Consider the following 144,179-nt stretch of genomic DNA (forward strand, 5'->3'; position numbering starts at 1 on the left):
AGAAATTGAGACAATATCACTTTACCACACTAAGAAAATGTTAAATTCTATAATACTTCAGGACCACCAATATTAAAATGATCAAAATATTCAATATTGAGTAAAGGAATAAAGTCTTACCTACCCAGAAATCCTAAATATTGAGAGTTGTCATCTCCTGGGTTTTCTGTTACCTGGTGCTTCCTACCTCCTTTCAGCTATGAGGTCTCCTGCTCTGGGCAGGGGGTCACATAAGACCCATGTCATAGTAGACACAGACTGAGAACATCAGAAAATGCAGCCATTAAATCCTCACCACCTTGCAAAACTCTTCCAGTTATAGGAACTCTAACAGAGAAAAACCAGAGAGATAATGTGGGAAGGCATGTTTTTGTTCAGAGATGACTGGTTATAATTTAGTGAATCAAAAATGTCCAGAGAGCCTCCTCTCAGTAAGTCAGACTTTAATGCCCTACATCCCCTTGGATGTGGCCTGCACTAAGTAATTTGCTTCCTCAAAGCAGAATACAGAGGGGTAGCATGACTTTATGGAAAAACCTGACAGACACTGCCTCTGTCAGGTGATCAAAACCAAGATAATCATTGAAGTCATGCTGATAGCATGTTAGTCTTGAAAAAAGGTGATGAGAATGACCTGCACGATGTGCCTCTCAAAATCCCACGACCCCATTTTAAGCATGAGAAAAACATCAGATAAACCAAAACTGAGGTACATGCTACCAAAATATCTGACGAATACTCAAAGCTGTCAATGTCACCAAAAACAATACAAGTCTGAAAAACTTGTCATTGCCCAGGGGAGCCGAGGAAGACGTGACAACTAAACATAATTAGTATTCAAGAATGGATTGTGGAAGAGAAAAATGGCATTCAGGAAAAACTAGTGAAATCTGAATAGAGTATAGAGCTCAGAGCATCACTATGTACCCATGTTGGTTCCTTGGCTGTGACAAGCACTGTGCCCAACAATGTAAGATGTTAACCAGTGGGGGTGGGGGGGGGTAACTAGATCCAAGCATGCAGGGATTCTCTGAGCTATCTCTGCAACTCTGCTATAAGTCTAACACTACTCTAAAATTAAAAGCTTATTTAAAAGAGAGAGAGAGAGATCCCTATGCTATGGTAGTTGGCGGGGAAATGTGCGAACGTATGAATAACCTGCATAATTGATGAGCCAGAAAGGAAGCTTTGAGGCTACAATAAAAAAGAGAAAAAACAAAAATAAAATAAAATAAAACAAAAAACAACCCTGAAAAACTCTAACCATGCCCAATCAACCCTCCAAATCCACATGAATTCAAGTAAGTTGTTGCTAAATTACACACGGACTCTAAAATCTGGAGACTCCTTAATTTGACTCATGAACTTCTCCTAGACCAAAACCTTGTAGATAACTAAAAATGTTGTTCAGACACACGCTTTCACTGTAGGATAGCAAATAAAAAGTGGACTTGACCAAATGCCGTCACAAGTAAAATACAGCAATTACAAATCAATGCATATTCAAGAAGCATGAAAAAAATCACATATAAAAATGTGTGTAAACATACACACTGTCGTGTATCTGTATGTCTACAAATATCTCTATACACACACACACATTCAAACCTATTTCAATGAATATTTAGATACAAAAAACTGATCAAAGCCAATAGCTTCCTCAAGCGAGAGTTCCAGAGACCAATTTCAGGTATAAATTGTCTGCTTTCTTAAGAAATGCCACAGCTGGAATGTGACCTTCACAATCAAAAAGATTTCATCCCCAAGTCCCGTTATCACCATTATCATGACAGTATTTTCCGCTCTCCACTACCACATGGGTTCTGACCATTTTCTAACAATGGCTGTAGATCTGCAGGGAAACTATCCCTCCTCTGCTAAGTGTCCCTGGTTCCTCTCCTCGGGACAGGCACATACAGGGAGGTTTGCCTAGTGATGGCCCTCGCATCAGTTCTGTTCTTCCATAAAAGCAATTCATGGTGAGTGTTATATGTTGAATTGCATCCCTCAAAATTCATATGTTGAGGGGCACCTGGGTGGCTCAGTGGTTGAAGTCGTGATCCTGGGGTCCTGATATCGAGCCCCGCGCTGGACTCCCTGCATGAAGCCTGTTTCTCCCTCTGCCTGTGCCTCCGCCTCTCTGTGTCTCTCATGAATAAATAAATAAAATCTTAAAAAAAAAATTTCATATGTTGAATTCCTAACCCCCAGCACATAAGAAAGTGACCTTATTTGGAAATAGAAGCATTGAAAAATAATTAGTCAGGATGAGGTCATATTGGAGCAGGGTGAATGTCTAAACCAACAAGACTAACATCCTTATAAAAAATGGAAATTTAGACAGAGAAAGCCTTGGGAACACAAAAACAGTGATTAAGGTGATGGTCTATAAGCCAAGCAATGCCAAAGATTGCCAGCAAACCACCAAAAGCCAGGAAAGAAACATGGAAGAGATTCTCCTTCAGAGTCAACCCTGATGGCTAGCCTCCCAAACTGTGTGGAAATAGACTTCTATTGTATAAGCCACTCAGTCTGTGATACTTAGTTATAGCAGCCTTCTAGTGTAAACTACTACAGTGAGTAAACCATGTATTTTTGGGAATGATGAAGGTTTGGAATTGTAATTGTGATGTGTTCAAAATCGTGGTAGTCTAGTGTAGTCACGAGATAGGCACGATGTGCTCGGGAGAGAGTCCAGAGGGGCTACGGGGTATCATGATTTCACTCGGAAGTGTTTGCAAGGAAATGTCGATATCACAGCTATAGTAAGGCCTTGCTCCAATCCGGACTCCCTTAAAACAATTTTATGATGCAACTCCCCCGGGGGGTTACGAGACTCCCTACACAGCAGGACTGTGGGCCTTAGAATCTTGAGACCAAATTTCAATTTCACTAAATTCAATTACATAAAATCAGACAAATCATTAACATTTTCAAACAGCACTTTCTTATCTGTAAGAAAGCAGCAAAACAAGTTTCTACCTCAGAGGACTACTTCAAGGATTCAACGAGCTTCATGTCATCAATCAATAAATTCATAGTTCCCACTCTCAAACATAGCTTATTTACAGGTAGCCTCCACAAGGGGTAAAAAGCATACAATGCTTTGGGCAGTAATCCAAAATCTTAAATGCTAAATTTTTTTGAAGTGACATACACACAATCCCACTGAACCAACTGGGGAAAGACAGACCACATCCCTCTAGATCCAGCTGTTTCCTCTCAGGGCCCTGACACTGTTCACCTCCCAGAGATCTGTCCCGCCTGCTTCTCTATTCTGTTTCTGAGCATTATTATCTATCTACTCCGCCTACGTGCTCCCACAGTAAAGGTTTCATAATCAGAAATCACCACCTTCAAACCAGCAAGCCCAAGGGAGTAGAGATTTCCTTTCCTTCTTTCCAAACACTGTCTTCTCTCCTGTTCCACCATGAACTCTGGGGTCTCTTCTAGCTAGAAAATGTCCGTGCCCTCTGTTAAAAATAATAATAGTAATAAACCTCCAAGAAAGTGAAAGCTGGAGCCAAATCCCATCCCAATTAACCATCTCAGGAAAGGTCAAAATAACCTTCCCAGGGAAGCCCTTATCTTCGGCCCACACAGAGCCTTCCCTCCTACATATAGAGGCAAAATGGTCTCACTGGCATCCTCCTCATGTCCACTTCTTCCTCTCTCCTGTCTGGGCTCTGCCTTCCATGGTAACAAGCTGGAAAATACACTGGTGATGGTATGGTATCAAATGTACAGGAGTTTCCAGGCTTGACTGCTTCCATTAAACTTGGGAAATACCTCTGGAAAAATTAAAACTCGTAAGTTATAAAAATGACCTAAATTCCCACCATTTAATCCTCTCATTTACATTTCTTCCTCTGCGTCTCAAAATGCTTCAGACTTAGAGCATTCTGACAAAGCAGACGACACAAACCACACTGGAAAGAAACATAAGCTGTCTTCAGCTACCTGAGCTGTCAGCAGACACTTGGTCACTGTGACAGATTATTTCAGAGAAGACACTCCAAAGTCCAATGTTGACAACGTGGGTCTCAAAGATCATCCCCACAGAAGAACCGTTAACCAACCATGGGTGGGTGCAGACAGTACGGCTCAAGCAACAACGGTATTTTATAAGGTCAGAGCACAGAGCAGCAGCAGTCAGGATAAGCATGAAAGCAGACTCACTCCCCTATATTCTAGAATATACAGTACGTGAGCCAGACCCCTAGAGGCTCTAAAGTCTATGTTCAAGGAAACAAGTTACATTATTTAAACAGTGAACTACATGTAGGCAAACTTATGCTCTCTGTCCCCGCCTCTGGGAGAAAGGGCCTTATCAGGCTCCAGCAGCAGGGCCTCAATGATGGGCCATCTTGAATCTTCCTAAGGGACAGGCATTGATTCCAAAGAACAATGAACACCAGGCAAAACAAATAATATTACAAGCTCAAGTTTGTGGCCTGTTCTCTATTCTGCTTGATATTTTCGTTAAGCATAAAAAGAGAAGACGAAGGCTATAGTCAGCTATCAGTCAGGACCCTCACAAACTCTGATGGCTCCACCATTACCAGGGAATCTCGGGCAATCTGCCCTATGTTCTGCTCTTTTGCAAAATGAGGGTTATGTTATCAGGTAAGGAACAAGAATGGGGTCTCATCGTTGTTTGTATTCGTGGTGTCAGGCATTTAAGGCTGTCACTCAAATATTTGTGTGATGAACTATATGATCTCATTTAGCCATAAAATGTCCATGTCCCCAGGGTTAAAACAGTTAAGTTCCAAAAGAATGTAATAAAATGTTCATGAAAAGAATTATCTTCCCTTTCACTTCTGAGTATATACACACCTAAATACACATGTGTGTCTACATATATATATATATAAATATATATATGACAATATGAGAATACGGCTAGAGGAGGCACCCAGCTGAAGAAGTCAAAGCATTATGATTACTAGAAAGAGAGACTATAAAAGAAAAATATTATTAAAAACCTTAAAATAGGGGCGGCCTGGGTGGCTCAGCAGTTTAGCGTCTGCCTCCAGCCCAGGGCCTGATCCTGGAGTCCCGGGATCGAGTCCCACGTCGGGCTCCCTTCTCCCTCCGCCTGTGTCTCTGCCTCTCTCTCTCTCTCTCTTTCTCTCTTTATGTGTGTGTCTCTCATGAATAAATAAGTAAAATCCTTAAAAAAAAAAAAAAAACCTTAAAATACATGAAGTATTATATAACAGATGCTTAAGAACTCTTGGGCTGTTTAGTGAGATATAAATAACCTTTTTAAAAAGATGGAACAAGGTTGTGCTATTGTGATTATTATTTTAAACATCACCACCAAAAAAATGACGTTACGTCCTATACCAAGGAAAGTATTTCAAAAGCCACAAGTGACTGGAATTATAAAATGCCTTTTGAGAATGTATAGGATATTTCAGGTATAGTCATACACATTATGAATTTCTAGAATGTTCCATTCAAAAGAGCTGTCAGACCTGGGCCTCGAATTTTTCAAACTAAAAAATCTGATCCTGGGGGGAAAAACCGACTTACGTGGGGTAGAGGGGTCGCTAGTCTGGCCAAACATCTTATTATGTAAGGGCCCACCCTCCCTCCCAACCAATATACAAAACACATCACAAACAAGCCTGCACCCTCAGTTCAGTTCCAGGCCTCGTCAGTTAGAATCTGGATTCTGGCCTTTATTAATGGATTTGTCAAAGGTGCATCCATCTTCTTGAGTATTTTGGCAACAATAACCTAAATACACTGACAAGGAAGGCTGCAGAGAGGTGTCAGCCACGAAAATTCTTAAACACATAAAAAGGGGGAGGTAGTAAACCCCTACCAACCACAATTCTCACAATCCTCTGTGTGGATAGCAGGGCAAATTCAGGGGGATCTGAGATCATCCCTTTAGGATCCCCCCAGGGGTAAACAGCAGAATCTCAGAGCCTTTGTCCCCTGAACACAGGAAATTTATCCAGGTACAAGTACCTGCTTTAGAAGCTTCTGGCATGGGTGCTGGGGTGATAAGAAACAAGATCAATTCCGCAGCTAGCTGACAACAGCTAGGAAAAAAAAAAAAAAATAGAGAATAATCTTAAGAATGACACTTGGGGGAAAAAAAGGGGGGGGGGATGACACCTGAATATTAAAATGCCTTCTAAGTCTGAATCCCACATTTCAGTTCAGTCTTCCGAAGAAATGGCTTATCAGTTTCTCGATTAAAACAAAACAAAACAAAACAACGATGAACAGTGTAGTACCTAAATATGTACCTTGTGTCCCTTCTTTTCAAAAATAAAACTCCGCCAGCGAAACCTCTGAGCGTAAAAGGGACAGGAGGCAGGCCGGCACAGTTAGGGCTGCGTGACGTTAAAAACACGTAGAGTTAAAAAGCTAGAAAATAATCCTCAGGTGTAACAACTTTCTCAGCCAGCACCATCGAAAGACCGTGGTCTGGCCAAAGTTGGGTAATTAATAAGGTCTTCCGGCCTGGAGTCAAAGGGCTTTCTCCGCGTCGGCGGCCAGGTCAGCACCCAGCGGCTCCGGAGCCAGGGACCAGGAGCAGGCGACGCAAAGGGCTATTTCGCGCCAGGTTCGGGGAGGCTGAGGCTCAGGGGGCCGAGCGCGGGGAAAGGTCGCAGTCCTCAGGTTCGGGTCTCCGCCAGCGGTAAGCACAGCTCCCGGGAACCCGCGCCGAGCCCCAGACGCCGCATCACCTCCTCAGCCCAGCCGGCCGCGCTCCCGACGGACCGCCACGGCGAGCGGCGCCCGGCCCTCAGCCCTCAGCCCTCAGCCCTCAGCCCTCGGGCTCCGTCGCCGGCCGCACGCGCTCCGGCGCACAGGGCGGCGGCGGGCGGCGCACAGGGCGGCGGCGGGCGGCGAGGGCCACACACGTGGGGGCGTCCTCGCGGCCCCGCCCCCGCCCCCGCCTCGGGGCCAGGCACGCCCCGGCCCGCCCGGTCCCCGCGCCGCGCCCCGAGGTCAGCGGCCGCCGACCGCCGCGCAGCCCTCGCGAGCCAGCGAGGCGCGCAGGGCCCGGCGCCAGGGCGGCGCGGGGCACCTGAGGAGCGCGGCGGGGGCGGGGGCGGGGGCGGGGGCGGGGCCGGGCGCGCGGGGACCGGAGCAGCGCCGGGCGCGCGGCCCTCCCGCGGGACCCACCTGGATCTGTAGCGGCACCAGGCGGACCTTGCAGCGCTCGCTCACCGCGAAGCCCTTGGGCAGGTCCACGTACTGGCCCCACTCCTCGGCGAAGAGCTGCACCACGAATTTGCGGTGCATGTCGATCTGGTCGCCGTACAGGCTGAGGAACTTCTGGATGAGCAGCTCGTAGCCCGCGCCGTGCGGCACGGACGAGGGCCGCGCGAAGACCGAGAAGCAGAAGAGCACGGGGACCGTGCCCGACGGCGCCCCCGCGCCCGCGCCGCCGCTGCCGGCGAGCGCCGGGACCGCCAGCTCCGCCGCCGCCATGTTCCCCCGAGCGTCTGCCAGCTCCGCGGCCAGCCGGGCGCAGACAGGGCCGGCCGCCGCGGCCCCGCCTCCCCGCGCCGCCCGCCCGGGAAGGTGAAGGGGCGGGCCCTGGCGGCCGCGGCTCGCGCGCCCTCCCCGCCCCGCGGAGGGCGGACCGCGGCGGAGGGCCGGGCGGCGGGGCCGGGGCCGGGGCCTGGCTGGGCGGCGGGGCGCGCGGCCGGGGCGGCCGGGGGCGCCCTCCCCCCCCCCCCGCGCGCCGCCCACCTTCGGACGCGCGCTGTCGGCCCGCAGTCCGCGCGGCTCCGGGAGGCAGGGCCGCCGGGCGGAGGCGGACGGGCCGCGTTACCTGTTGGCCGCGTGCGGAGACAGACGCTCCGTCCGCCCTCCTCGAGGGTGGCGGCAGTGAGGTCAAAGCCGCTAGGTCGGGCTGAAGAGATCCTGAGAAGAGCCGCACAATGTAATGTTTCCTTGGGCGCGTCATCCGAGGCTCAGGATCTCTGGTAGTGAATTTGAGGTCTTCGCCTCCCTGTACCTCAACCCGATTGCCGGGAGAACTTGGATTGGGAATTGCAAAACATAAAGAGGTTTAGGAGTAAAACTTGAGACTTTTTGTTCAAACTCAGCATTTCTGTTTTTAAGTTCGCAAAAGGGATCACCTTCAAATAAAGTGATCTGCCTTACAGCACTGTAGGTCACTATCTACAGTTAGCTGGAACTAGAGAAGCAGACGCTGTGAGCAAAGTTTCCTTAACCTCAGGTCCTAGGTCAAGGGAGGCTCAAGAGTGGAAACACATTTTATATATCAGGGGTTTCCTCTTCCTGGAATGTAATGGCTTTTAAGCTAGGGCTTGTCCGCTGGCATTGTTGACATTTGGAAAGCACACTCCTTTCCCATGGGTGGCCGAGGGAGAGGGGACAATCTTGTGTATTTGATGTTTAGCAGCATCTTTGGCCTCTACCCAGTAGATGCCAGTAGTCCTGGTTCCTCCTCCCTAGTCCTCACAATCAAAAACGTTTCCAGGCGTTGCCAGACAACCCCCAGGGGGCAAATTTACTCCCAGTAGAGAACTGCTTCTTTCAAGTGATGAATGCTAAGACCTCCATTTGGCCTTTATTGCTCACTAGTACCCAAACTACTAAAAATAGCCTGTTTTCTGGTTTCTCTTCAAACTCTGAGAGATTCCATTTAAAACTCTTATTATCTGAACCCACCAGACCCAAAATGTTCCCCTTTGCAAGGTCTTCCATAGGTAGACGTGAAAATCTGTGCTAGTAAGAGTTACAATTGCAAAACTCCATTGATGCTCTAGAAAACAACACGGGAAAGATGATAGGCAATTAAAACCCAAATACAAAAGCCAGAGTTCTTCTTGGTCCTGTTGAAAGAGGCTCTTAATTCCTGCGGCATGTGAGACCCGGAACACTGAAGACCAAGACTAGGACTTAGTGTCAAGAGTAGCAGAGCTCCAAAGGTTAAACTCAAACAGTGCATATTTTCTATGCCAAGGCCAGAGCCCTGGTTGGAAATGGGACCATGGCATGAGATGGGGTTGATGATGCCCAAAATCATGAGTCCTCAGCTTCCTTAATGACACGTTCCTCCTTTTTCTTTAAAGACAATGCAGAGGCTTTTCCTCAGCAAGACATGAACTCCCCCAGGATTTCACCCCCATTTTTTCTCCTGGTACTTAGGCCCAAAACATAGCCTTAAGTGACAACAAAACCAGGCCACAGATATAATGGGCCTAATAAGGATGGAAAGGGGTACTAGAATCCAAAGGAAGAGTTGAGAGATTATGTGTGACACGGGATTATGAGAGTGCATGACCAATGATGTGGAACAAAAGTTTATCGGTTGAGAAACACTTCACCAACACATGGGTCTTAACACGCTGGTAAAACTTCTGAGGGATAAACTGAACACAGTGTGTTTAGAGTACCTCCTACATGGGCCATACATTTCCTTTCTCATCCCAGACTGTGTTAACTGGTTTTCCCTCTGTCAAGACTCTGGAGAGATATAAACTGGCTGGATATCCTGCAGAGTATCACAATGTGTCCACTATATTGATGACATCATGCCAATTAGACAAGATGAACAAAAAGTATTTGTGAAAGGCCTTTGTGAAAAAGAAGAACTCCAGAAGAGAGAACCTCCAAGAAGTTGTAAGGGCACAACATTGGCAAAATTTTAGGATCCAGTGTCCTAGGACATGCCAGGACATACTCTTCAAAGTGCAGGACAAATTACCGTTTCTTTTATTTGCAGTTCCTATCATGAAGAAGGAAGCACGGTGTCCAGAAGACCTCTTCAGATCACAGAGACAGTGTATTCCACAACCCAGAATAATGCTATGACTCATTCTGTGTGATATGAAATGCTGCCACCTTTGAAAGGGGCCCAGTAGTAGAAATGGTTTTGCAGTAGACACAGGTAGCAGGGCAGCCCGGGTGGCTCAGCGGCTTAGCGCCGCCTTCGGCCCAGGGCTGGATCCTGGAGTCCTGGGATCGAGTCCCACGTTAGGCTCCCTGCATGGGGCCTGCTTCTCCCTCTGCCTGGATCTCTGCCTCTCTCTCTCTTCTCTGTGTGTCTCTCATGAATAAATAAATAAAATTTAAAAAAAAAAAGATACAGGTGGCAGCGCAGCTGGGACATTCCTCCCAGGCCACATCACCCAATAGATCCTATAGTATTGGAAATACCAATAGTAAAAAAGGTGCTGTTAGGTTGATGGCAAGCCCTAAAGCAAGAGCCACAATCCAGACACGATCAGTTTTGGAACACAGTCATGCTATCTGCAGCAGAAATTTCTCTTGTTCTGATAGGCCATCAACTAACCAAACAGGTGGAACAGCCCACCCTGATTTGATTTCTTTCAGATCCACCAAGACTTGAGGTTAAAAAGGCCCAGGAGACGGGCATCCCTGATGGCTCAGCGGTTTAGTGCCACCTTCAGTCCAGGGCCTGATCCTGGAAACCTGGGATCGAGTCCCACATCGGGCATGGAATCTGCTTGTGTCTCTGCCTCTCTCTCTCTCTCTGTTTCTCATGAATAAGTAAATCTTAAAAAAATAAAATAAAAAAATTTTTAAAAGGCCCAGAAGAATGAAGAACAAGTAAGACTGGACAAATCAAATGATCAAATGTATCAGCTAGCCTCGGTGCCCACATTATCCACTATTAACAGTACATCTCCCTCAGGTCACACGGGGGGTCCATTATCACTAGTTGACAGAAGCTAAAAGATTTGAGCTTGGTTCACTGATGCATTGGCTTAATATCTTGGTGTAAGCCTTGGAAGACAAAATGAGGAGAAATCCTCCCCGTGGGCAAATTTTGCACAGCGATTTAGTCATCTACTTTTCACAGAAAGGGAGGTTTCCTGAGCTGGGCCTAGAAAATACAGAGCATTATGGGTAAAGGCAAATGGCTTAGGAAGCTAGTCAGAAACCTGAAAATAGAATGGTTGGAAGATCAAGAACAAGGAGATCTGGGATAGGAACGTGAAAATGTTCATATGGAAAGAGGAACCAAGTGTGACAATTTTCATATTGCATGGTGATGTTCACTCGAGAGGATCTATGAGAGAGGCACTATACCAACGGGTAGATAACTGGAATATAAAAAGGACTCCATCTACTCCATGAAAAAAAGACAAGTCAGTTAAAGTGCGAGAAAAGATTTGAACAAGCGCTTCATAGAAAAAGATGAAAAAATGTCCAACAAGTACATAAGAAAGTGCTTAACATCACTAGTCAGAAAAATACAAGTTAATTAACATAAAAATTCTGTGTCACACCTACTAAAATATAAAAAGACAATAACAACATGGAACTATTTTTTTTAATATATATACATTGTAGTAAGTGAGTAAAATGGCACAGCTGTTTTAGAAAAATTGACATGGCAGCTTTTTACATAGTTGAACATGCATCTGTTCTTAATCCACAAAAATCTCAATCCAAAGTGTTTATGCAAGAGACACGAAAACCTATGTCCACAAAGACTTACACACAAATATTCATGGAAGTTCCATTTAGGATATCCCAAACTGGAAATAACCCAATTCCAGTGAGATTTCATAAACTGTTGGTAATATATTCACACAATGAAATACTTCAAGAAATAAAAAAGAATGAGTATCTGATACATAGAACAACACAGGTGAGTCTGAAAAAAACAAAAACAAGCACAAAGCCATGCACAAAAGAGTGGATACTGTGTGATTTCATTCAAATGAAGTTAAAAAAGAGATAAAACTAATCTCTGTGACAGAAATCAGAACAATGGTAGCCCATGGGAGGATTGCAAGGATTAGAAGGGATCACAGAATTTCTGCATTGATGAAAATATTCTGCATTTCATTTGTGTAATTGGAATCCACCTGCACATTTTACCATCTGAAAAATTTTATCCTAAAATAATTTTAAATAAAAAGTACAATCCAATGCATTATATTAATTATTTCTCTGCTCCTATTTTCTGCCACTCATTCTCCATCTACTCCAGTCCCGCTGACCTCATGTCATTCCTTACCCTTTGTACTTGCTGTTCTTTCTGCCTGAGAACCATTCTGCTCCCAGATAGCCACACTATCTGAGTTTTATTTACTTTTTTTTTTTTTTTAAGATTTCATTTATTTATTCATGAGAGACAAAGAGAGAGAGGCAGAGACACAGGCAGAGGGAGAAGCAGGCTCCCTCTGGAGACCCTGAGTCCGGGGATCATGCCCTGAGTCAAAGGCAGACACTTGACCACTGAGCCACCCAGATGCCCCCCACTATCTGAGTTTTAAACCAGTTTATATGCGTTCCTACTGCCTCATCACATGTAGGTCTAATTTCAAATATGAATCTCAAATCAAAGAGGTCCACCCTAATTTTCTTACATAAAATAGACTGCTTAGTGTAATCACAAACTATTCCTATTTCCTGCCTCATTTTTCTTGTTTTTCTTGACACTTTCTTAACACTTATCCTGATTTGTGTATACAGTGACAGCAGCAACTTGTTTCCATTGTTTCCTGCTGTATCACAACCCCTAGAACACTGCCTGGCACATAGTAGGCTCTCCGCAAATATGGTGAAGGGCTGTTTTACTGTACTGAAAGATCAAAGGTATGCTCAGTCCAAGGTATTATTATTTAGGTGAATACTTTGTCTCCATTGTAAATGAATCCTGGGACAGCTAGTATTAGAGGATTACCGGATTTCTCAGAAGGCTCCAAACAAGATTATCTGACTCCATTTGTGTTTTCTGAAAACTTTGTGATAAGGAAAGCAAAGAAAGTCACGTATCACACAGCTTTTACATCCTTCTCTGTGGGGAGTTCTTTTTTTTTTTTAAGATTTATTTTTATTTATTTATTTATGATAGAGAGAGAGAGAGAGAGAGAGAGGCAGAGACGCAGGCAGAGGGAGAAGCAGGCTCCCTGCAGGGATCCCGATGTGGGACCCGATCCCAGAACCCCGGGATCATGACCTTAGCCAAGGGCAGGCACTCAATCACTGAGCCACCCAGGGATCCCCTCTGTGGGGAGTTCTAACAATTTTCTACAAAGGAAAGGAGAGGTGTCAAGACGTCATTTCATACATAGATGAGATGTGGTACAATAAAATGATGAGAAGAGCTACCAGATAAATTTAAGAACCGGAGGAGACCTTAAGATCATTTACTGGTGACATTCTAGCAGAAACTTACTGCTAGGATTTATTATTTTATTATAACATTACCAAAAATCTTATACTTGATTGAGGGCACATCCAGCTGTGACTATCTCCCATGTTATTCAGACTCACGTTAATGTAAAATTGGATTGCTTGAATTTTCCATCTATTCAGTCAATGAATACTATACTCTTAGGATTCTGTGGTGAACAAGAAAGATACTAAATACTCTTACAGAGCTCCTTGCTGTTACAGAACTGACAGTCTGCTGGGGTAAGTAGACAATGAATACATAAGCAAACAAATGACCTAAGTAACCCTGGGTAGCAAAAAGGCTGTGAATCAAATGTCATAGACTATGGCTTGGAGCGATAGGATGCAGGATACTTTAAATAAATTGCCTGAGATCTACTTTCTTAGAAGGCAGCATTTAAGCTGTGATCTGAGTGGTAGGAAAAAGTACTCCAGAGCAAGTGCAAAGTCTCTGAAAATCTAACAAAGCCTACTATGTTTGAGGAATGGCGTGGCTGGAACATTGTGAATTGCATTGGATAAAATATGTGATAAATGGCTAAAAGCATATAAAGAATTTAGTTTTATTTTGAGTAAAATGTTTTAATCAGGGAAATAACATGAACTGATTTGTGATTTTAAAAAACATCATCTTAGTAGTATGTGGGAAATTGAACGTACAAGGTCAAAAGCAGAGACGGAAAATAAAAGCAGAGACAAAGACCTGCTTGGGTGGCTCTTACAGTCATCCAGGCCAGAGGGATGGCTGATTGTTCTGGAGCAGTGTTTCTCAGCCAGGGGTAATTCTGCCGCAGGGCATATTTGGCAATGCCTGGGGATATAAACAGCTGGAAAGAAAGGCCAACTACGTCAAATACTGCTGAGAGATCAAGTAGGATGAGAACGCATAGAGAGACTATGGAGACATCAAGTCTCTTGGTGACTTTCACAAAGGCAGTTCCCCAGGGAAGATGAGAGATAAGAGTTGGGTTTTACTAAATTCAAAGAGAAAATTGGTGGTAAGAAATGAGTGGATCAATTTGTTAGATTAAGAGGGACAGGAGTTTTAGGAGAATTTCTTTAAGGACAGGAAATTGTAGAGACCTTAGATTATCACTGCACACCGGTGAGAATTAACCAGAAGAAAGGAAGAGATTTATAATGCTGTAGTAGAGAGGATAATTGAAAGAGCACAGTGTTTGAAAAGGACAGAATCCAGAGCACAGAAGTGTGGGGGTTGTGCTTCTTGTAGGAACAGAGATCCTTGTTCTACTGAGAATGAAAGAAAGAGAACTTGGATAAACATACAGACAGGTCAATAACTGACATAAGAACATAAGGGAGTCTTCCCTTTTTCGTGATATGTTATTTTGCATACTACTCTTAAATATCTGTACTAATCCTTATTTCTTGGTATAATTTAGATATAGGTTATTATATTAAAAGCAGTCATAATTTTGGCCTGGTCTGGTGTTCCTCTCTGTCTTTTCTTCTCTTTTCAAAGGACATATGTTGGGAGTCAAGTATCTATTTTAACACATTCATTTCACCATGACCATCTTTTGAAGACAGAAAGGTGTTTATAATTTATTACATTTTGTATTTCAGAACTTCCCTGTGTCTCCTCAGGAAGTTTCTGTCTGATGTGGAGTCTGGTTCATTTTTCAATGAAGGACCTCGTAGAGTGGAAAGGAAAAAGTGAAATTATAAATTTTCCAGAATTTCCATTGTCTCCAAAATTTATCTTAAGATCTTAAAGTCAGACAAACTTAAGACAGTTCAGCTACATGGCTGTAATCACAATTTGTTCGGCTTAGTTTTCCAAAGTTCCGTTATGGTTCGTGTGGAGTCCTTAATCACTGCTCTGCTGCGGGTGGGCAGATGCAGTTCTGTGATTTGCCATTCTTTGACAAAATTCATAGAGCTTTTCAGGTCAGCATAGCATTTAGCCCCCACATCTTCCCTCCTGATAAACCAAAGGAAGCATTCCTCCTCCTATCAAAGGCTCCATGTGGGCTCTGGATCCTCTGTCTCTCAGATTCCTATTCTGCAATTATCCTCAGTCTGTTTTATGTGAACAAATTTCTCCCTCTCTACTGGATCTTTCTCATTGGATATGAATTTTTGAAGTGAGGAGATAATAAATTAACTCATTGGCTCCTCTTCTTCTAAAAATATGGTCCCATTCCTCTTATCTCAATTGAAAAACTTCTTGGGAAGGGTGACTCCACTTGTCTTTCCACATATTCCCCACCTCACCGCAATATGACTTCTGCTTTCCCACGTCCACTCAAACTGCTCTTGGCAAGGTCACCAATGAGCTGCTTCTTGCCAATCTCATGCCTCTGCCTACAACTAAGGACCATGTCTACACTCTGAACTTACTGGACTTTTCAAGCATATGCAACACGTCTGTCATCTCTCCCTGCTTTTAAAAATCCTTTTAGGTTGTAACTGCCATTACTTTATATTCCCCTGATTTTCCTTCTCACTGACTGCCTTCACCAGGCTTTTAAAAAATCATGTGGGCAGCCTGGGTGGCTCAGTGGTTTAGCGCCGCCTTCAGCCAGGGCGTGATCCTGGAGTCCCGGGATTGAGTCCCACGTGGGGCTCCCTGCATGGAGCCTGCTTCTCCCTCTGCTTGTGTCTCTGCCTCTCTCTCTCTCTCTCTCTCTGTCACTCATTAAAAAAAAATCTTGTTGTTCTTCCATTATCTCACTTCTAAATGTCAGCTTACACTAGACATCAGTCTTGAGTCCTCTTTTTTTTTTTCCTCTCTGCACACTTTTCCCGGTTGATCTGATCTAGTCCCTAATTGCCATTTGTATGGTACAACAATCAAATTTCTATTTCTACTGCTGATTCCTCCCTGAACTTCAGACATATATGTCCAACTGCCTACTTGGCCCCTCCACCTGATGTCTCCAGAACTTCTTAAATACACCATGATTAGGGTGTGTGGGTGGCTCAGTTGGTTGAACGTCCAACTCTTTTTTTTTTTTTAAGATTTTATTTATTTATTCATGAGAGACACACACAGAGAGAGAAAGAGGCAGAGACACAGGCAGAGGGAGAAGCAGGCTCCATGCAGGGAGCCTGATGTGGGACTCGATCCCAGGACTCCAGGATCACACCCTGGGCCGAAAGCAGGCACTAAACCACTGAGCCACCCAGGGAACCCCAAACGTCCAACTCTTGACTTCAGCTTGGCTCATGATCTTGGAGTCTTAAAATCTAGCCCCACATGGAGCTCTATGCTAAGTGTGAAGGCTGCTTAAGATTCTCTCTCCCTTTCTGTCCCTCCTCACTTGCTCTCTCTCTCAAAAGAAAGAAAGAAAGAAAGAAAGAAAGAAAGAAAGAAAGAAAGAAAGAAAGAAAGAAGAAAGAAAAAAAGAAAAAAGAAAAGAAACAAAGAAAAGAAAAATCAAGCACCATGATCACACAGAACTCTTTTAATTTTTTTAATTTTTATTTATTTATGATAGTCACAGAGAGAGAGAGAGAGAGAGAGAGAGAGAGAGGCAGAGACACAGGCAGTGAGAGAAGCAGGCTCCATGCACCAGGAGCCCGATGTGGGATTCAATCCCGGGTCTCCAGGATCACGCCCTGGGCCAAAGGCAGGCGCTAAACCGCTGCGCCACCCAGGGATCCTGATCACACAGAACTCTTAATTTTCATCCTATGTCTATCTTTCTTCAGAGTCTTCTTTCATCTTAGAAAGTAGAGTAACCTCCCAGTGATCAAGCTAGAAACTTGTGAGTCCTTCTGGTCTTATCCCCTCTAACACCACCATATTTATTTTGCCAGCAAAACCCGTTGCTTCAACCAACCAATTTTGTTCAAGTTGCCACCATCCTAGTCAAAGCACATCAGCTTTCTCCTAGATGGATGCCACTGGTTTCTGTGATTCAGCTCTTGCCCCTTAGGCCATGTCCCACACGGCAGTGAACAGGTTGATGAAGTAAATGAGAACATCTCACTTCTCTGCTTATAAACCCCTTATTAGCTTCCAACTAGATTTAAAATGAAAGGAAATCCATTTCCTTAGCTTGGTCTGTTAGGCCTTATGAAGTCTGACTTCTGCTCTACCTCTCTGCTCTCCTTTCTTGTCTTCCAATCCTTAGCTCCCACTGCTCCAGCCACATTGAATTTTCCTAGAATTTTCTGGCTTCAAAGCCTTGCATTTCTTCTCCCTGTACGATTTTTTCCCCCAAGATTTTCCCATGCTGGGCATCCTTCAGATCTACATAGAGTAGTTTCCCTCAATCCAACCCCTTCACTCTGACCATGTTATTGTCTTTATTTTCTCCCTAGCCCTTTCCATTTGGTATTCTTTTACATAAGTTTATTCATGAAGTGTATGCATCACATGATGGCAGGAACCCTGTCCATCTCTTTCATCAAAGTTTTCCCAGGGGCACAGTGCCTGCTGAATAGTACAAACTCAATAAACACATGAACAAATCAATGATTGAATAAATGTAATTGATTTACCTTTCTCCTTATTCTTTTTATTCTCTGGTTAAGTAATTTGAAGTTATTTCCTCTCTTTGCCAAAGATGTTCCAGTGCAGTAACATCTTGTGTGCTCCAAGGTCCCTGAACCTAAAGTATTGACAGTCTGAATTGATTGTATCGATTTTATTGATTACAAATATGGTTGTTTTCTCTTATCAGTGGTTTTGCTTTCTGCTGTTTCAGTTACCCAAAATCAAGTACGATTTCCAGAAGCAGATGATTCTCCTTCTGATATAGCCTCAGAAATAGTAGCCTGATGCTACATCACAATAGCTGAGTTATTCACCTCCCTTCAACTCATCAGGTAGGGATTTTATCATTTCACACATCATCAAAGAAGAAGGGTGAGTATAGTACAATATACTTTGAGAGAGAGAGACCATTTTTATATAACTTCTATTACATTGTTATTTTATTTTTTTTTAAGATTTATTTATTTCAGACAGAGAGAGAGAGGGGGCGAGCACATGCAGGGAGGGACAGAAGGAGATGGAGGGAGAAGTTAAGCAGACTTTGTGATCTCATGACCCTGAGATCATGACCTGACCAAGAGTCAGACACTTAACTGACTGAGCCACCCAGATGCCCCAATTGTTCTATTATCTTATTAATTATTGTTAATCTCTGTGTTAATACTGTGCCTAATTTATTTTAGTTTTTTAAAGATTTTATTTATTTATTCATGAGAGACACAGAGAGAGAGGCAGAGACATAGGCAGAGGGAGAAGCAGGCTCCCTGCAGAGAACCCCATGTGGGACTCAATCCTGGGACTCCAGGATCACGCCCTGGGCAGAAGGCAGGCACTCAACCACTGAGCCACCCAGGTGTCCCAATACTGTGCCTAATTTAGAAGTTAAACTTTACCATAGGTATGATTGTATAGGAAGAAAACATAGCGCCTAACAGTGTCCATATTTTCAAGCACCAATGAGGGTCTCAGCCTATATCTGCTGTGGATAAGGGGGAACTGCTGTTCTTTTAGTTGCAAGAAAGAGAATGTCAGACAAACTGTTTACATGTCAAATGTAACTAGGAGTCCAGAAGAGGGTGGTGGCTACAGCTTAAGGATGTCATCTCATTCTCTTACTCTTCCTTTCACGGTCTCATGATAGGGGCTGCATACAGTTCCAAGCATCACACAACTGTATTCAGTGGCTCAAAGCAAGGGCAGCCTAAGTTAGAGCTTTTCTCTGCTTCCCTTGCAATTATTGAAGAAAGAAAATATTTTCTAGAACCTCCGAGGCAACTTCTCCTGGCATGTCATTAGTTAGGAGGGGGTCACACGTCCACACTTGGGCTTGCACCTAGGTATTGAGGTACTAAGGAAGGAGGAGGGATTGGAGGAGGGAATGGCATCTGGTGGGCAACAGAGGATGAGGACTGTAAACTATCACAAGATCAGCCAAAAGCAGCCTTTCCTCTCTGGCAGCAGATGGCAATTGCCTCAGTTTATGCTTCCTTACACCACTTGCAATCTTGGGATGCTTTTCAGCACATGAGCATTGCATTTGAAGCAGATGAGGAGGCTTCAGGCTTCTTCCACTTGGGTAATGAGTGTCTGGCTTTTCTACATGGCCATTGTGGCCACTTTATATTGTTTATTCTAGCACCTCCATTAAAATTTAAAATCTAGCTGTGATGAAGTTAAGGGATTTCTCATAACCTCCTCTCTGGACCTAAAACTTGGCAAAAAAAAAATTGGATTTCTATAATTATTATTGCTTTAATGCCAGCATCTACTTTCACTGGCAGGATTTTTCCCCAATTTAAGTTTATTTAAAAAAAAAAAAACTGGACTATCTCCTATTACTTTTCTTTTCAGGAATAACCTCTCCAATTCTAATATGCCACCCCCAAACACTGTGCTATGAGACTTTTATACCTTACAGAGTAAGGAAAATAATATTTGGGGCTAAAACAAAAAATTGGATGGGATATTTTGTGCACATTAAAAAAAAATTCCTTAGCTCTATCTAAATCATCTACTTAGACCTCCATGTTACTGAGTGAGTGAAGGCCTTGGCCTTATCTTTTTTGGATACCATTTATTGATTATTTACTACTTAACTAGGTCCAAGACTAAGCACTTTCCATGTATTTATTTAATTTGATTCATACAATAATCCAATGAGACAATGTGTCTTCACCATCTACCTCCCTCTGGACTTCTTAGCAAACTAAGAACCAGAGAAGTGAAGTAGCTGCTTGGAATCCTGTAATTTATAACTACAGATTAGGGACCCAGTAGGAGGTCAGTTTACAGGACTCCAAAGGCTCTTCATCACTTTAGCAGACCACCTTCTCTTGTGGAAACTTCTGATCATTCATTCTTTGGGAGGCAAATTTTTAGGTCCAGAGAGTGTTCAGGGTCACTATTTTTAAGGTGACTTGACAAACACAACACATGCCCTTACAGGTTATTTTATTGCCTGGAATAAAAGTAGAGCATCTTCTGAATTGAGCAGAAGGGGAAGGCTTGGGAATGTGGCCACTGCTTCCCTCTAAGGCTACCAGGGTCCCTCTGTCTTACTGCATCTGATTAAAAAGTTTGCTGGTGGGGGGTGGGCCACCACATGGCATGTTCTTTTCACTTACCTCTTCAGAATAAGCTTCTACTTGGAAACCCCTTCAGTACTCAAGGAAACACAAATTCCCTAAAAATACATAGTTAATCATCCTTGAGCTATCCAATCCTCAGGACTCCTGCATGTGAAGTTCTGGCTATTTTATTGGAATACTAATAGCAAACATTAGTTTTTTAACACTTAGTATGTTTTAAGTACAGGTCTAAATATTTGTTTTTGTTTCCTGTGGCTGCTGCAACAAATTACCATCAACTATCTCACCTAAAATGGCACAAGTTTATTTGCTTACAATTTGAGAGGCCAGAAACCTGAGGTCAGTATCATTGGGCTGAAATTAGGATGTCAACAGGCCCGGGTTACCTCTGGAGACTATAGAGGAGAATCTGTTCCTTGCTTCATCCACCTTTTGGTGTCTGTTGGCATTCCTTGGCTTTTTGTCAGATCACTTCAATCCCTGCCTACATCAACATATCACCTTCCTCTATGTCTGTATGTGATGAAATTTCCCTCTGCCTTCTTCTTATATGGATACATGTAATTGCATTTAGGGCACATCTGGATAATTTCCCCATCTTAAGGTCTTTAACTTAATCCCATCTGCAAAGACCCTTTTGACCATGGAAGGTGACATGAAAGGTTCCAGGGATTAGGACCAGATAATGGAGGCATGACTCAGCCTACTGCAATATTTTAGACATAGAACTCACTTAATCATATAGCCATTGAGGTAGGTATTGTGATTATCCCCATTTATTGATGAGAGTGAGGCACAGAGAGGTCAGACATTTTATCCAAGATCAAACAGTCATTAAGTGGCAGTGTCTGGATTTGAACCCAGGTTTGGGAACTGAGAAATTAGCTGCCACTGCAATTAAATTAAAAACTAATTCCCATGGGAGATTTCCCTAGGCTGAGTGTGCCAAGATTGGAGTCAAATGTAAAGAAGTTTCTGCTTTAAAGGCAGTCCTCCTAGCTTATGGAATTTCCCCTACATTCTCCTCTTTGGCAGGACTCCTTGTTCCATTGTGTACTTTGTCATCTCATACATACACAATCACTCTAAGTGTAGGGCTTTTAGAGTAATGTGAGAAAAGTGTGCTGGATAAACCGTAGGCAGCTGAGGTATTTGCTAAATGCATGGACTTTTAGCCAATTCATCAAAGGCACACCATGTTGGAGTTGGCAATAAGCAGTAAGCAAGCTAGATACTCCTCATCATTTTTAATTTTTTAAGAAAGGCTTTATTTATTTGAGAGAGAGATAGTGAGGAGAGCAGGAGCAGGGCTAGGGATAGAGAGAAAGAGACAGAGGGAGAAGTAGATTCCCCCCTCCCCTGAGCAGGGAGCCTGACAACATGGGGCTCAATCTCAGGACCACAGCATCATGACCTGAGCCACAGGCAGATGCCTAACAGATTGAGACACTCAGGTGCTCCTCAAAATTTTTAATTTTTAAGATAGATCCTTCTAGAACAGCTTACCAGACTCCTATACTCCCCAAATCCCAGCTTAGTTAAAGATTCTTCCATAACCCCTCTATTTCAGGACAAGACTTTCTAGACTAGAAATCCCTTGGTGTCAAATTTCTGCAACCCCAGGAAACAATTCTGTAAACTTTGGGCTACAGAGCACTAAAGGCTCTGCCCTTTGAAATCTTAAACCTCCCACAGCAAATATCATTCTCAATGGGGAAGCACTGGGAGCCTTTCCCCTAAGATCAGGAACAAGACAGGGATGTCCACTCTCACCACTGCTATTCAGTATAGTACTGGAAGTCCTAGCCTCAGCAATCAGACAACAAAAAGACATTAAAGGCATTCAAATTGGCAAAGAAGAAGTCAAACTCTCCCTCTTCACCGATGACATGATACTCTACATAGAAAACCCAAAAGACTCCACCTCAAGATTGCTAGATCTCATACAGCAATTCGGCAGTGTGGCATGATACAAAATCAATGCCCAGAAATCAGTGGCATTTCTAAACACTAACCATGAGACTGAAGAAAGAGAAATTAAGGAGTCAATCCCATTTACAATTGCACCCAAAAGCATAAGATACCTAGAAATAAACCTAACCAAAGAGGTAAAGGATCTATAACCTAAAAACTATAGAACACTTCTGAAAGAAATTGAGGAAGACACAAAGAGATGGAAAATTATTCCATGCTCATGGACTGGCAGAATTAATATTGTGAAAATGTCAATGTTACCCAGGGCAATTTACACGTTTAATGCAATCCCTATCAAAATACCATGGACTTTCTTCAGAGAGTTAGAACAAATTATTTTAAGATTTGTGTGGAATCAGAAAAGACCCCGAATAGCCAGGGGAATTTTAAAAAAGAAAACCATAGAAAACGCATCACAATGCCAGATTTCAGGTTGTACTACAAAGCTGTGGTCATCAAGACAGTGTGGTACTGGCACAAAAACAGACACATAGATCAATGGAACAGAACAGAGAACCCAGAAGTGGACCCTCAACTTTATGGTCAACTAATATTCAATAAAGGAGGAAAGACTATCCACTGGAAGAAAGACAGTCTCTTCAATAAATGGTGCTGGGAAAATTGGACATTCACATGCAGAAGAATGAAACTAGACCACTCTCTTTCACCAGACACAAAGATAAACTCAAAATGGATGAAAGATCTAAATGGGAGACAAGATTCCATCAAAATCCTAGAGGAGAACACAGGCAACACCCTTTTTGAACTCGGCCACAGTAACTTCTTGCAAGATACATCCACGAAGGCAAAAGAAACAAAAGCAAAAATGAACTATTGGGACTTCATCAAGATAAGAAGCTTTTGCACAGCAAAGGATACAGTCAACAAAACTCAAAGACAACCTACAGAATGGGAGAAGATATTTGCAAATGACGTATCAGATAAAGGGCTAGTTTCCAAAATCTATAAAGAACTTCTTAAACTCAACACCAAAGAAACAAACAATCCAATCATGAAATGGGCAAAAGACATGAAGAGAAATCTCACAGAGGAAGACATAGACATGGCCAACATGCACATGAGAAAATGCTCTGCATCACTTGCCATCAGGGAAATACAAATCCAAACCACAATGAGATACCACCTCACCCCAGTGAGAATGGGGAAAATTAACAAGGCAGGAAACCACAAATGTTGGGGAGGATGTGGAAAAGGGGGAACCCTCTTACACTGTTGGTGGGAATGTGAACTGGTGCAGCCACTCTGGAAAACTGTGTGGAGGTTCCTCAAAGAGTTAAAAATAGACCTGCCCTATGACCCAGCAATTGCACTGCTGGGGATTTACCCCAAAGATACAGATGCAGTGAAACGCCGGGACACCTGCACCCCGATGTTTATAGCAGCAATGTCCACAGTAGCCAAACTGTGGAAGGAGCCTCGGTGTCCATCGAAAGATGAGTGGATAAAGAAGATGTGGTTTATGTATACAATGGAATATTACTCAGCCATTAGAAACGACAAATACCCACCATTTGCTTCAATGTGGATGGAACTGGAGGGTATTATGCTGAATGAAGGAAGTCAATCGGAGAAGGACAAACTGTATGTTCTCATTCATTTGGGGAATATAAATAATAGTGAAAGGGAATATAAGGGAAGGGAGAAGAAATGTGTGGGAAATATCAGAAAGGGAAACAGAACATGAAAGACTCCTAACTCTGAGAAACGAACTAGGGGTGGTGGAAGGGGAGGAGGGCGGGGGGTGGGGGTGAATGGGTGATGGGCACTGAGGGGGGCACTTGACGGGATGAGCACTGGGTGTTATTCTGTATGTTGGTAAATTGAACACCAATAAAAAATAAATTTATTATTAAAAAAATCTTAAACCTATCCAACTCTGCTTCTTGCTCAGATTGGGCTATTTTAAACAAGTAGCCCATTACTATATGCTTGATTTGGAGTGTCTTTCAGAAAGCTCTGTGTTTATACCCTTTCCCTGGCCTACATTCTTTACTGTACCCTTTTTCCCAGTTCATTTTTTATTTTTCTCCCTCATACACTCAGTTTCACCAAAATGATTTCCATAGTTCTTCATATCACTACACTCTTAGGGTCACGTCATTTATCCTTCCATGTGAATTTCATTCTCCTTCGACCAAACTAGCACAACCAACATGCTCCTCAATTGATAGCCCCAAGCTATACCACCAGTACTAGGACACCACACATATTACTATTTTACAGAATACTGGAAAGACATATCAAAAAAATAATACCACATCACATAATAAAGCTGTTTTAGAAACATTATATTTTAGCAGATGAAATAAGAGAGTCACTCATGCATTTCTGGTGAGCATGTAAATTAATTTAAAATTTTTAATTTTTTTTTTATGTATGATACACACACAGAGAGAGAGAGAGAGGCAGAGACACAGGCAGAGGGAGAAGCAGGCTCCATGCACCGGGAGCCTGACGTGGGATTCGATCCCGGGTCTCCAGGATCGTGCCCTGGGCCAAAGGCAGGCGCTAAACCGCAGCACCACCCAGGGATCCCAATATAAAATTTTTAAAAAGCAAGTTGCCATCGTCTATTAAAAACCTTGAAAAAAAGAGAACCTTGAAAATATTCATCATCTTTGATCTATGAATTTTATTGTGTAAGTCAGTATAGGTTGAGATGCTATAACTGAAAAATTCAAGCATGTAAATTGGTTTAAAGACAATAGAGGTGAATTTCTCACTCACGCAATAGCCCTGAGTGACTTTCTTCAATATAGTGATTCAGAGACCAAGCTCCTCTCTTCTAAGGCATTGCTATCCCCTCTGTCTTTATCCTCTGCAGATCTAAGAGAAGAGAGAGGATAGGGAAGATACGTTCACTTCAAGTTTTAATGCAAAACTGACAGACATCATTTCACCTCATATCCAATGGTGAAAACCCATCAGTCAGCTGCACGAAACACTAAGAACACAGTCTAGCCTACAAGCTCAGAAACAAAAGGAATTGATTTTTGTTGAAGAACAGTCTCTGCCTCATCAAGCTTTCCAAAGAAGCAAGCCTGAATACAATAACAAAAGCCTAGTGTAGTGGGAATATAGCGCCAATACGGGCCATATACGAGTGTCAAGGATGGAGAGGTAGATTCAAGTTTATTTTTTTTTTAAAGATTTATTTATTCATTCAGAGAGAGTGAAGAGAGAGGCAGAGACACAGGCAGAGGGAGAAGCAGGCTCCAGGCAGGGAACCCGATGTGGGACTCTATCCCGGGTCTCCAGGATCACACCCCAGGCTGCAGGCGGCGCTAAACCGCTGGGCCACGGGGCTGCCCTGGATTCAAGTTTAAATGCTTGTTCTGGCCCTCATAAACTGGGGCTCTTGTGGAATTTAAAACTTATTTTATAGCTTGGATTATTCTTTCTCAAGGGGATTTGTTGAAGATTAAATGGGATATTGCATTCAAAGCTCTTGTTCAAGTACTTGTTACACAATAATCATTTAATAAATGGCTACTATTACTATAATTGCTATTTTAAAGTTTTATATACAAACATATCCATGGCGGTTATTCCTGTGGAACCAAAATAATCTAAATGTATCAGTAAGTTAATCATGGTGCATACATTCAATACAACAGACTACAGTTATTTCAAAGTGATGCAAATTCTACAATGTACATACAATACAACACATATATAAAATATAACAATTTTAAAGCAAGAGACATTTTTTTAGGAAAATGAATTTCATTAGGTTAAAATACTCTTAGCTATGTAAAAAATATAAAATGCAGCAACACTTTAACCAATGTTACCTATATTTTTTTGTTTTGTTTTGACTTTTTTTAATTTTTAGTGACTTCTGTTTTTTCTTGTTTTTGCTGTTTCTTATGTTAAAACTTCTTTAAAGTAATAAAATGAGTTAGATGTATTTGAAATCCCTTTTACAATTCCTCCCAATGTGCTTCTTTCCATCCGAGAGAAAATTTTTTCTTGAGTTGGTGTATGTCCTTCCCAATTAATTATTTGACTCTGGCCATGCATGTATGTTTACATAAAAATATATGGTAATTTGGAATTTTAAAAATTATATGAACGGTATCCATCCATTTATTTTTTCATGTAACATTATGTATCTGATATATTTCCACATTTGGTCTGTAGATCTAGTTCATTTAAAGTCCCATAGTCTTTCTTTGAATGAAGATAATACAATCCATTCATTCATTCACCATAGAAGAATAATTTAAATTTCTACTTTTGTGCTATCTCTAAGAAATATTGCAATGAACATTCTTTTATAAGCTCCCTGTGAATGTGTGATAGATTCCCTCGTGCCTACAACCAGAAGTGATATTTATAGGTCAAAGGGTGCAATCATACTAAGGTTTATTAAATATTGCCAAATTGGTTCTTATCTATTTTATATTCTATTATGAATATAATAGGTTCAACTTTCCATGCCTTTTTTCCCCGATTCTTTCAGATTTTTTTTTCCAATATGACAGTATTTAATCATATGTCTTTGTGGCTTCTCCTTTCACTGATTATTTTTGAGGCTACACACTTTTTATATATTTCTTAGGCATTTAGGTTTCAACTTATAACTTTAGTTTCTTTGCTATTTGCAATAATCTTTTACTTATCCATACATTCCCTCTCTGTGTATATATTCTCAAAACAAAATATTTTACAATACAAGTACCTCAAATGTCATTGCCTATTTTTTTGTTTGATACATTGCTTCACAAACTTAAAAATCAAGCTAGTATTTCTTGACTCTGGTGGGAAATTATATTTATTTTCAAGTTGTTTTTATCATGAATAATATATGTGGTTCACTGAAGGGATTTCTGGGGACAAATGTATATTCCACACAGATCAAAGAAAGACAAGCCACTGAACTTGCAGTTCACCTTCCCTGCAGCTAAAGACAACAGAGTCTAAACATGCTGCCAACTGTCAAGGATTTTCATACTGCTCGTCCAGGCTTAACTATCTGCTAATTTAGATAATGGCTACAACCCATCAGCTAATAGTATTTACAACAAAAACATATGGCCAGTACTTAGAAGGCCAGTCATTAGCTAATGTGAATCATTTCCAGATCATCTAGAGATAATTTATATTGTCAGTATGAATTGTATTTGAGTAGTATGGCATTGACCAGAGTTGATCCTAAGAATAGACATTGGTGGCTACTTTTGTGTTATCTCCTGAGGGACTCAGAAAAAGACTTACTGTCCATCACAATTTAAGGAATACAGACTGAAAAAAGGACTAAAGCTGAAGGAAGTAGGGGAGAGATGAGAGAAAAAGAAAGAAAGAATCAGAAAGGAGTAGCAGGACAGATACTGAGCAAGCTAAAGTCTACATTAGACAGAAGAGGTGCTTTATTATTATGTACTAAAAATTGTCCCTCATAATGATGGTTTAACCCAAGAAAATTTTTTTCTTGCTTACGTTCATGTTCACTGTGGGTCAGAGAGGGCTCTGCCTAATAGTCCTCAAGAGATAGAATCTTCTGTGATCATCAGACTTTCCTCTCAAAATTGATATATGCTGTTTCTAATTACACTTGATTGTCCACAGTAGATCCCATGGCCACCTATAACTTCAACAGGAACTGAAATATCTTCCATGCTAGCCTGGAAGTAAAGGAACAGGAAACATTTGGTAAACAGCATAGTGACTACCACAGACCACCATTCTGGTTATCAAATGTTGGCTCAATTGGTTCAGTCTCTAGTCCCCAAAAGAGAACACATCTACCCCTACTCCAAGAAAAACTACCCCCAAACCCCACTCATTCATGGTATTACCAAACCCCAATTTTGGCTGCTTGTTACTCAAAAGGCCAATACTCAAGAAAAAGTTTTGATTGGAAAGCAATGTGAGCTTTATTCAGAAGGCTCACAACCTGGAGAGAAGGTGGACTCTTGTCCCCAACCAACGTGGAGGTTTCTGCCTGGTCCAGGGGTTTTTGAAAAGAGTTTATGGCAGTTAATCAGTAAAAGGAGTGCAGTGGTCTGCAACATTTCTTGATTATGTGCAGATTCATTGGTGCCAGCTACAAATCTTATCTCAGTGCCCAGGGGGTTGTTGTGCAAGCAGGTCCAGTTCTTGTTTCATGATGTGCAGGAGTCCTCTGTTCTTTCTGCAAGGGACAGCAAGGTCTACAGATACACAAAGAGGGTTAGTGAAACCATTTGCATGACCTGAACAAAGAAAAACATTTTGCTAAAAAAAAAAAAAAATTGCTAGGCTAATCAAAAAGCTGAGGTGGCTTCCAACAGACATGCTGGCCTCTGTGGCCTGGGAACGTTTTGGTTCTTCACTCTTTGAGGCTAGTGGCCTGTCTGCTACAGATCAAGGGACTTAGGTCAGCAAGTAAGAGTGTGTTACTCGAAGCAAGTTAACCTTTTAGACCTGTTAGAGTGCCGTTATGGTGGTATTAAGCTCCACATCTTGGAAGGGGAGCCTTTGTACACTGTTGGTGGGAATGCAAGCTGGTGGAGCTACTCTAAAGACAGTATGGAGGGTCCTCAAAAAGTTAAAAAGAGGACTATCTTATCCAGCAATTGTATTACTAGGGATTCATTCAAAAGATACAAACATAGGGATTCAAAGGGGCACCTGTACCCCAATATTTACATCAGCAATGTCCACAAGAGCCAAACTATGGAAAGAGCCCAGCTGTCCATTGACAGATGAATGGATAAAGATGTGATGTATATATATATAAAATCAAATATTACTCATCAAAGAGAATGAAATCTTGCCATTTGCAATGACTTGGATGGAACTAGAGGCTATTATGCTAGGCAAAATAAGTCAATCAGAGAAAGATAAATACCATATGATTTCACTCATTTGTGGAATTTAAGAAACAAAACAGAGGATCTTAGGGGAAGGGAGGGAAAAATAAAACAATACAAAATAAGAGAGGGAGACAAACCATAAAAGATTCTTAACTCTGGGAAACAAACTGAGGGTTGCTGGAGGGAAGGGGGAGGAGATGGGGTAGCTGGATGATGGGTACTAAGGAGGGCATGTGATGTCATGAACACTGGGTGTTATATGCAGCTGATAAATCACTAATCCTACCTCTGAAACTAGTAACACACTATAGGTTAATTAAATTGAATTGAAAATTTTCAAAAAAGATCAACATCTTGGACCTCTGCATTATATTCTTCTGTACCTACATCAAGTTTGGATGCAGCTACTCTCAAAATGGAAAACTATCAATGAAAAAGACAAATAAACACCTTCCAACACACAGACACGCATACATGCCTCCTACGTGGGCATAACACAAATAGGGGATCATGCTAAGGCTGGAAGCAAAGTCCAGTTCAAATAATGAAGAACTGCTGCAAACTGCTAGTTTAGGGTGGTTTCTGTGAGTCTTACCAACGAACAGGATCAGGAGGCTGTCTGGCATTTCTTTCATTCAAAGCTGGGTTTAGGGTGATATCTGGAAAAGACAGACACAAGGAGCTCCCCCTTCTCAGTACTTTGCCGAATTAATACGATAAAATAAAACTTTGTGTGTCATGTACAAAGATAGGGAGGCACCAGGATAGGACAGAGTTTACTTTTACCTCAGGCTTGTCTGTCAGTTTCTAGAAGTGCAAAATCAAATCCCCTGTTGGGGTAGCTAAATTTAAACTCCAGGACTCCATGAGCAAATGCATTTCTCTTCTATTTCCGCATCACTTTCTTCCTGCCTGTGGAGTCTGCAGCCCCCGAGCTCATTTAGACTGGAGTCTAATATCCGTGCTTCTGGCATCTGGTCTGTTTGGTCTCAACTGAGTCCTTCCCTTCAGAAGATAGATCTATAAAAAGAAAAAAAGATATTTTTAATAAGGATGGAAAACTTTCATATTACAGATGTTTTCAGTAACTGACAGGACAATTGGTTGAAAAATAAATTTGAAATGAGAATGTATTGGGGTATTTTTGGGGGGTGGCCTCAGGGGGAGTTTTCTATATGTAGAAGATACTTCAAGAGGGATAATGTCCTGAGATAATAACCTGGGGAGAAGTACAGAATGCCAAACCAAAGCGAAGAAGCAATTGAAGAAAAAAACTAAGCCTGGGGAACTTGCAAACAGAAGTCAGTAGAGGAGGCTCAGCCTTTGTGTCAAAACATGACCTGAGCACTAGCAGCATGGGTGTCCTGTGGGAGACTGCTGGAAAAGCATAATCTTGAATCATGAACCTTACAGTATCAGAGGGTGCATCTTAACTATATCATTTGGTGATTCCTATCTGCGTTAATGTTGGCACGCATCAAGATTTTAATTATTAAAAGTTATTTTAAAATAGTAAGGGAGAATTGCTCATATATTCTTGCATTCAGAAAGCAGAACCAAACACAATTACCAAACCTAGCACAACCTAACTAATTGGTTATTGGTAACTATTTATTATTAAAATCATGCCACGGGGTACCTGGCTGGCTCAGTTGGAAGAGCAGGCAACTTTTGATCTCCGGGCCGTTGAGTTTGAACCTCATATTGGGTGCAGAGATTATTTAAATGAATAAATAAAAACTTAAAAATAAAATGAAATCACCTCTTTTGTAGTGAAAACATTTATTTTGCTATGTAGGCTGTTATTGCTAAGATAAAGTTTATGTGGAAGACAAATCAATAAATAGAAAATTTGAAAGAATAACTTAAAGTAGACAGGTGCCTTATCATTTACATATTTCTGTATGTGTGCACATGCAGAAGCCATGTATACAAACATATAAAATGTAATATAAATTAAAAGTGTAAACTTTGTCATGTAAGTATCTTTATATAACAAAGGATACATAGATATAGAGAAGTTAAAATCCATACCATTCAACCTGTTATTTGATTCTTGGCTGAAACTCTCATGAAATACTACTATAGTTAATCTTAATTAACGTTTTAAAACATCAAAGTTATTAGATACGATGTAATATATTCAGGAAAACTAGATTCTATCCATACTCTGCCACTTAAAAGTTTCCAACATTGGATATATTTAACTTCTCAATGTTCATGCATTTCTGGAATTTTTAATAAGTCAAATGTCCGCCTCACAGTTAAAAATATTTTTCCTATATTATAACTATAATTTTTAGTGTTCATGTTATTTTATTACTATGGACTTTTCTACTTGCTAAATAAGATGCACTAAATTGAATTTAAACATTACGTCTTTAACTCAGAAATTTTAATTTCACTAAAGGCTACCACAAAGTCTTAAATATGAAAGCTTTTCTAATACTTGATTCATATTAATCTATTCAATTTTATAACAGAAACCATAAAATATATTAAGTAATGAAGACTAATTTATTGGGTATTTTCCATGTGTCATGCACTTATGCCATATTTGTTTCTGCCAATAAAACTTTGTTCTCTTTAAAATATTGACATAAGTTAGTTCCAACTTTTATTATATATAAATAATACTCTATATCCATACTTTAAAAATAAGGAATGTAGGAAATCAAACATTTATGTTTCAATAAAATAATCCAAAATTACATGTACACCATGATTATAATATAAAAATATTCAAGCATATAGACAGTGATATGCAAAAATAAGTTTATCCTCTAATATAGGGTTATAGATATTTGCTATTCTAGCCATTTACATAACATTACATATTATTTTCAATAAAAACTGAGTGCTCTGTGTATGTATGTTTCTCATTTGTGGCTTAAATTTTTATCTTCTTAATCGACTTAGAGAAACATAGGTCTTTTTTTTTAAATTTTTATTTATATTATGATAGTCACAGAGAGAGAGAGAGAGAGGCAGAGACATAGGCAGAGGGAGAAGCAGGCTCCATGCACCGGGAGCCCGATGTGGGATTCGATCCCGGGTCTCCAGGATCGCGCCCTGGGCCAAAGGCAGGCGCCAAACCACTGCGCCACCCAGGGATCCCGAGAAACATAGGTCTTAATTTCATTGAATTAGAGGCATTAGTCTTCATACTTCATGTTTGGTTCTGCTTAGATTTTTACATATCATGAGTTCATATTCTCTTATCTTCTAAAAACAACATGGTTTTACTTTTACATTTACATTTGCAATTGATTTGTAATCGATTTTTGTTTGTGGCAGGGTGGTATAAGAAGTTTCATTACTTTTCCACATGGAGATCCAATTTTCACAACATGATATTTTGACAACCTTGTCATTTCCCCACCACTTTACAGGGCTACTTTTCTCAAGGCAAATGTTTATATGCACACTGGCCTATTTCTGGGTTTCCTGTTCTCTTCCCTGTTTTATTTCTCTCTTTATGATATCATTATAATATCTTAATTATTTTAGCTGTATAATAAGTCTATTTTTTATTTTATTATTTTTTTAAGATTTTATTTATTCTTGAGAGACACCCAGAGAGAGGCAGAGACATAGGCAGAGGGAGAAGCAGGCTCCCTGCAGGGATCCCGATGTGGGTCCCGATCCCAGAACCCCGGGATCATGACCGGAGCCAAGGGCAGGCACTCAATCACTGAGCCACCCAGGTGCCCCAGTATAATAAATCTTTAATTACAGATTTTATTTACTTAAGAGTTAGAAGAATATTCAGATTTATGACCTCCTTTTTTATCAGTTTTATTAAGTTGTATTTTTCTAGAAGGCCTAACACACATTTCACTTAAGTCCCACAAGGAACAAAGAGAAACAAAGAATGAGACAGAAGGCATCTTTGAAGTGATAAAAACTAAAAATTTCCTGAAACTGATTAAAGACTTCAACTCATAGATTCCAGCAGACTAATAGAGATCAAGAGCAAATTTAAGTGAGAGGCACATATGTGAGAAAATGGTAAAAGATGTCACAAAGGTAGAAAAAGGATTAACAAGGAAGCAAATTGTATGAAAAGGAAATAGAAATATTATAGGTTTTAACTCACACTGTGGATATTAGTCACAAATTCAAATTCAAATGCCAGTTTACACTGCATGGAAAAATATTAAGTGCTGTTATAAGTGGACTATTTCAGAACTTCTTAGATGCCTTCACACTATTGTACATTCTCTGCAGGAGCAAACTCATTCCCAGTCTACTCTGACTCCTACAATGTCATCTTCTGAGCCCTAAAGCTCATAGGTTTAGAAGAGTTTCTGCCATTGGTGGCTTCTGGAATGCTTTTGTCTCATATTCCCCAAATTTGTTCAATAGTGGGGATGAGCTTCCCTGCCACCACTTGGGTTAACAGAAGACCCCTGGGCCAAAGCAGCCTCAAAGGGATTGTGCAGTTCTCTGCATTTCTGTCAAGACTCAATTATCTGAATTTCTGTCTTCTCATCCAGTGGCATTTTCTACCTTGTTAGGATCCCGATCACTTCAAGCGAGTTGTTTTGCAATGTATTTGATGCAGGTTTTCCCCCTTCTCAGTGGGAAAAGTGTTCTTAATTACCTAGTTTGCCACTATTGGTAAAGATAATTCCAATCTTATTATGATTTTTTATACTCATTTCAGCTTTCTAATGTAGTTCAAACGTCTCTTCATTGTTTAATTTTATTTTCCTATTAGAGAGAGAGAGAGAACGAGTGAGAAAGCACAAACATGGAGAGGGAGAAGCAGACTCCCTGCTTAGCAGGAAGCCCTGTGTGGGGTTGGATCCCAGGACACTGAGATCATAACCTGAGCAGAAGCCAGATGCTTGACTGACTGATCCACCCAGGCATTATTCTTCATTTCTTTTTGTTTGTTTTTGTTGTTGTTTATTTTGGGTGACTGTCATTATTCCTTTTTACTGTTTCTGCAGGTAAGTCAGCTTTTTTTTTAAAGATTTTATTTATTTGAGAGAAAGAAGGAGATAATGAGCAGTAGAGCACAAGCGGGGGGGGGGGGGGGGGCGGCAGAAGGAGAGGGAGAAGCAGACTCCCCCCTGAGCAGGGAGTCAGACATGGGCTTCATCTGAGGACCCTGAGATCATGACCTGAGCCAAAGGTAGACACTTAACTGACTGAGCCACCCAGGTACCCCAGGGCTCTTCATTTTTTTAACCTTTTGAAAAATTAGAGTTTTAATATAAACAGCATAAAATCTCATTAAAAGGGAATCTCTGAATTTAATCATAAATATTATATTTCATATTTATAGGTCAAGGGTTTAACAGATTTACTGAATGCTTTGCACTAGTACCCAATTCCATCAAGATTCAAATGGGCTTAAGTTTAATGCAAGCATATTTAACATCAACTTTCTTCAGTTTAGCTAATTCTGAGGAAAAACACAGTAACAATATATATAATATTAGAGATATTATAGCGGTTTGGCGCCTGCCTTTGGTCCAGGGCATGATCCTGGAGTCCCAGGATCGAGTCCTGCATCAGTCTCCTGGCATGGAGCCTGCTTCTCCCTCTGCCTGTGTCTTTGCCTCTCTCTCTCTCTCTCTCTCTCTCTCTCTCTCTCATGAATAAATAAATAAAATCTTAAAAAATATTAGAGATAGGGAGCAAGTGGTCTTATAAGTGTTTATAATCTAGAAGACACTAGAAAGACAGGGGCACCAGGAACTAAAAAGAAGGACAGAAATAAAGGGCAATGAATATGTGCAGAAGACAAATTCCATTTTTTCTAGGATCTACTATGGCTCTGGATCCTATACTAGGATCTCTCTGGAGTTGCTTTAGAAGAACTGGTAGTTCATCTACTATGCCAATAATGTAGAATTGGGGGTTCATGTGAGTATTTCTTCTATCTCATTTTCATAGCTTTATGCTTGCTTATCCTTGATAATGAAAACAATGCCAGATGGTATGACCAGTTAACAGGCTCTAAGAGACAGCTACCAGAACCTAAATGCGAGTCAGTCTTAAATAACTCAATTCAGTTGCTTTTCATATTGTGAATGGGAAATGTGCACTCAGTTGGCCAGAGACAGACTAAGTTACTTAAATACTTCAAGCTTTGTTTATGTAGTTCTATTCAGAAATTGCTTATTTATAAAGAAGATTTCTTGGTAAAAACAAAGTCACTGATGACTGTTGAATAGTGAGCATGAATTACCAAGATTAAGAAGGGTGTGGGGGAAGAGTAACCAGCACAGGTATATATCTAAGAGATGTATTTTATAATCTTATCATGGGAGAAGCAAAGGACTAAATTTTGCATCTAATCAGACTAAAGTTTCTGTCCTGGCTCATTGGGTGAATGGATAATGGTACACTTTACTGTGATCAAAGATACAGTAGGTTGAAATTCTAAGATCCATAAAATTTAAGAAACTGTATTAAAAAGAAGGGCAAAAGACTTTGAGATGAAATGGGAGAGAATCCAGAGAAAATAATATCCTAGAAGTCAAGAGATTCAAGAGTTTCAAAAAGAAATAGGCACCCAAATATGTCAAATGAAGCTTGTAAGTCTAAACGGAAAATAGTGAGAAGTCATTGAATTTAACATATATTGATCATTAAGGACATTTAGAGAGCAATTTTGACATCATAATAGCTTCAAAAATAGATTTCAGGTATATGAAATATATATATATATATATATATATATATCCATGCCTGGGTGGATCAGTTAGCGAAGAGTCCGAATCTTGGTTTAGACTCAGGTCAACATCTCAAGGTCTGAGATCCAGTCCCACATCACCACCACCACCACCCCAAAGCTCAGCAGAGAGTCTGCTTGAGTGTCTCTTCCTCTATCTCTGCTTCTCCTTGCTAAATCGCTCATGCTCACTTGCCTGTGGGCATAGCTGTGCATTCTTGCTTTCCATCTCTAGCTAAAATAAACAAATCTTAAAAAAAAAAAGATTTCAGTGAGTAAAGATGCAGTGGAAATAAGGAAGTAGAAATAAATAACAAGGGCCTAGTAGACTTGCAAGAACCTTAGCTCTAGTGAGATGGAATGGTGGCTATAAAGGGAGGCAAGGTTGAGGGGAGGGCCTTTTTGTTTTTTGTTTTTCCTCCAGCAGGAGTAAACTGAGTGATCAGAAAGATCCAGGACACAGTATGATAAATACAGGAGAAAAAAGTACAAGTGATGGAGAAGATAACAAATGAGAAATAGAGGTCTTGATGGAAAGTAGTGTTAAGTTTTTGGTCATAAAACAGGACATTTTGAACAACTGAGGGTAGACAGAAGTGGCTTAATGAAGATGTAGATGTGAATGTGTTTGGAGAGGCTGAGCTGTGTAGATGATGCATGATCAGACCTTTAACTATGCAAGATATATTGATTAAGCTCAACTCTGGAAACACAGTTGATTTTTCATACAAAGGATATAATTAAGAGAAATAAGACAATTTGTAATAGTCATCCACATAATACAGATTCTAAGTAAGATAAATGATATTGTGAACAAATCCAATAAGAGGATTTTAATTAAAAATCTTGCATTCAAAACTGAGCTTGAATGACAATTATGGGATGGAAGGGGATTGCTGACGTTCCATAAAGGCTCTGTTCCCAGCAGTAAGGCTGCCTTTAGACCTCAAGGGCATCCAGTCCGTCAGCCAAAGGATATGCCAGTGATCAGAATGGGGTGATTTTTAGATGGAAGAAGTCAAAGGGGAGGATGTGCCTAAAAATATGATGGAAAATAAGAGCTGAGGAAAGAGTTTTTGAAGCATTCACTACAATTCATTGCACCTGGTAATCTATTTATATTGGCCTCTGGGATCTAGATGGAGCTCATACATCCCTGTTTGCCTGGTTTACATCTGTTGTCACAGCATCGTTTCCTATTTAACATTTGTCATGTGGTGAGTCTAGATTTAGGCACACCTGGTTGAACATTAAAACTAAGAAAGGTCATGCAGAAGTTAAGTGCATATGTCAAGTTAGGAGGGGTAAGAAATTTTTTAATTAGATTTCTGCGTCCATTGATGTTTGCCCTAAGCCACTCCCAGCCTACATATTTTGCTTTAATTTAATTTGACCTTGATATGCTTGTTTTTATAAGCTTAGCTGTTCAAACTGCAGGAGATTAGCTAAAGCTGACCTACTGACCTGATGATAAAGATCTAATCACAGGAAAAGTGCCCAAGAGACTCATAAACCTCTGGAAGTGTTTTCACTGAATTCTGATGCTTTTTAGGTCAACGACCAGCTACCTAAAAAGTTATTTGTGGCCACAAGTGTTAAGTAAAAGATTGTGTTACTATATCTTTTAAGGAGAGAAAAGGGGAAAAAAATCAAAGTAATATCCCCTTTTCCTGTTAATTTGACTTGCTTTTCCTCTTTTCTCTCCCCGTCCTGGAAAACTAACATACAATTGAATATTGTTTCTTGAAAATAAAATCAATGTAAAACACTCTATAGGCAGGTAAGGGAGTTTAAACTTCAGCATAGGATTTTCCAGTTTTGGCATTAAACACGCCTAGAAGGCTTGTTAAAACACAGGTTGCTGGGCCCTAACCCAGAGTTTCAGTATGTTTGGCATTGAGAGGGAGACTGGAGCAGAGCTGGGCGATTGTGTTTCTCACATGTCCCCAGGTGATACAAATGCTGCTGGTCCCAAGCCACACCTGAGACGCACTGCCTAACAGTAGGTAGCAGCTCAAAATACCCTCTCCCTTGTGTGGTATGTAAGAAACCTTGAATCATTCTTCCCCCACCATAGTGCTATCCAGATTCAGTGACAGTGCAGGCCTGCACCAAAATCCCAGATCACTCCTGACTATTCAGGTGCCTCAAGAGGCTCTTTCCGACACTCAGGGGCTCATGTGAGAATAAACTGAGAACATATTAAGCTAAGCAGCTACCGAAGTGAAAGGCCTGCCCACAACCCCAAAAGTCCACTGGTTACCAACACAAAGCGTATAGGAGCCAGCGGAGTAGGAGCCAGACCCCCGTTTGTAGAGTGTGCTCAACATGGACTCCTGATCAGGCTGGGATTCACTCATCTGCAGTCACCAATTTCTTTCATATTTTCATACGATTGCAATCTTAAAGACAATGGGCAATTTTGCAAATTACTTAATAAAATTAGGCAAATTTAAACCACTGTAATGCTTCTTAAAGTTTTTTAGGTACTTCGAGAAACTGAGGAAAGCTCTGAATATTTTCCTGGAGGAAATCCATACAATTTGTTGGGGGAACAATTCAATACCTCCTGAGAGACCTATAGTCTCATTCAGAACCTCCTGCTCTAAACCTCCTGGGTTTCAGATTGATCCCCTTCTGGTGAACGAGTTGTCTCAAATTCCTAGGATATGAAAGGCCACTTCTGGGAGGATTTCAGGGCCAGAAGGAGCTAGGCCCCCATTGATGTGACAGAACCTATGTCTTTACCTCAACATTCTTTTGTCCTAGAACTGTACTTATATTAGCCATTGTGAAAAATTATCACAAATGTTGCAGCTTTAAAACAATACAAACTTTTATCTTACAGCTCTAGAGGTTAGAAGTTCTAAAATCAGAGTGTCAGAAACATTGCATTCCTTCTGGAGGCTCTGGGAGAGAATCTGTTTTCTTGCCGTTGTCACTTCAAGAGGCCACTTGCATTCTTTGGCCGGTGACAACCTGCCTCCATCCTCAAAGCCAGAAGCCTAGCTTCCTCAAATCTGTTTTCATCGTCATATCTCCGTCCTTCATTCCAAGGTTCCTGCTTTTCATTTTCCTTTTGTAGGGCCTCTGAGATGACACTGGGCCCACCTGAGTCATCTAAGATGCTCTTCCCATTTCAGTGTCTTTAACTTCATGATTTCTGCAAAGTCCCTTTCGTATTTAAGGAAATACATTCACAGGTTCTGGGAGTTAAAACATGGATCCTAGGGTATGTGTGTGGAAGACACTGTTCTGTCTACCAGAGCATATGTTTTATTACCACCCCTCTAATATACCCTAGCTCTTGGTTGATTATCATTATTTTCAACAGCAGTCGAATGAAGTAACTGTGGATTACAATTAAGCATTTTAAGCTTACTACTAGTAAGGAAGGTAAGACTAGTAGGATGTTGGTAGGACTCCAATAGCCGCTCCATGAATTGTAAAAAAAAAAAAAATTTCTAAACTTAGATATACACACAAATGAATAATATTGCTTCTAATTCTTAAAAACTTGTGCATGATGGGAAACATGGTCAAAAGGATCTGTATTTTGAGACCAACTGAAAAAAAAATAGAAAACGGAACAAATTAATTTATCTTAAAAGGACATGATGTAATCAATCAAAAATTCCTGTGCTCAAGTGTAGATAACCCTGAAATGCAATGAGAGACATTTCACTGAAAAATTTTTCTTTTTTTTTTTTTTACTGAAAAATTTTTCAAAACTAAAGTGTTTTAGTTTACTCCATGTTCAGCATGGATTGTCAAGATAACATGACTTTAAACTGAATTAACAGTAGTGTGATATTTAGAGAAGGAGAGAGTAATCATTCATCCAATAAAGGTGGTTTCTAATGCATCTATGGGCCAGGGACTGTTCTGGATAATGCAGATATTCTCCACTTTGTACTGTTACTATATCCTCATTTTAAAAAAATTTAGGTTCAGGGACACCTAGGTGGCTTAGCAGTTGAGTATCTGCCTTTGGCTCAGGTTGTGATCCTGGGGTTGTGGGATCGAGTCCTCCATTAGGCTCCCTGCAGGGAGCCTGCTTCTCCCTCTGCCTGTGTCTCTGCCTCTCTCTGTGTGTCTCTCATGAATAAATAAATAAAATCTTAAAAAAAAATTTTTTTAAATAAAAATTTTAGGTTCAGAAAACCTGGGGGGAAAAAATCATATTACGTTATAGGAAAAGGCCTAACCTTGAAACTCAATAAAGTCTTAGTACAACAAATGTTTTCTCTCAATTATTGTATCTGTTCATGAAGTTTTGTTAGCAAAAATGTATTTAAAACTGCTTTTTAAAAAATTATCAGTTGTATCATGCATTTTAGTCTTAAACCATCTGCTTTCCAAAATGTTCAGTTCAACATCATCATCTGCTGAAGAGGATCATGAGCACACCTTGATGAGCACTGAGTAATATGTGGAATTGTTGAATCACTGTATTGTACACCTGAAACTATTTTAACACTTTTGGTTAACTCTACTGGAATTAAAATAAAATTTACAAAGCGAAGGGAATTCTGACACATTCTACAGTGTGGATGAACTTTGAGACATCATGCTTAGTGAAACAAACCAGTTACAAAAGGAAAGAATAATAAACATCACCATCTGCAACATTTGAAAGCTGTTTTACTTTTGCTCATATTTCTCATGAAACATCTCTCAGTATCAACGACACTATAATCATTTACAGAATTTACATTCTAGCACTATTTTTAGCTAAACGTTTAATATATTGCAATTTTAAGCTGCAGCAGGAGTAGCAAAGGTGGTATTATAAAAATCTTACAAATGAGTAATTATATACATGATGCCCTAAATTGTCTCAACCTTTTCTGCAAACTCAAATCCCTGTTTCATTGTTCTATTTGGGACAGACACATATTTTTAAAATCCTGAACTGATGCATAAGTGGGCAGATGCTATTTGTGTAAGTTTTATGACAAAGAAGTAATCAATCCCTCTTCTTCAATGAACTAAACTTGGGAAAAAACAGAAAAACATGAGTGGTGACTAGCGAGTGCATTAGGCTACTGATGCAGGAGCACCAGAAGGGAAACCAGGCCTTGGTCCCTTTGTTCTCTTGATGCTGGCATGGGCTGGACCTGTCCTTCCTCCCATTTCTCATCTAGTCTGCAGGTCAGGCCAGTGGCACATCCGTGGCATTTGAACCTCCTCCCCAACTTTGAAGCATTTTGTTTCAACTCTACCATTACTACATTGCCCCTCCAAAAGTCTTGGAAAAATATTTGGCTGGGCTCCCAAAGCATGCAGGCACAAGAATCCTCTCAGGCTATCTCAGACTACATTTGCCTAGACATGCCACAGACAGTTCAACCCACACCACACCACATTGGATAAAGGGGCCCTTGAGGTCGTGCTGACTCCCAGGACTTTACTTGAACTGGGGTTTAGAATATATCCCCCCAACTACTGCTGTACTGCTGTAATTAGGGTTTCCACAGTTCTTCTCTTTCCCAGTATTTGGCCTCAGACATTAGCCAGGGCACAGAGCCCATTTCCTGGGACTCACACCTTAATATGTAAACCTTCTGGATCCCCTGCCAGCAATGCATCCCCAGTTCTAGTCTGGCAACCTTGAACGCTACCTCCAGGTACAGGAAACAGTGGCTCTGACTTTGCAGCTTAGGCTTCTGAAGCTCGGAAGCTGAGTATTGACTTGTTCGCTCTGTGGTCTGCTGTAGTAACAGGCCAATTTTGAGGTAAAGGCTGCCCCATGACCTGGCTGGGTGGGAGGGTGGTGAGGAGGGAAGGGAACTGGGGAAAGACTGGTTCCTTGGACAGCCGGGATATGATTACAAGTGCAGTATTAGCCTCAAACTTTTAAGACAAGAAAAAGATCAAATTCCAGAGTGACTATATGGAGGGGAAATACTTAAATTATTCTTGAAATTACAGGAGTTTTGAAGTGAAAATAGGTATACTTGAGAGGGCGTAGAATCAGAGAGTTAAATCCAGACTAGGATTGGAATTTACCTACTCAGGTGAGAGGGAGAAAAAGGTTAGTTAATTAACCAGCTTTTTAATTCTTGTGTAATTTTTCCTGATATAAGTTAAATTTTAGATTTTTAAAATGCAATGAGGAATGAAATGTGCTAGAAAGAGAAGAATTCACTCACATTTTTACAAGTCCTCTTCAGGTCACATGGTAGTTGCAAATTTTAACCTTTAGGAAAGGCACTTGGCTGGCTCAGTTGGCAGAGTTTGTGATTCTTGATCTCAGGATTGTAGGTTCAAGTCCCATGTTGGGTGTGGAGATAATTTAAAAAAAAAGAAAATCTTATTTTTTTTTTTTAGCTTCAGGAAAAAGTGAAAAAAAAATACAGAGAATTCATCCTCATCATCTTCTCTTCTTCTTATTGAAGACTTTCAATCCTAAACATCAGATATTGCCAAATATTATGAAAGGGAGTTGAGTTTCTGTTTTTCTTAAAGTTATATTTTTGTATTGCTACTAAAGTAATGCTTGTGCTTTGATAGACAATTGCATTTTCAAAATACAATGCAAATTTTATTCTACACAGTAACAAGGAAAGAATCCAGGCACTAGCCCATAAGTGCATTATAATTTCCTGGCATAAGAAAATAATCCACTTAGTTCTATGGAGAATGAAATGCTATGATTCCATAAGAGGAGCGATATGAAACTAGCAGCCTGAGCATGTGTCACCTGGGCCACGGGTTGACCCCACATGATCCTAGTACTCAGGAAATAGGCTGCCAGCCACTGATACCCAGAGAGCAGCAAACCAATGTAGAGATATCCTTACTCATGCAATCTATTTTGGCATATGAGAGTTATTTATCCATCTTTTTTTTTTAATTTATCCATCTTTTAAAGTATCTTTGACAGGGGTGTCTGGGTGGCTCATTCAGTTAAGCATCCCAGCCTTGATTTCAGCTCAGGTCATGATCTTAGGGTTGTGAGATCGAGCCCTGAGATGGGCTCTACTGAGCATGGAGGCTTCTTAAGATTCTCTCTCTCACACTCCCCCCCCCCAACTTGTGCTCCCTCTCTTTCAACAAGAAAATAATTTTTTTTTACATAAGGTAAGTAGTATAACATTTGTGCTTATAAATTATTTCTTCATAATAATAGTCATTTCTAATTTTATTATCCTTTTCCCCTCTGGTTTTGGCTTACGATTACTACTGCTAATGTCAGACTTTGTACCTGACTTACCTTTGAACTTGATTTAGCAGCTTTCCTGAAAGTCCCTGATGTGTTTCCTACTAGGTAGCACATCAGAATAGTTTCAATGAGAGGTAACCAGGGACCCCACTCAAACTAAAGGCATTTTATTGCCTCCCATAACTAAAAGTCCAGATGAAGAACAAATTGCTTGAGTGGTCTGATTTGGGATTTTGCTCCATTTCTCTGCAATGCCCAACTCCACGTTTCTGTATGTGTTTTTTTTTTTCCTCTTACTTCAATCTCCATGTAATTGTAATATAGCTGCTATCAACAATTAAGGCAACCTGTTTCCTCATTCACATCTGGCTGCAGAGTCTGGGTTTCCATTGTTCTCCATTAAAAGTAAGGAAGGACTTTCCCAGGAAACCCCAGAAAACTTGCCCTGGTGCCTCATTAATGAGAATATGAGGCTGATCACCATTCTTAACAAGCCACTGTTAAAAGGAATACCAAGATCAACCAATTCTACCTCAATAAGCTGAAGTCAACTACACAAACCTTACAAATGACAGAAGGAAATTATTCTGCTCCTCCTCTCCATCATCATCATCCCCCTCACTATCATCACCATTTCCGATAGGTTAAGGAAGTTAAATATTGGCCTTCATTTACAGACTTTTTTTTTCTATTAGAGACCTCTACTACTGCATCTTGCCAGTCACCTATCCCACAGTATGGAGTTTCAAGTAGGCTTTTTCAGAATTTCTAAGTCCAACTCTTTCCTTCCCATGTTGCTCCTGCAAGCTCCCCACTCAAGCACACTTCCTCTCCCTGGGTTCTGCCAAATAAAGGTAAAGGAATATACTGTATGCTATTCATTCCTGTATTAATTTGTTTATTAACACCTAGATAGCTTTTTGATGAATAATATGAATAATATGAAGGAATATTACTGCTTAATTATGGTAATTATTGTCACGTTTGGATTAGTGAGGCTTGGGTAGCCAGCCACCTTTTCTGGAATGTAACCCTCTACTAAGTCCTGTCTCCATGGGAGGATGAATTATCTTTTATCTTTTCCATTGCCACAAATTCATTTATCTTTTGAATTAGCATACAGCTCTAAATTTAAATACTAGTATTTCTTTTTTTTAATATTTCTGAGTAAATGTGTCTGTTCATTTATTCAATAGAGATAGTATTGCACAATCTAATCCTGTAGATAGCAAATGGCCATCTCTCTTTTTGCAAAACAAAGGCTAACCATATTATGCATATTTAGTAGATAGATACAACAAGCTTTTTTTTTTTTTTAATTGAATGTATCCAGGGCCTTCACGTTTGTTGTTCATTTGATCCTCACAACATTTGTGGAAAGTAGACTTATAAGTTCGATTTTACAGGTGAGCAAAATAAGGCTTGGCGAGCTGATTTGCCAAAGGTGACATAGCTAATTAAATGTTGAAGCTGTGAGAGAACAGAACACAGTAAGTCCTGACTTCAGTTTTACTTTATTCATGAGTTTGAATAAGAAGTTGTAACAGCTGGACACTGGACAGGGCAATGTCAAGGTGACAGTGAATTTAATTTCTAGGAATCGCATATTAAAAGAATATTTTGTTATGTGTTAAACTTAGATCTACAGTGTGGGCCAGTAGAGAGAAGCCACTGTTTGACCAGAAAAATTTTTAGGAAATTAAAGACACTACCGATCAATTAAGAGAGATGATTATCACTGTTCTACAGAGTTCATAGAATATGTTAGTCTGACGTCTCTCCTACACAAAAACAGTAATTTTCTTAAAATTGCTCAATCTTTTAGATTCCAAACATAGATCCAAGCATAGACACCTGCAGGTTTTTACTGACCTTGATCATTTTGTGGAGTTCTAATCACTTGTTTTGTAGAGTGTTCTCAATTGACATTTCATGTTTTTTCCTCTGATAAGACTGGGGTTATCTGTGGGTTATAGCCCACAGTCTTTTTTTTTAGTCTAGGGTGAATGACTAAAGCCTAAGAGAAACATATGAGAAATCTGTATTAATGCTTTGTTCTTCTCATATGTGGAAATTTCCCCCATTTACTATAAAACCTTGTCTGATCCAAATGTCTTTTCATGTTTTCATAGCACACAGATCATAGGAGCTTCAAATTATGTTCTCTTTTTGGTCTAAATAGTGTATGAAGGTAATTAAAGAGCAAAGTCAGGTATTTTGAGGCAGATCGAAAAAAATCAACCATTCATAGACTTCTTTTTTAAACAATCACCAAACTATTTGACTAGTACAGGATTTACAGTAGTAGATTTGACCACTATCCTTGATATAAACCAAATGGTTCATATTTTTCCCTTACTGGTTTTCTTGGCAACATCAAGAAAGAACTGCCTTTTTGTCTGTTAAACATTACTCTGACAGAGATTTGTTCATTATGTTATTGCCTTTTTGGCATAAGCTTTCACATATTATCTTTAATATTTGTAGCTCATTTGCATGAGGATATAATATCTAGTCTCAATACTGTAGCTCTTAGTATATGGAAAATTTGCTTTAATTTTCCATTATGTCATTGACAATTTATAAAACTTATGTCTGCAGAAAATAGCATTTTTTTGGCTCAGATGTTCACTCATAGATAATAATACATTCAAGAAATAGCACAAAGAAAAGCCATAGTAAAAAAGATAGCAAATGACTTACATAATTCCACTCCCAAATCCGGCAGCTCGATGTCAGCATAAGTCTGTCTTTGACCTACCCATTACTGGTTTGGGTCTCTTGTTCCTGTCCATCATGAACATGGAAGCCTTGGCTGTTCTATCTATTCCAGCCCTAATACATAAATCGGTAGAAAGAGCTAAAAATCTCTGCCAATTCTAAGAGAATTGCCTCATGAATCATACTAGAAGACCCTAACAAGCACAATCAATGGACAATTCTCTGAGTATCTGTCGAGATCCTTTACCGCAATTTTTCTTCCATATTAAGAATTAAAAGCTATGGAATTGAATTTCAGTTTGAATCAGAATTAATCTAATTACCATTTCGAAGGGCAAGATGGCAGCACTTAATTTCAGGCAATTTTGGCTTCTCTTCTATCATTTCCCTCAAATTCGGGTCCACCTCCTTGAGAGTGTGCTGTGGACACTGGAGAGGCGGGGGAGCATTGGGGTACCCACCATGTAGCTGTCTCCGGAAATGTCAGTTTTATCTGGCTCCCAGTCAAAGATCCATAGTTAGCCACTGAGATGCCCCTTATTTCTAGCCCCAGCCCTCTAGAAGCCCAATGTCCTTCTCACTAATTTCCTGCTAGAGTTGGAGTCACTGGAATCATTCTGTTTCTGAAATAGCCTCATTGCTTCTCTGTGACTCTAAGACCAGAGACTTTCTATTCAAGGCATAAACCCATTCTTCTAGATCCTTCCTCTCTTTTCTATATTCTCTTAAGGACTTCATTTTTTAGAAATTAAAATCAAAAAGTCTCCTCACCCTCTGCTTTTGTCCTAGTGGATTTAGATCTTGATAGGAATTCAATTTTTCATACTCTCCTCCCCTTTGTCGTCGTCTTCTTCTTCCTCCTTCTTCTTCTTCTTCTTCTTCTTCTTCTTCTTCTTCTTCTTCTTCTTCTTCTTCTTCTTCTTTTTTGGCAAATGTTCTTAATATATAATACATGTGGGCGACTTCCTTCCCCAAGTTTCGAGACATTTTGTTGTAGTTTCAAGCTCCTTAAAAACTTTAATCCTCAGAATCTTTTGTCTTCAAGGAGTTTTAAATGTCATAGGGTTTTATTTTCTATTTCTTTCTTTTATGTCATGAGTTATTTTGTGTGCTGATGGAAATTTCCTATAATCAAGGGAAAGGCGGAGAAACTCGTTATCTCAATTTTCTGCAATTAATTACCCCAGTTACACAGAGGGCCCATCTTAGTCTTTAGATATGTTTTCACTGTGGTTGGAGTTTCTTTTGCCTTTGAAGTAGTTTTCAGTGGCTTAAGTGTGAGGCTTTGTTTCCCTCATCCATTGTTTCTTTAATAATGTGGTCCCATGTGTTTTCTATTTTCCAGTAACTTCTGATAATGTTTAATCTACTGAAGACAGCCTTTCTTGTCACCCCCCCATCTTTTAGTGGATTATTGTCTTCATAATATTTTGTCTTTTACTGTAATGGATTTGGCAGGAAAGGTATGGGTACGGGAGTGAGTTATGTATGCTACATTCACTATTATAAGCTCATCTCTAAAGATTTTAAATAATTACGAGTCAGCAGAAAACATGTTCATTCAGATTTATTGCAGTAAAGAACACCCATAAGTTAAAAATATGTACATAAAGGCAAAACAGATTTTTAATGGGAAAGGTGAAGAACACCAAATCACCAATTTAAAATTAAGTGCCAATTTACTCATTCTTAATTTAAAAACTTAATAGTTTTTAAATAGTTTTTAAATTAAGATCATTCATCCATCCTCTTACATAGAGTGGGAGAATGGATATGCTTAGACTTACATAATTCATTCTTATTTAAAAACTTTCTCTTAAAATTTTTGATTTTTGCAAAATTAATTACTTTTTGTCAGAGTTTTTTTAATCCTAACGTTTGACGTTTTGTTTTTGTTTTTTAAAGATTTTATTTATTCATGAGAGAGAGAGAGAGAGAGAGAGAGAGAGAGAGAGAGGGAGAAGCCGGCTCCATGCAGGGATCCTGATGTGGGACTTGATCCTAGGTCTCCAGGATCACACACCTTGGGCTGAAGGCGGCGCTAAACCACCGGGCCACTTGGGGCTGCCCAAGTTTGATGTTTTATTTCTATGCTACCTATGCTTACACTTCACATTTAACAAATATTTTAACGTTATAACATTTGTTTTCCTAGCAATGACGAAAAGGAACTACAGTATCTGCAACTCCTCTTCCAACCAAAATAAGCTTTTTGACATGAGGTAAAGCCAACTTTCCTTCTCCTCCTACAGGGAGCTAGGTATATGGGCAAAAGGAGCTTCCTGCTGGGCTCTGCTCCACTTCTTAGCCTAGCTCCACAACCCCCTCCTGTGGAAGCAAGCTCGCTTTGCTAAGAGTCATTCATGTGGCTCTAGCTTGAAGCAAACCTGGAGCCTGGTGCTTCCAGACTGAAAGATGTACAATTCTATGTGTTACAATATCCCCACATTTCTCAGTTAATAACTCACAAACCTGCTCACACCCAAAGCCTTTTCTGACTCTGATCTTGGTGTTAATACCTGTGTTCTATTCTAATCCATTCTTTCTCTGTATCATTAGTGGTTTCTACAGCTCTGTTGGATTTTATCACTAATTTGATTCCTTGTTCGTATCTTCCAAAAATTCCTAAATGTTTTGGGCTTCCCGTTTTTTTTTTTTTTTTTTTTGCTTTGCTGTATAACATTCCTATATTTCTTCTATCATTGGAATAGGAATTCAGTAAGGGATATAGGATGCATGCATCAGATCAGTCAGCTTCCTCTGACTGGAGGTTTACAGTTACAAACATCAGAACACAACCTCAAAACACATATTAATGAAGATGATTTTATTGAGTCATAGAATGGGGCACATAAAAATAAAACATTTGAACAAAATTTAGCCATTTATTCAAAACTAGAAACTTTAAATAGCAAAAAGTACATTTTTAGTGAGTTTCTAAATTGTCAACCACTTATGGATTATTTGGAATCCTTACGATTAAAGCAAATATTTAGTTATGCACTGAACTCCTAAATAGGTAAAACAAAAAATCAACTAAAGTTTGTTATGAACTGAAACAAATGAATGTTCCTACTTAAAAGTTGTTGTATACCAAGAAAACACAGCATATGTTAATGTCTATTCCTTCCCCCAAAATCAAGTTAAAGAATCATACACTTTCCTCACTTCTCATAAGAAAACATATGAAAATCCCATGTGTAAAAAAAAAAATCTTAAAGTTTGATCTCCCCTAACATTATTTGATTATAAAGTTCTTTGGTCAATGGAACATAAGATTTTTTCAAGTTATCCATGAAATAAAGTGGGTCAGAAATTTTCAGTGGACTAAATCCTTCTTCCACCAATTGAAACTTCTGTAGTTTGAATGTCCCTGTTGTTTCCATCTTCTCCTACAAAGTAATTACCAGGATTAGTGGAATCATTTACTATTATCTAAAACATATAAATAGAATATTCAAGAAGAGAGACTGTAATATTTAATTATAACACTTTTGTATCCAGTGACCATCTCACTATTTCCTATTAATAATTTAACTTTAGAAACTTTAAAAATACCCTCTAGAGCACTGGAATCTTTAGCTTGCTATACTTCTGAACTTCAGGTAATGTATAAGAATTATAATTGTTGAAAATGAATTACAACTGACTACAGACATGCCTAAAACACAGCAGGCTTATTCTTTAATCCACTGTCAACACAATATCATATACAGAGAATGCTATTGACAACAAGAAGACAAAACCTATGAAAGAGAGTATTCCATTCCATTAGATAGATCACTATAATATAAAGACCAGAAGAAGTAAAGGATGATCTGAAACAAGGATTCCCAAACTGTGCACTGAGGTGCTCTGTGGTACCTCAGTGAATTTCCAGTGTCTCTAAGGTATATTTTAAAATTTCCAGGTAAACCCAGTACAATCCATTGGTCACCACTTGCAAACTACTAGCTCAAGTAGTTCCAATATTCACAGTTCCAATATTAGTTTGTGACACATTCTTTTCAATGATGCCATATCTTTGTGAAACAGAGTTTTAAGTGGTTGTTGTGATAAAAGGCAAAGACAGCCCCAAATCAATGTGGGACAAGGAATTCAGCTGGCCCTGTGAAGTCCAACGTAATGCCAGTGTTTGAGGAGCTGTCGAATGCTCCTCTTACATCTCTTTGATACTTGTGATTGTCTAAAAATAAAAGTATTTTTTCTTTCCATTTATATGCATTTTTTTAAAGCAGCAACTCATTTATTAGACCTAAATACTTAATGAGTTTGTTTTGACGTAATTACTCAATAAATCAAAGGTTAGGTATTTGGTTGGCCCACGAATGCCAGGAAATACTTATTGAGACTCTATAGATGCCATAAATCTAGAAAGTTTAAGAAGCCCTGCTTTAAGGGATTGAAGAGATAAAGTGGATATCTCTGTGACAGTTTCAGGCATGAAGAAGCAACCTGTTTTAAACTAGATGACTTGTAGAGATCCTTATAAGGTTTTATGAATAACTTGGCCATTTTTATTCATCCTTTTGGACTAATTCAATACTCAAATTGTCTTTGAACCTCCTTCCCTGATCTCATCCTTTCTACTTTCTCCCTTCTCCACAGTCATCACAGAATTAGATCTGACTGTGTAGAAACACATACTCATTTTCTCATTTTTAGAAAATTAGAAGCTCATTGCATTTATATAATTGATGTTCTAGCTTAAAAAAATAAAACAGTTCTAGTAGTGCCTATGTGGCTCAGTTGATTGAGCTTCAAACTTCATTTCAGGTCAAGGTCATGGGATCCGGCCCCTGTGGGGCTAGGTGATCAGCACAAAGTCAGCTTGGGATTCTCTCTCTCCCTCTCCCTCTACGCCTCCCTCTGCTCACGTGCTCTCTCTCTAATATATAGATAAATAAAATCTAAAAAACATACAGAAGAGCTTCATAATACATCAGGTATATTTCTCCAGGTTGGGTAGTTTTTCATTAGCTAATAAAAACCATTAGGTAATGGTTTAATAAGATCTCATCTAATTATAATATTTTGATTAACAATATTCTTATTCTAACTAATAAAGAATATCAAAAATTTTTACTGCTATACACAATGCTCTGTAGAACATCTTTATATATAGCATTTGTTCAGCTTTGATTACTTTCTAAGGATACATTTCTGAAATGGAATTACTAAGTCAAAATATATGTAAATTCTAAGAGCCTAATTATTTACTTACCAAACTGTTTTCTAGAGAGGTTATAACAGTTTGTTTCCACTAGCAGAATGAAAGGATCAAGTTACCTCATCCTACTCATACTGAGTAATGCCACATTAAATTTTTTTTTAGTAAATTTAAGGCACCTGAGTGGCTCTGTCAGTTAAGCATGTGACTCTTGATTTTGGCTCAGGTCACAATCCCAGGGTGCTGGGATGGAACCCTGTGTTGGACTCTGAGCCCAGTGGGGAGTCTGCTTGAGGATTCTCTCTCGTCCTCTCCCTTTGCTGCTCTCCTCCACTGGAATAAATAAATACATCTTAAAAAACATTTTTTTGAAAAAAAAAACAAAAAAAAACCAAAAAAACAAAAAAAACCATTTTTGTAAATTCATTGGCAAAAAAATCTTTTTTTAAAATTTGTGCTAAATGGATTTTGATAAGATAGTTGCTTAATTCATTTTGTCAGAAGTGACTTAAACTTTTGGACTGCTTATTATATCATTTATTAAACATTGTGACTGCCAAGTATCATGCATTGTGCTAATTATAGCAAATAGTATAATAAATATAACAGCCACAGCTCTAGTTCTTTAGTTGTTTAATGATGCTAAAGTATTTTCTGAGTTTGTATAAGATTGATTTAGGTTTTTAGAGTAGTTCTATGCCAAAGTATTTCTTCTGCTTAATTAAAGTGAATTTTAAGTTGCCCTAGGGGAAAATCATTGAAGATATTATTTAAACTATCAACTGTCTACTTCATTAAACTATATTATTTCTAGGGTAGGAAGAGGTAACTGGGTGTGGTTATTAAAAGGAAACATCCTGTGCTGGGCAGCCCGGGTGGCTCAGCGGTTTAGCGCCGCCTTCAGCCCAGGGCGTGATCCTGGAGACCTGGGATCGAGTCCCATGTCAGACTCCCTGCATGGAGCCTGCTTCTCCCTCTGCCTGTGTCTCTGCCTCTCTCTCTCTCTCTCTCTCATGAATAAATAAATAAAATCTTTTAAAAATATATGGCAATATTGTGGGCAAGGTAATATACTCTAAAGCCATAGTAAAAAAAAAAAAAAAAAAAAGAAATCCTTGAGCTGCCAGAATTGTTCATATCTTGACTGCAGGCATTGATGAATGAAGCAACAACACAGGTGATAAAAGTGTATAGACCTTAATACACACACACACACACACACACACACACACACACACACACAGAAGTAAAGCAGGAAATTTAATAAGATGGATAGATTATATCAACATCGGGATCCCTGGGTGGCGCAGCGGTTTGGCGCCTGCCTTTGGCCCAGGGCGCGATCTGGAGACTCCAGATCGAATCCCACGTCGGGCTCCTGGTGCATGGAGCCTGCTTCTCCCTCTGCCTGTGTCTCTGCCTCTCTCTCTCTCTCTCTCTCTGTGTGACTATCATAAAATAAATAAAAATTAAAAAAAAAAGATTATATCAACATCAATGTCCTGGTTATAATAGTCTTGGAAAATGTCACCACTGGAGGAAATCAAGTAATGGCTACACAGAGGATCTCTCTGTATTATTTCTTACAATAGCATGATTACCATGATCTCAATAAAAATTTCAATGGGAAAATGGATTAATTCTGCTTCATACTTCTGCTTACCTTTCATATTTCAGAGGATTGTTATGAAAACAATCTGATTCAATGTATACAAAAGCTCTTAAAAATAAAAAATTATGTAAATGAAATCTGTGTTTATGACAGTTCAGATGATGTGTCCCATTGGCCAAGCGGTGACATGGCCATGAAGATTGCTCGGCAAATGCTTTAAGGATGAATATGATGCCATCGATTGATCCACTAGGCATCTAACAGTGATGTGATGAATGTATCCAGAAAAGTCCTATGTAATCAGATGTTAAGAGATAAGTACTAGCTTTGTGTACACAATATTAAATACATAGATGGGTGAATAAATGAGCAAGCAAATTTTTTTTGACGATTTTATTTATTTATTCATGAGAGACAGAGAGAGAGAGAGGCAGAGACACAGGCAGAGACACAGGCAGAGGGAGAAGCAGGCTCCATGCAGGGAGCCCAAAGTGGGACTCGATCCTGGGACTTCAGGATCACGCCCTGAGCCGAAGGCAGGTGCTTAACTGCTGAGCCATCCAGGCAAATTTATCCAGTAGCTGAGTAAACTTTTCTTTTTACTGTACTTTATTCTAGTAACCTAACAAGAGAGTACCTACCTCTCAAAATAAATAAATCAGAATTCCCTAAAAGTATAAAGATGCAGAGGGAGATTGGACAGAATGAAGATAAAAATTAAAAGCAGAATTGCTTAAAGCCATTTGCTTTGGGTTACCTAGGTGGTTCAGTGATGGAGTGTCTGCCTTTGGCTCAGGGCATGATCCTGGGGTCCTGGGATTGAGTCCCACATCAGGCTCCCTACAGGGAGCCTGCTTTTTCCCTCTGCCTATGTCTCCGTCTCTCTGTCTGTGTCTTTCATGAGTAAATAAATAAAATCTTAAAAAAAATGCCATTTGCCTTTAGTTTTTGCACACACCCCGCGGACACCTTCATGTCAGCTTGGTGGAATGTAATTTTAGGCACAGAGCATCAAGTGTCATCACAAGGCTTGTGTAAAATGTAGTTTCAGCTTGCCAGCATCTCTGAGGTCTTGAGTGACGAGGAAGAAAGCAATTCTATAATTAGGATAAAGACAAAGACTCCCTAGCATTTCATCAAGTTCCCTTCTATAATTAGGCTTCAAATATGGCATAAATTAGCATCCCAATGCTTTTCATTGTTGTTGAGATTTTCTAATACAAATAAAACACACATATTATCTAAAAGATAAAATATTATTTTGTGATTAAACCTGGATTCCTGGGCTTGTAGTTAAGTTGAATCTTTAGTTAAGTAAAATTACCTGAATTTTAGAAATTCAAACACTAAACTTACCTGAATTCTTAAAAATCGTGGGCAGGCATAAGCTGGTAGAAATGTTACAACTTGTTCGTAAACCTTCTCCAAGTCTAAAGACTTATTTTGTTTTAAAATAATAGAAGCCATTCCTGCTTTTCCTTCATAATCTGAAAAAAAGTTTGAAAGAGCATTAATTTTACAAGTACTAGGTGATTTTTAAAATGATCCTGTTAATTACATACTAATTGTTGCAAACGGAGACATTAATTCTATCACAGCAATAACAATGCAACAGTAGCAGACACAAGTGGGTCCTTCTCTGAGCACTTGACTGACTCCCCAGAAACAAGTTAGGAACAGGGGAGGGTAGAGTCTATTCTTAATTGTTGACACTACACAAATGGAATAGATGGACTAGAAAACACCATAAATAACCCTTAGTTTTCATTCTACCACCATTAATGTAAAATATTAAAAGGAAACATTTATTTAAAGGTGACTACATTTCAGACAAATATTCATGTCAAGGGTCAATGTAAAAAATAAAAGGCAATATTGTTTTTAAATTTTAAAACCAGACTGGTATTTCCATATCAAATTCCACCATGGTGCTCATCATGCCACCTATGGATTTTTCCAGGGATCAGAAATGAAAGCACCCAAGGTCTATTAGAGGAAACATCCCCTTCCTCTCCTCCCCCATTTAAACACTCTCACCCCATGTGTCCCCTGCATCCACAAACATTAATTGGAAAATATTGTCATTTATCAAAACAAAACAAAACAGCAAAGGAAAACAGCTATCTTATAGTTTCAATTTGGTTACTATTCTTTACCATTCTCACCATCGTGAGACAATCCTCAAATGCATATTTACAAAGGTAAATGAAGTCAAAAAGGTTTTAAAATTATTTTTGGAAAAGATTCAACTTAACTACAAGTCAGTGTTATTAAACATTTAAACTAGAACATGTTCTCATTTAATGGCATGCATAAACTCTAGTCATAAAGAGAACAAGAGCAGACTATTGAAAAGCTAGAACTATTTTCAATCAGTGAGTCAAGTTACCAAAATGTTCAAGCTTTACTTAAAAATACTCACATCCATTAAAATTAAGTTGATACCTAATGTGAACATGGCATTTGTTAGCCTGGTCTAGGGCATTACTTGCTAAAAAAAAAAAAAAAAAAAAACTAAGATATTTATTTTATTTTATTTTTTTAAAGATTTTATTTATATATTTGAGAGACAGAGACAGTGTGTGTGTGTGTGTGTGTGTGTGTGTGTGTGTGTGAGAGAGAGAGAGAGAGAGAGAGAGAGAGAGAAAGACAGAGAACAGGACAGTGTGCAAGCCCATTGTGGGCTCCATCCCAGAACCTTGAGATCATGAACTGAGCAGAAGGCAGATGCTTAATCAACTAAGCCATCCAGGCACCCTAAGATATTCATTTTAGTATATAAAAAAAGAAATGTTGAATTAGTAAGATCATTGCAGAAGTAAAGAAAAGTGGCACATTCTACTCTGATAATTCTTCCCAAACATGAAATATATTCATACCTGACACTGCCACCCCGTAGACGTTTGTTTCTTGTATGAAATCCAACATCCCAATAACATCAGCAACCTCTGTGGTGGCAACATTTTCTCCTTTCCACCTAAATGAAAAACAAGTTCTAGATCACTGCACCTATATTTGAAGAAGCAGTACCCAGTTTCCATTTTAGCGCCCTGCATTTGGTTCTGTGCAAGCACCTAGTAACCAAAAATAATGGCAGTTTTGAAATGAAAGGCCTTTCTAAGGTAAGGAAGCACTTGTTGATGAGTCAACAGAATCAGAATTGCTGTTTTAGTTAAAATTACTTTATCTGTGATTCATTGGTATAAACTGGTTACTATGTTTTCCTATAATATGTCATAAAAAGAAAGTAATGATAGCTCCCTCTTTATTTTTAATTTTGTTTAATATATTTTTTTATTGAAGTTCAATTTGCCAACATATAGTATGACACCCAGTGCTCCTCCCACCACTTTGAATTCTAGTAACAGTTAGTTACAAAACATTGCCTACCTCTAATGATAGAGAAAAAAATGAAAGGAAATCTATAGTTGTCTCTCAATGTACTGACCCTTTTTAATTTCTAGGGATTAACCCCTTTGGCTCATTTAATGTATTTGAATTATGTATTGAATATGTTACTTCGATCAAAATAATTTTATATAAAGTGAGCACAGAAGTTGGTACAAGAAAGTGAGGAAGTAGGAAATATGATTCACTTATTCATTCAAACATTTTTGAATGTCTCCTGTATGTCCTCCACTATTCAATAGTCATTGAGTAGTAAAACAAAATAATTTCATAAGCCTAAAATAATCTTAAGGAATTAAGAAGGAAAATGTAAAAAAAGGAAACTTTTGCTCTTTCATTGTTTTTATCATTTGGTCAAAAATTAGACCATACTTGACCACACTGGCTTCTGTTTCAACTCTGCCATTTAGACATCACATCTGTCTACTTATTTTATATTCTACAGTGATTTATTTAAATAATGATAAAAATCGACATCAAAATGTAACTTAGATTTCAATCTAGAAACAGCCAATGAATTTTTAAATGGGGAGACATTACTGAGATGAAAGCACTCTGTCTGCCCTGAAGGTAAAGACCAAGTGGTCTATACTGTTTCCACCAAGCCTTGCTTGGAGCATGGTTCAAAATCACAGAAGAAGGTCAAAACAGACACAGGGAGAGAATATAGTAATCGCCTTTCACTTGGCCAGTGCAAAGAAAGATGCTCTGTTGGGCAGCCGCGGTGGCGCAGCGGTTCAGCGCCGCCTGCAGCCCACGGTGTGATCCTGGAGACCCGGGATCGAGTCCCATGTCAGGCTCCCTGCTTCTCCCTCTGCCTGTGTCTCTGTCTCTCTCTCTCTGTGTGTCTCTCATGAATAAATAAATACAATCTTAAAAAAAAAATCACAGAAGCAGTACACTCGATGCAATTTCATACCTGAAAGTGTCTCCAATACGGTCCCAAAAATAAAGGAAATTCTCCTCATCTTGTACCATTAAGTCTCCTGTGTTAAAGTAAACATCTCCCTTCTTAAAAACATCACAAAGTAGTTTCTTTTCTGTGTGCTTCTTACTCCCGGCGTAACCAAAGAAGGGATTTTTCTCATTCACTCGAGAAATGAGAAGCCCAGGTTCTCCTGGGAGAGAAAGGTATTTTTCAGTGATTTGATTAAAACTATTAGTACACATAGCATGCATGTATTCAGATTATATCTGACCAACACAACCAGTGTTGCTTACCTTCCCCTTAACTTGTTTTTATTATATTTGATATTCACTCTGGGTGCCTGCATCCAGCACACCATTTCATAGACTGCCACAAACACAAAATACTTTGGAAAAACTAACAAAAAGAAAGCAAGGGTAAACAAGGTATATTACATTTATTTTACATCCTGGGTGGATAGATCAAAGGCTACTTTTCTTTTAAGTTACATAGATTTCAACACTGAATAATGACAACTAAATAAATAACCATAATAAAAATCTTAATAAAATTATGATAGTAGCAGTATTTATTGGGCCTTTACTATGTAGCAAGCCCCATGAGCCCCTTACAACTGTCATCCTATTGATTCTTCACAGAAATCCTTTGAAATTGATAATGAAAATCCCTATTTCACAGAGAAGGATCCAGGACTCAGAAGGGTGAAATAAGTTACCGGAGACCAACAGATGGAAAGGAATGGACCTAGAACTCAAATTCAAGTCTATGATTTTGCAGCAAGGTTTCTATGCAATATTATCTCTGATCTAGAAGTTATTAGAAGCTTAAGAAAATGTTTTATTCCTATGGAGTACTGTGGAAATCCACAACCAGCGAGAGATGAGGCATGAGAGTTACTCATATTACTTATTTGTAGACACATTATCTGGAGAAAAACTTTATTTTATTTATTTATTTTTTTAATTTTTTAATTTATTTATGATAGAGAGAGAGAGAGAGAGAGAGAGGCAGAGACACAGGCAGAGGGAGAAGCAGGCTCCATGCACCGGGAGCCCGACGTGGGACTCGATCCTGGGTCTCCAGGATCGCACCCTGGGCCAAAGGCAGGCGCCAAACCGCTGCGCCACCCAGGGATCCCTGGAGAAAAATTTTAGATCAGGGGATGCTTGTGTGGCTCAGTGGTTGGGCATCTGCCTTTGACTCTGGTTGTGATCCCGGGGTCCTAGGATCAAGTCCCGCATCTGGCTCCCTGCATGGAGCCTGCTTCTCCCTCTGCCTATGTCTCTGCCTTTCTCTCTGTGTGTCTCTCATGAATAGATGGATAAGGTCTTTAAAAAAATTTTTTTAGATCAGATTTACTCTAATTATTCAGAATTTGGCCAGCAAGTTGCAAGGTAAAAATCTACTTCCAAGAGAAGGGTGGAAGACACAGAGAAGCAGCAATCACTGCCTTAGAACATTCCAAGGTAATTGCTGACTTGCTTCCCCCCCTGTGAAGAGAGGCAATAGCCAAGTGATTAATGAGATGGGGTTAATTCCAGCATGCTATAAAGCTATTTATGTTATTTTAACAATATTCAAAGCTCACTGTTCCCGCTCCTTCTGAACATCCTGGCTTCCAAAGATACAGTTGCCTCTGGTGAAGCCAAGTCTGCTCTGCTACTGCAGAAGCTCATCGTTGTCACTGTCATTACTGACACCTTCATCGTTATCATCATCCTCGCCATTGTTACACTTCCTGAACACTTTCTGGGTAGCAGTCACTATTTTGAGCACTTAATATTTATGTATCCCTTCTGATCCTTATCCCAAATCTATAACACATGCCCTCATACTATCTTCATTTTACAGGTAAAGAAACCAAGAAAGAGATAGTAATTTGCTCAATGTTATACAGTTGCCAAATGTTGGAGAAGGGTTTTGTTGTTGTTGTTTTATAGGCTCAGGCTTGGGGCACCTGGATGGCTCAGTTGTTGAGTGTCTGCTTTCAGCCCAGGTCATGATCCCAGGGTCCCGGGATCGAGTCCTGCATTGGGCTTCCTGCATGGAGCCTGCTTCTCCCTCTGCCTATGTCTCTGCCTCTCTCTCTGTGTCTCTCATAAATAAATAAATGAATAAATAAATAAAATCTTTTAAAAAATAAAAATAAAAAATAAAGGCTCAGACTCCATGCTGAGATCAAGACTCAGAGGTGTAACTGATTGAGCCCCCCAGGTATTCCTGAGATAGGTGTTTTTAAACCAGGTTCATCTGACTCCAACACATATGCCCTTCAGGCTACATTCCCTCTATTTCAGAAATTTCCAAGTCTCTCATGTTTCCCTTAAAATTTATGTTCTTTGTTTTTCTTCTTCAAGACACAAGTTGACAATTTCTTCCCTAATTATTGCAAATGCTTAAAAAGATCACAGTGTTTCTTATCTATTTGTTCTAGGCAAATGTATGCAAGACACAATATCATTAGTGGAAAAAATATTGAGTAATTCATAATGAGAATTGCAAAACATTAAAGCAAATGTTTGGGGACAATCTGCCTTTTTTTAAAAAATGATTTATTTATATGAGAGACAGAGAGTACGCATGCAGGAGCACAAGTCAGGGGAGGGGCAGAAGGAGAGACAGAGAGAATACTCAAGCAGACTTCCCGCTGAGTGTGGTGCCCTACATGTGGGGTTTGATCCCAGGATCCTGAGATCATGATCTGAGTCAAAATCAAGAGTTGGCTGCTTAATTGAACCACCTGGAACTGGGACAATCTGCTTTTTTTAGAAACCCTGAGTTTGTAAAAGCAGTTCTGAGATTGTAGTTCCAATGTCAGATATTAACTTGAGTGTAATAAATAAAACACACTATGGAGGCATGGCTGGCTCAGTCAGTAGAGCATGCAACTCTTGATCGTGGGGTTGTGAGTTCAAGACCCATATTAGGTGCCGAGATTACTTCAAAAAATAAAATCTTAAACAAAATAAAATAAAAAACACACTAGAAAAGTGTATATAATTAAAGTTCTTTAAAATCTTTTTAGAAATAGCTTTTCTCTTGGACACAGTTTATAGAGTTGAATTAGGGAAAAATATGTGATAAATGCCCTTAGGCTTGAAATTTAGAGGACAAAGAAATTTATTTTTTAACAGATAAGCCCTATCTTCTTTCTAAGCTTCCAACTACCAGAACACACAAACAAACCAGGTTTGTAACCATTATCTCCACATTTGAAGAAAAGATTTAAATGAATTCATCTCTGAAATGTAGTCTAAGCATATTTTGAAGACAGCAAAAAGTAATGTTGGCCTGACTTATTCAGAGTGAGTCTCTAAACAATTCCAAATGCACATATCTACATTCATATTTCTAGACTGATTATATGCAGCAGCAAGCTAAGAGTCTAACCAAAAACTATCAGAAAGTCTACCTTGGTAGAAAAGAGAAGGGTGTATAGCAAGCAAGCCAGACACCAGGCTCTCCATAGAGCTCTGCATATAACACTTCATTTCATTGTCAACAATAACCTGACAAAATAAATATTGTCATCTCTACATATGAAGAAAATGAGACTCAGCTTGAATGGCCTGCCCAAAGTTGCAGTTTCTAAAGGGTGAGAGCCCAGATACAAATCTAAGCCTGCCTGACTTTCTACTATACCTAGAATGACAGCTAAGGCATTCTTTTTCATATTATATCTTGGTGATAGAGGACATTAGCGCCATTGTTACAACTAGAGGTAGTGGATTTAGGAAAAACAGGACACCGTAGTAATCTGTTTTAAACATCAGTAACTCACCATCCAAGTGACCCACTTGGGGCTCCTATTATCGACAATGAAACTATTCTACCTGCATTGAAATTCCAAATAAATTCCATTACATATCAGTAATAGCCATTCTTTCTTTTCTTTTCTTTTTTTTTTGTATATATATTTTTATTGGAGTTCGATTTGCCAACATATAGCATAACACCCAGTGCTCATCTCGTCAAGTGCTTCCTTCCCTCGGTGCCCGTCACCCAGTCACCACAACCCCCCACCCACCTCCCTTTCTACCACCCCTTGTTCGTTTCCCAGAGTTAGGTGTCTCATTCTTTCTTTTCTATATTCAGTAGTAATTGAATAGAAATTCAGAAACTTTTGCCTGAAGAGACATGGTCAAATGCAAGAATCTTACCTTTTCTCACATGAATACACCAGCCCTGTTCATTTCTGATGGGTTCATCTTTTTGAAAATCATACTTTATCAAGTCAAAAGTGAAAAGAAGCTGCAAAAGCAAAATAAAACAAACAATAAAAACAAAAGCAACAAAATATTTGTGCACTGACATCTACTGGTAGTAGAGTATATGCTCAGACAATTGAAATAAGGAATTAGGAGGCAGATTTATGAAAACAAGTAAACTTTACTGATAACAAATTAAGTATGTATTTGAAAATCAAAACTGAAGGCTTTAGTGAACAGCACTTGTATCCCAGCATTTACTTTCATTTCATTTTTTTGTTGCACATTACCTTAGCAAAACATTAATATTATTCTTGAATGAGTGGTTCTAAGCATCCTTGCTCTCAATTACCTTCTCTATTAACTCTAGGGAAGAGGAACACTTCTTGCCTTCTACTTTTTGCAATTATTAAAAAATATCCCTCGAGGGGCACCTGGGTGACTCAGCTGGTTAAGCGACTGAATTTTGGTTTAGGCTCAGGTCATGATCCCAGGGTCATCAGATCCAGCCCCACAATGGGCTCCACGCTGAGCATGGAACCTATTTAGGATTCCCTTTCTCCTCTCTTTCTGTCCCTCTGCTCATGCACTCTCTCTGTCTCTAATAAATAAATAAATAACATTTAAAAAATTCCTTGAAATGATGTCAACTACATGAATACAAGGACTTTATTACCTATTTTTAATTTATGATCCTTTGAAAAGGCATCGGATGCCTACTTGACTTTCAGCTTTTGCCCAGGCCTTTCACCTTCATGTCCCTAAATTAACAGTCAGTACTTCTGGGCACTGGTGTGCTGTGAGATAGCAAATTCATTAGAACATGCTCATCAGATTGGGAAACAAGCTAATTGTCCCCCATCTCTCCTTGTCCCTAAATGTGTCCAGCTACCCTGCTCCTGCAATGTCCGCATTACCATGTCATGCAGATTCACCTATCCATTAAAGGATGACCCTGGGATGAAAAACTGCCGATGGGTTCAACTCAACCCCTTCATTTCATGTGTAAGAAAACTGAGGTTTCCCTGATCAATTAAATAAGCAATCTCATTAAGGTGAACTAGAAAATAGTAATCTAAAATTCAGAAAAAATAATAAAGGAGGACACATAGAAGGGAGAAAGACAAAAGAGGAGGAAGGACGAAATGAATAAATATAGAACAAAGATGTGGGAGAAGATGAATAAAGTTAGTGAGATAAATGCAGTATTATTTATCATCAAAGACTAGACACAAACATCCCTGGTTTTTAATCTCAGCAAAATCAGCATGTAATTAGAATCACAATTCATTATTTGAATTAAAATATAAATGACAGCAACTGATGTTGATTGAGCATCTACTATAGGCCAGATGCTGCTATTGGCCTAAGAGCAGTATTAATTTAATTACCAACACACTCTACGAGGTGGCAATTGTGCCATCTAAGATGTGGGCCAATGGGAGAGGTAGCAAAACAAAATATATTGTGATTCTATATTAACATGCAAACTTGCATCTTGTTGGTCTTTGTAATTGGGATAATAGCTTTCTGGCCACTTGCCTAATGACTGGTAAAAAGAAAGGTTCCAGAAGTTCCAGAACGACATTTATCATTTCAGTCAAACAAGAAGAGAACCCTGTTTATTATCCATCTCCTGTTGTAACACGTTTTCTATTTTGAAAAATTTGCTCAGCAACTAATGATATCAGCGTTAGTGTTATTTCTTTTATATTAATTTGTCAACTGCATTCATGGGTGAGGTTTAATATATACCAAATCACCCTTCAGTGTGCCTCTTATCACATACAGGGGTCTTGCAGGTCACAAATTGGGTAATTTTATGATACAAATGGAATTTCAATATATCACAGCATCTTCTAGACCTAGTCAGGGTCTGAGTAGTAAAGTTCAGCCAGAGGGACTTCTATTTTTTTCTTGCCTTCAAGAGATCCCACAAGATTACAAAAATGGCTGTATCATCATAACACAGATAAAAAAATGATCCCCACTTTTATATCCCCTAAATGTATATGTGCATGCATAGGTATGTATCTGGATCCAGAGCAGAGCTGCAGGGAGCCCCATTCATAATTGACTAGGGAAATGAATCCCCAGCACTGTGCAATCCACACCTATGTGACTCAGACACAGCCCATATACTACCTGTATGCTTTTGTATATTCACATTTATAAATTTAGAAGTTGGAAAGAGAACACAAAAATTATTCTCTGTTAATTCAGAGGAATGTGACTTGTCAAAATTCAAAACTCAAAAAGTGGTAGAGCTTAAACTAGAGCCCTGGGTACAATGATTGCAATTCAGTTTCCCCTCAACATTATATACATTGCTTCGAACTACACAATAGAGGCTCATTTCTCTATCACCATCAGGAAAGGTTGGTTTCTCTGCTTTCTTAAACAGAAGACCCTAGAAAAGCACAAACACACAAACACACATAAATCATAAATCTATTATATATACATAATATTGACTATGCATGCATATCTATAAGGCATATATATCTATTTATATACATAAATACATATAATAATGTATATAATATTACACAGAGTTGGGTTATTATGAATACTTAGAATATATTGTCATGCAACAACATAGTTCTGAATGGTTCACAGAGTGAACGGTGTTAAAAAAAACAAGCAAAATACAAAAATATGAAGAAAATTTATAATTTCTCCAAATTCAACCAAAAATAAACTGGCATTAACATGGTGTAATATAGTCTCAATAGAGCCAAAGTGATCCCATTAAAGCTAAAACAGTAACAGTCTTTTGTTTGTAGTCTTTGCTCACCTCCCTATAACTACTGTGGTCTCACTGCTGTCCCTCAAACACAGCAGGCATGTAACCATCTGAGGGCCTTTGTACTGGCTATTCATTCCATTTTTTTAAAAGATTCATTCATTCATTTATTTATTCATTCATTCATTCATTTATTTATTTATTTATTTATTTTAGAGAGAGGGAGAGTGAGGGGGAGGTGCAGAGGGAGAGGGAGAGAGAGAATCTCAAGAAGACTCCCTGCTGAGCGTGGAGCCCTATGTGGGGCTCAATGCCACAACCCTGAGATCATGACCTGAGCCAAAACCAAGAGTTGGGAGTCTCAACCAACTGAACCACCCAGGCACCTCTATTCATTCCATTTTGAACATCAGATAGTCTCATGACTCATTCTTTTATTTCCTTCAAGTCTTTCCCTAAATATCATTCTCAGAGTGCCCTTTCTGGCTACCCTCTCTAAAACTGCAAAAATCCCTTCCAGCATGCACACACACATGCACACACACATGCACACAATCTTCTTTTCCTGTTTAATTTGTCTCTTCAGCACTTATGAGTATGGAATGTTTATTATATTATGTGGTTTGTTTTCTGTCTTCCCCAACAGACTATAAACTGTACATAAGCAGGAATCTATGTCTGTTGTGTTCACTGTGTTCAGTGAACACCGTGTTCAGGCATATTGAAGACTTTTAATAGACTATATAAAGGAATGCATTTGACAAGCATCATTACAAATGTGTTTAAATTGGTAGAGAGAAAGGTAGGAAATAGATTAATAAAATTATATATGAAAAATGAAACCACACCATTTTAAGAAATGCAGTCAATTTAAATTTCCTTGAGTTTAACAAAAGAAAATGGAACTGAAGTTAGGTTTCTTAAGCACAGAAGAGATCAGTTCCTTGTGGAGTCAAGAATTTAACCTTCACTCCAGTTTAACCAGAGGTCTGGCTTTCACTCTCAGTTTCTGGGAGATAATCTCTATGCCTCTGCAGTGTTATGGCCAACAGGAGTATACGTGTTAGCCTAAGGGCTTTTGGCATCCAGATAGTAACCATAGGATTTAGATTTAGTGTCTCTGAGCCATCCAAATAATGTGACGTAGGGTGGAGACTCCCAGCTTGACCCCTTGAGGTATTTGAGATAGAGGTCAACCACACAAGCAGCCAACTAGATTCAAATAATGGAGCTGCAAAGAAGACTGGACACTGAGGCTGGTGAGCTTCCCTTGCTAGCAGTACTCCATGTACATTGTCACATGTCAGTTCCAGGAGAGTAATGCCATCCTGACACCATACGTAAGGACACCTAAAAAGCCTTGTATTTGGTGCCCTCCTGATTCTGCCCTATTGCTTCTCCCTCCATCTGATTTTAATCTACATCTTTTAGATGTAATAAATAGTAATTATGAGCATAATAGCTTTCGGTGAGTTTTTTGAGCCCTTAGCGAATTACAGAACCCATGGTGGGTTGTAGGACTTCAAATGTGGCAAATGCTGTCAGACGTGAGGGTGGTCTTGTGTGCATTATTGCCTAACTTCACAGCTGGCTAAATTTCCTGGTCCATAAAAAAATGCCTACTTTTAAGATAATAAAAAAGTTTATAGAAATGTGAAGGAGCCTTTTATTAAATCCTTTTATTTACATTGTACTTAAGGACTTACTATGAAAGATGAAAAAATTAGCACTTCTATTTCCTCCTCTCCTCCTACCCAATTCCCATCTTTGTTAGTGCTGTAATTATTTTTATATTTTTCAGGATTAATACTTCCATCCCATCTATAAACATAATTTGGAGCTGTTCAATCTTCTGTATTTAAATGGACTCAATCAAAACTTTTAACTGAAGGCGATTCCTTTATTTCTAAATTCTGCTTTATTTTCAGGTTGATTGGACAGCTTCACTGAGTGAATTTTATAAAGAAGTATTGCATTCTTATAAATACATGAGTATTATCTTCTCTGATTTCTCAAACTTTTGAGGACACCTCTTCTGTCTTTTTACTCAAAGAAAAACTGAGTCAGAAGTAAAATTCTTAGGTGAATACCTTCCTTCCTTTTTTTTCTGGCATTGAGTGTTTTGTTCTTGTTTTGAGAGATGCCTGAAATGATTCCCATCTGCACCCTACACTTTGTGCAACTTTTGTTTTCTCCTTAAGGTTCTTTAATTTATGTTCAGTAATTTCACCAGCATATATCTTTCTGATGGTCATTCTATATTAATTTTTTTTTTCTGGAACACAGTGTGCTCTTTTGCTAAAGATTCAAGTCTTTAATTTAAGGAAGTTTTTCTCTATCATGTTTCAGATACTTTTTTTCTTTTTGATTTTTTTCCCTGCAGGAACACCAATTAGCAGGTATCAGATGATTGCCTGTGTTTTCAAAATCTATCTTTCTAATTTATTTTATATTCTTATTTTTTTTATTCTTTTTATTGGGTTTGTGTGACTCCTTAATCTCCTCCATCTTGCTCCCTAACAATATTTACAGCCTGTAATATATTTGTCTCTGTGATACTTTCATTCTTCCTTATTTTTTTCCCTTGAACTGAGTCTATCTACTTTCCAACCCCATTTGTTGATTTATATTTCCCTTGTACTTTCTTTTGAACTCTTATTTTTAAAGAGAATATTATTGCAATTTTTGGACCTATGGGAAACTATTTTTCTAAACATTCCTTGGTCATTTTAGAGGGCTTATAATTTTGTTGTGAATCTATATTTTTTTCAGGTAGCTTTTATTAAGACTTTTTTTTTTCAAGTTTTATTTCCTCTAGGGATTTCCTGTTTGTTCCCTCCCAATTATATCGTTCCCGAGGGTAGAAAAGGAGAAGCCAGTCTGTAACTGTTACTTGGGTTTGTCTCTCAAATGCAGTCACCAAATTGTTTACAGTGTTTTCTCTGGGTGTGTCATATTATAGCACACATACATATCCCTTCAGCTGTATGCATTTAAATGTAAGTACAGCACACAAAAAGGACATCTGGGATGCAGGAACTCTGTGTTGATGCCTCATCTTTTTCCTTCTCTATTAATATCTTATCTCTGTTTAGATGCTAATTTGCCTCTGAAACAGTAAGTGGAAGCTTCCATTAGGTTTACATTTTTGAGAGACAGACTTATCAAATTTCCCCACATGACTATGAAAAAAGTTATTGGCCCAAATTTTTCTGATGACCTGCTATGTAACAAAACAATACATGCATGTATTGAAAGATAGAGTAGAATTCATATGATGCTAGGAACATTTTTTTTTCATTTCCAAGCTGAAAAAAAAATACTAAAATAAGTTGAAAATCAGAAGTTTTCCAAATAGATTGGAGACAATCATGACTTCCTGCTTTATTGACAGTATCACAGTCTGACAGGGAATTTAAGATATTATAAAATTATAATGAAGTCAAGCCAGTAATGTTAAATACAAATCTTTTTCATTGTGCTCCTCCTGTTGGATGATTACTCGGGAATGACTCAGCTTCACTAAGGAGTTTTAATATGAATACCAAAGTTTTAATTCAACCAGTGCAACAAATTGAGAAAATTATCTGTAAGGAACGTAAAGCTCAGTAATATCAGCACTTACTTTCCCAAAATTACTTTTTGGAATGCAGATGGATTTCTGAGATGTCAATAAGACCCTCAAAATCCCAAAGAGTGTATTATAAAAATAGTTTGCATCTTCTCTAGGTGCTAAACATCAGAGCAACTTATACCAGCTTTGAGTCTATTTCTTTACTTTTAAAAAACTATGTGTTTATCTTTTCTGATACTCCTCACTAAATGTTTATTTTGTATTTCTTTAATTTATGTTCTTAATTACTTCCTTCTTTTTCTTTGAGTTTATTTCAGTTACTTTTTAATTTAACCCCAGAAATGGATATAGGGCTCATAAATTTTCAACCATTCTTTTTTTTTTTTAAGATTTTATTCATTTATTCATGAGAGAGAGAGAGAGAGAAAGGCAGAAACACAGGCAGAGGGAGAAGCAGGCCCCATGCAAGGAGCCTGACATGGAACTTGATCCCGGGACTCCAGGATCACGCCCTGGGCTGAAGGCAGGCACCAAACCACTGAGCCACCCAGGGATCCCCAATTTTCATCCATTCTTATGTAGATCCAAAAGTTTTGAAATAGAACATTTCATTTTGACTCAGTTCAAATTATTATTTTTATTTTTATTCATTTGAGAGAGAGAGAGCATGAGCACGAGCATGAGCAAGGGGGTAGAGTGGGGAGGGTGGAACAGAGAGGGAGGGAGAGGGACAAGTAGACTTTTCACAAAGCATGGAGCTTAACGTGGGGTTCCATCCCACACCCCAAGATCATGACCTAAACCAAAGTCAAGAATCAACTGACTGTGCTACCCAGGCACCCTGTCTCAAATAATTTTTTATTTTCAATTATGATTTTTTGTTGACTCATGGAAACTTACAAATGTTTTATTTTCAAATATATAGGAGATGACCTACCTGTCGTTTACAATTTCATTTCTATCTTAATTAAACTGCTGATGGAGAACACAATCCATATTCAATCCTCTGAAATTTGCTGGAATTCCCTAAGTGGCCCAGTAATCTTTGTGAATGCTTCATAACTGCTTGAAAAGAATGGATATTCTGCAGTTTTTAGATGCAGTATCCTATATATGTTCATTAGTTCAAATAATTTGTTTAGTACATATTCTCTATCATTGAAGATCTTCTTTTGTGTGTTCTATCAAATACTGAAAGAACTATAACAGAATATTTTACTATGATTCTGGAGTTTTTAATTTCCACTTGAGGTTATAAACATTTTCCTATATAAATTTAGAGAATATTTTCTTTACCTTCACTTTTATTTTTCACTTTCACTTTTCTCCAAAGGAGTTCTAGACTTCTGTGCAATCTTTTGGATTCTATGGATGCTATCAGTTGGAAGTCTTTTACTCCCAGGTAAGTGATTTTGGGGGGTAGCTTTGAGATTTTAATGGTATCTTGATTTATTAGAAGCCTATACATAATTTTTGAATGATATAAAAATGAAGTATAAGCAGAAACATGGGACTGAAAATATGCAGGAAAAATGGAAAGAGTCAAATTAATATGTATCAGAAACTTTGCTTGCTATTTACACATTATATCATTAAATTTGAAAACAGAACAAAAGACTTGGGTATCATTATCCCTGCATTATAAAGGAACACATGGGAGATACTTGAGGTTTTTTAAAGCTATGGTTCACCTAGAGCCATGACTTTATAGAAGTTCTCAACATTTCTAAATAAAAGAAAAAAAAAGAGAAAAGAAAAGCAATAATATTTACAATAATTTACAAGCAGGAAGTCTAGAAGAGAGGTAAACCAACCTCAATATTTCCTTTGTAAAGAAAATACTATACTTACTTTGTAAAAGAAATTTGTTCTCCCAATGGATCCTATTTTCCCAGTGTGATTCATAAAACAAATGTTTCCTTCAGTAGCTCCATAAAGCTCACACATCTTAATATTTCCAAATCTGTCCAAAAATTCCCTCCATACATCACTCCGTACACCATTTCCAACTGCCAAACGCACTTGATGATCCTTTTCTCCTTCTCTCTGTTAAAGACAAGATTTTACTTGCAATTTATTAATTCCAGTTCTCCATTCTTTTTTTCATTACTTGTAAACCAAATGGCAAATACCAGAAGTAAGTTGCACATATGCAATAATGGAAGGGAAGTAAAAAAATTATGTTTAACTCTGTTGCAGAACCATGTCCAATAGCTAATGAAACTAACATTGGCCTAAAGTAATACAGCTTTTACTACCCCATATCTGGAAAAAGATCTTCCTACATTCCAGATTATGAAACCCTTTTTTTGATAGAGATCAGGTAAGGAAGAAAGCATATTTCAGGGAAAAAAGCATTACTTTAAAAAAATTATAAAATATACTTGAGTCTGTACTCTCAGCTCTACTATTTATTACCTATATAACTTTGAACAAAAGGTTGAATACCATTCTGATTCTCAGTTTTTTCACTTGCAAAACTGAGAACATCTATCTCACCCATGTACTGCATTTCAAGGGTAAACTCAAGGCCTAGCATATGGTAAACAGTAAGTTAAGGTCATCTAATCCTTGTAATATTTGGCTTGCAAATATTATGGCAACTACTTGTAAATATTATTTTTGAATGTACAATATTCTCACATCTTTACTTCTGATTCATACTTTAGAATTGAAAGAAAAAAGAAAATATATTTTATTCTATGTTCAATAGGCACTATGTTAAGTAACATGAATTATACAGTGATCAAAAATGAGAACCTCACACCTGTTAGAATGGCTATTTTTATTTTTTTCAAATATTTTATTTATTCATTTGAGAGAGAGAGAGATAGACATAGCAAGCAACCAAGAGAGCACAAGTAGGGAGGAAAGGGAGAAGCAGGCTCCCTCCTCAGCAGGGAGCCTCGATGTGGGGCTTGATCCCAGGACACTGAGACCATGACCTGAGCCAAAGGCAGACGCCTAACCACCTGAGCCACCCAGACACCCCGAAACATGCTATTTTTATTTTATTTATTTATTTATTTATTTATTTATTTATTTATTTATTTATTTAAATTATTACGGAGCAGATTTAGATTATGGAGCAAATCTTCCACATTCTTGTTCCTTTTTTAAAGATTTTATTTATTTATTCATAGACACAGAGAGAGAGAGGCAGAGACACAGGCAGAGGGAGAAGCAGGCTCCATGCAGGGAGCCCGATGTGGGACTCGATCCCAGGTCTCCAGGATCACACCCCAGGCTGCAGGCGGCGCCGAACCACTGCGCCACCAGGGCTGCCCTAAACATGCTATTTTTAAAAGAGATAAGAAACAAGTGTTGGCAAAGACGTTTTGGAAAGGGAACTCTTGCACTGTGGGTGGGAATGTGATTTGGTACAGCTACTGTGGAAAACAGAAAGGAGTTTCCTCCAAAAATTAAAACTAAAACCCCCCATATAATCCAGCAATTCCACTTCTGGGCACTTCTGTGAAGGAAATAAAAATGCTAATTAGCAAAGATATATGCACCTTCATGTTCACTATAGCATTATATACAGTAGCCAAAACACAGAAACAACCTAAGTGCCCACTGACAGATGAATGGGTAAACAAATTGTGGTACACACACACACACACACACACACACACGTGTACACACAGACAGTGTGATGTTATTCAGCCAAGAAATATTGCCATCTGCAACAACATACATAGACCTTGAGGGTATTATGCTTAGCGAAATAAGTCAGAGAAAGACAAAGACCATGTGATCTCATTTATGTGTGAAAAAGAAAAGAACCCCTCCCCAAATTCTCCAAATCCAAAGCTCACAGATATAGAAGAACAGAGGCAGGGAGTGGGTGGAGGATGAAATGGGTAAAGGGGATCAAAACATACAACCTTTCAGATAACAGAATAAGTAAGTCATGGGAAGGTTACATACAGCATGGTGAGTACAGTTAAAAATGCTGTGCTAAATATCTGAAAGTTGCTAGGAGAGTAAATCTTAAGTTTTGCCACAAGGAAAATAAATTTATGTGTAATGTTGGACCTTAACTAGGCTTATGTTGATGATCAATCTGCAATATATACAAATATCAACTCATGTCATATACCTTGGACTTAGATGATGTTAAATGTCAATTATATCCTACTAAAAAATTAGACTAAGACTATACTATCAATTAGAGCAAGTATATACTATCAGAATAGTTATGGTAAATCCATAAGTCCCTCTGAGCCACCCCCATCCTCACCAAAGCTATTATAAAATTAACAAGAAAAAATAATACATTAGCAATAATCATAGAAGAGAAAATAATGTCCTTGACACTTGTAATTCAAAATGATCAATTGGTCACATTCTTTATCTCAGTTCCTCCTCAGTCTTAAAGGAAAGATTTTAACCTATTAATTCTCAAGAACAGAGAGAATGTGAGTGCAAAGTAATTTTGGAAACTGGAAAGCAAACAGGCAATAGCCATGTGAGTGGAAGAGGCTGGCATCAAAGCCTGAGGTGGGGACACAATAAATGGTCTGAGGTGTTATGGAAACAACACAAAGAATAAGGAATGCAGAAGGCTTGGTTGAAAATTTTTAAAAAGCCCCTGTACCCTTAGAGACTCCAACACTGACAAGGTATCTGGACATCTGCCCTCGCTATGCATTAGCCAAACACTGGAAACTAACTCTCTGGAGATGTCCATCCACATAGACACCAGTTTGGGTTGAGGAACCTAATGAAAACAGGAGTGTTACATAGAAGTATGAATACTAAATGGTGAGATCTTTAAACCCTTCTACTCTGAGCTCAGAGCAAAACTAATTCTGAGTGACAGAAATCAGAATACTGTCCATACATGGTGGGACAGTGAGTGATTCTTGAAGCTATCCAGAGGGATAGTCTTCAAGAAAAAAATAAGTTAAATTACTTAAAAATACTCCAAGTGCTATTCAGTCAAATTGAGAAATTTCAGCTGTGAAGGAGAACTTGAGAGTATTTTGTATTGATTCCTTTAGACACTCCCTAATTCATTAAGCATTTAGAAAGCTAAATTTTTTAAAAGGCAATTACTGGAAATGAAAAGTTGAAACAGTCAAGCTGTAATTATATTTTAATTACATGATGTGCTGCAGCTGTGAATAAAATGTACATATTATAATTTCTTTATAACTTAAAAATGATTATCAACACATTTTAAAATGATCATAATTATATTTGTGCCAAAGAGAGAGAAGCAATAATATGTATGTGAATATGTGAGTAGGAAGCAGGTAGCTGACACTTAAAACCAAAACACCCAGAAATAGTTACATATTTGATTGAGAAATATGTGACTACACAACAACCAAAAATCCCTTTAAATAATTAAGGGTGTCTACCTCTAGAGATCAGGTATTGATAGCAGGCGGTTACTGTTTAGAGGACTATTTTAGTTTTTAAACTATAGAAGTCCTTATTTAATAGAATAAAAATTGAATTAAAAAAAAAGGCAAATAAGAGCGTGGAAATACCTAAAATAAGACTCCAACTTGCTGATTTCCTTAGCCCCACATCAAGAGAATTAACGATAAACATTCTGCAGACAGAAAAACCCCCACAAAAACCTTACTCTGATAAGAGCAGCTCCTTCCAAAACAGAGTAGCAGTTCTGAACTGGTTCACACCTCCTACGGGCATGTTGGATATTGCCTACCTGCTACAGAACTAGTTCTTGAATTTTCTGCTGCCATTTCTCTGTATAAAACAGTAGTGGCACAAATCTTAGGATTTATTTTGCTTGAACAGAGAACAATCTTTTATGTGGTATAACTCTTGGATGCTTTCCAGGTCAGAGAGGAGTTTCAGCAAGTATCATTATTTATAAAATGTGTTGGCACACTCCAGAAAACAATAAGAAGGTGGTTTATAAACCAAACTCCATAGACTCTACCCTGTGTGTGCTACAGCTATAGAAGCGTACCGAATAAGGGTAAATATTCACCCCAAAATGATTCAATTGATAGAGAAAATCGAATTATCAATACTAGGGTAAGGCTTTTATCTAAAAATATCAATTTCACTTTTTTAACCTTCAAGACATCTTTTTTCTATGGCCTTCTTTTTTATTTAATTTTTAAAATTTATTTGAGAGACAGAGAGAGAGAGAGAGAGAGAAAGGAGGGAAAAAATCCTCAAGCAGAGTCCCTGCTGAGCATGGATTCCATGGTGGGGCTGCATCCCAGAACCCTAAGATCATGACCTGAGCCTAAATCAAGAGTCAGATGCTTAACTGATTGAGCCACTCAGGTGTCACTGATCTTTCCCTTTAAATCCAGAAGATCATGCTTTGAGGGTTATGAGGAAAGATGAACTGATTCATTATTTATGATTTGAATAAAGGAAACAAAAATCTGAATGATATTATTGACTTTAGATAATTATCTCAGTAAACTGTAAAACAACTATAATTTACATCACTCACATCAATTATGTCCTTTATATTTCATTCTTTCAGGAGTGCTTAGGTTTGTATTTTCAGTTATCTTTTAATGGAATATTTAGAGAATTGTTTAAAAGTATTCTGTGTGCATGTACTGATTCAGTTTAAAGATGTCTGTAAAATTTTAGACTTTTATTAGTGGAGAACCTTCTATTTGCAAGCCTTTGGATAAGTAAAGCTGAATAAATTGTAAACTAAATTTTGTGAAATCTGAATTTGCCATAAATGAGACAAATCATTACATGAAATTTTAAAAGTTATGCTTTTCTCACTCACAAAGTTAATTCTAGATGAACATAATAGTTAAATATAAAGAAGAAAATTGTCTATTGATTTTTTTGCTATTGGACGGAAAAGGAGATTTTAAATCACAAATTAGGTAGAAATACTAACAAAATGAGAGAATAATATATTTAATTATAAAAATAAACACAGGGCACCTGGGTAGCTCAGCCGGTTAAGCATTTGCCTTTGACTCAAGTCATGATCTCAGGGTCCTGGGATCCAGCCCCATATCAGGCTTCCCTGCTCAAGAGGAAGTTTGCTTTTCCCTCTCCCCTACTCATGCGCTCTCTCTCTCTCTCTCTCTCTCTCTCTGTCTCAAATAAATAAATAAATAAATAAAATCTTTAAATTATATAAAACCTGTAGCAAGTCCAAAAGATAGTTATTTTTGGCATACACACACACTTATATGTATATACATATACGAAAAGAAGGAAAGAGAGAGAAATAAATAAAAGTTTTTAAAAAGTAGTTTGCACAAGAATGGAAAATTTATCTAAAACATACATAATATGGGATGTTCTCATAAGGTGTAAATCAAGGGTTAGCAAAATAGGGGCCAGATTCAGTCTACTTTCTGTTTTTGTGAATAAAGTTTTATTAGAATAGCACCACATCTATTTATATGTACTATCTCTTGCTGCTTTTGTAATAGAGAGGCAGAACTAAGTATCTGTGACAGAGAAGCATGATCCATAAAGCCTAAAATAATATATTAATCTGTGCTTTTGCTGACATTTGTCCTAAATTGTAAAGAAAGAAAAAAACGCCACAGCTTCCTAATGTTAAGACAAGCCAAATATCATCTGGTTTCACTGGATGTTACACTGGTTCTACAAATATTGATCCATTAAAATTCTTCATCCAGATGCCCATGTACACTCATTTTATGTTTCTTTCTTAAAATGGGCTTTATCTCACTGGAAATAACTGGGAACTGGTTTTATTTGTAAAGGGGGTGAGTAGTTTCTTATGCAATTGAGCATTTGGTCAGTGGGCAAAATTTTGATCAGATGGGTCTTTTATCCAGCTAGTGATGTGAAGCTGTGGGAGATGACTGGAAGCCAGAGGAGAGCATTAAGCAGAGCCAGATGTAATAACTACATTAATCTGGTGCCCACTGGCATGATGGACTGGGAGTTGACAGCAGTATGAAGTGGAAAAGGTGGGTCAGCAGAATGGCAAATGTGAGAAAAAAACATAATCAAGACTGGCAATGGGAGTTTTAAAAAGTGATCCTGGAATATATGGAAATTGGGAGGTTGGTCTGAGGGTTGCTTATTATATTAGGTTTATACATGTCTGTTTTGAAATTGTTCAGAAACTGGTGGTACATCATCTAAAACACAACCAAATTTTTATAACTCCCCCCTAAAATTAAAAAAAAAAAAAATCCCCTTCAGGGTGCCTGAAGTGCTGGCTGAGTGTCTGACTCTTGATCTCAGCTCAGGTCTCGATCTCATGGTTGTGAGTTCCAGTCGTGCGTTGGGTAGGTGCTAGGTGTGGAAGGAAGGAAGGAAGGAAGGAAAGAAGGAAGGAAGGAAGGAAAAAAGAAAAAAAATCCCTTTAGCTGTCTGTAAGTTCCTTCAAACCTTCTCAGAAGAAATTCTTATTCCTTTTAGCTCTCCCTGAGGCATGAACGTACTGCTTAAATATCACTAGATATCTAAGCTGCATCGGAAATGGAATGAGGACAGTATGCATAAGTACAATTAGATGAATGAAGGAATACATAAGACCTACATATATACATGCAGAAGAGAAAGAAGACACAGACTGGCAGAGAATTAAAGATGAGACAGAGATAGAGAATACATGGAGAGAAGCAGAGACACACAGAAAGGAGGAAAGACAGGCAAAAGTGAAAGAAAGTGAGAGAGACCCACAGAGAAGAAAAGCAAGAGAGACATACATAGCAAGAGAGTGGAGAGAGACAGGAAGGGGAGAGACATGGGGGGAGGGAGAGAGTATTAACAAAACAGAAAGGGACAAAGAGTGAAACAGAGATGTATGATGACAAAGACAAAGACTGACATATTCAGAGGCAGGGAGAGACCTTATGAGGGAGGAAACAAGGAGAAACTCCAAGTGATGCAGGGAGATGCTCCCACCCACTCATGGATGTGATGCAGGAATGCAACGTGCATCATATTCACAGAGACACGGAGACCCCCATGCAGAGATGCAGAGGCAAAGGCCCATGCCCAGGAGGGGTGCTTGCTCTCTCCCACTCACCCTCCCTCTCTTTCCTCCTCACACACAGGCTCGCGCTCTCTCTCTCTCTCTCTCTCTCTCTCTCCCCATGCACAGAGGGAGAGAGAGAGAGAAAGTAAAACAACAACAACAAAAAGATCACCTAGACCAGAGACACAGACTTGAAGAAAGAAAGACGCACACACAGAGACACACAAATACAGAGACACAGGGATTGGGACCCACAGAAAGAGATACAAGCAAACCAAACCAAGAAGCAAACAAGGAAACACAAGTGAGGTAGAAACAGAGGAAGGGTGACAAATGCAGAAATCCACAGAGTGTGGGGACAGGAAACAAAGACATGTCTACAGTCAAATCAGCATAAGCAAAAGGAGTGGATGTGTTCAGGTTACTGTATTATTTCCTTTTAATCACCATGACAACCCTATAAAATAAGATGCGTTATCCCCATGTTGTGCACTGGGACTGTGAAGTTCAGGTCCAAGGTCACAGACACGAACTAGACAAGCGACAGAATGTGGACTCATTAAAACGAGAGTGCGTGTAGGCAGGGGCCGTTCTCTCCTCCGCTGTGCTCCGTTGCCTGGACAGTGCCCGGTGCAGAGCGGCGCTCACAGCATATCCGTGGAAGGGAGGCAGGGGGCAGGGAAGGCAAGTCCTAGAGAGAAGAAGACCAGGAGGGAGGGAGGGAGGGAGGGAAAGAAAGAAGGCGAGGACAGAAAAAAACCAGCTCAAAACCCCCCAAAGCCCACGTTCTATTTTTCCAAGTATTTCCCTAAGATTTTAGTAATCGGAAGCGATCAAAACATGTGTTTCTAGTTCAATAGTTAGTGCTTAAATATTTATAGACTCGCACACACGCAGAGAGTAAGCCACTTTACAGTACACGGGGAGTACTCATTGTTTTTCTCCAGCCACTTAAAATCCCATTTGAAATTTAAAAGGAAATCTGCCGAATGAGTCAGACCTTCTAATAGGGATCCCAGGGTCTTGGGTTTCCTTTTGTACCCATATCAAGTTGGACACACCGTGTCCAACTGATGTGACCAGACCAGTACAGGATCCCATCCGGCGGACCGAGGTTCCAGTCTCGTCAAAGCGATCTCGAGGAGCCCTTTCCCGCAGTGTAGGGTGAGCTGCTACATGCCAGGCAGTGGTTAAGCTACAGCTCCGTCCTACTGAGCCTTGTATTTATTTAATCACTTGCTGAAGTGGGCAGGCCTCTAACAATGCCCTCCTAGAAACAAAGTCTTTTTCTTCCAGAACATGGGCTGAATCCTACCCAGCAAATCTGAATCGCATCCAAGCTAAGTGCCTCTCTCTATGCCTATGGAAAGTGAACGTCTGAAGGTTCTGCTTCAACACAGATAATTTTGCATCAACCTTGATTTCTTAGAAGCAGAGAGTGTTTGTTGATAGATGGAGACACAGAAAAGAAGTAGAAATTAACAGTGAAAATGAAGGGGAGAATCATTTTGCTTTCAGCCTCGGGTAAATGGCTGCTTAAAGTGCAAAACACAAGTATGGTCTAATTCCTAAAGGATCATCTGAAACGTGTAACAACACATGCTAGGGATTATGATTCTTCCATCTTGATTCTCTTTAACATAAGACCTTTAATTTTCTAAAACCTGCTGGTAATTACACATGCACACGGGTCACACCAACACATTTCATGTAATGAGAACTATATTCCAACAGTTTGCTGCCTTCACAGATGCTCCAATATTATAGGCTGGAAAAAAAAAAGGGCAGCAAGCCAACTGGGTGTTACAGAACGGATACAAAGTAACACTAAATGCAAACAGACTGTCAAAGAATCCTCAGGCAAAAAAAAAAAAAAGCGTAAAATAGCAGACTTTTTTTTTTTATTCTTAAAAGATTTTATGTATTGAGAAAGAGAGCATGCACAAGCAGGGGGAAGGGCAAAGGGAGAAGCAGCCTCCCCACTGAGCAGGGACCGCCCCCCCCCTTTCCAACTCAGGGCTCAATTTAGGGCTTGATCCCAGGACCCTGGGATCATGACCTGAGCCAAAGGCAGACGCTTAACCAACTGAGCCACCCAGGTGTCCCAATAGCAGACTTCCTTATACTGGAGCAGGAAAGGAATGGTGGTGGTTGGGGGTTTGGGGGAACAGACAGGGTGGAGGCCTCTCCTGAGAAAGGCCTGGAGAGTATTTAAAAGGAGAGACCTGCCTCACTAACTTGATGGGCTCCAGCTCCCAAAAGCCTTTGCCACGTGGCCTCTCCAGGCTGAGTCTGGGCAGGCCATGGTTTCAGAGACACCAGCCCTCAGTTCAACAAATCATTTTAAGGCATAAATAATAGCGTGAAAAGAACTCTGTGATCTCAAGTGTTAACAGCAGAAAGCAACCACAATGTGGGCTTATTTCAAACTCCTCTTCTAGATAGAATAGTGAGAGGGACTGCCATTTACAGGCCACTTCTTCTGAACAAGTGTTTTCTATTCTGGCAGCCCTCAGGGGAACTCACAGTGGAGGGAAAGCCACGTTGCAGGCCAGAGTTATTTCCAGATGGCCTTGTTTGAGGATGACTGACTCCAAGAGTCTATGCAAGGTTTGCCTTGAACCTGAATGACAGTGCAAAGCTGGATGAAAAAAAAGGGGGGCTGTGTAGAAGTAAAGGGAGGTTGATTTGGAAACCCAGAGAAAGGGTCACCTGAGCCACAAGTAACATAACTTATTAATGAAATGTTCTGAAAAATGCAGGGGCCCATGACCAAGATAATTTCTGCAGTGAGCTGGACACAGCAATGGTCTGACTCCCTCCATGCAAGGATGCAAACTTTTGATCTATCCAAACTCCCTCGGTGAGTTCTGTCCCCCAACCCGTTACCCCACCCCAGGAACGTGGCTTTCCGATTACAACTGAGCTTCTCATGCAGGTCCAGGACTAGGGAAAGATTATGCTGATCGTGAGCACATAAGTATCCCAGCAATGAGGCTCTTTGCATTTGTTACTTTCTTTTTAAAAAATAATTCAACAAATTTTTATAGAGCACCTTTTATGTGTCAGGTACCATTGGCAGCACTGAGGGTGTAACTATAGGCGAAGAAGATAAACTCCCTGCATTCCTGGAGCAGGAAATAATAGCAGAAGGGGGAGGTCAGGAGAGAATGAAGAACAATTATAGATAAAATCTGTAATAGGGTAATAAGTTCTCTAAAGAAAAATTAAGCAGTGGGGGCACCTGGGTGGCTTAGTGATTGAGCATTTGCCTTTGGTTGTGATCCCAAGGTCCTAAGATTGAATCCCGCATTGGGCTCCCCTTGGGGATCCTGCTTCTCCCTCTGCTTATGTCTCTGCTTCTCTCTCTGTGTCTCTCATGAATAAATACAGAAAATCTTAAAAAAAAAAAAAAAAAAGAAAAATTAAGCAGTGAAAGAAGCCTATGAGATAAACACTGTAATAGAATGTGACTTCATTCTTGATGTCTGACTGCTGCTAGCCCTCTGGCTCTAGCATTTCCCTCTCCGTCTGCCCCCCACCCTCCACATCTGGGCAAGCTGATGAGAACATTCAGTGCTCCTGCCTTTGGCAGCAACAGAAGTTCAAAGTACACAAACAACCTCACATGTACAAGACCATTTGCCCTGATGCCTCCTCCTTGTCAAAATATGAGCCGAACTTGTCTCTTTCCCTGGCTTTCTGAAGTCACCTTTGGATATGCTTGGGATCCTCCCCTGCTCTCCACAGCAAGCCCCATTCTCTTGGTGTATGTACAGTATCATAAGTCTAAGCCACTATACCAAATTTGGGTATGGGACCATCCAAGTTGGGAAGGGGACCACACCACACATACCAATAGGACTAGTGGTCAGAGGAGCCCTCCCAGGGGAGAGGAGATAGGGATGGATGAGGAAGTGGGCCATGTAAATATCCGAGGGAACAAATACCCTCTGTTCAGGGTGAGAGAAGTGATAGCTCTGGAATATTCACGGAAAAGCAAGGCAGCCAGCAAAGCTAAGGTGGCGTAAACAAGGAAAGAGCGTGGTGTGGCAGGGAGGTGGGGACTGAGGGGAGATGCTAGCAGGGAAAGCAGACCACACAGAGCTCAGCGGTCCATTCCAAAGGAATTTGGATTTTCTTCCAAGTGAACCATCAGAGGTTACTTTAATAGTGAAGTAATACAACCTGACTTGCATTTTAATGGAATCATTCCAACTGCAAAAATATAATTTAAGGAGGGACACCAGGGTGGCTCAGTGGTTGAAGATTGTCTGCTTTCGGCTCAGGGCATGATCCCCCGGGTCTGGGATTGAGTCCTGCATTGGGCTCCCAGAAGGGAGCCTGAATCTCCCTCTGCCTATGTCTCTGCCTCTCTCTGTGCTCTCATGAAGAAATATATAAAATCTTAAAAAAAAAAGAATATAAATTAAGGAGACAAAAATGATGTGAAGAAGCAGCCAGGGCTAAAATATCGGTGTGGGGGGAACTAGAGCTGGTTCCAATGACAGCAGGAAGGAGGCAGTAAGCTGAGGTCTGGTTCTGGATACATGTGAAGGTCAAATCTGCAGGGGTTGCTCATAGATGAGATGGGAAGTGAAGGAGAGAAGATCTGTGTGGCTGAGCAGCGGGATGGGGTGAGAAGTGCATGTTGAAGGAGGAGGTGGTGAAAAAGTTGAGCTCTCCCACTTTTTGAGATTAAATGTCAATTAGATTTCTAAGTGGAGATGTCAAGCGGAAATGTAGATATATGAAACCTGAAATCAAGGGAGAAGACACAGCTGGAGATATAAATTGAGAGTGAAGTTGTGGATGGTATTTGTATCTAGAAACATATTCAGTGAGTGAGATGAGAGAGAAGAAAGGTTTGATTGTGAGTCGTGGGCATGGTAACATTTACAGGTCAGGAAGATTAAGGAAGACTCAGCGATGGAGACAATCTAAAACTGTCAGCTAGCACTCCTGAGCTTGGTCTATATGAGTCAATCTAAGGACATAAACTGATAAAACGAGATCTGAACCTGTTAGACAACTTTGGCATATTTGCTGTGGTAACAAAAACCATCTTGTGAGGTCTCTTCCGGAGAGGCCCTCAACGTGACATCAGGATCTAATCTGTCTGTTTCCATGTGAATTTCTGTGCTTCACTCCTTAACCCTTACATCAACCCTGGACATAACTGTTATTACTCTCATGTTATAGCTGAAAAAAATTGAAGTGGGAACTGCTCAGAAAAGCAATCTAATTTGCCCAAGATCACAGAACTTTTGAGACATGGAAGTTAAGTTTGAATTTCAAGCTCCCTGACTCCAAGGGGCAAAGAAATGAAATGACTTGCCTGATGTGATACAGAGAATTAATGGAAAGGCTGGAAATAGATCCCTGATATGTTTAATATAAAGTTATCGTTATTTTTTTTCCATTGGGAATAAAATGATCACTTGGAAAATTCTGGTCATTTATCATTTGCTGAAAGATTCTTGTGCTTGCTCACTGAAGGGCAAAGATTTTATTTGTCTGTAACAAGGACGTCAGGAACATGCTATTAAAGGAATAGGCAACGTGTAAAATTGCAAATACATAATAAAACAATCTTGGATGTAAATTTTAAAATGTTAAATCAATTTGGACTGTAGGAAAACCTCACTCTCATACCATATTTACATTAAAAATAGTATAACCCAAGAGCAAACAGGCATATCTTCAAGATTTTTAATTTTCTATTTTTGTTTTTAGTACTTTTACTTGTGAAAAATGTTATAAAATTATTACTATTTTAATATTTTAAAGTTTTACTTAAAAACCATCATGCTGTACTTAAACAGGTTTTATAATCATTATTTTATTTACTTATTTTTTAGAGTGAAAGAGAGTGTGTGTCCATGGGCAGGGGTCGGGGGAGGGGCGTGAGGTCCGGCAAAGACAAAGGGAGAGAGACAGATCCCAAGCAGGCTCCAAGCTCAGTGCATAGCCGGAGGTGGGGCTCAGTCTCACAACCCTGAGATCATGACCTGAGCTATCCAGGTGCCTCTAAACTGGTTTTTAGAGTTAAAATATGATTTTTATTAGTGAAAGACCAATTATTTTCACGACTCACAAAAATTACTCTAATTTTACAATGATGGGAAGCCTGGGTGGCTCAGTGGTTGAGCACCTGCCTTCAGCCCAGGGCGTGATCCTGGGAGTCCTGGGATCAAAATCAAGAGTCTGATGCTTAATTGAACGAGTCAACCAGGTGCCCCTATTTGTTGGGAAATGTAATAAATAAAACATATGTATATTCTTACTGGAAAGCATAGCATGAATAATATAAGCAGATAGAAAAAGATATTATATATTATATATATCACTACTTGTGAAGTATGAATCATTAAATATTAAAAATCAGCACTTATTAAAACTCTTTAACAATATACACAATCTACAACATCTCAAAATATTTATTAATTCCCTGCTAATTCTACTAGCATTTAGCCTGCTTATAGTTATTTCTTATGTTAGTCCTTCTAAGGACTATATTTCTATATTTGTAGTTTCTAAGCAGAAAAGAAGGTTCTGGGAACTTGCCAACTTTTCTAATTGCTTTCATATCTAGTATGAGAATATTAAACACAGCTTTGATTTACTTACGGAAAATTGAGTTTTAAAAGAGATGATTTACTCAACCATATAATAAAATGCTTCAAATATTTTGGGGAAAGAAATAACAAAACATGTATATATATCTTAAAACGACTAGGTCTCGGAGATAAAATCAATTGTTTTGACAGTTCCAGCGGAGAAAATGTAAATGAAACTCAGAACATCTTAATAAGAATTAAAGCTCATATTAATTTAAAAATATCATTCTTTAGAGGTTATTGTGATGAGAAAAGTTTCCAGATCTCAATGCTTGATAAAGTACATCTTTTACAAGATGTGGAAAGATGAAAATGGGGTGATAAAACATTTGAAGCTATGTAGAAACTAAGAAAATGAAAACATGATAAAAGAATGAAAGTTTTTAATATATTCATTAAGGTACATTTATTCATCTATGCCAACTCAGCATAAGTTACTCCCTTCTGTTGGAATTTTATTCTTTGATACTTCTCCATCCCCACCTCCTACCTAAATACAACAAGGAAAACTTGAAGTTTGGAAGAAATGATGAGTTTTCTTTGGAGAAAATAGAGCAGGTGTCTTTTCAAATTGAAGTCTTAAAATTTTACAGTGCTGATGTTTGATTCTTGTCATTTAATGTCTTCATTTTGTTATCCTCAAATAAGCCCAGCAAACACTTAAGCATGCCCTGCACAATTGTCCAAACATTGCTAGTAAAAAAATTAATATGGCTTTTAATGAACAATATTTAATATTTATCAAATATCCGGGTCCTGTAAAATGTCTCTCTTTTCAGAGTAACAATTGAGTGGAATCCATTTTGTCAAAGTTTTAATACACTTTAACGAAAGTATCCAGAATCCAAAGGATACTTACTAGTGGCCAGTGAATTTCCTGGCTTTTAAGAAAACAGAGGAAAGAAAAGGTATATAACTTATAGAAGATATATTCACTAAAATGCATATGCCAAAATACATATACTAGAAAGTAAAGGCTATGCCTTCAGAATGTCAATATGTAGGTGTTTTATGTTGAGACAAACTATACTGCCTAAATGACAAAATATAATATTAACTTGAAAAGCAGGTATTACACATATGTATCATAAAATAGGTCTTTGCTTTATTAATTATATCTCACCCTCTGTACCTATGGGCTCCAGATTCCTACATCTGACTGCCTATTCCATTTCTTTACCTGGATGCCTAAGGAACACACCAAAGTAACAGGTCCAAAAGAAATTTAATTTTAACTCTTTAAATCTCACTTTTCCTCATCTCTGTGAAGGGCTCACCGTTTACCTGTTTCAGCGAAACACCTGAGACTCATCCTGCCTTCTGTTATTTCACTGCCTACCCCCATATACTGAAACCTGCAATATTACTGGAATGAATGAATGAATGAGTGAGTGAGTGAGTGAGTGAGTGAGTGAGTGAGTGATAGATACGATCCCACCCCTAGAGATTGCTAACTGTGGGCAGTTTTAGGCAGAGGTTCTTTAAACACAAGGAACCGTGCAGGAATCCCTGGGAGGATCATTGATGGAGAGCACGCTACCATATTCCTCACCAGGTGATAGGAAACGCAGCATTAATGCTAAGAAAACAAAGAACTGGATCCGATCAGAGAGTTCATTGTGCTGCTTCAGTAATGCAGAAAACTTGAGAGATTGGACCCTGGGGAAGAGCTGCTTTCCTATTTTCCGGGGGGGGGGGGGGAGAGTAGTTACTCCATTGCTCTCTAAGAGCCAGTACCTTGGCTTTTTTTAAAGGGCAGTGTTGCCAGAAGTTTGAGGCACATCCAATGTTTATGCCAGAGGAACTTTTGTAACTGGACTTTTTGAAAAAGAGAAAAAAGACTGGGCTTGGTAGGGGGTGGATAAATGCTTCACGCCAAGGAAAGCCACCCCGCGGGTGTTTTTGCGCAACTACGCATGTAAACCGCCTGCAGCTTTGGGCAAAGCTCTGTTTGTTTCCCTCTTTCCTCTTCCATTTGCCTTCGGGTAATCGCTTAAAGATTACTTCAGAAACACTATCTTTTCTTCCAAGAACCTCAGTGAAGATTCAAAATATGATGCAATTAACTAAAAGCAAAAGGAATTCCACCTTTAAACACTCAACTCAGACTGAATTCTGCCTGCAGGTGAATCTCCTTCGGAATATATGACTTGCCCTTGGATGGGCAACAAATCTTTTTTTTTTTTTAAATATAAATTTATTTTTTATTGGTGTTCAATTTGCCAACATATAGAATAACACCCAGTGCTCATCCCGTCAAGTGCCCCCCTCAGTGCCCGTCACCCAGTCACCCCCACCCCCCGCCCTCCTCCCCTTCCACCACCCCTAGTTCGTTTCCCAGAGAATCTGGGTGTCCTCAGAGAGTAGGCGGTTTTGCTTCTTCTTCTTCTTCTTCTTTTTTTTTTTAACTTAAGGATTTATTCTAAACAAATGTCTATGGGGCTTCAAACCATGGTTTAGGAGACATCCATTGTTAACTCTCTGAGGGCACTGACCCCAGTGCCTGTTTAGGCTTGGCCTTACCTGAAGCCACTGCTGTGCTGGGCAGCAAACAAGGCCCCCTTCCCTGCAGGAGCAGTTCACTGACAGGAATAAATACCGGACAAAAAACAAGCAAGACCTCCTTGGAGGGGTCAGATGTCTTAACAGAATGACTTTCTTCCTTCCCTAATCTTTAATGCCAAGAACTGCTTGTTCTCATTCAGTGTGAAATCAACAAAAGGGATTAAGTAATACAATGCATCTCTGCATCAAAAAATTATGTTCTCCTTTGAGCAAAGCTATTTTTTTTTTATTTGCCTTCTCTCCTCCTCCACTTGCCTTCAGGTAAATGTTTAGAGATTATTTCACAACCACTATCTTTTTTTTTCAAAGAACTTTAGTTAAGAATTAAAATATTTAGGGCACCTGGGTGGCTCAGCTTCTGCCTTTGGCTCAGGTCAGGATCCCAGGGTCCTAGGTTTGAGCTGCATGTCGGCTGACTCCCTCCTGAGCAGGGAGCCCTCTCTCTCTGTCCCTCTCCCTCTTCTCCTTGCTTGTGTTCTCTAGCTCAAGTGGAAAAAAAAATAATTAAAATATTTAATTAACTTAAAAAAATTAGATATTCTACTTTTAATTCTCAGTTCTCTCATATGCTCTGTGGCTATAGCATTTTCCCAAAATTAGTGCATTCCAAATTCAGAGGAAAGGATATTTCTTTTTATAAAAAAAATTCAAAGGGACACACTTTGAAAAAAGATTTGTTGTGAAAATGACAAACTACTAATATTTTTATTATAGGAAATGGTAGCTCCAACAGATGAGATAAAACATTATGTGCTAAGGACATAAATGAGTAAAAGACTCATAAAAGATATTTTAAAGAGAAATACAGAAAATTATCCCACCTTGCTACTAATCTTAACAAAGAATTTAAAAATGTTTGTTTCTTGTCTACAAAATTATAAATAAAATTAAATGACTCTTTCCCCATTTAAAAAAAATAAGAAAAAAAACCCCCAAGACATTCTCTGTTCAAACAAAATATTATTAAGAAGCACTAGCAAATTGGGTTTCATCCATCATATTTAAAGACTGAACCATGAAGATTGTCCTATTTTCCCTGTTCACTATCCTTCAGAGACTTTTGAGAAACTTTGAAGGAGGTTCAAGTTCTCCATGAAACATAACTGGAAAACTATTTTTAATATCATGCAGTCCTGATAAGAGACCATACATACAATAGGCTTACTCTCACAATGAGATTCCAAATCACATCAACCATTTTGAATAGCAATTTGGAAATATGCCATAAGAATCACCAAAATATCCATGTCCTCCTGAGCCCCTCCACTGGCTACAATGCATAAAGATATTAATTGCAGCATCATTTAAGATAGTAAAATGTTAGGAAAAAAATGTCAGCTGTTTAGTACATACTTACTAAACAAATGACCTTGCAAAAGCTAATACTGCTATCAAAGGATAAGAAGAAAAAGGAGTGGCTAGGGGCACAGTTTAGAAAGCCCACAAAGAAGTTCATTATAGGTAGTGCCTAATCTGTCCTTTACTGAAGGTGGCTTCTATCGTACTGGAGGGCATTAATTCCTTAAATTATCCTAGTCCAGATATCACATTACCAAAGAACACTTTAATAAAAACTAGAAAATATGCTAGGTTGTGGCATTGTAATTAATCTCTCTGCTAGGACTCTTCAGATAAGACCAAAACTCTAACATTGGTAAAGTCTCCCTGAAGAAAATAAACGTCAAAAGGTCTAAAACATTTCTCTGGGATCCACTGCCTTAGTGATGGATCTAGGGAATCTAAAGCTATCTGAAGCACTCCTGACCAAGAAGAGAACAAGGACAGCTCTGGCCATAAAAGGGATGAGTCAGGAGCTAAACAGGAGGTCCCTACTTGGTAAACTTCAAGTTTAAATGAATAAAAGCGTTTTGTAAATAAGATTATCCAGTTTTACATTTTTCTTGTGTTTTTCTTCCCTATGTAATCCCATATCTTCTACAAAGTTTTATTTAAATGCTTCCAGCCTTGTCTCAGCTGTGCTGTGGGTAAAGGAAGGATTACATGTACGTGTTTGAGCCAGCCAGAGGAGACATCTCAGCCCACCATCCATGCTTTGAGCTGGCATGATTATGTCAAAAGTGATGAGGGAGACTTGAGGAAAGGGCTTTATCAAAGGCCAAGGGCAGGCCATCAGTTTCTGCTGCCTGTCCCACATAGGGAAGCATTTCCTATCACCATTATTCATGGGGCTGGGAATTTGATAACAGAAGGTCATTTCTTCATAGCCTCAAGAATGTTCAGAAAATCAGTTAAAAAATAAGCATCTCAAAATACAAATGAGACCAAGAAAAGAACGTCTGAGGGCAAAAAAGCAAACAAACTATTAAAGACAAACTTTAGGCTCTTGTAACTCTCTCTGCTTGTCTAATTTCAGAATGGGGCAATTTATCAATGGTGGAAATGATGGTTTTAGGTGGGGAGACAAGAACACATGAAAGCAAAATTTCTTTTTTAAGTTTAAATCAAAACCAAACAAAGAGACAGACTAATCACTTATTCAAAAGAAAAGAAATAACAAGCAACTCTAATCAGTATCATTAGTTTTGTTTTGTTTTTTGAAGAACAGCATTTGAAATGATGATCTAATTCGACCTTGCAGTAACTGCTTTCTGTGTATAGAGCATGCATCTAATTTCATAATCGGATGTATGCTACATTTGCAGGAATTTTAATCAGTCTAAACATAAAAGTGGACTGGATTGTGGGTCCCTCCTATCCTGCCACAATATAGAGCACATTAATACAATTCTGCTCTCCTTTTTTTAAAAATTTTTTTAAATTTTTATTTATTTATGATAGTCACACACACAGAGAGAGAGAGAGAGGCAGAGACACAGGCAGAGGGAGAAGCAGGCTCCATGCACCGGGAGCCCGATGTGGGACTCGATCCCGGGTCTCCAGGATCATGCCCTGGGCCAAAGGCAGGCACCAAACTGCTGAGCCACCCAGGGATCCCCCAATTCTGCTCTCCTTTTATTTCCTGTGCCTTGTTTTATACTTGTTTTATCTTGGGGTATTGCATATACCTCTGTAAGTCAGTCAAAACTTTGTTCTGGAAGAAGGTGGAGTATACACAGAAATTATTTTTTTCTCCATACTTTTTCTTTATGGAATTATTTTTCCTCTCTGAAAACAACTTCTCTTACCTTAGGTTGTTTGCAAAGATAGCGACAAAGTTCTCCAATATACTGAAACACAGTCACATTATACTTTCTGCAGTCATTCCAAAATTGACTTGCTGAGAATTTCTTTTTTAACACACAAGTAGCTCCTATGAGGAAAGGCAAAAACAGGCACCAGGGAAAATATTCAAAGACAGAATTGACATAAAAGACAAATGATGCTGCCCTGTCTAGAACATTTATAGTCAATTTCAAGGCTTTTATAATCCATCAGTGGCCATTCCTATCAAGCTCATTTGAAACCATTAATCTTACAATCCAATAACTCTTTAAAAAATTCATGATGGAATTCTATGTTTTGACTGCAAATATGTATAATTATATATTTGCAATTCCGTGGAGGAAAGGAGGTCAAAATAAGTAAGGGAGTTGCAAGTATTAGAGCATGACTACAGATTAAGGGTTTCTTTACAGAGACCAAGAGTATTCCCTTACTTTTGTTCTTGAATATATACATTTTATTTATTTTTAAAAGCTTAAAGATGCCTCAATATTTCTTGAGATTCAGAGTTGGTAACACAGAATTTATAAGATAGCACCAGCCAAGTTAATCAATGATGACAGGACCTAATTGTGACAACCTAATTTTCACAATATAAGTCATATGAAGATGTTCCAAGGAAAACACTGCTCTTTTCCCTTCAGGAACAGAATATGTCATGAAATTGTGTCCTATTAATGAAGATTATGTTGTAATTATTTAATAAGCCCACAATCACTCTGAATTCTACTGATAGACTTTCGAACTTTAATGAACACAAGTTAGAGTTAACAAGCATTTAGAAAGTTTATCGAACAGAAAAGGAAAACTTACCCAACTCAACACATCCACCGATTCCCAGAAGAGCTCCTGAACTATGATACAGAGGAAGAGTTATATAAATGATGTCATTAGCAGTACAGCCGAAAGCCCACAAGCCAGCGGAGCCCTTTAAAGCCTGCAGCTGACTGATCACAGCTGCTTTTGGTAGACCTGGAAGAAAAGAAAAGAAACAGATGTAAGAGAAAGCAAGTTTATGTATCACCTACAGTAGCAATCGAGACAAAATACATCAAAGTATTATGTGTGCTTTGTAGGGACCATGCAAATGTGAATTGCTGCTATAATTAACTTCTAGAATCTTGGATCTACACAAAAGGATCAAAACTAAAATTATACAGAGTTTGAGATACTATAAGCTTCAAAGAGTCATATCTGCTCTAAGGATGGCAAAAATGCCCCAAATATGAAAATGTAAACCCAAAATGAAGCAAATAGCAAGATAAGTCTAAGTTATAAAGTAGAAATTTTCTAGTAGAAATTTTCTAGTGAACAATACCAAATAAGATTCTATCTCAAGAACCAGTAGTTCTGTCATGTTTCATTCGTCCTAGAATAAGATCATCATAGAATATCAGATTCCATAATACATGATGCTGAAATAGTTCTATACATTCATGATCTGAACATAAATCATTTTTCCCCTCCAGTCTTCTATGTACAATGGGTTTCTTATAAAAATGTGTAGTTGTAATTAGTGTATAAAACATTTTGTATACTGTTTTTATTTATTTTTTATTTTTTATTTTTTTTTTATTTATGACAGTCACAGAGAGAGAGAGAGAGAGAGAGAGAGAGAGAGGCAGAGACACAGTCAGAGGGAGAAGCAGGCTCCATGCACCGGGAGCCTGACGTGGGATTCGACCCCGGGTCTCCAGGATCGCGCCCCGGGCCAAAGACAGGCGCCAAACCACTGCGCCACCCAGGGATCCCTGTATACTGTTTTTAAACGTCCATATTATTACAGTCTTTTGTAGTATAATGTCAGCATAATAAATTCATCCAGTTAATACATGATATGAAATTGCCTTATCTGTTACTGAATATGAACAATTTCACATTTCAACCTCCATCAACACACAGCTTATTTACAGAATGGTAAGTATCCTTTCTTGAATTCATTTGTTAGATTAAATAGTATTTTCATCCTATCCTGTTTGTCAGTTCAGAGCGTTCTAATATTTTTGGAATGTCCTCATGCAGAGGGCCCCAGCCCAAATCTCCCTCACCAATAAAGTCACATTGCTTCACGAAATGCAACAGTTATAAGGAGAATCATTTGTTGTTCCAGAGAGGCAAGCAGAGACCAATGTCAGAGAAGCCACAGGAACAAGTACAGGGCAGGATCAAAAGGGAAAAGCAGCAGGCAGTAGAGCCGTAAGTGGGGTCTTATTCTCTACCCCACATACTGATACAGTCCCACTTAGCATTGCTCAGAGGGGGGGTTACTAACGTCAGGGAATCTGCAAACTAATTGCTGTACCTGATTGGACTTGATTTCATAATTCTAGAAACTGAGTTCTAAATTTCACAATGTGTTTCCTAAATTAAAGTACTTCCTTATTTTCAGCTTGCCTTAGAGTCCCACGGTAAAACAGACTCCCTCAGTGATGTCAGCAACAAAGCCGGGTAAGTCATTCCTTTTTTCCTTCCCTCCGATATACTACTAATGAGACATATATAACTACCCCCTCCAAAAGTGCCTCTGCACTCACAACATACAAGGACACCCAAGAGATCCATCCATCTGTGGACGTGAATGTGAATGTGACTGAGAGTGAGAGAAGTGGTACTGGAGCCGTGACCTTTCTGACAGAAGAGGTCAAGGGTGATAACAGTGAGTGGGTGACTGGTGAATCGGCCTGGTCCCATGTGCTGTAGCTGGAAAGGCCAGTTGCCCTCTCTGAGGAGAAACCAAGGTAACTGAGGGGAGGGAAGGTAAGGGAAAGAGGCAAAGAGAGGTGAAGTGACTCCTACTATCTACCTCAGGACTTAAGAGGACCACTCATAGACCTTTAGGATCCCCCTCTCCCCTCACACTTGATGACTCTCCCTACCAGGGCAGGGGCACCACCCAAAGCCCCCAAGTGCTAAGGACACTCCCTCCCACCCCATCTCAACCACCACTCTCCCTTTTCTTGCATTCCCAACTCCAACAGAGAAGCCGAGAACTGGTGCTATAGCGCCACCTTCTGGAAAACAAAAGGAAGGCTCCTAACTATCAAGGTTCAACTGTTAGTATCAAAGTAAACAAAACCTTGCCTAGGGGCATCTGGCTGGGTTAGTGGGTGGAGCATATGACTCTCTCCAGGTTGTGACTAAGACCCAGGTTGGGTATACAGATTACTTAAAAACAAAATCTTAAAAAAAAAGCCTAAATAAGAAAGCTATTTGCTGCTTCAAATATGGTGGCAAAGGCACTTTTCATCAAACATCATGAAAAATCATGGTAATAAGGTACAGCAGAAAATGACAATGTTCCATGGATCAAACCCAAAGATACAGAATACTGCAATCTAAGTGGAGTTTAAAATAGCAATCGTGAAGATATTCAATGACATACAAGAAAACTCAGAAAGACAATATGATGGTTTCAGGGATACAATTAAAGAACAGGAGTACTTTCCCAAAGAGACTGAAATTGTAAAAAAGAACCAAACAAATTCTGGAACAGAAGAACTCAATAAATGAGATGAAAAATACATTAGGAATGCAGTGGAAATAAACTAGATCATATGGAAGAGAGAATGAGTTAGACGGAAGATAGAAATATAGAAATGATTCAGGGGTTAGATATGAGAATAGTAAGATTTTTAAAAAGTGAAGAAAACCTATAAGAACTATCTGATTCCATTCAAGAAGCCAACATAAGAATAATGGGTGGCCCAGAAGGAGATGAAAGGGAGAAAGGGGCAGAAGGAATATTTAAAAGAATTACTATTGGAAAGTAGTCAATCAGAATTAGAATACAGTAGTTCTTTTTTAGAATAGTATAATAAACTCAACTATAACATAAAGGAGAAAGGAAAACTGCGTTAAAAATAATGATATTGGGGATCCCTGGGTGGTTCAGTGGTTAAGCACCTGCATTCGGCCCAGGTCATGATCCTGGAGACCCAGGATTGAGTCCCACGTTGGGCTCCCTGCGCGGAGTCTGTTTCTCCCTCTGCCTGTGTCTCTGCCTCTCTCTCTCTCTCTCTCTCTCTCTCTGTGTCTTTCATGAATAAATAAAATCTTAAAAAAATAACTATAAATCTTAAAAAAATAACTATAGCTACTTGGTAATGAAATCATAGCATAAAAAAGGATAATTTGTAACATCAAAAATATAGAGTAAGAGTAAAAAGATGGAACCTTTATAATGAAGATAAATGAATGACGATAAATCTCTATCAGAAGAAAAACAATTATTTTATCTATGTTCTATGTAAATGCTTGGTAACAAAGGAAAAATCTAGAACAGAAACATTATACGTAAAAAAGGGCAAGACTGGGGTACGTGGGTAGCTCAGTGGTTGAACGTCTGCCTTTGGCTCCAGCCATGATCCCAGGGTCTTGGGATCGAGTCCTGCATCAGGTTCCCCAAAGGGAGCCTGCTTCTCTCTCTGCCTATGTCTGTCTCTCTCTATGTCTCTCATGAATAAGTAAATAAAATCTTAAAAAAGAAAAGGGGGCGACTGAGCAAATCACCATGGAAAACCACCAACATATAAAGGCAGACATAAACAGAAGGAAAAAGAAACAACAGAGACAAAATAACCAAAAGGAAAAAGATAAAATGACATTAGTAAATCCTTGCATATCAGTAAACACCCTAAATATAAATGAATTGTACTTACCAGTCAAAAGGCACAGAGTGGCTCCATGGATTAAAAAAAAAAAAACCAAGACCCAACTCTATGCTGCCTAAAGGAGAATCATTTCAGCTCTGAAGACACACATAGGTTCATAATGAAAGGACAGAAGTTGATATTCCAAGCAAATGGAAATGAAAAGAAGGAAGACATAGCCATACCTATCTCACAAAGTAGACTTTGAGGCAAATGGGTAATAAGAAAGGCATTACATAAGATAAGGGGTCAATATATCAAGAAAATATAATGATTATAAATATATAATGCTCTCAACACCTGAGCACCAAAACATATTAGGCAATTAATAACAGATCTTAAGGAAGAAATAGACAATAATTGGAGGGTAGTGCACACTTGATCTTAGCAGATGGGTCAACAAGCAAATGTAGGGAACTTCAGCACCCCGCTATCAACAATGAGTAGGTCATTTAGTCAGTAAATGAACAAAGAAACACTGCAATTGAACAACATTTTTAAAGAAATGGACCTAACAGACATGTAGAGGACATTTTATCCCAAAGAAGCAGAATACACATTCTTCTCAAATGCATATAGTAATGCATATAGATCTCCAGGGTAGATCATGCCATAGGCCACAAAACAATCTTAGCAAATTTAAGATTGAGGGATCCCTGGGTGGCGCAGCGGTTTGGTGCCTGCCTTTGGCCCAGGGCGCGATCCTGGAGACCCGGGATCGAATCCCACGTCGGGCTCCCGGTGCAGGGAGCCTGCTTCTCCCTCTGCCTATGTCTGCCTCTCTCTCTCTCTCTGTGTGTGACTATCATAAATAAATAAATAAAATCAGGCTTGCATTTAAAAAAAAAAAAAATTTAAGATTGAAATCATACCAACTATCTTCTTTAAATACAATGGTATGAACCTGGAAAACAGCAACAAGAAGAAAATGATATCTACAAATTGTGGAAACTAATAGCACACTTCTAAACAGCTACTTGATCAAAGAAGAAATTGAAAGGGAAATAAAAAATTATCTCAAAACAAAAGAAAATGAAAACACAACATATCAAATATTGTGGAATACAGCAAAAGCAGTTCTGAGAGGAAAGTTTATTGCAATAAATACTACGTCAATAAATTGGAAAGATCTCAAATAAGCAACCTAACTTTACACCTCAAGGAAATAGAAAAAGAAGAAAAAAATAAGCCCAAAGTTAGCAGAAGGAAGGAAATAATAAGGATCCCAGAGCAGAAATAAATGAAACACAGACCAGAAAAACAGTAAAAAGGACCAACAAAACTAAAAGCTGGTTCTCTAAAAAGATCAACAAAATTGGCAAACCTTCAACTAAACAAACTGAAGAAAGAGAGAAGACTCAAATAAATAAAATCAGAAATGATAGGGAAGACATTACAACTGATATTAGAGAAAAAAAAAAGGATAATGAGGGACCAACATAAGAACTACATGGCAACAAATTACATAACCTAGAAGAAATGATACATTGCTAGAAGCACACAATGTACCATGATTCAATCAGGAAGAAATAGAAAATCTGAATAGATCAATAATGAGTAAAAAAAATAGAATAAACAACAACAAAACCCACCAACTCCCAAAACTGAAATCCCCAGGACCAGATCCTTCACTGGAGAATTCTACCAAGCAACTGAAGAATTAACACCGATCTTTCTTCAAGCTCTTCCAAAATATTGATGAGGAAGAAATACTTCCAAACTCATTCTACAATGCTAGCATTATTTTGATACTAAAACCAGATAAAAATACAAGAAAAAAAATATAAACCAATACCCCTGATGACAATACCCCTCAATGACATATTATCAAACCAAGTTCTAGAACATACTAAAAGCATGATACACCATGGCCAAGAGGGATTTATTCCTGGAATGCAAGGATGGTTCAACATATGCAATTTAATAAATGTAATACATCACATCAATGAAAGGAAAGATAAAAATCACATGACCATTTCAATAGAAAAAAACATTTGACAATAGGACATTGTTTTATGATAAAAAACTCTTGGGAGGAGGGGCAAGATGGCGGAAGAGCAGGGTCCCCGAGTCACCTGTCCCCACCAAATTACCTAGATAACCTTCAAACCATCCTGAAAATCTACGAATTCGGCCTGAGATGTAAAGAGAGACCAGCTGGAACGCTACAGCGAGAAGAGTTCGCGCTTCCATCAAGGTAGGAAGACGGGGAAAAAGAAATAAAGGAACAAAAGGCCTCGGAGGGGGAGGGGCCCCGCGAGGAGCCGGGCTAGGGCCGGGGCGAGTGTCCCCAGGACAGGAGAGCCCCGTCCCGGAGGAGCAGGAGCTGCACCAACCTTCCTGGGCGGAAAGGGGCTCGCAGGGAGTTGGAGCAGGACCCAGGAGGGCGGGGATGCCCTCGGGCTCCCTGGGACACTAACAGACACCTGCGCCCCGGGGGAGTGCGCCGAGCTCCCTAAGGGCTGCAGCGCGCACGGAGGGACCGACCGGAGCTGCTCGGAGGGGCTCGGGCGCGGCTCCAGGGAGGGGGCTGCAGGGCGGGAGCGCGAATCCCACAGCGCAGGCCCCGGAGCACAGGGCGCCGGGACACAGCCCAGGATCCGGCCTCCCCCGGGACAGGCAGAGGCCGGGAGGGCCCAGGACAGCGAGGACGCTCCTGCCCCAGCTGAGCAGATCAGCGGCCCCGCCCCGGAGCCTCCAGGCCCTGCGGACGGAGAACCGAGAGCCCCGAGCCCCGTAGTTCCTGCGGAGGCTGAATCCAGGCTTCCAGAGCTGCCATAGCCACTGGGGCTGTTCCTCCTGGGGCCCCACGGGGTAAACAACCCCCGCTGAGCCCTGCAGCAGGCAGGGGCAGAGCAGCTCCCCCAAGTGCTGACACCTGAAAATCATCACAGCAGGCCCCTCCCCCAGAAGACCAGCTAGAGGGACCAGTGATACTCCCCCGTGTTCCAATACAACTTGTTTTTGGCCACTCTGCACTGAGCAAAATGACTAGAAGGAAAACCTCACTTCAAAAGAAAGAATCAGAAACAGCCCTCTCTCCCACAGAGTTACAAAATCTGGATCACACTTCAATGTCAGAAAGCCAATTCAGAAGCACCATTATACAGCTCCTGGTGGCTCTAGAAAAAAGCATTAAGGCCTCACGAGACTTCATGACTGCAGAATTTAGATCCAATCAGGCAGAAATTAAAAATCAATTGAATGAGATGCAATCCAAACTAGAAGTCCTAACGACGAGGGTTAACGAGGTGGAAGAACGAGTGAGTGACATAGAAGACAAGTTAATGGCAAAGAGGGAAACTGAGGAAAAAAGAGACAATCAATTAAGGGACCATGAAGACAGATTAAGGCAAATAAATGACACTCTAAGGAAGAAAAACCTACGTTTAATTGGGGTTCCCGAGGGCGCCGAAAGGGACAGAGGGCCAGAATATGTATTTGAACAAATCCTAGCTGAAAACTTTCCCAATCTGGGAAGGGAAACAGGCATTCAGATCCAGGAAATAGAGAGATCCCCCCCTAAAATCAACAAAAACCATTCAACACCTCGACATTTAATAGTGAAGCTTGCAAATTCCAAAGATAAAGAGAAGATCCTTAAAGCAGCAAGAGACAAGAAGTCCCTGACTTTCATGGGGAGGAATATTAGGGTAACAGCAGACCTCTCCACAGAGACGTGGCAGGCCAGAAAGGGCTGGCAGGATATATTCAGGGTCCTAAATGAGAAGAACATGCAACCAAGAATACTTTATCCAGCAAGGCTCTCATTCAAAATGGAAGGAGAGATAAAGAGCTTCCAAGACAGGCAGGAACTGAAAGAATATGTGACCTCCAAACCAGCTCTGCAAGAAATTTTAAGGGGGACTCTTAAAATTCCCCTTTAAGAAGAAGTTCAGTGGAACAATCCACAAAAACAAGGACTAAATAGATATCATGATGACACTAAACTCATATCTGTCAATAGTAACTCTGAACGTGAATGGGCTTAATGACCCCATCAAAAGGCGCAGGGTTTCAGACTGGATAAAAAAACAGGACCCATCTATTTGCTGTCTACAAGAGACTCATTTTAGACAGAAAGACACCTACAACCTGAAAATAAAAGGTTGGAGAACCATTTACCATTCAAATGGTTCTCAAAATATATCCTAAAAACTATAGAACACTTCTGAAAGAAATTGAGGAAGACACAAAGAGATGGAAAAATATTCCACGCTCATGGATTGGCAGAATTAATATTGTGAAAATGTCAATTTTACCCAGGGCAATTTACACGTATAATGCAATCCCTATCAAAATACCATGGACTTTCTTCAGAGACTTAGAACAAGTTATTTTAAGATTTGTGTGGAATCAGAAAAGACCCCGAACAGCCAGGGGAATTTTAAAAAAGAAAACCATATCTGGGGGCATCACAATACCAGATTTCAGGTTGTACTACAAAGTTGTGTTCATCAAGACAGTGTGGTACTGGCACAAAAACAGACATATAGATCAATGGAACAGAACAGAGAACCCAGAAGTGGACCCTGAACTTTATGGTCAACTAATATACGATAAAGGAGGAAAGACGATCCACTGGAAGAAAGACAGTCTCTTCAATAAATGGTGCTGGGAAAATTGGACATCCACATGCAGAAGAATGAAACTGGACCACTCTCTTGCACCATACACAAAGATAAACTCAAAATAGATGAAAGATCTAAATGTGAGACAAGATTCCATCAAAATCCCAGAGAAGAACTCAGGCAACACCCTTTTTGAACTTGGCCACAGTAACCGGAGAAGGACAAACAGTGTATGTTCTCATTCATTTGGGGAATATGAATAATAGTGAAAGGGAATATAAGGGAAGGGAGAAGAAATGTGTGAGAAATATCAGAAAGGGAGACAAAACATAAAGACTTCTAACTCTGGGAAATGAACTAGGGGTGGTGGAGGGGGAGGAGGGCGGGGGGTGGGGGTGAATGGGTGACGGGCACTGAGGGGGACACTTGACGGGATGAGCACTGGGTGTTATTCTGTATGTTGGTAAATTGAACACCAATAAAAATTAATTTATATAAAAATTAAAAAAAAAACTCTTAACAGACTATTGAAGAAATATATCTCAAGATAATAAAGTCATATATGATAGACCCACAGTTAACATTATATTTAATGGAGAGAAATTGAAAACATTTAAGATTAGGAACGAGGTCAAGATGCCTACTCTCCCCACTCCTATTCAATACATTACTGGAAGTCCTAGCTAGACAAGAAATAGAAGGCAAGACAAAGAAATAGAAGTATCCAAATAGGAAAGAAAAAAAGTAAAATTGTCATTATTTGTTGATGATATGGTTCTATACATATAGAAAATCCCAAATAATTAATCAAAAGACTATTGGAATTAACAATTTCAATAAAGTGTCAGGACACAAAATCAACATACAGGAATCAATTGTATTCCTTTACACTAATGATGGATCATCTGAAAAAGAAAGAAAACCATCCCATTCACAAAAGCATTAAAAACAATAAAATATTTAGTAATAAATTTACTCAAGGAAATGAAAGATCTGTACAATGAAAACTATAAAACTTTGCTAAAAGAAATTGAAGAAGGCACAAATAGAAAGACATCCCATATTCATGTATTGAAATAATTAGTATTATTAGGATGACTCTAATACTCAAGAGTATCTACAGATTCCATGCAATTACCACCAAATTACCAAAGGCATTCTTCACAGAAATATAAGAAACAATCCAAACATTTGTGTGGAACCACAAAAGCCACCAAAGAGCCAAAATAATCCCAAGAAAAAAAAAGAACAAACCTAGAAGTATTAGGCTTCTGAATTTCAAACTATTACAAAGCCATAGTAATAAAAAAAAAAGTATGGTACTGGCACAAAAATAGACTCATCTACTAATGGAACAGAAAGGAGAACATAGAATTTAACTTTGGCATAAATGGTCAACTAATATTTGACAAGGGAGACAGAAATACAAACTACAGGAAAGATAATCTCTTCTACAAATAGTGCTGGGAATACTGGAGAAACATATATAGAACAATGAATTTGGACCTCTATCTCACACTACCAAAAAAATAACTTGACACAGATCAAAGACTTAAACATAAGATGTAATACAATAGCACTTGTAAAAGAAAATGTATGGAAGAAACTCATTGATATTGGTCTTGGCATTAATTTTTTAACACAATATGAAGAGCATAAATGATAAAAGAAAATTTAACAAATGGGATTACATCAAACTCAAAAGCTCTCACACAGAAAAAGAAGCAGTCAAATAAAAAGACAACCTATAGAATGGGAGAAAATTCTGCAAACCGTATATCACATAAGGGGTTAATATTCAAAACCTATAAAGAAGTAAGTCAGCCCAATAACAAAAAAAATCCAATTAAAAGTGGGGAAGAAGAATTAAATAGAGTTTCTCCAAAATGTACATCAAAATGGCCAACAGATACATGAAAAGTTGTTCATCATTAATCACCAAGGAACTGCTAACAAGTGAGATAGCACCTCACACCTGTTAGAGTGGCAACCACCAAGAAGACAAGAGACAATGGGTCCTGGCAAGGATGCAGTAAAAAGAGAATATTTGTACATTGCTGATGGGAAAGTAAATTGGTCTAACCACTGTAAAAAACAATACAGAGGTTTGTCAAAAAAAATTAAAAATAGATTTACAATATGATTCAATTCCACCTCTGGATATATACCTCAGGAAATGAAAATGAGATTTCATAAGACATTTGCTCTCCCGTGTTTATCACAGCATTATTCACAGAAAGATGCCTTTTATTAAAAAAATGTCAGTTATATCTTTAACAAGGCTGCATAATGGTTTTGTTACACTCTTTGATAGCGTTATATACATAAACCATGACATCTACTCTATGGCTGATTCTGTACATTGCTATGCTCTGCTCTCCATAAGAGGACCCCAGGCTGCTGAAGACTTTAAGCTAAAAGCAGATGACACTTGTATAACTTTCCCTGTGTAAGATCATTCACAAACTAATTTTGGAAAAATGTCAACAGATGCTTCTGGTATTTGTTTTAAAATTCAAAAAATAAAACAAATTATAGCCCAGATTGCTTCTACCATGGTGACTGAAATTATGAGATTTATTCTCTGGAAAAGATGAGCCTCTGGAAACACCCAGAAATGTTGAGCAAACAAGGAGAATAAGAGAAAGTAGGCTTATTCCTCCAGTTTCCTTTTACGTTTGACTCATTTTACCCTTCAAGGTTCTTGTCTGAGGAATCTGAATCATCCACCAGTAAAAACTGAAAGGCACTGACAGTCCTGAATCCCCCCAATAAAATGCCCTGGACGATGAGACCTATCAGTCCCCCAATCCTACTCAGGTGCACAGACCTTCTAGTCAGGATTTGTTTTGGGGATTTTTGTGGGTGTTCCAGTGTCTGCACTTTAAATATGAACTGACAGCTAAAGGTCACCAGATATTTAAGGAAATCCTCAGGGATAAAGGATATAGACTGAAATAAACCAAAAGATAAGAGGTTGTTGGCAAAAGTAGAGACAAGGTAGAGAGAAGAAATTTTCAAAAAATTATCACTAATATCCTAAGAGATACAAGATAATAAATAATCAATAATCCAAAAATAGTATGCTACAAAGAGAGGCATTTTCAGACAACAGAGATTTAGAAGATAAATCTCTCAAAAAGCAGATGAAAAATAATAAAAGGAAAATGGGACAGAAAAGATTAGAAAATTAATAACTCAATCCAAGAGGGCCAATCTTTAAAAAGTTAGAGTTTCAAAGACAAGAGAATGAACAGACAAACAAATACAATAGGAGGGAATGGGCAAAAAGAACAGCAATAAAAAAGGAAAGAGAAGGGGATTTAGAACTTTTTTTCCTTTAATTTCCAAGTACCTAGAACTGCAAAACAATGAGTTTTCAGACTGGAAATGCCTACAAATTTCCTAACAAAATGATTAGATAAGACCAGTCCCAGTACAAGTCATCACCAGGTTAGAGACTACTGAAGACTCCCAGTAAAAAATTGTGTCTAACCTAGAATGCTACATAAACAAGCATAAGGGTATTTCCAGATGTGAGGACTTTAAAAATTTACCTTCTAAATACTCTATTTTTTAAAAGGTTTATTTATTTATTCTAGAGAGACAGAGAGCATGCATGCAGGCATGCAGGAGCATGGAAAGGGCAGAGGGAGAGGGAGAAAATCTCTAGCAGACTCCCTCTAAGCACGGAGCCTGCTGTGGGGCTTGAGCCCAAGTCCCTAAGATCATGACCTGAGCCAAAATCAAGAGTTTGACAATTAACTGACTAAGTCACCCAGGAATTCTCTTCCTAAGTACTCTTTAGCAGACAGTTACTGAAAGCAGTGCAGTGATAAAATGAAAAGTTAACTGAGGACACTACTTTAGGATCTAGGAATTAGGGGATCAGAAAACAGAAAAGAATTGAAGGGAATTTCCAGGACAATGGTGAAAAAAAAAAAAAAAACCAAAACAACAACAACAAAAAAAACACCCAACTCCAGGACAGTCAGAGAGCAAGAAGTTGAGACTGAAATCTCTGGGCAGAATGTGCCTAAGAACATGGGTTCAACACATACAGACTATCTTTTCAATATTGAAGATGAGCTCTCTTTTTGACAAAGGGGTGAGTACAAACACCAATAGGCATATAGAATACTAAGCAAGCAAGCAAACAAATAAAAACAATGGTTAATTCCAATTTGGTGAGATTTTTACATGGAGGGGAATAATAGTGCTTACTAAATTATGGGGACTTACACTAATCCAGTCAAAATTCATAATACAATATTAGTGAGATGTTGGAGAAAGAAAATGCCTACACCAGATAGAAAGGAATGAATGGAGAGAGAGAGTGGTTCATGAGTCAAGACAAATCCTCCTTTCCACCATGGAAAATCAGTAGACACTTTTTAGTGAGCATCTACTAGGTATGCAGTAAGTTACTCATTCTATTTAGAGAAATGGAGGTGATTCTAAAAATACTGAATGTAGTTGGTCTGGGAAAGGAGAAACGAGGAAGGAAGCTATAAGGGTACTTTTCTCTAAAATTTCTAAAACTATTGGAATTTTTCATTTCTGTGCTATATAACTTTAAAATAAATATCAAATCAAATAAAAATCAATAGTGCTCTTGCTTTCAGCCTGTGTATAAATGCATAGAACAATCTGGTTTTAATCTTGAAAAACAAAAGCTATTACTAGTGGCTTTGGTTTGTTCTTTTCTGTTTTTTTTAATTTTATTTTTTTTAGGGGGGGGGATAGTATATGCAAGTAAGCGAGCAGGGGTGGAAGGGTGGGGGCAGAGGGAGAGGGAGAGAGAATCTGAAGCAGGCTCCATGCTCAGTGCAAAGCCTGTGAGGGGCTCAACCTCATGACTCTGAAACAAAACCAAGAACTGGATGCTCAACTGAATGGGCCACCTGGCCTGTTCTCTTTGTGCTGGGAAGAGGGGTGAAGATTTTTTGGAAGACCAATCACTTTAGATTTTTCACAAGAAAACAGCCATACAGATAGATTGGTTAAGTACCTTCTGTTGAAAGTTTTCAAAGCGTATCATTTTCGAAATTTCACTGTCTCTTTCAAATTCCAAAGTCAGACTGAGTGTATGCTGACAACTTGAGACACATTAGCACTTCCAATTCACATGTCAAAGCTATTCTAGACTAAGGCAAAAGTAGAGTCTGTCTCCCGTCTAAAAGAGATCATTGTTACCTTCTAAATGGTAAATAAAAAAGAGAGAGAGACACACACACAAAGAAAGAGAAAAGAAAAAGAAAAAAGAAACAAACAAGGGAAATTAGCAACATAATATTTTAAATTTATCTAATTCAACCCACCCCCCCCCACCGTCACCTTCATACTAATTAAGAAAGCTTATTTAGCCTACCATAAATACGATTCAACTTTTCCTAAGGGTCAATTAAGTTTAACATTTCTTTTGAATATTTAGGTGGTTTAATTATTCTTTTTATTATGGTGTACTGTTATTTTTTACCTATAAAAAGGGAGGGGGGATGTTTAGTTATACTTGATTCTATTTTGTATCTTCTCCAAACCCTGCGGTGCTCTAAAGACTTCCTGTTTGTCACATGTTCCAATCTCCCTAAGGAAAACCAGGAGAGACCCTTACATGTGCTTAAATTACAGCTATAGCTGGATTGTGTTTAGGATTTCAGACGATATACAAGAATACAGAAGACTGTTTAAAGTAGACTAACAGATTTTTTAACCCAGGAAGATACTTAGAAACAGTTTAAACTAATCTATTCATTTTTTTTTTAAATCAGGAATCTTAAGTAACAGAGAAGCTAGCAGGTATTTTGCCAAAGACACTGGCCAAATTTCATACTCTGAGCACCTGGGCTGGATCAAGGTCTTCACACATTCTAAGGTCTTCAATGACACTTGAAGAAAATCTTTCTAAATGAGACAAAGGCCAAGTGAACATGGTAAATTGCTAAGTTGTGGTTGGAGCAATGAACTTTTTCATCCAAGCTTGAGAATTCTAAGATCTAAGAACCTCAGGACTTCTTGGATGCATGCTTTCTCAGATATTTGGTGAGTACCTGTGGTGACTACTATTGCTTTGCAAATATGCTGCATTCTTTTTAATTCTAAAGAAAAATGGATCATACCTGTTGTTCCAGAGGTAAAAATATAAAGATGAGGAGACTTGAGACTTGAAGCAACATGGTGGCTGCGTGGCACAGGCTTGTCAGATGCCATGCTCAGTTTTTCTGTGAGTGAAGTTACACCTTGTGGAACAGAATCGTTCATTCCCCAGACAGTGATACCTTCTGGGAGGCTCGGAAGGATTTCTTCTACAGTTCCAAGCAGATCTAAAAACCAAAGGTTTAAAAAGAGATTAATAAGATATAACCCTCAAACCATTAACCTGTGTTTTCTTTTCTCTGTTGGGACAGGGATAAATGTCAATACAATGCTGACTTCCTCTTTATTGGAATAATTAATATCATAGCCATTTTAGGTTTCTGATATAACAGGACCAACTGAAAGAGAAATCTGGTTATGATCACCTGATTCAATAAATGGAAATAGGCTGGTTCAAATTGAATTTTGGAGACATCATTATTCAGATTATGGTTTTTTCCCAACTTTTAAATAAAACTCTGTTTTTATATTCTGCTTTAAATCGACACTCAGGATACCACAATAAACATTTTCATTGATATCTCGGTAGCTCATCATTCCAAAAAGCCATCTGCCTGTCACGGTTTAATTCTACTCTAATGCAATACATTCGGGAGACTCCCCTGACCCCACTAGAGGTATGTGATCATTATGGTTTAGAGACCATTTCAGAGCCAAAAGCTAAGTGAGGAAATCTAGAGATGCCTTTTCCTCTGCATCAGGATAACTAACAGTGCAAGTCTTTGAAAGGAAAAGGAGGAAATAAATGCCTTCCACAAAAGGCAATAAATGTCCCCACCCAGTGCCCAGCAAGGGGCAGCAATGACAGATTGATGAGACCTGTCTCCATCGGCAGCAGTGGGATGTCCTCCCTGAACCAGTGTCAAGCAAAAAGGTAGGCAGAGAAGTAGAAAAGCCTGGAACGCCAGTGTCTTCAGGCCTGAAGAACTTGAAAGTCTCCCATGACCAAAGATCTGGGCTATAATTCAGGTCTGAGAAAGAAAAAAGGATACATCTCCCAGGAAGCATCTACTGTACAGATAACAAAAGAACACCTGGAGAGGAGAGGCCATGTTGTATTAATTCAGGAGTCTGAACCAAATCTGCTTAATTTGGCCATTCATGTCAAAGAAAACATCATTTGCTCAGGAGGAATTGGGGTAGAGAAGAAGCGAGACAGAAGTGGGGGTATGAGTCCCTGAGGAGGAAATATTTATGAAGGTATCCAGCCCTCTGTAGGATATAAAAGAAGCATTGCATCCTCATTCCCAGAGAATCTTGTATAAGCCAGTGAGGCCTCATATTTTTCTCTGGAGTAGAGACACAGTTATTTATAGTTTTTAAATAACACTTCCCCACTTTAATATGGATCTCTCACACTGAAGTTTCACTTTTATATTCCACAAAGGTGCTCCAATTTTAGTTTGGTGTTCCTATAAAATGTCATACTTGTTGTCTAAGATATAAGGGATTTTTGAGTGCCACGTTATTTTTCTTGAAATCTACATTAACGTCGTCAGAGATATTAAACAGTAATATCCCACTGGCCTTTGGAGTTAATGCAAGGAATGCCAAAGATTACTGACAACTGCCAGAGGCTAGGAAGAGGCAAGAGATTTTTTTCTTAGATCCTTTAGAGGGAGCATGGCCCAGCAGACAGTTTTATTTTGGACTGCTAGCCCCCAGAACTGTAAGGGAATAAATTCCTGTTGCTTTAAGCAACTCAGTTTGTGACATTTACTACAGCAGCCCTGGAAAACTAGTACACCAAGTAACAAGTTGCTGGACAGAATTGTTATTCTAACCTGTGTCCAATTATCTCTAAAATCTATATATTACCTCATAAAAGAAATCAATTCTAAAAAATAATGTCATTAAATGTAAAATATATCCTGTTTAGAATGCTCAAGTACATGTAAATATGAACCCTTCCATCCAATTATATTTTTTTTCTAAATTTTTAACAAAACTTTAAAAATAATTACAAGATATATTCTGCTTTGAAGCTGAACTCAGGGTACTGCATTAGACATTTTTTTTGAAATAAAATCAGTATTTGGTAACCATAAAAAGCCATCTGTCAGCTACTATTTAGTTCTACCAAAATACAAGACACTTGAGAAAAACTCATGATTTAGTTCCTCAAAATCTGTAACCCAGATTGATCACAAAGAGACAGCAAGAGAAACATGTCAACCAGGACTAGGTAGTTCACAAATAAAACCTGCAATAAAAGTAAGGAAACACAGAAAATGGTAAGGAGTTCATATGTAGGGGGTAGGGAGGCAGACTGGGGCTTGAACTTTTTTGAATTAATTTTTATTTCTGTAACAAATCCGAATAAAATAAACTGTAAGAGTCCATAGTTCCACTGAGCGTACACAGCATGCTGCTATATCCAGATTGCTTTGGTAAGAAATGAAAAATCACAAGGAATGCTGGAGGAAGAACAAGCCATAAGTAAATGAAAAAATAGGACAGGTGATCGAGACTTTCTTTTTTTTTTAATTTATTTATTCATGAGAGACACAGAGAGAGAGAGAGGCAAAGACACTGGCAGAGGGAGAAGCAGGCCCCATGCAGGGAGCCCGACGTGGGACTCGATCCCGGGTCTCCAGGATCACGCCCTGGGCCGAAGGCGGCGCCAAACCGCTGAGCCACCTGGGCTGCCCGATCAAGACTTTCTATTTTCTTTTAACTTTGTTTTTTTTTTGGGAGAAAGAGCAAGCTTGGGAGGGGAAAGGTCAGAAGGAGAGGGAGAGAGAGAATATTTAGAGGACTCCATGCCAAGCTCAGAGCCCGACATGGGGCCCAGGCTCAGAACTCTGAGATCAGGACCTGAGCTGACATCAAGTGTCAGATGCTTAATTCACTAAGCCACCCAGACACCCCTAATTTTGTTTTTTTTTTAAGATTTTATTTATTTATTCATGAGAGACACAGAGAGAGAGAGAGGCAGAGAGACATAGGCAGAGGGAGAAGCAGGCTCCATGCAGGAAGCCTGAGGTGGGACTCGATCCCAGATCTCCTGGATCATGTCTTGGGCTGAAGGCGGTGCTAAACCACTGAGCCACCCGGGCTGTCCTAATTTTGTTTTAATAACTTTTTTTGGCTTTTTGAATGTTTAAGTACAAGTCTCTGAACTGACCCATTATCTTAATTTCAAATCTCTCATCTGGAATTGTAAATTAACAGCATAAACTTTTACATGTTCATAATGATATGTATGTCTAAGTAGGCAAAATAAGTATGAAGAAAGTTACAATATGATTAATCGCAGCCCCAAATAATTTTTGGAATTGTAGAGTCTAAAGAAATACTCAATGTTTGCAAAGGGTGATGATTTCTTTTTACAAGAAAAAGGAAGTGAGCAGATTCCTAAGAATTAGAGGAAATACAATTTAAATCCCTTCATTGGTTAAAATTAAATTGACTCGACTTAGTTGAGACATTCAGAATTCTATAGAATTTTATCAAATTATTTCTTCAATAGTAGTAGGTAATTTGGTTGAGGATAATGAACACTGAAATAAAAATCTGAAAAGTCTTGTAGAGGATAAAAATTAATTATTTATTTATCACTATCAATCTTCCTTAACAAATTGAAAAGTTTCAGGGTCATTTTGAAAGTAAATTCTGAATATTAAATCCCGACACAAAATAGCATTTGTTTAAATACCTCAAGGACACTTGGCTGTGTTTCATGAAAGTTTACTCTTAGGGAAGCATACTACCATTGAAACCTATAAAACTGTAAGCACCTCAAATGAATGATATGTATCCTAATCCATACTTGTGCTGGCTGCAACTGGCACACACATTGCAGGTGTTCCATCTGGTTATGGAACTGAGCTCTTCCCAGGCATCCCCTGTTGATGTAGGTCTCGACAGAAAACAATTATAAGAAAATGAGACATTTGAATATCCTATACCCTTGAACAAACTCTACCTTACAGGATAAGGCTGTAATGTAGAAGGCTTTCACAGCAATAGGGTCCTTTGGAGAAACCACGTATTATTTCTCAAGTATGCAAAGCACTTCATTAGGTGATGCTGCAAGCATTAAAACAGGTAAATTAAAGGGTTGCATGGGTAGCTCAGTCGGTTAAGCATCTAACTTCCACTCTGGCTCAGATCTCAGGGTCCTCAGATGGAGCCCTGCCTCCAGCTCTCTGCTCTGCCAGGAGCCTGCTTCTCCTTCTCCCTCTGCCCCTTCCCCAGCTTGTGCTCTTTTTCTCTCTCCCAAATAAGTAAATAAAATATTTTAAAAAACAGGTAAATTATGATCTCTGCTTATGATCCTTCAGCAATTTTTCTACCAATTAATTTGTTTCTACATCATCATGTCTCTTATTCACATTACCAATACAATAAATACAACGAGTAAAATTTAATATATCCCTCTACTATGTCATTAGTATCAATTATGTTATTTATCCTGCAATAGAAACTCTTAAAGTTGTCTGATTCTACATAAAACAAGCTAATGCTTTCAAAAGAATAGCTTGCAGCACTTACTACATTGGCAAACATTGAAACTTTTAGGCATGAAGAAAACATAAATGAAATTCAAGTACAAATGGTCACCTTGAGCTTTCCACATCCCAAAGCAATAAACACACAGAAACTAAGGTGAAATTACAGATCTCACCTCATGCTTATAACTACCATCCTACTACTTAGAGCAGCTCAACAGGTTTTTCACAGAAAGCATGGGCAGACTCTGGTTCCTTTTCTTTTCTTTTCTTTTCTTTTCTTTTCTTTTCTTTTCTTTCTTTCTTTTTTTTTTTTTAGATTTTATTTATTTATTTGAGAGACAGAGAGAGAACCAGAGAGAGTGGGAGCAGGGGGTAGGGACAGAGGGAGAAGCAGGCTCCCTGCTGAGCAGAGCCCCACATGGGGCTTGATCCCAGGATGGCGGGATCATGACCTGAGCTGAAGGCAGATGCCCAACCAACTGAGCCACCCAGGTGCCCCCAGACTCTGCTTTCTAACAAACCTGATTCTTAAGTAAGCAATGTCCTATGGCAATTCATATCAGGCTAGAAACTCATATCACCATGAATAATGTACCAGCTATTCTAACAAATATTAGTTTACTAATAATCATAACCCTAGGAAGTGCAAAGGACAGGTCTTTCAATTGTGATAACATATTCTCCCCTGAAAGGATTTTATTAGCTGCCCTGAATATACACACACAAGTTGGTAAGTGCATTTATGTGTTTTCACTCTCAGCTTCTCAGCTGTCCCCACATGTTTTGAGGGACAAATAGCATATTTATTATGGGTAAAATTGTGCAAGAAAATAAAAAGGAGAACATTTCATTTGATTTTATTTCCAGCACATCTCCCATTGCCAATGAATAATCATTACCCAAACGGGACCACAATGCGATGATGTATTTGGCTTGTTATTTTTCAATGTCAAAATAGTTAAAAATGAGTAAAGGTACAGAAAAGCTCTCTAGACACAGGCTAATCAGTAAGTAAACTATAAACTGGTAAAAAGGCAATTCCAAGGTAGCATTTCTACAAGAGTCATATGCCAACAGTTATTTTCCACATTCCTTTCTGGTTATAAATGGAAGAATCCTTTTCTTGGCCAGAGAGGAGCTAACCATCTGGCTCCTAACTGGGTCTGACCCCACTCCAGCCCTAGCTGCTGAGCCTGCAAAGTAGATACAGCCACAGTGCTCCTGGGGAGGAGGACAGAACAGCTGCTTAAAACCAGGTCACGGGCAGCCCTGGTGGCACAGCGGTTTAGTGCCGCCTGCAGCCCCGGGGTGTGATCCTGGAGACCCGGGATCGAGTCCCACGTCGGGCTCCCTGCATGGAGCCTGCTTATAAATAAAAAATAAATAATAAAAAAACAGGTCACTTGGGTCAAGCGCCCTGTGCCTGGACCTCCCTCCTGACAGCCCTCTGCCCGTAGCAAAGACAGACGCTCTTACTTGCAGATATGTCTCGGCCACCATGCAATTAAAAATAATTACAGCAGCCATTAATTGAATATTTACTATGGTGCAGGCACTCTGTTATGTTCTTTATGTTTGATTCCTACTAGACCATTGATCATCTGCAATGTGTTAGTAGTCAGTCAAAGGCCAAATTAAGAAGTGTATTTCTCCCCCTTAGCCCTGCCACTTCTCTGCGCAGGGACAATCTTCTTTTAAATAGTTTTTGCTCCTGCCAGCATTCAAACATCATTCCCTTACAATGAACACATGTTCAGCAGACACCGTAAATAAGAATCCCAGTCAGTGTCTCCATGGTCAGAAAAGAAAAAGCCATAGATGATATATCAGTGCTTAGAACACTGTCTTTTCCAGATAGTGAACCATGAAGCCACTTAACCTTCCTATTGAAATGAATAATTTCCTTTTGGAATGAAGGTATAATCTTGGACCTAACTGAGTCGAAAATGTTAAAGAAAAATGCAAAGCAGACATTCATTCTACTAAAAATAAGTAAAAATATAGGGACACCTGGAAGGCTCAGTGGTTGAGCGTCTGCCTTCTGCTCAGGTCATGATCCCAGGGCTTTGGGATCGAGTCCTGCATCAGGCTCCCCGCAGAGAGCCTGTTTCTCCCTCTGCCTATGTCTCTGCCTCTCTCTGTGTCTCTCATGAATAAATAAATAAATAATCATTAAAAAATAAGTAGCAATATAAAAATGTCCTAAAAATGAAAATAGATGTGAGGTTATCACAATATGTGGATTGAATGATAGAAGTTTACATGAGCCATGTATTCTATCTATCTAAATAACATATCCCCTAACTCTTCCTCTTGGTCTTTACAAAGCAGACACCTTTATGGCTAAAAGTCATTTGGAGAATTACAATGGCTTGATTGTTAACCGGAATATTTGCAGAGTCTGAAAGCAGCAGTTCAGGCAAACTAACAGGGCAGACCTGTACACAATACTGTAAGTTATTAGAACCATTTCCTGGGCAGCCCAGGTAGCTCAGCTGTTTAGCACCTGCCTTTGGCCCAGGGCGTGATCCTGGAGTCCCGGGATCGAGCCCACATTGGGCTCCCTACATGGAGCCTGCTTCTCCTTCTGCCTGTGTCTCTGCCTCTCTCTCTCTCTCAATAATAAATAGATAAAATAAAAAAGAACCATTTCCTGTGAAAAGGAACACACAAAACCCTTCCAAATATTCCAAACATGTTGCTACTACTGAATCTAAAGTAACAAAGTTCAGGGTGATCTTAATATATACTTTTTAGTTATCCACTTAGAATGATTTGTGTATATCAAGAAAGGAGAGCGTACAAAATACATGCAGTCAAGCAAATCCAAAACTCTGGGGATGCTCCGTGTGCCTGAAATACTTGGTGCTTTTTTTAAAAATTTTATTTATTTATGAGACAGACAGAGAGAGAGAGAGGCAGAGACACAGGCAGAGGGAGAAGCAGGCTCCACGCAGGGACCCCATATGTAACTCGATCCCGGGTCTCCAGGATCACACGCTGGGCTGGAGGTGGCGCTAAACCGCTGAGCCACCCGGGCTGCCCCTGCTTGGTGCTTTTGGGGAGTCACGATCTTACACTTAGCAACATTAATATGAAATAACACAATAAAGAAATCCCACTGATCCATCTACTATCAAAATCAGTTACTGAATGGACAGCAGAGGGATGATTTATTTGTAAAAATACGAAAATAAATAAGGTGTTACTGAGTATCCATAGGTACCTCACAGTTTTCCATGAGATCATTCATTCATCTGGCAGTAAGTATTTGTTGAGCATCTTCTTTGTGCGAAGTTCTGAGAACTTAGCAGTGAACAAAACAAGTTTCCTCCGCTCAAAGAGCTTACAACCCCGTTCTGGGCCTAGTCCTCAGAGTGACACAAATAGCACCTAGGACTTTCCCTTTCCACTGTGTAACTGTGAATAGTCATAGTACACCCAAGGCTGGAGGGTCTGGTGGAAAAGGTACTGAAAGAAAGTGAATAGATGGAAGGTGACAGACAGGGAAGGGAAGGGGGCAGGGAGCAGCAAGGAATGAGGACAGGTAAGGAAAAGATGGAGTTGTGGAAGGAAGAAAAAAGAGCAGAAGGACAAAGACAAAGGTGTACCCAGCAGGCATTCACATCAGAAAATCACAGCTCCAGTCTGCATGTTGCTTTTTCTACATGTGTGAGCTTGAGGTGATGGCTGGCCCACTCTAAACCATGCTTTCCTTATCTTTAGAACAAGGCTATGGCTGTGATGAGGATCATATAAGACAATATACATAAAAGCAATTTGTAATTCATAAAGTGCTTCAGAAATGGAAGACATTATCATCATCATCATCATCATCACCATCATCATTATTGCTAAATAGGCCAAAGGATATAGTTACACAGACTTTTTAAAGTGATACACAATCATCCCAACATTTTTCTGTTTATTCTAACTAATGAGAAAAGCATATAGAGGTAGATGGTAATCTTGGTCATAGGCACTATTAGAAATACTGAAGTTGAAATATTAGGAGGAAAGGATGAGGTTTAATCTAAGACTATTTTTTTTAAGATTTTATTTATTCATAAGAAACACAAAGAGAGAGATAGAGACATAGGCAGAGGGAGAAGCAGGCTCCCTTTGGGGAGCCCGATGTAGAACTTGATCCCGGGACCCCAGGATCACGCCGTGAGCCAAAGGCAGATGCTTAACTACTGAGCCACCCAGGCATCCCTAATCTAGGACTATTATTTCATTTTCCATAAGTACTGAAAATTTCCAGGGAAATCTGAAATGCCATTTGACATTCAAAATCACACTATACAGGTCGTAAACTTCCTGGCAAGTATTTTTGAATATTCAGATTGTAAGAGAAAGGAGTAAGAGTTTTAAAAATATTTAAAATTTTTTTCTAGGTATGAAAAACCTGATGTCTTAATATTGAAAACCTTTATTTTACTGTTCTATATACCTGGAAAACATATTTTCATAGTTACATCAAAAGGGGACTGACAGCCTCAGAAACAATTGGGCTATATAGTACAGCACAGTCTTATATCAGAGACCAGGTTTTCAATCTTTGCTCTACAAACGAAGTTGTGTCAAACTAGACATCCTCAGGGAACTTCTTTTCCTCTGTTTCCAATATAGAGCTCTGTATCTGCCTCTTGGAATCACTGGGAGTATCTTATACATAATCAGCCTTGAGTAAAAGCAACTGTCAGTATTTTTGTTAATATCAATAATTTGTCTGGCAGATTAGTTGGCATTTTTTCCTTTGACTTGTTCCTGAAGACAGAATTATAAGACATTATTCTGGGGGCTCCTGGGTGGCTTAGTTGGTTAAGTATCCAACTCTATTTTTTTTTAAGATTAATTTATTTATTTGAGAGAGAAAGAGCATGAGTAGGAGGAATAAAGGGAGAGGGAGAAAGAATCTCAAGAAAACTCTGTACTGAGTGCAGAGCCTGGACGTGGGACTTGATCCCATGACCCTGAGATTACCTCCGAGCTGAAACCAAGAGTTGGACGCTTAACCGACTGTGCCACCCAAGTGACCCCAAGTGGCTGACTCTTGATTTCACCTCAGGTCATGATCTCAGGTCCTGAGATGGAGCCCCACTTTGGGCTTCACCCTCAGAGGGGAGTCTGCTTGAGATTCTCTTTCTCCCTCTGGCCCTCTCCCTGCTCATGCTTTCTCTCTAAATAAATAAATAAGGAAAATCTTAAAAAAAAAAAAGATGTTATCTGTCCATCGTGTAAAACCTGTTTGAAATCGGTTCTATAAAACTTCTGGAAAATAGAATGTTAAAACATACCAGAGTAAGGTGTTTGAGGTCCTATTCCAAACTCCTTACCAGCTTTTCTTATAGCTAACACCAAATTAGATTGTAGCAGCAAAATCCAAAGAAATTTCCTTATTAAAAGCCTCAGATGACTTTGTAATAATAATAATAGCAATTATTTCAATTCATTACAGCTCTATTTAGTACGTACCAGGCACTCAGCTAGTCACTCTACAAAAGCTACACATTTAATCTCAGAATTACACTGAGAAGTAGATTGGTGTTATCACCATTATATGACCAAGTAAAATGAGACCCAGGGCAGCTGATGGTCTTTTCCTCAATTATACAGGTAAGAAGTGGCAGACCATAAATGAAATCCAAATCTATCTGGCTTATCTCCGTCTAAACCATTTGACTGCTCTTTCTATATCCATACACTTTCCCTGGGGATATAATGGTTTAATGATACATCTCCATCAGAAACATTCCATTAGACTCTAAGATCTCTAAAATGTAAAGCTCTAAAAACCATATGTATGTATTGTTCACTAATTTGACTCAAGATGTCAAGAATACAGTATTTCAGGTTAAGAGCTTCAAATATAGAAAAGTGCCTGTGATGTAAGACATCTTACCAAAAAAAATCTAGTAATTAAATGAAATAGTATTGTCCCATCTTTGAAAAACATATGTAATTTATATATTCTAAAGATAGCTAAAAAGAACTGTGAATAAGAATTAAGGTTGATTTCTCCACCTTTCTATTACTAAGCAAATTGACTAAATGTTTTTGGCTTAAAACTCCAATAGGCTTTCATATATATGAAAACTCACTGTTGGTGTGAAAATGAAAAACAAGGAAACAATGCAACTTAGTTATTGGCAAGCAAAGCAAAACTTTGGCACAAGTAAAATTGCAAAATTAATTGGTCATAATTAGGCAACCACTCAGTCAAGAGCAGAGTTTGACTACTGTTCTATGCTAAGAGGTAACCAGGCCCATACACTTTGAGAGGAATTCCTCAGGAGACTGGCTATAGGATATTTCTCAGGTTGGCATTAAAAACATGGCCACAGAAATCTTTTCTGGGGTACTCCGGCCCTCTTATTTTGCTCTTATGAAAGGAATTCATGGTTTTATCAATTTTCAACAGTTCATCTTAATTTCAATTTGCTCTAGAAACTGCTATCTAAATTAGATCAAGCAATACTATGGGAAGTGGAATAAAATGTTTGAATATATCCAGAGATAAATGATATTTTGTATTGCTGCATTCACATTTATCACTTGCCCCTGCTCACCATGATGTTAAAGTTCTGTGTGACTCATTTATCCTACTTACTATTAGAGTTCAGATAAAGTTCACCATACTACTTAACCTCTTCCCAAGGTGAGGGATTCAGTTTCAATCTTGGAGGATATAACTACTGAATGAAAAAGAAATGAAGAAAAAGTAGACAAGGGATTCTTCAGGTTCTCTACTCCTTTAGATTAAACAAGATGAAATCAGTGCTTGAGAGTAAATATTTTGCAAGCTGTGTGTGAAGTTGAACTGGAAGGACAATGGGAACGAACAGAAATGAAAGACTTGAATAATTAACCTTTGTACTATATATCACTTAACTCATTATTGTGCGATATGCAAATATGATAAAGGTTACTTGAAAGTTCTACACTTTAGTTATCACTAATGTATAAATGTAGGTAGCTTTTCCATAATGTTCTATGAATCTAAAACCTCTATATGAGGTGTCAGTATGTATCTATTAGTCCAAAATACTTAAAAACTTTGACTAAGGTCTTTGCTATGGATCCTTCTCATCTTCCACCTGCCTGTCCTCATTCAAGAAAAATATGCTTAAATCCATTTGATTATACCAAGTAAGTATCATTTGTTATACTTCAAATCTACCCGGTTGTGAGACCCATCTTCCTAGGTTCTTTGTTTATTAGGTATTCAACCAAAATCTTTTCTTTGTAATTCTGTGTCAATATGTGTATCCAAAGCCTAATTCCAAGGGACAAGGAGAACACTAAAAATCTACTGAAAGAAAAAAAAAAAAAAGATGACAGATGGGGCTGGAGTAAGAGAGAAAGAGCCTAGAGTCTGCCAACAGCCCGCCCACTGGCTGGGAGATGGGAGCTTAACCTTGCTAGACAAATCCTAGCTTGCAGGCAGTGAAAAATAAGAGCAGACATGAAGATAAGAATTCATGCAATTCAGATTAAACATATTCGTTTTCCAAACGTAGTCAACCTTGATAGTGTTACTATTAGAGGTCGGCAGGTAGTCCACATTGAAACCAAGATAACTCTCCCACCCATCAAAGAATTTTGTCAGATTGGACAAAGTTTAAAACTTACGAAGTTCTCTCTCTCTTTGTTCTTGCATTCACTGAAGTATCAATACCAGTAAAACTGCCCCCTCTCCCTAAACAGTAAGCAGCAGAGATTTCAGAAAAGTCTTCTGAACCTGTCTTGGTATTTACCACTCTACAACACCATAAGTCATCGGAATGAAAGAGGAGGTATTAAACCACCAGTCACAGAACTGTCACACTATTTTGTATCCTTGCTATGCACACTTCATCACACACACCCCAAGTATCATTTGTGAGCCGTTGTAACAAAAAAAGGGCCGGGGAGCGGTGCCAGGCAGGGCTGCCATTCTGCACCAGCAGCTCTCACCCCTGGTACCTTACCTGCGCCTACCACCACGGCCTTGGGCTCACAGCTGCGGATACAGTGCAGAAGGGAGGTGGAGCGAATGTTGGAGTTGAGGAAGGCCACCACACAGCCCAGCTTGGCCAGGCCGAACCACACGTGGACGAAGTCGGGCTCGTTGCTCATCAGCAGAGCCACGGTGTCCCCCCTTTCCAGTGTGGAATGGTTCAGGAAGACGTGGGCCACTCTGTTCGTCCTCTTGTCCACATCCTGATAGGTGTGGACGTGTCCCTCATAGATGATGAAGGGTTTCTGGGGCTGCTTCTTGGCAAGACTCAGGAATCTATCCAGGACAGTGAACAGCTCCCCTCTCTGTTCGTACATCCTCAACCGGATTCCATAGCGTACCACTTTCAGCAGGTACCAGAGATCGGCCCAGAAGTAAGGGAACGCGAGTTTCTGCAACACATGCAGGAAGACGACGGCAGCCGCTAGTCCTGCTAACCACGACGGGAGCATGGGGCCCCGGGGCGGAGGGTGCAGCCTCGGCAGAGCCCGCGGGCCCGGCGCTACGGGCTGGCACCTGCAGCTCGCGCCCGCCTTTCCGGGAGGGAGACGGTGACCTTGAGACGGTGATCCTCGCGAGTGTGCACAGGAGAAGTGGCCCCGACGGGCGCCGGGGGAAGGCTTGGGTCACCTGGCGGGTGCGGGACAGCGCGCGGAACCAACGCGGGCCTCCGCAGGGGCCTCTGCAGGGGCCTCGGGGCCTCGGAGCCCCGCCCCGCCCCGCCCCGCGCCGCGCCGCCCCGCCCCGCCTCGCCAGCCCCGACGGCGCCCCGCGGGGTCCTCGGGCCCTCCGCTCGCAGGCCTCGCAGGCGCGGGACAGATGCCACCGCCCCTAGGAGAACGACGGCCGCGGGCAGATGCTCTTCTTCTCGGGGAGGCTCTCCCGCGGCGGCAACTGGGGAGGCTGGGCTCGAGCCTGGAGAAGCCGGGGTGGCGACGGCGGGGAAACGCAGCCGCTTCGCCCCTTAACCCGCCAGGACCGCGCCGGCGGTCGGGCCACGCCTCGGTCGGGGATGCCCCGGGTCCGGCGGGCGCTCGGGTGCGAGCCCCGCCCCCGCCCCGCCCCGCGCCCTGCTCCCAGGTGAGCCCCGCGCCCGCCGGGAGCCGCCGCCTCCTGCCCGGCCGCAGGTGCCCTCCGAAGGCTCTGGGGCTGGGGCTCTCCGCTCCGAGCCCCCGCGAGGTGCCGTCCGCCTACCGCCCGCCCCGGGCTCCCGGCCGAGCCCCGCTCGGAGCGCGGCGGCCGCACAGCGCCGGCCCCTCGCAGCCGCGTCCCGGGAGCGCGCGCCCTGGCTGGGGCGGCGGGGGCGGGGGCGGGGCGGGGCGGGGGGACTGGCCGCGAGGGGACCGTGCCCGGAGCCGAGCCCGGGATCCCGGAAGTCGCGGCCGCTGGAACTGGGGCCAGAGAGTGCGTTCACTAGATAAGGGGACCCAGGCTAGAGGCTGGAGAGGCGATGGCAAGAATTAAAAAAAAAGAAAAAAAGAAAAAAAAAAAAGAAATCCTGACAAAAAGCAAGAAAACGATTAAAAAAAAAAAGATACCTATGAATTGATTAGGTCAAGGAATGTTTGAACTGTGATCATAAAACACAAAAATGGGTTGTTCTCCAAAAAGTACCTTTGAAGACTTACAGGTTGGTATTGACATTTATACTGAAATTTCATTCTTAAAGTGCCTAGAAGTGCTTTTCTACAAAAATACTGATTGATATGGGAGCTTAACCCATATCCACACGTGTGTGTGTGTTTATACAAGACACCATTCTTGAGCGCCTGGGTGGTTCAGCCGGTTAAGCGCCCTGCACTTGATTTTAGCTCAGGTCATGATCTCAGATTCTTTTTTTTTTTTTAATTTTTATTTAAGATTTTATTTATTCATTCATGAGAGACAGAGAGAGAGAAACAGGCTCCATGCAGGGAGCCCGATGTGGGACTCGATCCCGGGACTCCAGGATCACGCCTTGGGCCAAAGGCAGGCACTAAACCACTGAGCCACCCAGGGATCCCTCATGATCTCAGATTCTTGAGATGAGCCCAGGGTGGCTGGGGCTGGCATGGAGTCTGCTTGGTATTCTCTCTCTCCCTCTCTCTTCCTAGCCAACCCTAGGCCCTCAATTCCCTCCCTCTCTCTCTTAAAAGAGAGAGAGAGAGAGAGAGAGAGAGAGAGACTCTTTTCTCTCCTTAAAAATAACTTTTTTTTTTTCATTTGATAGGTTAAACCATTACCAGGACTTCAAACTAAAGATTCCCACGGTGAGGGGAAATGGAGAGAAAACAAGTAATTGTAAAGAACAACAATAAAATTTTATGCAATAATGAAATTTTACTGAAGGTTAAAAAACTGAGGGAAATTTAATTACACTTTTTTTTTCTTGCAGACACCATCATCCTAGGCTTCTGCTTTCAAGAAGCTTGAATATATGATTAATTGCACATAACGAAATGATTAAGCATTGCTTCACATTTCCCTCCTACTTCTGTCATATGTTCTGCAGCTGGGTTCTAGCTAACTTTAGATTTCCTAACAAAGAAAAACCTGATAACTCCAAGGCAGATTCTAGTTTATTAATCTGAAAATGATTATTTTGAAATCACAGTGAGGAGCCCAGAAGACATGAAGAAATGCTTTCTAAGTTTTCTCAGAAGTTCTGGTCTTTTCAATCCAAAAACATCTTCTCAGTTAAAAAAAAAAAAAGTATCAAGTAGTTTTCAACTTGAAAAGCATCTTTGAAATTCAATCTTTTCTCTCCTAGCTGTACTCTGATTCAGTTACCTCCCGGAAAACATCATTTGAGTCAGATAGCGGGCTATAGAGCAGCAAGTCTTAGGCTTTTGGATTCCCAGTAGAAATAAAATCTATCTTCCTCCAGTAGAAAAAAATGACTAAAGAAACAAAGGTTGCCATCTTTTAGTTTTGTTAAATTAAAAACATTAAACACACGTTAAAACAATTACCATCTACTATCACCATTGTTTTATAAAAATAAGGATTTATTTCAACATTAAAAACAAGGAAAGGACAACCATTATAAAAAAAGGACAGTCTTTTAAAATAAATGAAATTAACTTCATGAAAAATTCATTGTTATTTTTCTCTTCATGGACCTGTTAACATCGTCCCAAGATATGAAGCTAAACTTTTAGCAACTACAGATATAAGTGGATTAAGAAAATACTTGGCACCATTGAGTGTAAGACACTCTGATTTATTAGGAGAGCTACAAGCCTACATTGCCAAAATCTATATTGGACAATTTCTGGCCTGAAATCTCACCACAAAAGAAGGAATGAATGAAAATCTGGAGACAAAAAAAAAAAAAAGAAAATCTGGAGACAGCTAGCAGTACTGTATGTACTACTATATCAGCTCATGTGTCTGTTCCTGGGTTTTTTTCCTATAAATTTGGTATTCACTTTCTTTTTTTTTAATTAATTAATTTATTCATTAGAGACACAGACTGAGAGAGAGAGAGAGAGAGAGAGAGACATAGGCAGAGGGAGAAGCAGGCTCCTCGCAGGGAGCACAGTGCGGGACTCAATCCCGGATCCCGGATTCACGACCTGAGCTGAACGCAGGCGCCCAACCGCTGAGCCACCCAGGCATTCCATGGTGTTCACTTTCAGAGAGAACCAAAGACAGATAAGTAAAATAGATACAATTATTTCTTATAGTTATTTCTTATAGTTATAATTATTTCTTATAGTTAATTATTGTAAAATGGCGGTCAGACAGTAGAGAGTAATTGCAAATAAGTAAATTTATCATTTAACTAAAATAGAAACAAACACACGTGAATGGTCTAGACATTTCTGTTAACATTACTTTTGATCAGAGACAATGCAATATTTCTCAGGTTCCCTTTTATGAAATATATAAGTTTATTTTCAGTGTAAAATACTCTCCCCTCCTCCTTTCCCACTTCTGATTTGACTTTTCCCTATAACCTGCTCCCAATCCCCTCTACAGCCTCAATTCTACTGAAGACAAATTGTTTAGTGAGTAGATAGAAGTAAAACTGAACAAAAAGTCTCAAATGGGAGACCCTGAGTCATCTTATGCCCATGGGATTTTACCACTGTAACTTTAGAATTCTGACTTTGTTTATATAAACTACTTGTGTCCATAAGTATTCTGAGGAAGTTCTACAGCGGTCATATTTTGGATTATAGAATGTTTTAGGGGAGAAAGGAGAGGTTTAGAAAGTCCCAAATGATGCCATGTTGGTACCAAAATATCACAACAGGTGAATGCCACAACAGGTTTATGCCTTGGGCCAGGAAGCTGACTGTAGCAGTACTTGGGGAAGGTATTCAGAGTCCACTCTATGGAGTGGACTGTGTGAAATGGATGGATGGTGAAATGAGGCTGGGAAGGGATGAATATGAGACTTACCCACTTAACTCTTCTGTCCAGGAATGGGTCTTCCTCAGGTTTTAATCACTGTTTTTTTAGTCTCTGATCATAGCTTGGTTTTTGATGGGAAGCCTAACTCTTCCTGCAATCGGTTTGTTTGCATTAATGAACCATCATTGCCTACAAGATTATTCCCCACAAGGACCGATGAAGAAACTCAACATTAAAGATGAGAAGTGGGTTAGAGGGTTGGACAGTATTAACATTACTACATGTCTTTGACACATCAAACACTTCTTGAAATATAAAATTTTTATAGCATCATGTAAGTGATCCTTTAATAATAGTCTGGGAAACAATCTCAAACAAATTAAATCTTTATTATTTTTGCCACAGAGCAGAAACCATGCCTAAAAACTTTTGCCAATCAAGATCCTATCAAGAAGATATTTTACGCATTTATTTTATCCCTGAATTTTAGAAACAGCTTTCTCATATTCGGGTACTTCTGTCTATGATAACTTCCTCCCTCTTCAGTATTGGTGTACTATATTTGGAAGGGATATGTACATAAAGTTTTACATACTGATTCTGAGTCCTCAGGGTAGCTTCATTTCTATTTTATAAGCCACCTACATAGAGGCAGGTCATTTGATCATTAGTGAGATAAATCAAAGAAACTCTTTGGCAACTTTTATCAGGAATTAACAACATTCCAAATATCCCAGTGAGTTGTGCCATGGGTCCCTATTTTTGCAAGTTCCATAGGGTCTAAGATTTAGTCTCAAAGGGGTGGGAGGGGAGAGTGGGACTTTAGAGGTTCAGAGTGTGTCTATCACTTCTGGACACATCAAGCAAATTTACATGACTTAAAATTAATTTTTTTCCAACGGCTTAATTATAATAATTATTTCTCCCTGGATGAGGGTAGGTGGTCCAGTGCTGGCAGGCAGGCACTCCAGAGCTGACACCACTCTGCCAACTTCAACTTGTGCCTTCCACTTAGAGGAGCAAGGCAGCTGCTCCAGTTCTTGCCAGCTCCCAACCTTCAAGGGCAGGAAGGGAGAGGAACTCAAAGAGTCACCTAACTGATGTTTCATTGTTTCAGTTTTATTTTTTAGCTTTTTATTAAATAAAATTTACAAACATACATAAAGATAAAAATAATACAACGATGATCCCCCTACCATATTGTCATCACCTAGAGTTCATGATTGTTAACATTCTGCCCAATTTGTTTCAACTATTTTTTTCTAAAGTATTTTAATTCCAGACAACATAGTATTCCTACCCTAAATATCTCTAGGTGCCTTTCTGAAAAAAGGAGATTTCACTCCCTAATCACCATACCATGATCACACGCAATAAGATTGACACTAATTCCTTAATACTATCTAATACTTGGTCCATAGTTAATTGCTTCCAAAGTGTCTTGGCGAATTGGTTGGTCTAAAACCAGAAACAATTCAAGCTCTGAAGTCTAAATTCCCTCTGAATCTAGAAGAGTTCTTATCACAACCTCTTGATCTTTTCCCCAGACCCGTCCTAGTTAAAGACAACCGCCCAGTAGTCATACAGAGTGTCCCTCTTTCTGCTTTGATCTGATTTTCCCCCATGTCTCCTTTAAAATGTTCCTCTGTCCCCCACATTTCAAGTAACCTGGTAATTAAAAAAAAAAAAAAAGTAACCTGGTAATTAGACCTAAAGATTGGTGAGACTCAGGTTAAACATTTTAGGGCAAGAATACTTCATAGGAGACCTTTGTACTTTATGCTGTATTACATTGGGATAAACATGATATCCAGCTGTTGTGAATCAAACAGCACATCACTGTTGATGAAGAAATGTGCCTCACTGTATACAATGAGGCCCAGCTCGCTTTTTGCACCTAATGTACTCTGGTGACCCCAATCTATCATTATGTGGGGATCCTCCTCACCTTCTTTTGTGGTTATGTATATACTCCATCATGTAGTGATTAACATAACTTTCTCAACTTACTCTCCACTGATCTTTCGATCTTGTTTTCAATCTTGTGGCATTATAAATAGTGTTACAGTTAATGAGTCTATGCACATGGTGTATATCTATCTTTTTTAAAAATTTTTATTTATTTATTCATGATAGAGAGAGAGAGACAGAGAGAGAGAGAGGCAGAGACACAGGCAGAGGGAGAAGCAGGCTCCATGCACCAGGAGCCCGACGTGGGACTCGATCCCAGGACTCCAAGATCTTGCCCTGGGCCAAAGGCAGGCGCCAAACCGCTGAGCCACCCAGAGATCCCTCTATCTTTTTTTTCAGTCTAACTTTCTTAGCTTTCTAGAAATGGGATTGCTGAGTCAAAGAGAAAGACTATGTGGGATTTTTCTGAATACTGTCATTTCCCCCTCTATATCAAATGCCTACCATCAATCTATGAGAGTATTTGGGAAGAGCAAAAGAAGCCTCTAGTGACTACTTTCACTGAACTGGTGATATCAGAGACTATATACAACATTCCCACAAATGTACAAGTACAAGTTAATTCATGTTCTGTATTACAAAGGGGTTGGTTCTGCGTTCTGACACAGTAGTTGAAGTGTTTCATTTGTATTGAATATAACTTTTTCTTTTATTTTACATGAAACTATATAATTCAAAATTCACATCTGTGTATGATTTGGGCAACACTAAATTCCCAGCCTTTTTAGACAGCAAATTACAAAAGCGTATTTAAAACAAAAGCTAAAGCAATAGATCTTTTCAAAGAGGAGAAATATGACAGCAGCATGGCCTCAAAATCCAGACCACACACTTCAAAGAGATATTCCTGGCCAAATTATTACAAGAATATGTGTTTTGATTTGTTACAGAAAGCATACACACATTTTGACTCATTTAATTAATGATATCCATGGGCAGCATAGTATAATATCAGATGAAAACCTAAAGGTTACAAAGAATTTCCAATGCATGCTAAAAGGAAAACTTGTCAACTCTTTAAAATTGGCTTTTGAATCCAGAGAAGGTTCCAAAAGCCCTCATATGAATTTTCCTTTATGTGGAGATTTCAAGAATAGAACAGCAAGTTTGATAATGCATTCTGTTGCCAGTGAAGGACACCAGAAAACAAATGGAGGAAGCCTGGTACTCCATCATAGCTATGGGTTTTCAACAAAGTCAATATCAGATTCTGTGGCCCTATTCCAACAAACTGAAAACCAGTACAAACAGGGTAACTGGCACCCTTCTTTAAAGATCAGAGTACAAGGGACACAACTTCCAGCAATAACATGCCGATAGGATGTGTGGATAAATAATTTACCTGGTGCTAAATGATTTACCTAGGAGAGGGTAGGAAGTACAATTAGACCTGGCTGCTATCATTTGGCCACATAATTTGTCAAAATGTAGACCAGGAATGCCATCATGCAACTCGGGACCATCTTTTTCAAGGCTCTAGAGGAAATGTTAATTAATTAAGCCATCTCACCAGGGACGCTTATGTCTCTGGCCCTCCGCCTGTGCCCTGGCATAACACTGGTAGATTGCCAGCAATATTAAGCATGCAGAATCTGGGCATCAGGGTCATGTGGTGATGCTCAGCTGAAATAATGGCCCACAATGGGCAGAATAGATTAATCTAGTAGACCAGATGGACTGAAGGATTTCGGGTACCTGCTCTTGACTTCTGAGAATGCTGGGGTCTGGTCAGTGGACCTGCATATTGGTCTTCACACCCATATTACCTAAGTTTGCCCAATTCAGCCCCTTAATATGAGTCATCCTCAGAGCTTTCCACTCAAGTCTTTATGTCCTCTGGCTTCCAAGGTCACATGCTATAAAACTTAAGAATTCTAATTCATATTCCTCTCTTATAGGATTCTATTTAGTACCCACTCCCATGCCAATAACAAACATAGAGAAAACTGTAGGCTAGGGGTACCTCAAGTGCAGTGTCATCTAGTGTATCTCTCATCTCTATGTGACAGAATGGACATACTCAAATTCTCTTCAGGCATTTAATCACTACATGTTCTTCATTGTAACAGCTTTTATCCCTTTCACTGTCATTGTGGCTACTCCAATAGCAGGTCAGGATTTAGAGGAGCTGCATGACAAATAAAAGGGCTCCAGGCAGGTAAAGCAGGGATAGAAAACCATAGCCAGCAAAGCCTACATTCTTCAGGTCTGTACATGGTAGGGAGCTCAGATAGGTGAGGCCTAGTTCTCATCTCTCCATAAGCATTAAATAAAGAAGAGGCTACTTGGCTGATGCTCAGGCACCAAGCTAACAGCCCAGAAGGTTCTGCCTCATGCTTCTTTTCTCTTCACCCAAGACTTGACTGTTTCCTCCTCCCAAGACTATCGCTAGTCCATGAGTTTGCCTTTCTTAGGCAGAGAGCACCTACTGGAAGACTAATAAGTATTGTTGCCTGATACCTGAAGGACATTCAGACCACATGCAAGAGAAATATCCTTTCTGGGACCCAGTCTTGGGCTTCTCCACTAGGTGTGCTGCAGCCTCTAAATTGGCAGGTTGGCCAGTTGGTCTTTCAATTTATGCAGCTAGCCATTCCCCACTGACTCTCATGAATGGTTGATCTTTACATTATCAGTGTGCCAAAGATCAATTCAATGAGTGGCAAATTCACCAACATTTCATTCACTAAAAGATAATTTGCTGAACTATCGCTAACTTCTTTAATGTTTTACTATTGGTTTTTTATTTGTTTGCTTGAGCATCACCCTCTATTGCTACCAATGCCTTAGTCTTGACCTTGTACCTTCCAGAAGTTGCCAGACCAATACTGGAATGCGTATAAGGCATTTAGTCCAGCAAGGAGGGGGCAGACTCAACTACAGGAGCAGGATGACGTTGAACTGCAAACAGAGAGTTTAAGGGTCAGTCTATCCTTTGGATATAAAACAGGAAGGGCAGCACAAGGTCAACTGTAGATGGTGGAGCTGGAGAAGATGTGGGGGAGGCAGCCACCTCATTCAGCAAAATTGAAGCTTTCTGAATAGTGTAACATTTTTCTTTCCGGCCACAATGCTTGGTATTGTTCCACATGCTGGATTAAAAGGGTGGAGTAAACCTACAGATTACTGGAGATTCATTATGGAGCTAGAATGAGGAAGAGATTGACACATCTTAATGAGGATTTTTTCCTTAATGCCTCTAAAGTATTTTAAAGTGTATTTGAGGATTATAAGGCAGGTTCAGCAAGTTTTAGAAGATAGAATAAAAGGACCGTGAACATACAAAATACTTCCTTATATTTTATAGTAGGAATTATGATGTACTTAAAGCACCAGGCTAAGGCTAACCGACCTATTTACTCTTCCATTTGCTTCAGCAGCTCCTCTTCTGCTTTTAGCAAGGCCAGGACATTGTATTCTGATGTGCTCTGAGGAACCATTTGGTTTCTGTGCAGCTTTTGCAGGGGAAGGAAGGGGGAAGCATGCTTGTTCACTGGACTAAAAATAGAGATACATCAGCACACATATACAGAAGCACCTACTATTGAGGCGTTCACAGCATGATATGTGTTCTTTTGTTTTAACATCGTGACAAAACAAATAACTCAGAACTAGTTTATTCATATGTGTATGTATGCATGTATATATATTCTTTCCTGTGTAATATTTAATAATTAGAAATATTATTAATCAAATGTAAGTGCTCTTTGGGTAACTGAGTTTCTTGGGAATCTTTTTCCTGAAACAATACCTTACTGAGGTGTAATATAATATATATAATAATTTTAAAACTGTACATATTTAAAGTGTATTATTTAGTAAGCCTTGACATATATATGTACATGAAATTATCACCACAATCAAGATAATGAACAAAAATCCATCAATAACCAAAGTGTCCTCTCTTTGAAATCCCTTGTTCCAGTCACTCTTCACTATCTCCACCCATATCTCCAAGCGAATACTGACAGTGCTTTCTATAGATTAGTTTGTACTTTCTACAATTCCATGCAAATGAATCATACATGTGGTTCAGAGGATCTGACTAGATGTTTTTCCAAATCAGACTTACAGGTAGCTAACAGGTAGGTACATGAAAAGACGTTCGACATCAGTAATCATTAGGGTAATGCAAACCAAAACCATGGTAAGTTATTACCTCACCCCTGTTTAGAATAGCTAGTAGCAAAAAGACAAGAGATAATAAATGCTGGTGATGTGGAGAAAAGGGAACACTTTGTGCACTGTGGGTGGGATTGCAATTTAGTGCAGTCATTATGGAAACCAATATGGAGGTTACCTAAATAATTAAAAATAGAAATATCATATGACCCAGCAATTCCACTTTCCAGTATTTATCCAAAGAATATGAAGAAAAAATGTTTGCGGCAGCATTATTTACAATAGCCAAGATATGGAAACAACTGAAGTGTCCATTAGCAAATGAATAGTTAAAGAAGCCGTGGTATAAATATATGTATACACACACCATAGAATATTATTAAGCCATAGAAAAGAATGAAATCCTATCATTTGCAAGAACATGGATGGACCTTGAGGGCATTATGCTAAATGAAATAATTCAGGCAAAGGCAAGTACCATATGATCTCAATTTCATGTAGAATCTAAAAACAAACAAAAAAAAGAATCTAAAAACAAAAAAAAAAAACAAAAATGAAAACAAGCTCATTGATTTAGAGAACAGATTGGTGGTTGTCAGAGGCAGAGAATGGGAGGTGGGGGAAATGGGTGAAAGAGGTCAAAGGGTACAAAATTTCAGTAATAAAATAAATCAGTCATGGGGAAATAATGTATAGCATGGTGAGCATAGTTAATATACTGTATTGCATATTTGAAAGTTGCTAAGAGACTAGATCCTAAAAGGTCTCATCACAGGAGAAAACAATTCTGTAACTATGGATGGTGATGATGTTACCAACACTTACTCCCCAATGTATACAAATAGTAAGCCATTATGTTGTATACCCGAAAGTAATATAATTTTGTATGTCAATTATACCTTTAAAAAATAGACCCAAATATAACTATGGCTTTAAAATGCAAAAATAAATATTCTAATGAACCTAAAGCTCACTAGGTTTTTCCTATTGTTTAAATATATATATTACATATGAAAGCCTTAAATCAATGAAAACCTTTGGTTTGTCATTATGTTGCCTTTTTTTCTTTTACTTTCTTTAGAGTTTCATAGATATTAATAAGCTACATGAATTACCATGTTATTAAATAATTTGTTATGTATTGTTTAATTTCTTACCTGAATATGATTGTTCTTAATATCTATGTTTGTAATCATATTGTTATTATAAAGTAATTTAATTAAATATCATTATTTTTTTCCACCCAAATGGTAATTCTGTGACTACCAGCAACTTCAGCTGGAGCAGCAAAATTGTATGCTTCACTCATCTGCACTAATATTGAAGGCAGATTTATTCTTAGATAAGACACATTTGCAAGAGAGGATAAATTCTGAGATAATTAATAAGGCACACTTGACATTCATAAACGATTTTGTTCAGCAAGTGGAGACATTTTGAAATAAATGTCTTTGATCCTGTGTAAGAAAGATGTCTATACCTGTCAGGATGAGGACACAAAGCAATCAGGTTAACCATGTCTTGATGGACCAGGTGGCTCTTAAGAAGAGAGACACATTGCTCTGCTACTAAGCAATATGCCACATTTCATTCATGGGTGGTTTGGCCATATAGCAATTATCCTCATATCAATGCTCAATCCATTCCTGCCTGCACAGTTCTCACCAAAGCAGAGCCATGTTATGGGTACTGAGTGAATGTAAGTATTATTTTATTTATATCGATGGTCAACCTACTGGCTTTTATTTCTACAGAAACATGTTAAGTGTTAAACCTTTCATCTCTTTAATGGATATGTATTCAGTATCTAGTACATAATAGATATTGATAGAGTCTGGGGATACAACATGAACTATCACAGTCCCCTTTCTTAGGAAAGGGAGATGGACATGGTGGCAACCAGTATGATGGTGTTTATGTAATGGATGAATGAATAAAGTGTACTGAGGGGGCAAAATGAAAGAATCCTCGGTAACTTGGGAGAATCAGATACATCTTTCTAAAGAAAGTAATACTTGAAATGCACTTTTCTGAAATTTCTCATATCAAAGAATAAAGATGCCCAGGCACAGGCTCAGGAGTCAGACTTATTTGAGTTTTTCCTGGGCTTCCTGTGACACATGAAGTGACTTGGTCTCTGTGTATTACTTCAATCACCCACCACCAAGGCCTACTGCAGACACAAAGTGAGATTACATAAAGAACAACATTGTACAGTGAGTTTCTAGTTAAATATGATCCAGTCCTGCTTTCCTTCCATTACCAAATGTTTACTCTTATCAGGCATTAGCTTGACATCATCTGGTTTAGGTTTCACAGATAAGGAAAAGTAGATTCAGAGAAGCTGGTTGGCCATAGCCACATAGATCATCAATCTTCTGAAATTATTTGTAAAATTAATTTGTGAGTCTTCTAGAGTTTGCTCCTTTTTATTTTACCTGAAATTAATTAATTAATTAATATTTAATTTCTGTATATTTTTATAGGAGTTCAATTTGCCAACATATAGTATAACACCCAGTGCTCATCCTGTCAAGTGCTCCCCTCAGTGCCCATCACCCAGTCACCCCATCCCCCCGCCCACTTCCCCTTCCACCACCCTTGTTTGTTTCCCAGAGTTAGGAGTCTCTCATGTTCTGTCAGCCTCTCTGATATTTCCCACTCATTTTCTCTCCTTTCCCCTTTAATCCCTTTCACTATTTCTTATATTCCCCATATGAATGAAACCACACAATGATTATCCTTCTCTGATTGACTTACTTCACTCCGCATAAAACCCTCCAGTTCCAACCACATCCCAGCAAATGGTTGGTATTCATCCTTTTTGATGGCCAAGTAATATTCCATGGTGTATGTGTGTGTGTGTGTGTGTGTGTGTGTGTGTGTATACACACACATATATATACACCACATATATACACACCACATCTTCTTTATCCATTCATCTGTAGAAGGACATCATGGCTCCTTCCACAGTTTGGCTGTTGTGGATATTGCTGCTATAAACATTGTGGTGCAGGTGTCCTGGAGTTTCACCACATCTGTATCTTTGGGGTAAATACCCAGTAGTGCAATTGCTGGGTCGTAGGGTAGCTCTATTTTTAACTCTTTGAGGAACCCCCACACAGTTTTCCAGAGTGGCTGTAACAGTTTGCATTCCCACCAACAATGCAAGAGGGTTCCCCCTTCTCCACATCCTCTCCAACATTTGTTGTTTCCTGTCTTGTTAATTTTCATCATTCTCACTGGTGTGAGATGGTATCTCATTGTGGTTTTGATTTGTATTTCCCTGATGGTAAGTGATGCGGAACATTTTCTCATGTGTTTGTTGGCCATGTGTATGTCTTCTTTGGTGAAATGTCTGTTCATGTCTTTTGCCCATTTCGTGATGGGATTGTTTGTTTCTTTGCTGTTGAGTTTAATAAGTTCTTTATAGATCTTGGATACTAGCCCTTTATCTGATAGGTCATTTGCAAATGTCTTCTCCCATTCTGTAGGTTGTCTTTTAGTTTTGTTGACTGTTTCTTTTGCTGTACAGAAGCTTTTTATCTTGATTAAGTCCCAATAATTCATTTTTGCTTTTGTTTGCCTTGCCTTCGTAGATGTATCTTGCAAGAAGTTGCTGTGGCCAAGTTCAAAAAGGGTGTTGCCTGTGTTCTCCTCTAGGATTTTGATGGATTCTTGTCTCCCATTTAGATCTTTCATCCATTTTGAGTTTATCTTTGTGTATGGTGTAAGAGAATGGTCTAGTTTCATTCCTCTGCACGTGGCGGTCCAATTTTCCCAGCACCATTTATTGAAGAGACTGTCCTTTTTCCAGTGGATAGTCTTTGCTGCTTTGTCAAATATTAGTTGACCATAGAGTTGAGGGTTTCATTTCTGGGTTCTCTATTCTGTTCCATTGATCTATGTGTCTGTTTTTGTGCCAGTACCACAGTGTGTTGATGATCACAGCTTTGTAGTACAACTTGAAATCCGACATTGTGATGCCCCTGGCTTTGGTTTTCTTTTTCAATATTCCCCTGGCTATTCAGGGTCTTTTCTGATTCCACACAAATCTTAAGATTATTTGTTCCAACTCTTTGAAGAAAGTCCATGGTATTTTGATAGGGATTGCATTGAATATGCAAATTGCCCTGGGTAGCATTGATGTTTTCACAATATTAATTCTTCCAATCCATGAGCATGGAATATTTTCCCATCTCTTTGTGTCTTCTTCAGTTTCTTTCAAAAGTGTTCTGTGGTTTTTAGGGTATGGATCCTTTACCTCTTTGGTTAGGTTTATTCCTAGGTATCTTATGCTTCTGGGTGCGAGGGTAAATGGGATTGACTCCTTAATTTCTCTTTCTTCAGTCTCATTGTTAGTGTATAGAAATTTCACTGACTTCTGGGCATTGACTTTGTATCTGCCACACTGCCAAATTGCTGTATGAGTTCTAGCAATCTTGGGGTGGAGTCTTTGGGTTTTCGATATAGAGTATCATGTCACCTGGGAAGAGGGAGAGTTTGACTGCTTCTTGGTCAGTTTGAATGCCTTTTATTTCTTCTTGTCTGATTGCTGAGGCTAGGACTTCTAGTACTATGTTGAATACCAGTGGTGAGAGTAGACATCCCTGTCTTGTTCCTGATCTTAGGGGAAAGGCTCCCAGTGTTCCCCACTGAGAATGATATTTGCTGTGGGCTTTTCGTAGATGGCTTTTAAGATGCTAAGGAATGTTCCCTCTATCCCTACACTCTGAAGAGTTCTGATCAGGAATGGATGCTGTATTTTGTCAAATGCTTTCTCTGGATCTATTGAGAGGATCATATGGTTCTTGGTTTTTCTCTTGTTGATATGATCTATCACATTGATTGTTTTATGAGTGTTGAACCAGACTTGCATCCCGGGGATAAATCCCACTTGGTCATGGTGAATAATCTTCTTAATATACTGTTGGATCCTTTTGGCTAGTATCTTGTTGAGAATTTTTACAGGTGTGTTCATCAGGGATATTGGTCTCTAATTCTCCTTTTTGGTGGGGTCTTTGTCTGGTTTTGGAATTAAGGTGATGCTGGACTCATAAAACGAGTTTGGAAGTATTCTGTCCTTTTCTATCCCTTGGAACACCTTTAGTAGAATAGGTATTGTTTCTTCTTTAAACGTTTGATAGAATTCCCCTGGGAAGCCATCTGGCCCTGGACTTTTGTGTCTTGGGAGGTTTTTTATTACTGCTCCTGAAATATACTTAGATTCTGAGCTTATCATTCCTAAATAAAGTGGTATACAGAAATTTATGATAAAATGAATGAGCTTTTAAAATCTTCACATTGTCTTACCTGGGATAACCTTTCAATTATTTTTTTATCAATTGGATCAAAAATTGAAAGTATTTGCTATTTAAAGGTGAAATATTTTCCTTCACATTCTTGGTTATGTGAATATTTGTGAAAATAGTTTATCAGAACCTGAAAGCTGACATTAACATTTAGTTTCTTTTTTTTTTAACATTTAGTTTCTGAGGAAGAATTATTTTTTCCGATGCATTAATACTTTATTGAATAAACTAGATGATTCCCCCAAAGATCCCCTTCCTTCACACCGCAGAACTGCAGCAAGTACAGGCAATTCAGCCTTAATCACACTGAAGCCTGAAACCACAGGTGATACTTTTTAATTATGTATTTACACTGTTCAACATTCCTATTGCACAATAATTCATTTGAACAGTATCTGTGCCCTACATCTATATCTCATTATCACAATGAGATGAAGAGGTCTATGAAAAGAAAAATTTCTAAGAACTATTTTTTATTTTTTAATAAAAATTCATAAGATCGATACCAGTAAATATCGCCTTTCCAAATGTTTTGAACACTAAAATTGATATTCTGATACTAAAACAATATTTATATTAATAAATACATAAATACCTACATATTCATTGGCTAAACTAGTCAAAGTTTAAATGAAATTATTTGTTACATCTTTCTTTTTTTGTTGTTAATTTATTACTATTTCACATTTATTTCATTAGCTATTTCACAAGTGTTTATTTGCACAAGTGTTTATTTTGTTTGCCTGGCTTAGAAGCAGGTGCAAGGAATAACCACATCTATACACTGAGTTAGTCCAGTACAGATTTGGTGGCTTGTGACATTTTGGGTTGTAAACTAAAATTTTCAACACATCTACACACATTGACGGATTTATAGACAAAATATTTCATCTGAAGTCTCTTGTGCAATGAAGATGGTTGAAATGTTGAAACATATGTTCTAAAAAGGAAAGCAGTAATGGAATTTAATGAGTGTTTGCCCCAACAAGCAGCTATCTCCTACTTGGAGTACTTGTTACTCCTGATTCCAACCCTACTGACTAGACACTGTACAGAAATTCAAGTTCCATCTTGATAAATTCACCTAGAGAATTTGTACTGGCCATCTAGCCATACAACCAGTGGCTTCCTTGACTGGGGAGAATTAAATTGGAACTCACAGTTTGGTGACAGAGAGAAAGAGAAAGAGAGAGAGGAAGGAAGAGAGGGAGGGAAGGCTGGAGGAAGGAAGGAGGAAAGGAAGAAAGGAAGGGAAAGGAAAGAAGGAAGGAAGGAAGGAGGGAAGAAAGGAAGGAAGGAAGGAAGGAAGGAAGGAAGGAAGGAAGGAAGGAAGGAAGGTTGGTTCCAATGTTTAAAGTGCAAGGACTGCTCTTGCATGGTAGATAGGTTTTAGTTTCATATACAGCAGGGAGATATACCCATGTATATGCAGGAATGGCCTCTGGCATGTGAAAAGCTATCCAAGAGAAGGACCATAATAGTTTGCTTTCATTCTCCAAGGCTGCAGCTTTCCTTTCCTTTGGTTGCTTATGAATGCCTTCCCTTTACTTTACACAGAATCTTGGTTTTTTGGTGGCACCCCGACCTGTACCTTCCCCGAGTTTTTGATGGAAAGAGAAATAACAAGAAAGCTATTTGAGAAAAGAAGGTGGAAATTCTCCAAAGTGGGTTCTCCCCCTACTTCCTGTCTTGTCAGCAAGCCACACTGTCAATCTCCCAAACAAGCTTTCATCTCTCAGAGATTTACCTCCTTCTCTTTCTGGGACTTCTAATGTAGATTTTGCAAGGAATTGCCAAAATAGTCATATTTTGCATAAAGCAGAGCTGAAATCCCTAATGTTTAATTAAACCTTAGAACAATTGATTGCAAATGATTGCAAACAAGAGAAACCAACTAACACTATGCAGATTTAAACAGAAAAGGAATTGCCAGAAAGGCTAGAGAATTGGACAAAGCCAGGGTTAAGAACCAAAGGAGGCTAGACACAATGACTGCAGCTAAAACCACAACCATGGTTAAGAACCATGCAGAGGCACACACTGCTATTTCTCTAGCTATACACACAAGGTCCACCATCTGGCACACAGTTCCATTTGGCACCAGACAGTATGTACACTGTTGCACCATAGTGCAAAAGTAATTCATGCTGCCAGATGAATTCTTGCTCTCCACCAACGGCCTGTAAAGTTGTACTCATCTCTTACTTCTACTGCCTGGAGAAAGGAGGTGTTTGGATAGTGGAGATTTTGTGGTAGGAGATAAACTCTGCCTCCCCAAGCATCATGAGGTAGAGAATGTCCCAAACAATAGAGAAGAACTTCAACATGGAAACAGCTGAAGTAAACTAAAAGGCCCACTAGAGTGACATTTTTTTAGATGACTCGAATTTTGTGAATTTCCCCATATGTTAGTTTTAAGCTCATTTTCAGAAGTTTTATTATTGAAATGCTTTTAAAATCTTCATATAAAGGTTCTTCAAACAGAGAGATGTGACCTCTAAATGAGTTATTCAATCCATTTAGTGATCTAATTTTTGTCAACACATTAGAAGGGAATATAAATTATCAGTGTGCATATCGCACAGTATGATGAGTTTTTTCCCCTAAAACTCCCATTTCAGTTATATATAAGTACATATTTATTTAATTATGATTAAAATGATTTTATTACAGTGGGCCATAGCAAATAACAGTTTGAAAAGCACTTGTCCAAAGGACTGTACACTTGGGTTCAGGTACTCGAAGACTAGAGAATCACATCAACTTTTCATGCCAGTGACCTGGAGAGGAAACAAACTGTAGTCAGAAGGTAAAGGTGAGGGCAGTAGAACTGGACATACACAGGCCACTGTCTGGGCCTGTAAGTAATGTAATTTGGAGCTGATGCAGAACAAAGGACCTCTGAGCTCTCCTTGTTCTCTTCTACTTGTCCTTTACCCAACCTGAAATGGCTGGAATTCTTTATTCAGGGCTCAAGAATCATTCCCAGTGATTGAGGAGACAGTGTTGGAAAGGGCTACAGCAGTGGGACATTGTTCCCATCATCTCAAATAAATATATTTATTTGAATATATTATGAATTTCCCCTGGGAGAGCTTAGAGTACAATGCTAATGTCTACAGGGCTATTACTGCTATTGTGAGGAACATTATGAGTTGTGTAGGCTACATGTGCATTATTATTTCTATAGGAAATCTGTTCAATTTCCAAAGAAGTGACACGCTTTGTAATGATTTGGTAACTTCCTCTAATACTTCCAAGTAGAAACGGGGGTTGATGAAAAGTCATGTGCAGAAAAGAGGAAGTATCTCTCAGTATAGACACATGAACAGGGCAGTAAAAGCCATATAAATATTGCTTTGTCATTTGGCACTTGCGCGAATTGTAATAATATTAGATGTCGTTGATGCTGTCATACTCTGACATTACTCACTTTTAGGTCTCCCCTTAACTGAGTTATCATTAACCTGAACACATTGACAGTCTTCCTTTCTCTAGAGACGTAATCTCATCAGTTATGTTGATCTTCACGTGTACCACACCAGAACATCTCTTCTTGGCATTGGAGCGTGTGTACAGAACTTCATAGTTTATCTGCTGAATAAACACTGTTCTCTAACTCAGAATCACATGGTGTGGTGCAGGTCACAGGATATAGAACTACAAAGAGAATTATCCCTGAGATGCAAACACATTTTCTCTCACAGATCACTAGACTGTAAACTTCCAGAGAGCAAGGAATGTGATTTATTTAACTCTGTGCTCCCAGGTTGGCTCTAGAGCTTGATAGCCAACTAACACTCAACATGTCATTCTTGAATGTGATGGCCACATTTCCTTTTACTAATTAATCTTTAGAAAAACACTACAAACTAGGTTTTGTCACTTTTTACATTATGCAAATGAGAAAACTGGGAAAAATTAAATAATTTCTCCAAGTCACACAGCTTGTGGGAGGCCAATCTGGGATCCTGACCATGTAGTCTGACTCTAGAGTCTGCAACCTTAACCAATGAACAATACTGCTTCACTTGATGTTGAAGTATTGTTGGAAGAAAAGAGGACCACAAGAAGTATTACCAGAGGCTTTAAAAAATTATCAAAATGAGAATAAAAGTAAAATTATACAATCCCCCTGTAGAGTGCTATTTTCTTTTCTAAAACAATCTTCCTTTCTGCCTCCCTTTAGTGAAATTCTCTATAGCCTAGTGTAGTGTAGTGTTAGGATCTGTATAAACCAGAATATACCTCAATATCAGGAGTTACCTAAAGTTATTTTATTCTAGTGTAAAATAAATCTGGAGGTATGAAGTACATCTTACATTTTCATCAGAAACCTCAACTTCTTTTGTTCTCTTCTACCAGATTAGTACAAGGTTGCCATCCTCAGGATACCTCGTGACCCAAAAATGTCTATGGAACTTTAGCCATGATATCTGAGTTGGGGGCCAAAGACAAAAGGCAGAAGGATAAAGAGAAATTCCTTCCTGAAGAACCCAGATGTCCATTGACAGATGAATAGATAAAGAAGACATGGTATGTATATACAATGGAGTATTACTCAGCTATCAAAAATATGAAATCTTGCCATTTGTAACAATGTGGATGGAACTGGAGGGTATTATTCTAAGTGAAATAAGTCAATCAGAGAAAGAAAATTATCATATCTCACTCATGTGGAATTTAGTAAAACAGAGGATCATAGGGGAAAGGAGGGAAATATAAAATATGACAAAATCAGAGAGGGAGACAAAGCCTAAGAGATTCTTTTTTTTTAAGATTTTATTTATTTATTCATTAGAGACATAGAGAAAGAGGCAGAACCATAGGCAGAGGGAGAAGCAGGCTCCATGCAGGGAGTCCAGTGTGGGACTCAATCCCAGGACTCCGGGATCAGGCCCTGAGCAGAAGGCAGACGCTCAACCACTGAGCCACACAGGCATCCCAAACCCTAAGAGATTCTTAACTATAGGAAACAAACTGAGAGTTACTGGATGGGAAGGGGTGAGGGGACATGAGGTAACTGAGTGGTGGCCATTAAAGAGAGTGCATGATGTGATGAGAACTGGGTGTTATATGCAACTGATGAATTACTAAACTCTACCTCTGAAACTAATAATACACTATATGTCAATAAATTGAATTCAAAAAAGAAAGAAAGAAAGAAAGAAAGAAAGAAAGAAAGAAAGAAAGAAAGAAAGAAAGAAACTCCCCCCCTGTAAGTCAGCTACCTTTAAGCAACATTCATAGAAATCACACACAACACTTCTGCTGACATCTTACTGGCCAGTTCTTGGTCACATGACAGCACCTACTTTAAGAGAGGCTGGGAAATGTGGTCTTTCTTTCTGTGCATCAGTGGGCTCAGCTAAAATTCAGGATTGTGGACTAAGAAGGAAGGGGGACCATAGGTATCTAGGTAGACAACTAATAGTTTCTGCCACAGTCCCTAATCAACATGTCATCTATTCCATGGAATCTTTCCTTTAATTTCTATCCTGATGTGATCAGTCCTTACTTCAAAGTCTATAGCACATCATGCGTGCTTCTAATTGCAGTTTTTATTTATTATACTGTGACGTATACTGTGCTCTTGCTGTATCCTTACAATTTGATGATCAGATCCTTGAGGTCACAAACTGCCTCGGCCCTTTATGCATTCCACACAGCACCAGGAATACTGTCTTGCGTTGATGTTCAATGCAAGTGCAAATGGAATCTTTGTGTTGCAGGGAAACAAAAGAATGGTCATGCATGTTGCTAATGTTAATGCACAACATGGAGATGATTTCCAATAAATCAGTAAGACTGTACTTCTCCAGCAAATAGAATTATTTGAGGATTTACTTTGACCCAAGTACAGGGCTAAATAAAAGAGGTAATTTTACTGCATTATGCAGACATGTGTGAATAACACAGAAGGCAAATGATGAGCTTATAATCATTGTCATTATTCCCTCATATTATCATCCAATCATCATCACCTTCAGGGAGATTCTCCACAAACAAGGAGGTTTACCAGTATATCAGTGCCATATGAGCAAATCCCCAGTATTATCTGAAATAGGAAAACAACACTTTAAAAAGAGAAAATACCATAAAAATGAAGAAGCTTTCCTTGAAAGTGATTTTTAAACAGCCGAAAATAGGAGATTTCTCTCTCTTTTTAAAAAGATTTTATTTCTTTATTTTAGAAAGAGAGTGTGTGCCTCCAGTGGAGGGGTGGTGCGATGGGCAGAGGAGGAGGGCGAGGGAACAAGCAAACTCAGTGGTAAGTGCAGACCTCATGCAGGGGCTTGGTCTCATGACCCTGAGATCACGACATGAGCCCAAATCAAGAGTCAGTTGCCCAACTGACTATGTCACCCAGGCGCCCCACAATTTCTCTTTTTAAAAGAAAATTTTTTTGAGATATAATTGTGACGAAATATTACATTAGTTTCAGGTGCACTACATAATGATTCAATATATGTGTATGTATCAAAATGATCACCAGAAGAAGTTAACACTCACCATCATATATAGTTGTAATATTTTTTCTTGTGATGAGAACTTTTAAGCTTTGCTCTCTAAGCAAATTTTCACATATATGATACAATATGATTACCTATAGTCACCATGCTGTACATTACATCATAGGGATGTATTTATTTTATAACTCGAAGTTTATGCCTTTTGACTATATTCATCCATTTTACCTACCACCTACACCCCCCCTTCCTGCCACCAATATGTTCTCTGTATCTGTGAGTCCAGTTTTTGCTTTTGTTTTAGATTCCAAATATAAGTGAGATCATTCAGTATTTCTTTTTCTCTGTCTCACTTATTTCACTCAGCATAAGGCCTATCTATGTATGTGTGGTTTTATTTCTGGACTGTCTTTTCTGTTCTACTGATCTCTGTGTCTGGTTTTTTTTAAAGTATATTTATTTATTTAAGCAATCTGTATACCCAACATGAGGCTTGAACTCACAACTCTGAGATCAAGAGTCACATGCTCCTCCAACTGAGCCAGCCAGGTGTCCCTATGTGTCTGTTTTTATGCCAATATTGGATATCAGGGAAAATGGAACTGATAAAAGATGTATGTAGAGCTTGTCAATTACTTTGATACAGGAGGAGGTGTGAGACCCCAAATGGTTTATCTTGGAACTGGCTATCTAGGACTATTCTATACATGCATGAAAGATATTAATATGTCATTTTGTCAGGCAGAGTACTCAGGTATTCCTCTTGAAAACTGGCAGAGCTTACCTTAATAAGGAAATAGGAGTTATGAATAGCATCTTTCTTTAACAATGAAAAATCCATAGACTGATTAATATGTAGACCATTTTGTAAATGAAAAATTAACATAAAATGCCAAAAATGCTGCATGTTCCAAACTCAGCAAGAAAATTTGGTTCAGTTCTTAAATAGATGGTAAATCATAGAATTTTCTTATTCTTTTCTCTTGGTTTGAACTCTGAGGCAGTTATTCTTATTCTCTTAGTTCTATCTACAAACATGTATACAATTTTGCCTCTTAAAATATAAAGTAGAGGGGTGCCTGGGTGGCTCAGTGGTTGAAAGTCTGCCTCCAGCTCAGGTGTGATCCCAGGGTTCTGGAATCGAGTCCCACATGGGGCTCCCTGCAAGGAGCCTGCTTCTCCCTCTGCCTATGTCTCTGCCTCTCTCTGTTTTTCATAAATAAATAAATAAAATCTTTAAAAATATGTATACGTGGAAAGTATATTAACAGTCCCTTACCTAGTCTAAACTGTTTTCTCTGCATTTAGCAATTTGTTTCCAATAGCAATCAGAGCCCAATAGTGGTTTATTTATGTGATGTACCTTTTAAGAAGATTTGTAAGGTTTTGCTAATTTATATTAAGTGCACTATGTTTCTTAATGTCAAAGAGAGAAAAAACTAAAACTAATAGAATCATTGAGTAGATCTTATAGAACTATCTAAAATATTTCTAGGAATCGGGGAAGATTTTTAGTTAGCTAGACTGTGTGTGGGCAGAGAATTGAAAAGAAATACTTGGTGAAAACCTGGCCCAGTTATTTCTGAAAAAAAAAAAAAAAGAGCAAATCAATCATAATATTCATGGCCCTCACCAAATCTCTTCTCAGAATTGCTGGATCCTAAGTTACTCTATGTTTAACATTCTGAGGAAATGCCAAACTTTTTCCTAACTATTCCCCATATTTACATTCCCATCAGTGTATGAGGGTTCCAATTTCTTCACATCCTCACTAATAATTATTATTTGTCTCTTTGATTATAGCCATCCTCATAGGTGTGAAGTGGGGTCTCACTGTAGTTTTGGTTGGCATTTCCATGACAAGTGATTATGTTGAGCATGGGCTATTGGAATCTGTATCTTCTTTGAAGAAATGTCTCTTTGATCTTTTGCCCTTTGTTTTTATATATACAAAAATTTTATTTCAGCTCTTTAAAGTTGCTTTTCCAGTTTTACTAGGGGATAATTGATAAAACTGTATATATTTGCAGTGTACAATGTGATGATTTGACATACACATACATAGGGAAATGAAGTTAATTTTATAACTGTATACTTCTTTAAACTAGGCTTTTAATGACTTAATTTTACATTCCTAGGATTTTGTTTTAGTTTTTCCTTCCTGTTTACTTTGAGCATTTGAGTACATGCTGTATTTTATATGTGATAACTTCATTTATTTGGAGTCAAAGTTGAGTATGAATCAATAATCCAGGTACTGCACTGGCCTAGTTTGCAAGTTGTTCACAAAGAGCTGAGAATATTTTGATGTACCTGGGATTACGTTGACCAAAACCAACCTCTGTGCTCCAGAGCCCAAATATGTCATGGATGGACAGAGTTTGAGTTTAAAGAAAAATAACAGCTTTATTGTTTTGCTGGGCAAAGGCGGCTGCAGCAAACAGAGGCCTTCCAAGCTGCAAGCCTGGAAGCCCAGCAGGAGCAGGTGGGTTTCACAGAGAAGCCCAGCAGGAGCAGGTGGGTTTCACAGAGAAATAGAGGATCTAGCTGTTTCTACTGAGATTGTGTTTGCGCTGCCAGCCTCCTTCCTCATGTTTTCTGGGTGGAACGGAGTTCCTGCAAGAAAAGGCTAAGAAGAGAGGAGGGGAGGTTTGTGGAAGAGAGGGAAACATTCCTTCCATTAAAATCGAGCCTCACTGACACTAAGGCTTTTTGACTTTTGTTCAGCTTCAAAGTTTTAAGTGGTTTCCATAACTTCACAAATTCTCTTTTCCTCCCCACATTTAAATCATTTTAACATTTGCGAGAAGACAGAGTAATTGTAAATATAATCTGCTCCAGTGTATGCATCTAACATACACTAAATGACCAACGGGCATGTTCTTAAAAAAAACAAACTTGTTTTTCTTTTATAGTTCACAGCAATAGGTTAATGGCTTTTATTAATTAAATCCATTAGCCACTTGGTTATAGCAATTTTTAAAAGTTTTATTACCTCAAAAATAAAGATAATAAAATAGTCACTTGTCTGTGAAAGCAAGTATATTAGAGAATAGGTGTTTTAATCCTTTCACACAGTGTATATTAAAGATCAATTAAGGAAATAGAATTATCAATGCAAAAGGAGAATATTTTTCTACCTCAACATTTCACTTCATTTTGATAATCCTTGATTTTTAGAAATTGAACAAGTGATCCTGAGACATTCTGCATTAAACAAGGATGATTGGTAAGTATGGAATGTTTGCCTGAAGTGGTCATTTCTTTTCAAAATCACTTGGAATTTACTGAGCACTATATAATTAAATACATATCTCACAGCATCTCTTTGTTTCTGACATTTTATTCTAATTTTAGGAACATGAGTGCTTAAGAAATTTCCTTCAGAAAGTTCTAGGATGACTACCAACAATATAGTGACCATGTTCCTCCATACTGGGGTGAGGTCTGCCATTAACAGTGTAACAAGTTTGAAAGACAGGCCCCAGAGCTGAGCACAGGATACCGGGCAGTGGATTCTGCTCTTCACAGACAGTGATTCTTAACTAGGGAGATTTTTGCCCTGATGCTTATTTGGCAATGTGTGCACATTATTTATTGTTACAGCTAAGGTTCCCAAGTGGCCAAGAGGGGTAGGGCTAGTTGAGGAGCAGATGCATTACTGGCATCTAGTGGGTATAGGTTAGGCATGTTGGTAGGCACGCTACATTGTACAGGGCAATCCCCTACAACAAAGAATTATCTGGCCCAAAATGTCAATAGGGCCCCAGTGGAGAAACTATTTGATGTCGACAGAAAAGAAATGGCTTTAGAAATGGCTTTTCTGCTTCTTACTGGTAAAGGTCATTATCAGTTGAATTCCAGGCAGCATGATAGGGCTTAGACAATGTCACAATTTCTCTTCTGATCCTATATGTTTATTACCTTAGCTCGCTCTTACATTATATAAGCAAGGTAGTATGATGACCGGAATACAGAATATACTGTTGACATGTGATTTGAATTCATTAAGAACTCAAATATGCCTGATCTTTGAAACATTGCTCCAATGAAATCAGGCAGCTCTGGTCCTTGTTTTTATGGGACATCCCCTAAATACTAAAGGTAAATTTTTATCTTAAAATATAAGGGTAACAGAAAAAATAATCCACTTATACATTTTCAACTAAACTGAATTTTAAGTGATTCCTTCTCTTCAACCCATCAACATTAGAGGGAAGACTGTCATTAAGAATTTCCAATTGATTTATAGAGATTTCAGAAGACATCATTCTAGTGATTGTCTTCTTTTGCAATAATATGGGAAATTAACATGATTAACAGAAAAAATAACTTATCAAAAAGAACCTATGGAATTGAGTAAAGTAGAATAAAACAGTTGTCATGAAAACAATTAGACATATTTATTATTAATTATGTTGTCAAGCCCTCCCCACTATCATTATGTCAAGATCCCCTTTCAATTTATTCCATCAAACTATTTGCTATAAGGTAAATAGAAATTTAGCCCAAGATTTAGGAGAAACTTCCTTTTTATATTTAATTACTGGCTAGATATTTATGGTTTTCAAATTAAAAAGTATGAACCTGTTCCTGTGAGCAAAGATATTTCAAATTTATCTTATGAATAACATTTAGTGCTTTTTGATTTAGGTTGGATGGACATGGGTATTTTTCTTCTAGCTGCCAATTACCCTTCTTTCTGATGCATGCTTATTTCTACATACTCTAAACATTCTAATTATACATACTGGCAAATACACAAAAATCATCTATTTTGTATCATCCTTTCAATGCCATTGCCCACAAGAATTTTTTGTATGTGAAAACTATAAAACTGACATTTTTGTCTTAAAAAACTCTTACTGCCCTTTATACCATGAACCAAAATTTGGTTAACTATGGGGTAACAACCATCACAAGCCAGGGAAAAGGTTAAGAGAAAAAGAAGGACAAGTAAAATATGAGAATGTTTCTTGTGGCTTGTTTGTTAAAAGGAAAGCAAGTATGAAAACCAGCCTGGAGAAAGAAATGCAAATGAAAATGTCTCGAGGCATTAAGAATGAAGGGCTTCTTCCTCAGGAACCTGGCAGTTATACTGCTATACAGCTGTTAGAAAGGTAGGCCATAAAAGGTAGAATTGTACTGTATTCCCATTTTACCAATCAATTTGATGTTTGCACAATTATTCTGAATAAGAGCTTTTACAAAATGGATGCACTGAATATCACTATTATCACCCCTACTGCTTCATACACGCCTCCTTGCTGATTGTGAAAGAGTAAATTTGGTCAGTTACCCACCAGGGGTCAAGGAGTGTTGAAGAATGACACCTCCTATTTTGAGGCCACTTCACCTCATCCCTGAGATCTTCATTTCAAAGTCTGAGAGTAACTTTTTTTTTTTTTTTTTTTTTTTTAAGTAGGCTCCAAGCCCAGCATGGAACCCAATACAGGGCTTGAACTCACGATCCTGAGATCAAGACCTGAGCTGAGATCAAGAGTTGGATGCTCAACCAACTGAGCCACCCAGGTGTCCCTCAGAGTAACTTTTGAGACAAATGAAGTTACAATGTTCT

General features: G+C 39.0%; 3 protein-coding genes and 2 long non-coding RNA genes across 6 annotated transcripts in view; 1 reads left to right on the top strand and 4 right to left on the bottom strand.

Annotated features, from left to right (window-relative positions):
• The window catches only part of ISOC1 (isochorismatase domain containing 1), a 17,928-nt gene extending 10,442 nt beyond the window's left edge, over nt 1-7,486 (bottom strand). The window contains exon 1 of the mRNA XM_055302774.1: nt 7,156-7,486. Coding sequence (XP_055158749.1) covers nt 7,156-7,464 — 309 coding nt within the window. The 5' untranslated portion in view covers nt 7,465-7,486. The remainder of the gene's footprint in view (nt 1-7,155) is intronic.
• Nucleotides 7,487-24,784: 17,298 nt separating this feature from the next.
• Nucleotides 24,785-42,159, bottom strand: LOC129494993 (uncharacterized). 2 transcript variants are annotated; one of them, XR_008661441.1, is made up of 5 exons: nt 41,862-42,159; nt 29,611-30,035; nt 28,115-28,370; nt 27,658-27,842; nt 24,785-25,041 (listed from the first exon to the last, which is right to left on the bottom strand). It is a non-coding gene; the product is annotated as an uncharacterized LOC129494993 (long non-coding RNA). The 2 variants fall into 2 exon arrangements; XR_008661440.1 differs by having other exon boundaries at nt 27,658-28,370.
• Nucleotides 42,160-44,591: 2,432 nt separating this feature from the next.
• Nucleotides 44,592-46,715, bottom strand: LOC129495247 (uncharacterized). The gene is made up of 2 exons (XM_055302726.1): nt 46,367-46,715; nt 44,592-44,891 (listed from the first exon to the last, which is right to left on the bottom strand). Exons 1-2 carry the CDS (start codon nt 46,580-46,582, stop codon nt 44,805-44,807), a joined length of 303 nt encoding a protein of 100 aa, XP_055158701.1. The 5' UTR covers nt 46,583-46,715; the 3' UTR covers nt 44,592-44,804.
• A 1,690-nt stretch (nt 46,716-48,405) lies between these two features.
• On the bottom strand, nt 48,406-117,050 carry SLC27A6 (solute carrier family 27 member 6). Its single transcript, XM_055302228.1, has 10 exons — nt 116,354-117,050; nt 103,887-104,090; nt 89,361-89,519; nt 88,511-88,635; nt 69,093-69,287; nt 60,874-60,964; nt 56,705-56,903; nt 55,257-55,354; nt 53,734-53,864; nt 48,406-48,987 (listed from the first exon to the last, which is right to left on the bottom strand). Exons 1-10 carry the CDS (start codon nt 116,832-116,834, stop codon nt 48,811-48,813), a joined length of 1,860 nt encoding a protein of 619 aa, XP_055158203.1. The 5' UTR covers nt 116,835-117,050; the 3' UTR covers nt 48,406-48,810.
• Nucleotides 117,051-141,780: 24,730 nt separating this feature from the next.
• The window catches only part of LOC129495154 (uncharacterized), a 2,830-nt gene continuing 431 nt past the window's right edge, over nt 141,781-144,179 (top strand). Inside the window, exons 1-3 of the long non-coding RNA XR_008661465.1 lie at nt 141,781-141,830; nt 143,599-143,721; nt 144,024-144,179. The exon at nt 144,024-144,179 is cut by the window's right edge and continues 431 nt beyond it. This is a non-coding gene — a long non-coding RNA (uncharacterized LOC129495154). The remainder of the gene's footprint in view (nt 141,831-143,598; nt 143,722-144,023) is intronic.

Source organism: Nyctereutes procyonoides, unplaced genomic scaffold (assembly GCF_905146905.1).
Source record: "Nyctereutes procyonoides isolate TBG_1078 unplaced genomic scaffold, NYPRO_anot_genome, whole genome shotgun sequence".
Taxonomy (NCBI): domain Eukaryota; kingdom Metazoa; phylum Chordata; class Mammalia; order Carnivora; family Canidae; genus Nyctereutes; species Nyctereutes procyonoides.

What these genes read in the sequence shown, in the direction of transcription:
- LOC129495247 (XM_055302726.1), bottom strand. Translation starts at nt 46,582, where the DNA reads ATGTCTCGAAACTTGGGGAAGGAAGTCGCCCACATGTATTATATATTA. An exon ending in CACTAGGACAAAAGCAGAGG is followed by an intron (nt 44,892 to 46,366) that starts GTGAGGAGACTT and finishes TGTTTCTCTTAG; the next exon opens with GCTTTAGTCATTCACCCTAG.
- SLC27A6 (XM_055302228.1), bottom strand. Translation starts at nt 116,834, where the DNA reads ATGCTCCCGTCGTGGTTAGCAGGACTAGCGGCTGCCGTCGTCTTCCTG. An exon ending in GTGTATTCATGTGAGAAAAG is followed by an intron (nt 56,904 to 60,873) that starts GTAAGATTCTTG and finishes TTTCTCTCCCAG; the next exon opens with GAGAACCTGGGCTTCTCATT. An exon ending in CGTATTGGAGACACTTTCAG is followed by an intron (nt 55,355 to 56,704) that starts GTATGAAATTGC and finishes TTTTTCATTTAG; the next exon opens with GTGGAAAGGAGAAAATGTTG.